Below are 104,074 nucleotides of genomic sequence, written 5' to 3'. Positions count from 1 at the left end.
GATCTATTAATTCACAACTAAAACTAGAATTCACAAAATCAGTTTGATGAATTTACAATTAAATTCACAACTATAAATAATGCTAGTCTTGAATTTAAGTTTTAAAGCTTGAATTCACGACTAATAATATTTCTAGTTGTGATGAATTCATTTAAAAATTGAATTCACGACTAATACTATTTATAGTTGTGAATTCACGCGAATTTACGACTAACAATATTTCTAGTTGTGAATTCACGCGAATTCACGACTAACACTATTTATAGTTGTAAATTCATGTTTTAAAACTTGAATTAATGACTAACACTATTTTTAGTTGTGAATTCAAATTTTAAAACTTGAATTCACAACCAATACTAGTTACTCAGTTGTGAATTCGAGTTTTAAAGCTTGAATTCACAATCAAAACTAATGATAGTTGTGAATTCGACTGGTTAAATTCGGGGGCAATTTTTAAATTTTTATATGCAAGGGTAAAATGGTAAGTGTCACTAATTTTTAAATTTTTTTATCTTAGTGGGTAACAAATTTACTATTCTAAAGTGGCTATTTTCAAAATCCACTCTATAATTTACGATACTAAATAATTTTAAAATAAAATGATCATCCATTCGCAAATATTAAAAACCAAAAGTTCTTCTTTATGGTTCTCTAAAAAAAACCCCACATAAATAGAAAGTAACTATATACTCAACTAATAATATATAAAGCATAAATTTACAAAATCCATGAAAAGAATCTCTTGGAAGAGAAAATCTAACTAAACACAAATACGTAAAATTATATGGATTTCATCTATATATGTTCCTCCTAACGTTAGATATCCTTTGATTAATTCCTAGCTAATTAACATGGTACTCCTTCCTTGCAACCAAGTGCACCTGCAAATTTAGTCAATTCTGCTACTTTTGTTGCCGGAGCAGCCATAATCTTGTCGTAGAATTGAGGATGCTTCTTCGTCCAATCTTTATCACCCGACTCAATAAAATATGCCCCTCTCAGAAATTGGTCTCCCTCCGATACCCATGTCCACTTTCTCCATTCTGATTCTGGAGTCCTCTCTCTGTGTGTAACCTATATATATATTTTCAGGATTAATTAACAACACATCTCGTATTTAATAAAATTATTTTACCTGCTTAGCAAAAGGGTGATCAGCAATGTATCTGTTGCCCTGGCTAATGATAGTCGGATGGCTGCTCCCACCAACGGCATACATTTTCCAGTGCGTGTAGTCGTTGTTCACAACATGGAAGTATCCAAATCTGCAGCGCGGCATCCTCTGCACCAATCTCTTCCCAAAGTGATTGAATGCAACCGTGATTTGCATTTTGTCGTCGTGAGTAGCACTCTCCGATGCACCAAACAACATCGTCTGCATGCGGGCGCCACAATTAACCACAAAATACAATCTTATCTATCTCATCCACCAAACAATCTAATCAATCTCACCTCGTTGTGATCGGTGAAGTGGTTGTTAGAGACGGTGACCCCGGTAGAGCCCTCGATGGCATCGATGAGGCCATCGGCGGCGTTGGTCATGGAGACGTGATCGATCCATACGTTTTGGGCCCCGAAGAGCGATATCCCGTCGCCGTCGCTCCCCGTGCGGAGGCCGTAGTGGTCGACGGAGTCCCTTATCATGCCGCCTTCCTTGGGGACAATGTCATGGACCCTCAAGCCATGGATGATCACATTGCTCACGAACTGGATGGTTATTCCGGCGCCGTAGGCAATGTCGACTCTGACGCCGCGCCCGTCGATGGTCTTGTCGCCTTGCATGATGAGTTCTTGCTGGAGAGTGATCACCATGTTGCGATCAAATATGATCCACAACGGCTCCTTTTGGATCACTGCGTGGCGTAGGGTTCCCGGCCTAGGGTTCAGAAGTTCGCGGTCCGATGGATCCGTCACCACGTATATCTTCCCGTTCTTGCCGCCGGTCGTCTTGTACCCGAACCCCAGCACGCAGTCCGCCAGCCTGAACCGGTTTTTCGCCCAATTCGGCTGGCATCTCCAGCACCGGTCGATCGGGTTGGTCGCCATGCATGGACCGGTGTAACCCTTCTGTAGATGCCTCCGAGTGCTATTTGACTTCACATTTTCATTTTTTATTTCGTCTAAGCTCCTTCATTCATAACAAGTTTGTGTCAAAAAATAATACTTCATCCGTCCCCCAAAAATATGCATAGGGTGTGCATAAATTTGGAAAACATACAAAAAAATGAAAGGTATGCATAAATATGGAGACAAAGTGAATATATAAAAAAGAATTAATTCAAAATCATGTGAAATATGACAATTTGTGTTTTAATCTTTCGAACGAAATGAGACACCCAAAAAGAAATACGGATCAAGGTGAATGAGATGTACTTTTTTGCGTTGACGTTCAAGTGGGCGACAACATGTTCAGGGATGGGCTCGTAGGTATCAAGAGTACGGTTCCTGGCCTCCTGCGCTCGTTTCAGCCATACCTCGTCCCATTCTCCTATATGAGCATCCACAACTCGCGAAATGCAGGCAAAAGCCAACAACAACATCAATGACTTCATCTTCATTCCTTGCATCGATGTATATATGCCTATATCTATCTATCTATCTATCAATATATATAACTTTTTTAACTTTTCTTTTTCGTTTTGTTTTTATTATTTGAACGGTCGAACCCTATAGCTCTTCAGGGTTTCGACCCGTTTCTAGTTAGAACCTCAAATGGAGAGATCGTAGGAAGAAAAAGTTAGGAGCGAATTTCTCCGTGATGTAAACTAAATTTGATATTTATATATGCATGGATTCTTAGATTAAGACAACATAAGCGGAGCGAAGACATTGGATTTTGAGTGGCTGTGAGTATATGTTTGTTAGTATTTCGTGGCACCCTTCACTGGCGTTTCAAACTTTTGTATAACAATAGTCAAGCTAGGTTGATCACCAAAATTGATGGTCATTAATTATCTCTCGTCCTTGCTTTTCTTTTTTCCTTTTCAATTCAACTTTTCTTAGTTACATATAATTATATAGGGAAGAGTTCAATGGAGACCACTAAATATTCAAAGAAAAGAGATCAAATCTCAGCCGTTGATCTTATCTAATCTAACTGTCACTATTTATTCACGCCATGTTCAACGAATTTTTTTGTTGAACATATACAGGGTCGAATCTCACAACCCCCAAAAAATCAGCATTATTCACGTCATATTCAACAAATTTGATGAACGTTCATCAAATCCGTTGAACATATCAGTAATTCCGTTGAACATTCATCAAATTCGTTGAACATGGCGTGAATAAATGCTGATTTTTTGGGGGTTGTGGGATTCGACCATGTATACATTCAACAAAAATATCTGTTGAACATGACGTGAATAAATGGTGACCGTTAGATTAGATAAGATCAATGGCTGAGATTTAGTTTATGTTCTTTGAATATTTAGTGGTCTCTATTGAACGCGACCATATATATATATATATATATATATATATATATATATATATATATATATATGGTCAAGTTAAACAGAGAATTATTATATATTTCATTTTGAACAAGTCTATACATGTTACGAACAGATCAACATAACAAACGAACAGACGTATTTAGTAAAAAAAATAGAAAAACTCGCCACCAGCAAGATTCGAACCTGGGGCAAATTGCTGTTCATGTGGTACATTGATTTGTTCGTAAAAATTGTAGATCTGTTCGTTTTTGTTTCACGAATTCTATATTCTCTAAATATTTAGCATTCTCTGTTTAACCTTTCTCTCTCCCCCCCCCCCTCTCTCTCTCTCTCTATATATATATATATATATATATATATATAGGGTGCGGTTATAGTGAGAACCACACTTATCGTGAGAATATAAGAACCATTAAAATCAATGCATCTACTCAGGGCCAGTCCTGTATCTCACAGGGCCCTAAGCAAAACATAAAAAATGGGTCTTTATAAATTTTTTTAATATCGACGAAACAACAATAATATATTAACATAAATTTTTTCAATCAATTATTCAAAAGAGTTTTCAATCAAAAGAAAAGAAAAGATAACTTACTAAGAATTCAACATTAACAGTATAAGTTTCTTACTTTATCTAAATACAACACGTCTTGCAGTTTTAGAAGCAAATGTATTTATCAAGTTTATGTAATCTAACTGATCAACCAATTTTCTTTCAATTGATAACATAGCAAACCCATTCAACCTGTCTTGCGACATAGTTGATCGTAGATAAACTTTTTGATTCACTTTTTTTAGAATGCTTTTTCAGTTACTGCATATATATTTGGAATACTATTTGTTAAACAAAGATACTTCTTATATATATACTATATATAAAAAAGTGAAAAAAATTGGGCCCCCAAAAATTTGGGGCCCTATGCGGCAGCATGTTGAGCATGCCCTCAGGTACGGGCCTGCATCTACTATATAAATTAATGCATTCGCTATTAAATTTAATGCATCCGAAAATAATAAATTTTTTGCTCCCTTCAGGATTCGAACCCAGGATCTGCATTCATCCACCAAGATGATGCATCCACCGTAGATCTTGATGATCGAATGGTTTAAAATGGTTCTCTGTTCTAATTTTATTTAGTAGTTCTTATTTGAACCTCTCCCTATATATATATATATATATAATTAGGGAAGAGTTCAATGGAGAGCACTCCCCTATATAGAGAATGAAGATCAAATCAGAGCCATTGATCTCACCAAAATCAATGAATCAGATTCATCCGAATTCTTCAAGTTTAAAATCCCGTAAATTCCTCATTTTCCAATTCTGGGCGAACCAACGAACATTATTATGAACTTACGAACATAAGTATGTTTATTTGTATGTTCATTTGTTTTTATACGAACATATCGACGAATATTAGTATGTTCATTTATTTTTTATACGAACACATCGACGAATATTAGTTCATTTGTATGTTCATTTGTTTTTATACGAACATATCGACGAATATTAGTATGTTCATTTATTTTTTATACGAACACATCGACGAATATTAGTATGTTCGTAAGTTCATAATAATGTTCGTTGGTTCCCAGAATTGAAAAATGAGGAATTTACGGGATTTCCTAAACTTGAAGAATTCGGATTAATCTGATTCATTGATTTTGGTGAGATCAATGACTCTGATTTGGTCTCTATTCTCTATATATAGTGGTCTCCATTGAAGCTGACCCTATACACACACACACACACACATATATATATATATATATATATATATATATATATATATATATATAGGGGAGGGCTAGAATAAAAACACTCTTAAGTGTATAAAATATAAATGATTTTCAGCTCTTAGATCATCAAGATCTACGGTTGATTCGTAACCCTGTTGGATGAATTCGTGGTCCAGGGTTCGAATCCCAAAGGTAGCAAAAAATTATTTTTCATAATTCGTAACCATGTTTGATGAATTCGTAACCTTGTTGGATAAAATTCGTACATTAAAAAATATTTATATTTATATTTTAAGAAGTGTTTTTACGGTAGCCCTCCCCTATATATATATATATATATATATATATATATATATATATATATAGGAATGGGATCATGTAGTATCCAATGCTTATAATAGATCCGTAGATCCAAATCTAGACCACACATTTATGACATGTGGCGTTGGGGTGGGGTGAAATCTTATGCATTTTTATATGAAAATTTATGCATTTTTATATGAAAGTTCATGCATTCTCGTATGAAACTTTATGCATCTAAAATATACCTATTTTGAGAAAATCTAATTTTTTTTTAATTTCGAAAATTACATTCCAATTTTACCCCTCTCCAGATTTTGCCTTGAAATGCCTTGCCACGTGTCACCATCTTGATGCGCCACATGTCATAAATGTGTGGTCTAGATTTGGATCTACGGATATATTATAAGTTATTATAAGCTTGGATACTACCGGAACCCAACCCTATATATATATATATATATATATATATATATATATATATATATATGGGTGTGGTTCTAGAGAGAACTACATTATTTGTGAGAACGTGAGAACCATCAAATCTAATGCATTCACTGTAAAAATTAATGCATTCGCTGTTAAAATTAATGTACTCAAAAAAATTAAAAAAATTGCTCCCTTCAGGATTCAAACCTAGGATCTGCATTCATCCAACAAGATGATATATCCACCGTTCATTTTTAATTAATGTAGCAATGGAAGATAAAATTATATAGAATTTTAATGTATACTTAATGAATTAATAATTGTAATAAATTTCATAATATAATTAATATAAAAAAAATTAAAAATTGTTCATTTTTAATTAATGTAGCAACAGAAGATAAAGTTATATATATTTTTAATGCATATTTAATGAATTGATAATTGTTAGAGTTGAATAATTGTAATAAATTTTATATTACGCAAATCCACAAATAATTAGATTATAATTTTTAAAATTTTTAGTTAAAAATAATTTATAATTATTAATTATATAGGTAATGACTTAATCACAAATCAACCAAAGATACTTACACTACTAAACACTAACTCCTAAAATCCTGTGCCGAAAAGAAACGCCTCATCTTCGGCGGGACGGGGGGAGTAATTAATATTAAAAAAATTGAAAAATTGTTAATTTTTAATTAAGGGACGGAATTTAAAGTACCCACTTTGGTTAGTTATCTTACAAAATTACTTACCCATATAAGATGTCTTATAAAACTACCCACTTTGCAATTGATGGTGATAGGTTTGCATCGTTTTCCGTAAAAGTTCTTACACTTTTCTTACACAAGTACACTTGTGTAAGAAAATGTGTAAGAGAGGTAGTTAAATATGACTCTAAATCTGAGGAAATGGCATTATTTGCTAACTTACGTCATTATTTGTAACCCTAAAATGCCTTAAGTTCGAAAAAATAAGGACATGTTTTCATGTTATTAAACATCTATAAGAAAGTTGAAAAAAAATTAAATGAAGAGTATTATGAAACAAGTGTTTTTTTGAAGCTAATACAACAATTACCCGCCTGTTAATCGTAGTCGTTAGAAGTAGCCGGCTGGAAATGGATCCCGGCGGCTACTGTGCCCGGCTAGTATTAACAGGCGGGTAAACACTTCATTAGCTTTAAAAAAAAATCTAGTTTCATAATACTCTTGATTTTAAATTTTTAAACAAACCTAATTTTTATTATTATTATAAACTTAAAGGGTGATTGGACAATTCACGGGTATAATGCAGCTTTATAGAGTGGGAATCTATTTGCAGTAAATTACGAAGCATGTCAGGACCCACTTTTACAAAAAACCAAGCATGTCGGCTTTGACTTTTTAGACTTTGGCTTGAGTGGGTACTTTTGTAAGACAACTTATGAAAGTGGGTACTTTCGCCTATTCACAGTTAAGGAAAGAATATATTAATTTATAATTAAAAAAATTATGCATGAATATATCAATGTACTTATTAGATTTCCATAAAAAAATTTATCTAATTTCATCTTCCATCACTACATAAAAAAATATATTTACAATTTTGCTTCACTTTTCAACTAAAAGAAAAAGAATTAGATCTAAAAAAATACTATGACAATATATTAATTCATTGATTCCACATTAAAAATCTATATAATTTTATCTTCCATTGGTACATTAATTAAACTGTGAATAGGCGAAATATAGAAGATGAAACCAGATAGATTTTATCTAATGAGTTAATATATATATATATATATATATATATATATATATATATATATATAGAGAGAGAGAGAGAGAGAGACGCGCTCCAGTGAGACCCCCTATTTTTCGTGTAACATGAGTACAATGAATAAGACATATAATACTAATGAACAAAACGTATATCTAATGAACAAAGATGTATATACTGATGAAAAATAAAATTTAAAAAATTCGTAATGAATAAGACATATATACTGATGAACAGGGCCGTATATACTGATGAACAATGCAGTATATACTGATGAATAACAATGTTTAAAATATTCTGCTCCCTCCAAAATTCGAACACTGCGAAAAAAAATCACCCTCCAGATACAATATCAGCCATATGATTGATAAAATAAACGCACCAGATCGTGTCCTAGATCTCACTAAAATTAGGGGGTCTCATTGGAGCGGCCCCCTATGTATATATATATATATACTATTCTTAATGTATTATTGAATAGAGATATTTATTTATAAGCATTATCAATGAGCTATAAATTTGTATTAAATAGATTTAGTGTAACATCTAATAAATTAATATATTCTTATAAATATATAACATTAAATTTACAAAATTACCTTAAAATAAAGGGTTAAATGCATAGAATATCACGAACTTCGCCTGAAATTCACTTTGCCTACGATCTTTAAAAAATTCATTTTTATCACAAACTTTGACATTTGTTCAATTTTCCCACCGTGATGAGGAATTAAAGTTTTTTCGATGCTAGATGTGAATTTGACTTTTGAACCTTGAATTCACGGCTTACAATATTTCTAGTTGTGAATTTAAGCTTTAAAACTTAAATTCACGACTAACACTATTTTTAGTTGTGAATTCAAACTCTAGCACTCGAATTCACAATCAACATTAGTTATTCAGTTGTGAATTCGAGTTTTAATTAAGCTTGAATTCACAACTAAAATTAGTACTAGTTGTGAATTCGACTTGGTTTTGAACTCCTGGATAATTTTTAAGTTTTTTATGTGAAGGATAAAATGGTAAGTATTGTCATTTTTTTTAATCTCAATAGTTAATTTTTATTTTTATTATTTCAAATCTATTTTCAAAATCTACTCTTTCAATTTTTTGAGAGTACTGCGAGAGACAATTCAGATTATGAGATATTTTTTCTTTAGGGAAAACAAATTTAATATGAGAGTTTTCCTTCAACGATTAGTCGGTCAATTTATTACTCCATGTGTCCCAATTCAATAGACCACTTCCTAGTTCCTAAAATAAAAAATCATATATAACAAACATATCTACACAACTCATTATTTACATCAAATGCCATTATGGCCCTCATAAAATTATCTATTCTTTCAATTAAAAATTAATATCTTTATTTCTCTCTCCTATTTTTTTTTTTCATAAAATTATCCTAAAAAAAGCTATATATTTTCTGTCTCCTGTTTTATTATAAACTATATATTTATTTTATAATATCCGTACCTAGCCTTGTAATTTATTGAATTGAGACAGATGAAATATTTTTAAAATAACATCGTACATATAATCATTGGCTACTTGGTCCAGTGTTATAGATTATTTGTACACAATAAAATCAAATAAACCAAACATAATTAATAATAGAATAAACTGAAATAATAAGCTATTACCGATAATACCGATCAAAATCTTGAAATCTAATAATAAGTCTAAACTACGAAAAAAAAAGAAAACGAAGGAACAAATCTCTCAAACGAATTGTTTTCTTCTTGCTGCCAAATCTCAAGTATCGCCGCCAAGTCCCTTTTTTGCTATGTATTGCCCAAGTCTAAAATCTCGCCTCCTCTTAACTAAGAAGGCCACACTTCTAAATAAAAACGACAAGTCTCTTAATGGGCCGAGACAAGGAATAATAAATCAAATCCTAACCCACTAATAATGATTTAATTAATAAACTTAATACTGCACCAAAAATCACTTATGTCTATTTAAATTCTATTAAAGCACAAAATAATTTAAAAATATGAACAACTAAAATACACACATCAAAGACAAGAATACATTAATAAGTCAATCACATAAATCTAATTAACTATTTACAATCCCTATAATCAGTTAAAGAACTAGCCATACATAAGGAAATAAATCAAAATCATAATAAAGAAGAAAGTAATAAAAGAATTAAAAATGATAAAACCCGGAATGAAAACTGAAGAGACAGCTTGAATCTTGCAGGAAAATAAATCTAATTTATGAAAGCTATAAATTCTAAATGTAAAACTGAAAAATAAGAAAAGAGAAGGAAAAAAGTGTTAATAGGCAAAAGTGCCCCATTCCTTATTCATATTTTGAAAAATGCCCACCCTTATCATACAAAGCTATCCATGCCCTAAATTACTAATTAACCCTTGAGTGGGTCAACATCTTAAGTAATCATTTCGGTCTTCTTACACAATCTTACACATTTTTAAGTTCCAATGCATTTTTGTACAATAATTTGTGATGTTGACCGAAATGATTACACACTGAGTGTGTAATATGATTTTTTTAAACTGTATATATATTATCGACCGGATAATTTAAAGTGTAAATATTATCGACCGGACACTAATTAACACTTAAACAATATATTAAATTAAATTCAGCAAAATAGTAAAAATTAATATAAAGATAGAAATAGATAGAAAAAACACTTTTATGTTGATATACCATCGATCCGGCCGGTGAAATGGCCAGATAAATGTATCCGACCGGGTACATTTCCGAAAAACAATGACCCGGCCGGATACATTTTTCCTTGAAAATTACCGGCCGGATAGATATTATTTAGGCATAAAATATTATTGTTTATTCAATTTCATAAAAAAAAAAAAATCAAGAAGCTAATAATATATATCCATGCGTATCTATCTTAAATTTTTTATTTTTTTTCCCTTTAATATCTTAATTTCAATACATATATTCTTTGAAATTATTTGTATATATTGTGTTATTCTTGAATGTTGATATATAGTATATAACACTATATATATCGTGTTAATTAATCCATATCTTTAAATTTAAAATATATATATATATATATATATATATATATATATATATATACACTCAAAATCCGTCCCAATTAAATGCATGCGTGTTACCCAAAAAAAACATGCATGTTACCAAGTGAATTTTGCAACAACCGATACATAAAGGTCAAAAATATCTTTCTAAAAAATTTGATTCTCTTTTGATAGACATAAAGCCGATACAATCGGCTTCAATCACATTTTTTTCGAAGCTTTTAACACCACTATATTTACCTTCCTTCACTAGGGTTTTTTACTCACCACACATATCGGCTTCTTCACTTTTTTTTACCCACCGAGAGAGTTCAAAATATTGAAGCACGTCGTACTCATCAATGGCATCTTCTTCACAGGTTTTTATTTTTAATTTTCATGAAATTGAATAGAATAGAATAATTTATGCTAAAAACCGATCGGTCCGGCCGGTGAAGTGGCCTGATAAATCGGTCCGGCCGAATTCATTATTTAAATGAAATATACGGCCGGATTGAGTTTTCCGGGAACTTCACCGGCCGGACCGATCGTTTTTTAGCATAAAATATTCCATTTTAATTATTTGTATGTTTATATTAATCAGTTAGTAATTTACTGAATTTAATTTAATTATATTTGGTTAAGTAATTATTATTGCGAGTTTTGCTGGGTATTACTGAATTTGTTTCAATCTGAAATATTTGTTTAAGTAATTATAATTGCATTGTGTATGTGGGCTTTGTGCGATTTAATAAATTAAAGTATTTTATGCCGATAGAACAACTACCCGGCCGGCACTATGCCCGGAATAATGAGTCCGGCCGGGACAGTTTCAATCTGAAATGTACCCGGCCGGATTCATTTTACCGGACACTTCGCCGGCCGGATAGTTGTTATATAGGTATGAAATACTTTTTTCCGTCTATATGTATGTTTACGTTAATTATTACTATTTTACTGAATTTAATTTAATTATAATTGTTGAATTATTAATTAATGAAACTGTTATTTCTTGGTATTAATTAAATTGCAGTTTTTTAATATTTTACTGAATTTAATTAAATTGCTTGGTATTAATTGCAGTTTAATATTTTACTGAATATTTTACTGAATTTAATATTAAATTGCTGAATTCCTCGAATTTTACTGAATTTAATATTAAATTGCTGAATTTTACTGAATTTAATTGCAGTTTAATATTACTGAATTTACTGAATTACTATTTTAATATTTTACTGAATTTGACTATTTTTCTCGAATTTTAGTATTTTACTGAATTATTGAATTTTAATATTTTGCGGAATTTAATTGCAGTTTAATATTACTGAATTTTACTGAATTTAGTATTAAATTGCAGTTTAATTAAATTGGTTGGTATTGATTAAATTGTAGTTATTTAATTATGCCTATTTGTATTATTTTTTAATTTTTTTACTGAATTTAATATGGTATTCATTTTGTAAATGAATAGGCGAATGTCCCATATCTTCGTCGCGACACTATAGACCAGACGGAGGTTGCTATCAGCACCTACTATAGGGATTCACATTTTCCGGACCTGGTTGAAACTTTAAATGTGGTCGGCGAACAGTGCAATTCAGATTTATTGGGAAGATTTAGAGCATCATGTTTTGGGCATTTCACTGATTGGAGGCCCGGCGCGAAGAGCAATAAAGCATTACACCAGATTGTATCGAGGCAGATTGTGTCAGAAGAAAATGAGATCTGCTTCTTTCTGTGCGGAGCACGAGTCAGATTTTCCCCTGCGGACTACGCATTAGTGACTGGGCTCAATTTCGGGGGATCGAGGTTCGATGCGACATTACAGCACGACTGCAGTCGCGTGGAGGCATACCAACGATTCTGCGGTACGCGAAGCATGACCATACAGTCGCTCATCAAACGCGTGTGCGATTTGGATCGTTGAGTGGATGATGAGGATGAGAGCCTGTACCTTCGTGCTGTCCTCGTGTGTGTGGCTCACACCCTTGTTCTTGGGTTGGATGCGCGGGTACAGCCGTGACTTTGGGTTTTGGTGGATGATCTGGCTGCGTTTGATAGATTCCCCTGGGGCGCGTATTCGTATAAGATGTTATGCCATTATACGAGAGAGACAGGAAAGGGCGAGAAGTATCACTTCTACGGTCCTTCGTGGGCTTTATATGTCTGGGCATTGGAGCGCGTCCCGGGCTTCGGACACATGGTCGCAGCATCTAGCGGTGATCCGACAGCGCACCCTCGGTGTTTGAGATGGACTTTCAGGGGTAAGCCGAAGCTTCACGGTCTGCGCGATCTATTCGAGGGACAGGTAATCAGTTATTTAAGATTATCCTCCACACCGTTACTGGTTTTACTTATGTTCTAATATATTATCTTTGTTGCTTTCTAGGGTGGTGTCATGCCCCTGGAGCCCGATGCTGACGATCTGTCGAGTCACTACTTCATATCAGCGCTGACACCGGGCGAACTCTCGGTGAGCTTCAGGCCCCCCGACAACCCATTAGCTCGGGGTGTCCAATTTCCACAGGGCACCGGAGCCCGTGTTGTGGAGGAGCGCGGGGACGAGGAGGATGTACCTAGACAGCTGTTGGATTTGTATACTGAAAGCAAGAACGTTTTATGCTTGTATACAATGTTTCCTAAGTTCACTATCTAATCTCCTATCTGATTGTGTTCATGATTGCATATGTATGTTCTTTATCTCTATATAAGTAGATTATATGGTGTGTTGTAGATCACAGAAGACCATATAATTGGAATAACCTTAAGAGATATAATATGATCACAGCCGAAATAACTCTAGGACAAGTTATTGGTTTAGGCTGCAGTATAGATGGAAGTAGTTTGTCTTGGCTACTTGTCTATACTGGTACGTCATTACGTATTGATAGGACCAACAGTTGAGATGTATTCTTCTATCTGACTTAAGTGAAGAATCAAGATCTCGGTGACTCATAAATCTTAATACTAATAAGTATTCAGATATATATGTTAATTCGTATATCACTTTGACTTACTATGGGCGAGAGTTAAATGCTAACTCGAGTACTCTGTATCTTGGGTGATAGCGGTTAATATATGATATTTGATTATCTGTATTAGTACCCGTATCCGGTATAGGATAATGACATCCCCTTAAGGAGCTCAATAAGGTTTATTACGCTAAACCCTGCAGGTTGATTAAGTTCAGGCGTAATAATAAAGTTTGAGTGGTACTGCTTAAGGATTTATAAAGAGATTAATTAATTTAAGCTGTCAGAGCTCTAATTAATTAATGGATGTCGGATATTTTAAATACGGAGATTTAATAAGTCTAAATACAAGCCCCCGACTCATCACCGGCAATAAAGGGGTAAGTCAGTATCGGTTCTCTAGTGGAATGAACTGATATTTATAAATTAATTATGGTCTGGGCTGACCATAGATAATTAATTTATTTGAGGCCCATCTTTATTCCTTGTATTTGGTCCCTGGACTGGCCCAATGTCTCCTAGCCCAAGAAGAGAGAATTCACGCCTCCTACACCTAATCTGTGCCTACACGTATTTATTTTATTATAAATACAGCTGTCAGCTCTCAGGAAAATACACTGATAAAATATTAGGGTTTTGAGAGCTGTGGGGCGCAGGGAAGAAAAACGTGTGGGACTTATTTCTCTCTTGGGACTTTCATAGATCGTTGTCCATCCAACGGTGAAAGCTGAGCGGGATACAGTCGAGAAGATCAGAGCTGGAGTCAGATTTTCGCAGGAAACCAAGTTCTGGCAGTCTCCGTAAAACGGCCATAACTTCCTCCACAGAACTCCGATTCAGACGAATCAGGCGGCCACGGAAAGCTCTCTCGAAGACGAAGAAGTCGTATTTCTGCACAAAATACGATTGGAGGACGTTTGAGGGGTCAAACGGAGCGTTGAAGTTGGCTGACCTGTTCAGCGACAGATTGACGAATTCTTAGGAATTCTTCAGGTATTTCTGAACTCCAACGTGCAGCTGTTAAATTCATAGGAGCATGTTAGGATTAATCGTTGTATGATAAATTAATAATATTCCAAGAAACGATCTTCGGGGCAAATCGAGTATTAATTCAGTTTAATATTCCTTCAACAGCCTCGTACGACTCGCAGTCACAGTGTCCGGGGCCCTGTGAGGGATGCTCGACAGCACGAGCCGGCTCGTCATTCAGTAGATCCGGGCTCACGCCCTGTGAGGGATGCTCGACCCCACGAGCCGGCTCGTCATTCAGTAGATCCGGGCAAGCGCCCAGCGCCGCATACTTCTTCATCGTCGAGCGGATCTCGGACTGTATCCAGTCCCAGCGAGGGTGAGGTGGATCGTAAGTGGGTGAAGAAGACGATCCGTCAGGAGATTAAGAAGGCCTTCGGCAAATTCGTGGAGAAACTGAAGAGCAAGGGTAAAAAGGATAGGTGCAAGAAGAGCAAACATTTCCGAGTGCCCGACTCCCCTGATGATGATGACCAGCGACGGTCCCCTGATCCTCCACAGCCACGGTCTCCTCCACAGCGACGGTCTCCTCCACCCAGTGCTTCAGGGCCCGACGCTTCAGAGATTAAGAAGGCCGGCTCGTCATTCACGTTCCTGCGACGACGACCCCCGCGGTGAGGAACCACGCCATCCAGAGACCCAGGATTACGACGAGCAGTGGCGGGCCATGAATCAGTCTGTTCAGGGCGACTACACACCGGAAACTGGCGAGGAGGAGGCGAGCGATGGGGGCAGCGCGCGCCTGGGGCAGCGCCTGCGCGCTGTGCGCGCGGCGTACCTGGCGGGCGACGCACTGCCGCTGCCGCTGCTGCTGTTCCGCCCACGCCGAGGTCTGCTGCTGCTGCGCCTGTGCTGGAGACGCCGAGGGTGCTGTGCAGGGCTCCTGCGTGGGCTGCTGGTGGTGTACAGGTCGGGCGAGAGCGAGGAAGCAGGCGGCAGGGGCTACGCGCGCTCGGGGCCGCGCCTGCGCGCTTTGCGCGCTGCGCGCCCAGCGGGCGGCGCACAGCCGCTGCTGCCGCTGCTGTTTCTCTACGCCGGGGGCCTGCTGCTACCTGGGCTGCGCGAAGGAGCATGCTGGAGGCGCCGAGGACCTGCTGCTGGAGGCTGCCGACCGGAGAAGATGGCAGGCAGCGGCGCCGCTCTTGGCAGCAGAAAGCCCTAGGCGGCGCGAAAAGGGCTCCCAAACCCTAAACCCAGACGCGGGTCGGTGGCGGGTCAGACGGGCAGGGCGCGGGTCGACGGGTCCTGAGGCGGGTCTGGGCTGCTCCTTGCGGTTCTGGGCTGCTCCTAACGGGCCTGGGCGGCTGGGCCGCGGCTTTTAAGCCCAATTTGCTGGACTGGAGAGTTTTGGGCTGTTTTTGGGCTGTTTTTGCCCATTTTTTTAATTTCTTTTCTATTGTTTTATTGTAATAGATCAGAAATGGGTTTCCACGAATGGGTCACGAAGATTTTAATTCTTTAATTATGTTCTTTGCATGTCGTGGTTGTTAATCCCTTATGCTCTTTACTTGCTTTTGCACGTCTTTGCTTGTTAATATTTGTTTATTAATTGCGCTTAGACGAGCATGATAGTAGGTTTGCCGTTTTCTTAAGCATGTTTTAGAATTCTGCGAGCATGTTTTACATGTTGCGTTCTAGATGAGCATGTTTAGGATTATGTGTTGAGCATGATCAAACCTTTTGAAAGAAAAAAGACTAAGCTTAATAATTTTATGGATGATTAAAATTATTTAGATTTCCACAAGCGGTCTCTAGACAAAGTGATTAGCAATATGAGTAACGGTCCACCCCACGTGGCTTACTTCATGTTTGTTCTTTCATAAGTTTGTCAGATGAGGTTTCTATAAAAATATTTAAATCCATTAAAGTAGTGGGAGTTATGCAGTAACGGTCCACCCCACGTGGCTTACTCGTATAATTTTTCACGAGTACTTTAGATGATGGATTTAAATAAGATAACTAAGAAATTAAATTGAATGCGGCATGGTCCGAGTGAGTATGTCAAAATTCGAGAATTTAATTTCAAAGTTAAATTGTGGTTATTTCTAGTTAGTTTTATTCTTAAAATTATGTAGACCTCCACATGCGGTCTCTAGACAAAGTGTTTAGCAATATGAGTAACGGTCCACCCCACGTGGCTTACTTCATATCTGTTTCTCATAAGTTTGTCAGAAGAGGTTTCTATAAAAAATATTTAAACCATTAAAGTAGTGGGAGTTATGCAGTAACGGTCCACCCCACGTGGCTTACTTGTGTAATTTTCATAAGTACTTTGGAGAATGGTATTAAATAAGATAACCAAGAAAATTAAATTGAAAGCGACATGGTCCGCGTGAGTATGTTAATTTCGAGAATTTAATTTTCAAGGTTAAAATGTGGTTATTGCTTAGATATCATATCAAGTACAATGTACAACTCCCCCACGGAGTCCCTTCTTGATGATGATATGGTCTAGTCAAGGTGCCAACTATTAATTTCTTTTGTCAAAAGGTTAAGTTGACATGGATAGAAATTAAATGACTAGGTAAATAGTCTGGTTGAGGAGTTCGTGTGTAACTGTCCACCCCACGTGGCTTACATATGGAATTCTTTGAGCCGTTGGAGGTTTCACTAATATTGTTTTATCAAAAGGTTACAATATTATTGTTACGAACTATATGCGTTCATGTTCTTACATGTTTAATTTTGTTTACTTTCAGATATGTCTATGTCTCCTGTTTCTTTATTCTTGCACAAAGTCTTTTAACCGGTCCACATATATAAAATGGAAACGCAGTTTTGGATTTTTTATCTTTATCACAAACTAACACAATTTTTGTGTTGCTTACTACTCCACGTTCTATTGGTCCGAATAATGAGTCAACTGATGAGAAAAATGAATTACATAAAAGGTGACATAAGGCGAATAATGTGGCTATATGCTATATTATGAGTATAATGTCACAAACCTTGTAGCTCCAACATCAGGGCATGGACGATGCTATTAGCATCATGCTGAATCTCAAGAAAGTGTTCGGAGAGTCGAACTGAGCTGCACATTTAAATTTGATGAGAGTAATCTTGTTATTTTTATGAGTGAGCACAGCTCAGTGCACGAGCATGTCATGCATTTTTTTGACGGACTTGACTTGCTCAGTGGGAGTATCGACGGTGAGGTAAAAGTCGATATTATCCTGAACTCTCTTCCCAAGTCTTTTAATTAAGAACTTCCGCCTCAATACTGTTATGAGCAAGAAAGATAATGCTCTTTTTGAGTTGTTGAATGCTCTAGTTACGGCTAAGGAAGTTGTGGGAAAGAGATGTGCAAGCACTTGTTATTGCCAAAGGAGAGCCATCTTCTTCGTCGAATGACGGGAAGAAGAAGGGTCTAAGGGGCAAGAAAGACAAGGGAAATAGTGGGAGTAGTGGTGTGATAAGATTGAGTATTGGAGATTACTTTTCAATACTCAAGGCAAAGGGTTAAGGTACTTCACTTGCTATAGTAACTGAGACATATCAGCTCATTTTCTACTCAGTTGTGAGTAGTGGATAACGAGAGAAACTGATAATGATTGTTACACCTTGCATGGCTTTTTAAGCTGACAAGGAAGCTGAGAAGTGATAAGATGATTGTCTTCATAGGCAACGTGACTAGAGTCGCAGTTGTTGCAATTGAAGCCTTGTCTTTAAGTTCTAAAGACATAGTTTAGTTTTTGAGAGTTCCTTATCATGTTCCAAAATTTTGAATAGATGGATCTTATGTCATTTTTGATAGTGGTGTTTCTATCATAAGAAATGACAAAGTTGTCTATTCTGGTATTTTTTGAACATCTCTCTTCATACTATAACTTGTCTACAAAATACCTTTATATTGCATTTACATCATCGAACAAAAGAAAGAGAAAAGTTAAGGCTAATCTCTCATGAGGATCTTACACATATATTGATACCCTAGAAATAGGTCACATCTATCTTTATAGGATCCAAAGGCTCGTGTCTAAATAAGTACATTGGATTCAATCCAGGTTGTACTATTTCGAACCTGCGAATCCTGTATAGAGGAAAAGATGGAGACCAGGTCATTCATGACAAAGGGGATAAAGGGCCAATAATGTGTTAGGAATGATCTTTTCTGATTCATTGTCAGTGTTTGGGATTCCAACCTAGTTTACTACACCATGTAATCCCTATATAAAATGGTGTGGTGGAGAGAAGAAATAGGTCACTCTTAAAAAAATATGTTCGATGATGAGTTATGTATCTTTGCAATTAGTCCTAAAGAATCAGAAGGTGGTTATTAGCAATGACACACGATTCTTAGAAGTGGACTATGAGAGTAATCACTAATCCAAGTCAGATAGTGTACTTCAAGAAATTGAAGACATTAGACAGGCGATTCCATCACCCAAGCCAAGTGTGCAAGAGTTTTGTACCACAAGACACTGCACGCACTGTTGACACACATGTGCCACCACAGATCCATTGTAGTGGGAGGGTTGTGGGACAACCCGATCGATTTATGTTCTTGGGAGAATATTTGGATTCAGTCCCTGGTAGTGAATATAAGAGAATCGACCCAGATATCTACTTGGAATTAGTGGAAGACGAGAATGTAGATTCTTGGCACACCTCAATGGAGCAATCCATTAAGAATATGGGTGTATACTAGAAAATCTTGCTACCAGGAGGCAGTCATGCCTTAGGTTGTAAGTAAGTATGCAAGATAATGACAGGCCCGAATGAGCAAGGTCGTAGCTTCCGAAGCTAGACTGGTAGCGAAAGGTTATGCCCAGTGTAAGGGTATAGGTTATGATGATATTTTCGCAAGTACCATGCTCAGAACATTCGGATCATTTTACCCATAGCAGCTCACTTAAACCATCGAGGTTACGTGAGGGAGGGAGAGAAACATCTCGTGTCAATCGCTCTCGTGTCATCGGTGATGTGGTTTATCTTGCATTTTATGTAAACAATATCCTCCTAATTGGCGACAATATGGAGCTATTGTTAAGACATAAAGTAATGGTTATCCGAACAGTCTCATATGAAAGACTAAGGAGGTACAGTATACATCCTTGTGATCAAAGTAATAAGGGATCACTAGAAAAAGATGTTGGGCTTATCTCGAGTGTCTTACATTGATACTGAGAATACTCGTTGTAGTATGAATACCGCCAAGAAAGGATTGCTACCTTTTAGATATGGCGTTCCTTTATCTAAAGACTATGTCTTAAGATACCTATTGAGGTTGAGGAAATGAAGGCAGTATTCTACGTTTCCGCAGTAGATAGCTTCATGTATGGTTTGCTATGTACGAGATCTTATATTTGCTATGCAGTTAACATGGTTGTAAGATATCAGTATAGTCCTAGTTAAGACACTGAACTGTGGTAAATTATATTCTCAAGTCCATGACTAGAGAATAAGGATAGTTTACCAGTTAGACAGTTTAGTTCCCTTTTTGGATTATACGGTTTCGGATTTCCAGGCTGACCGGAACAAAGAATAATTACCTCGAGCTATGTGTTTTTTCTTGGGAGGTAAAACCTTTTGGTTTGACCACTACCTCCAGGATCTAAGGGTAATTCCTAGTTTGCGTGGGAGCATCACCTTCGTGATACCTCAAGTGCAGTTGCGAACTCTAAGGAATCCAAGAACCACAAGGGGTTAAACACATGGAGAGTAAGTACCAAGTTATACGATTATTCGTAAATCGAGGTTTTTGTGCTCAAAGAATAAATTCTCACATATTGGAGAAACATACTGATCTTTCACAATAGGCTTATCGCAAATGGTCATTGAAAGATGGGAATGCGATTGATGCCAGATTGATGCCACCCACTTAGGAAACTTTAAGTATAAGTGGGAGAAGTGTTAGGTGATTGGTAAATAGACGCATTGTATACTAAAAGTTTGCTTTAGTATAAGTGGGAGATTGTTGGATTTGTATACTGAAAGCAAGAACGTTTTATGCTTGTATACAATGTTTCCTAAGTTCACTATCTAATCTCCTATCTGATTGTGTTCATGATTGCATATGTATGTTCTTTATCTCTATATAAGTAGATTATATGGTGTGTTGTAGATCACAGAAGACCATATAATTGGAATAACCTTAAGAGATATAATATGATCACAGCCGAAATAACTCTAGGACAAGTTATTGGTTTAGGCTGCAGTATAGATGGAAGTAGTTTGTCTTGGCTACTTGTCTATACTGGTACGTCATTACGTATTGATAGGACCAACAGTTGAGATGTATTCTTCTATCTGACTTAAGTGAAGAATCAAGATCTCGGTGACTCATAAATCTTAATACTAATAAGTATTCAGATATATATGTTAATTCGTATATCACTTTGACTTACTATGGGCGAGAGTTAAATGCTAACTCGAGTACTCTGTATCTTGGGTGATAGCGGTTAATATATGATATTTGATTATCTGTATTAGTACCCGTATCCGGTATAGGATAATGACATCCCCTTAAGGAGCTCAATAAGGTTTATTACGCTAAACCCTGCAGGTTGATTAAGTTCAGGCGTAATAATAAAGTTTGAGTGGTACTGCTTAAGGATTTATAAAGAGATTAATTAATTTAAGCTGTCAGAGCTCTAATTAATTAATGGATGTCGGATATTTTAAATACGGAGATTTAATAAGTCTAAATACAAGCCCCCGACTCATCACCGGCAATAAAGGGGTAAGTCAGTATCGGTTCTCTAGTGGAATGAACTGATATTTATAAATTAATTATGGTCTGGGCTGACCATAGATAATTAATTTATTTGAGGCCCATCTTTATTCCTTGTATTTGGTCCCTGGACTGGCCCAATGTCTCCTAGCCCAAGAAGAGAGAATTCACGCCTCCTACACCTAATCTGTGCCTACACGTATTTATTTTATTATAAATACAGCTGTCAGCTCTCAGGAAAATACACTGATAAAATATTAGGGTTTTGAGAGCTGTGGGGCGCAGGGAAGAAAAACGTGTGGGACTTATTTCTCTCTTGGGACTTTCATAGATCGTTGTCCATCCAACGGTGAAAGCTGAGCGGGATACAGTCGAGAAGATCAGAGCTGGAGTCAGATTTTCGCAGGAAACCAAGTTCTGGCAGTCTCCGTAAAACGGCCATAACTTCCTCCACAGAACTCCGATTCAGACGAATCAGGCGGCCACGGAAAGCTCTCTCGAAGACGAAGAAGTCGTATTTCTGCACAAAATACGATTGGAGGACGTTTGAGGGGTCAAACGGAGCGTTGAAGTTGGCTGACCTGTTCAGCGACAGATTGACGAATTCTTAGGAATTCTTCAGGTATTTCTGAACTCCAACGTGCAGCTGTTAAATTCATAGGAGCATGTTAGGATTAATCGTTGTATGATAAATTAATAATATTCCAAGAAACGATCTTCGGGGCAAATCGAGTATTAATTCAGTTTAATATTCCTTCAACAGCCTCGTACGACTCGCAGTCACAGTGTCCGGGGCCCTGTGAGGGATGCTCGACAGCACGAGCCGGCTCGTCATTCAGTAGATCCGGGCTCACGCCCTGTGAGGGATGCTCGACCCCACGAGCCGGCTCGTCATTCAGTAGATCCGGGCAAGCGCCCAGCGCCGCATACTTCTTCATCGTCGAGCGGATCTCGGACTGTATCCAGTCCCAGCGAGGGTGAGGTGGATCGTAAGTGGGTGAAGAAGACGATCCGTCAGGAGATTAAGAAGGCCTTCGGCAAATTCGTGGAGAAACTGAAGAGCAAGGGTAAAAAGGATAGGTGCAAGAAGAGCAAACATTTCCGAGTGCCCGACTCCCCTGATGATGATGACCAGCGACGGTCCCCTGATCCTCCACAGCCACGGTCTCCTCCACAGCGACGGTCTCCTCCACCCAGTGCTTCAGGGCCCGACGCTTCAGAGATTAAGAAGGCCGGCTCGTCATTCACGTTCCTGCGACGACGACCCCCGCGGTGAGGAACCACGCCATCCAGAGACCCAGGATTACGACGAGCAGTGGCGGGCCATGAATCAGTCTGTTCAGGGCGACTACACACCGGCGGAGCAAACTTTTGACTGGTCGACCCAGGTCTACCCTCATTGGTCTTCCCCATTCCTGAAGCCGCAGTATAGAACAGAGACCCCGATATTCTTTGCTGAACCGCTCACTTCTATTGCACCACATGAGTGGGGACAGTCCAGTTCGGCAGGACAGGCTCAGACGGAGGAGCCTGAGCCACAGGCAGAGCAGCCACAGGTACTGCTGCTGCAGCACCTAGAGCAGCCGCCGGCAGAGTAGCCGCCAGCAGAGCAGCCGCCGGCAGAGCAGCCGCCAGCAGAGCCCCCGCGTCGCAGTCAGAGGGTGAGGCGTCCGTCTAACTATCAGCGATCGCCTTGGGTTAATAGCCAAATGCCACGTCCAGTGACACAAGTCTGCAGTGACCATTATGAGAAGTGGATGGCTAGGTGTCGAGAGGGTAGGGGTCGTGAGATTTATGTCAAGGCAAGTGGTGGTTTGCGGGAGTACGACGACTTCGCGCGGGTGGATAATGTCAGCCAGGAATTCACAACTGGGGTAAATAATCTATTGATTTTAACATTGTTAAATTACTTTTTACTAACTTATTGATTTTAACTTTGTTGCAGGATATTGACTTGTATTTCTTAAGCTTGAGAAATAGACTTCGAGCTTCAGCAGATTTACTGGATGACGTAGATATGAATAACACAATCATATTAGACACGGATTGGTTTGTAAGTAAACTTTCATTATTTGTATGTTTTCATTGGTGCGAATATAAATTATTAATTACTTCTATTGATCTGTAGATATACCTCCAGGGCGAGTGGGACGCTCTATTGGAGAAGTGGGCAAGAAGTGAGTTTACTCCAGAGGAGTATCATATATTGACGCATGGAGCAGTAGCTGATGGTTGGCAGCCCCGGATAGACTGGCTCTGCCAAATACGTGGAAAAGCCGTTAAGGGCCATGAACTTCCTCCTGGTCATATAGGATGGATGGATGCCACACAGGTAATCAGTTAAACAATTATTTGTCATTAGTCATTTGTGCTTTATATGTTGTTTCTTATCAATTCATTGTGGTTTGTCATAGGTTCTCATGCCAGTCATAATTGGCCACCATTTTGTCCTATGTCGGATCCGGTTAGGAGAATTGGTTTGCGAGGTCTATGACCCAGTATTCCACAAGCTATCACCTCGACAGCAGGATGGTCGAGTTGGTGAACTACTGCCTTTACTGAGATTGTTGCCAATTGTCCTTCAGTTGGCGAGGTGGCTAGACGACACATCCATTGATTCGACAGTGGCAAAGGAGAAGTACCCACTTATGACGGCGGTGTTTGCTCCAGCGGAGGTTCAGTTTCACCAGCAGGACTCTGTCAGCTGCGGGCCTTTCGTCTGCATGTATGCAGAACGACTGATATCTGGCTCTCCATCCATTGAGTGGGGTAACCACAACGTGGCGGCATACAGGGCCAAGATTGCTAGATCTATATTTTCGTTGTGTGAAACTAGGACACATCGTATCACTAGACTTGGTTTTGCATAGTTTTGTATATTGTTACATTAATGTGTGCTTCTATTTGGTTATTCAACGAGCATTATTTCCTGTAAATCATTCCAGCTTATCAATAAGATAATTCAATCAATATCATTAACTGTTACAGCACACAAATACATCCCACTACTCCCTGGGCTCAGTCGCCCTGCCAGCGCACGTTCTCTTGCTGTGTCCTTCTTCATGGCAGATGCTGCACTTCTTTGGTTTACGACGCCTGATACTAGAAGACTCATCGGCTTGTGTGCTGGTGCCTTCACCACCACCTCGATGTCTACCTTCTTTTGGGCGCCCCGCTTGACCTTTTACAATCAGAGGTAATACAACCTGCTCAGCGATGTGCTCGGGAACCAACCACTGGCGTCTCGGCGGGAGATTATTAACTTCGCGAGAGTAAGTATCGATAAGAAAGTCATTCGTGTAGTACGAGTCTACATACTCCGCGATCGTATCACCGGCTTCACTATAAAAACAAACAAACTCCGATAGTAATCAATATAACGAACATTAGAACATATTTACATTTCAATGAACCCGACATTAATCATTTCATGATCGTACCTTATTGCAGCGATTGAATGAGAACAGGGCAGTTGGTCTAGCTGAAATACTCGACATTCGCATTTTTTCTTCTCTAGATCCACCTTGAAGCTTCTGTCAGCAGTTTGCACCTTATACTTCATGCCACTCAACCTTTGTGCAGTGTATCGACGACTTTTTTGGACTTCAATAGCTACCCTTTTACCAGCCTCAACAGTCAAGCCTTGCTCGATTTGTTGTGCAGCCCTTAGTCGCTCGCTGAACCATTTCTCAATAACAATTCTGATTGCCTCTAACATCGAGCATATAGGAAGTCTTCTTGCCCACAACAATCTGGAATTAAAAGCTTCAGCAGCATTTGATGTCATAAAACTGTAGCGTCGCACAGGCATAGGACACATCGAACGAGCCCACTTCTCCGGCCCAATCCCCATTAGTTTATCGTACGCGGCTCTCTTCATAACCTTCAGGGCGTTCATAGCCCTATTGAAGTCGGACTTCTCGTACGCAAATGCAGCTTGTCGATACACCTCGACCACTGCCTTACCGTAATGCTTCAGGTTATTTTGCAAATGGTAGTAGCATAGGCCGTGGGTTGCATTTGGTAACTCATTCCTGATAGCATTGGCAATGGAGATATGCTGATCAGAGACAATCAAAAGTGGATCGGCTTGGCCATAAACACGTCGAATGCGTGACATGAAATAACTCCACGATTCATCGTTTTCTTTCGGGCCAACACCATACGCGAGTGGGAACAAACTCTCGTTGCCGTCCTTCGTCACTGCAACAAACAAAATACCCCTATTCTTGCCTTTCAAGTGTGTGCCATCGACGACAATCACTGGCCGTAAACTAAACATGAAAGGGGTAGCCGAAGCTGCAAGAGCAACAAATAAGTGTTTGAATCGGCCATCATCGTCAACTTCCCACTCCACCCTCGAACCGGGATTGGATTGTCTCAACATGTATAAGTACTTGGGCAGCATCTCGAAGGACTGATCATGTCGACCATAAACCATCTCAGTGGCTCGATTACGGGCTCGCAATGCAACATCGTACTTGATCTGTACGCCAAACTCACGTCGCAGCTCCAGCTGGATGGCCTTCGGCTTCAAGATCTCGCAATCGTCGTGTATCTTCTGTGCTAAATATGCTGCGACGACTTTTGCGGGGGCCTTTATTCGCGCTACGCGCCCTAGCTCACCGTCGCATGAGTGCTCATTGGTGAACTTATACACTCCCCAAATGACTCCATCTTATGACGATGCATGGAGCTTGAAGGGGCACGTATCTGAATGCTTGCATTTGAAGTAGACTCGTCTGCTGTCTGATTTGCTGACAGAAAATTCCTTGCCCTGCTTCATGTTCCACAGACCGATTGCAACGATCAGATCATCTTTGCTATTGAAATACATATTCTTTGACAACTCCCGAGGCAATAGCTGATAATCTTCAATATCCACAAGTGCCGCTGCGGCGTCCAACGGGATAACCGGTACTAACCAATTAGTTAGTTCATCTGCTCCAAGAACCTGTTCGTCATCATCCTCGTCGATCTGCAAATTCTGCCAACCTGCATATTCAATCCCCGCCCTTCTCACGTTCTCTGTCTCCGACAAGTCTTCAGAGGCGCTTGTATCAGTCTCGGCTTCAGACGATGGAACATAATCTTCATCTACATTACCAGCATCCTCCACGAACTGAGGCTCGTACGTATATTGATCATCAGCTGGACCCCAACAACGATCAGTTATTAGGCGATCGTACTGGTACGGATTTGGCTCATCCCATGAAGGCCAACCCGTTGACTGATCATTACCCCAAGTGACCGACGGTTCAACACTTTGTTGCGCCGGTGAATCTCCGGCTGATAGGTCTAAATAAGCATATCTTTGGATTGCTTCCAATCCGTCCCCACCTTCGAATGTTGCACTGGATTCACCTCCATACCCGGAAGATTGAGGGAGATCGAACGAAGGAACATACACTCCTCCACTGTAATCGTCTTCAACAACATAAATCTCAGGAAAATGTGGCTGCGACGCCAGCAACTGAAGCAAATCATTGTCATCGGCAAGAATATTTTTACTGTATACCCTGCCATTTAATCTCTTCGTCAAATAATACAAGCTGTAATTAGTGCTCAATGAATTCTCCATCATCAGGTAATTTATCATGTACACCGTACTGGCCATTGTGTCTCCGAAAATATGCAAATTCTTAGAAGAGCCGCCGATGTACTCATAACCATTGAAGGCACCTCCATAATTAACCACAAAGTATCTCCCATATTCATTCATCTACAGAAAAAATAATAAATAAATAAATATATGATGTAAATGGAATACAATGTTAAAATACAACATATAACATGTTAATACACTCGAAAAACATCTATCCGCCCGGGGAAGTAGCCGAGGAAATGTGTCCGGCCGTGTATTACATGATATATAATTACACACGGCCGGACACATTTTCAAGGACACTTGTCCGGGCGGATACATAATTTTCGAGCATAATAACATGAGTTATGTAGCAATATATATGTATAGAACTAAAATGCAACTAATAATTACTAATTAATACTTTAAAACATGATAGAATTTGCTCTAATTCACATGTATTTCCTTCAAACGTGGCTTTAAATCATAGTATGCTATAATGTGCTAATAATTCACATAAGCATATAGGATCAAACAAAACATTGAAAATAAACAATAACCAACTTAAATTACATTTCAAACGTAAAATGACATACCTTTAAACGTTCGGATGAGAGAATTCACAAATAATAGCTTCACCACTTGGAAAATATTAGAATTTCTAATGAGTTTGAGTGTTTTTTCACTTTGAGTGTTCGGATGAGAGGATGAGAGAATGAGAGAATTCACTCATATATAAACAAAGATTCCTTCATTTCACGTGATTTTCAATGAAATTAGAGTGTTTGACATGAATACTTTACTGACAAAGCTATTTCACATCATATTTGTCGTTTATCATCAATTTAAAAAAAAAAAAAATTATGTCCCTTAATTGAAGGCTAATTAATCGATGGAATATAAATACAAAAAATTAACACAATCCATATTAGCACTCAAAACACACATAGGAACCAAAAAAACATCTATCCGACCGGAACATATATGTATCCGCCCGGTGAAACCTTATGTCCGGTCGGACACTTGTTTTTCCCGGTCGGACGCTTGTTTTTTTTTTCCAATGTGTGTTTTGAGTGCTAATATCGATTGTGTTAATTTTTAGTATTTATTTTCCATTGATTAATTAGCCTACGATTTACTTGTAAAACCTTCGATTTTAATTCAAAAATAAATAAATATTATTTTCTCTGTCAGTATTTCACATGTTCCAACACATATTTGACCGATTTCAATGTTTAAATTGATGAATTGATGTTTTTCTTACACTTTAACAACTTTTGTCATAGATGTGTAAGAACTTTTGCGGAAAACAATGCACATCCATCACATTCAAAGGGCATTTTCGGTTCTTCACTTATTTAGGGCATGTAGTGCTTTGCATGATAAGGGTGGGCATTTTTCAAATTATTCATAAGAGAAATGGCACTTTAAATTTTGCAAATATGTCTAATAGGTCAACAAAATGACCTATATATAGACACAAAGGAAAAATACAATACAAAACTCGAAAATACTAAAGAATCGCACAAAAATAAACACAGCCAGACGCGTGGCGGTCCAACCGATGGTCGTCGGCTGCTTCACAAAATTTCCTCACAGCGCGGCGGTCGCCGCAGTGGTCTCCGCTGACGCCGAATTTCCGGCTGGCCCAGCGGTGGTTGCCGCTATGATCGTCGGACACTTCACGTTTTTTCCTTGTGCCAACGACGATCGCTAGCGATTCTTTGGTCGCTCCGTTTCTCCGTTTTTCGAGCTCTTCGAGCTCGTTTTCTAGATTTTTGCACCCGGAACACTTGAAACTCGATTCTTGAATATTCATTATATCCATATTTAGCTTCCAAAACACTCAAACCTATATCAAAATAGTGAAAACTATACCCAAACGTAACATCACAAAAGAATATCAAACTCAAACCAAACGACATCAAAATGAAACATAATCCTAGCACTATAAGCACTAAAATATCAATAAAAACAATGTAAAATGAGTGTTTATCACTTCCCATCTATAACAACACACATAAGGCTAGTGTCTATTAGCATATTTTTATGCTAAAATACCACGAACAAACATAAGACCACAGACTTTGACAAAAGTCAATAACATATGTGTGATGTCATATCTAATTTTTCTTGTAGTGATGTCAACACAACCATCACAACTCAAGTTGCAAATGGTGATGAAATCAGAAAGATATATTCAAGTTTCAACATCAAGCAACCTGATATCAAGGACATTGTTGAGAAATTTTTCTTCACAAGAAGACTAGATCTTACAACCAGGGGGACATCATTAAAATCTAGATGTCAACACGATCGCCACAACATAAGTTGGAACAAGCAACCTGATATCAAAGACATTAGCGCACCAACAATAATGATTGTTGAGAAAATTTTCTTCACCAACAACTGATATCAACAATTGGTATCATGCAAACAAAGATCTTAAAGAGTGATGATGAAAAAAAACTCCAAGCTGCTGAATCAAGAATCTGCAGAAGCATACCAACTTAAACTACAAACAGTTGGTATCAATAAGGATGAGAATGAAGCTCATGATACTGCTGAAGTGATGAGAATCCCTCCGAACTTAATAGAAAATACTGCCTTAGAGCTAGGGTGAATATCATCAGCATCAAAACCAACTCAAGCCTCATCAGCTCAGGCTGACACTGCAGAAGCTCCATCAACGTCAATTCAGTTTGGCAAACTGACCTATCAAAATGATATAGTTAGGAGTCACACACTGAAGGAAACTCATGTTTAGGTCCCAACTACGATTGATCATTCAGCTGAGGAAAGACTAATCAAATGGACAAACATCAGAAGAACTGAAGTGACTCCATAAAAAGATCTTGATATTCATTTATTTTTTGTGTAAATTCTTTACTTATTTGACATTCAATTCACTTACGAGTAAATTAACCTTATATAAATGCAGAAATCGTATATATAAATATAACTGATTTTATTCCTCATATTTATAATAAGCAACTTCCACACCATTCACATTAATTAATTGAGAGTGTAGGATGAGATCAAGAAGAGGTAATCGATGTAAAGTTGTAAACTTCCCAAGTGATCAGAATTTAGAATTAAGGAATTGTGCAGCCCTTGTTGCAATTATCTGCACAATCTCTCTTTGAGCCTTCAGCAGAGTTCTCTGAGATGGCAATCATCCAATTGGTGGGATGGAAAATACAGCAATTCTTCTTGCCCCAAGCTTGTAGATTTCCTTTATTAATTTCAAGTCATATTCGACAATTTTAGTCATTAATACTAAGGAAGTATATATAGAATATACACATATATAAATGACCTGTAAAAAATCGGAGGCAGAGGCAGCAAGAAGATCATCGTACTGCATTAGCCAGGTCATCACTGCCAGCCACAACCAAGAACATTCCATCCTTCAATATCTTGCATTCTTGCTGCTGCGGATTATTGAAAGACAACGATTTTCTTAATGGACAGGGGTGGGCCGGGTCGGGAAAATGGGTCAGAAATTGGGCAGGGTCGACCCGGTCTCACATAAGACCGGTCCCATGCAAGCCCGAGCTACTACTCAATTCATGTGTACCTTTGTAATTTTGCATATCCCATTATAATGTTGTTAGTATTAATTATAATAATATTTGATGAATGATGAATCGTCAGATGATACTGAGAAGTACAAAATTTCAACATACCAAGAAGAGCGAGAATCAACAAAAACGAGAAGTAGTTCATTTCTCCAAAATCTATAAGTTGTCGTGGAATAAATAAAAAAGCAAGTATCACAACATTCTTCCCAATTCTAATAATTTCTTCAAATATGCATAAAAAAGACAATAAAAAAGAAAAAGGAAACAAAAAAAGAACAAGAAAAGCTAGAAATGGGCAATAAACGTGAGGGCAGGTACATGACCACAGCCGCTGTTTGAGCACGGCAATATTCGGCTCGACTTTACTCGATTACAACACTCTCTGTTTCTGTTCTGTTCTGTACATATATATCTAAATGGTAGAGTAGAAAAACTAAAAAAACAAAGTGGATAAGTGTGATGATATGAGGAATCAGTGTGTGGGATTGGGAGTAATCTTGATAACAAGACCGGGGAAAACGTCGTCGGGGTCATGAATGTGAGGATTGTGCTCGACGATGAAGGGGTCGCCGCACTTGTCGCTGATTGTGTGCAGAGTTTCGCCTTCTCCGACCACGTATATCTCGTCGCACGGCCGCTGCCGGAGGTTTTCTCTGATCGCGTCTGATTCTTGGTCGGAATAGTTTTCGCTGGCCGAATTGGCTAAGAGGATGAGGGTTAGAAAGATGAGGGCGCTGTAGCAGGACGACGCGTCTGCTGTTGGAAGACGCGACTTTACCTGTTTGTTTATGCTGCAAAGATGAGCCATGTTGTGAGAGAGATAGAGAGATGAGTTGATCATCATCAAGATATACTTTATATATTTATATAGAATTTGGAAGAGAAGATTTCGTGGCGTGCGAGCAGGAGAAGGGGAAAAAGAAGCCGCCGTGTTTTTGGCGCTACTTATCCTTATGTCTGTTTACCCATGCCACAATTCACACTTCATTTCAATAGTAATCTAAAATCTAAATACTTAATTATGTATAACTTTTCAATCTACAAACTGTTAGAGTATTTCTATACTCTAAGTTTTGTTGTCATTATGTAGACAATGTACCAGAAGTATCTCAGGATTTTCATATACGATTACAAGCAAAGTACCATTATGTGTCTGGTACTTTGGTTGATACTTTCTTGTGCAGGTTTCCAGCAGCAGCATTGCGATTTTCCAGCTTATTAGTGTTTGAGTAGAGAACGAGGACGTTTTTGGTGGCTGATTTCTTTGATATTCTTCTACATATTGGAGAGTAATTTCGTGGGTTTTAGATCATACAATTTCGTGAGTGTGTGTGATCATGTTCGATTGCTTTTTCGTGGGTTTATTGAGCAATCTGTTGGGGTAGTGCTTTCTTATTCGTTTGTTGCTTTCTCCAGCCTGTTGGTGGATGATAGTTTCATGGGTTTAGGTGGTGAATGTGTAGTATTCACGCTTAGAGAGTTGATTGTCGTTCTTCTCTCAATTATTCATCGTTGTGAGGGTTTGGGAAGATATTGAGGCTAGAAGGCTAGAGAGTCTGTCGCATAAGTCCTGTAAATATCTTATCTTCACTAGTGGATAATTTACCATGGGCGTGACCCCCTAGACGTAGGTTGTTTAACTGAACTGGGTGAACAACTCTTGTGTTTAGTGTTGTTACTTTCGTTGATACTTTGTGTTGGACGTTTGCTGCGTTTTGTGTGTGCGATATATGCAATTGGATAGGTAACTTTTCACAAACCATTTGACTATCTTCAGGTTGTTAAATGGAATATATTCAGGTTGTTTTACTAGTCTTTTGAATAATTAGAGAAAGAATTTCAGTGATTTTTGTTATGACATAATTTTAATAACTAATAAAACTGTGATGAATTTTATAATCACACGCAAACTCGGTTTTTCGTTTGACTTCCTTTTCTTTTCTTGTTGTGGCGTTCGGTTAGGGGGGTAAAAGGGCATGTGCTTGAAAGAAGAAGTTTTCTTTTCATGTTTCTTAATTTAAATACACATGCGCTGAAACTGAGTATAGCAGCCATCAATTAAAATTAAAGGTGCATCTTTCTATACAATCACGGACGAGGTCGGTAGGCTGGTTTGTAATATATGTCTTGAATGAAAAATCGTAAAAGAACATTTAACTTGATATATGATTACTAAAAATTGGATTTTAGAATGAATAAGAAAACTAGAAATTTATTGTAAATATGTTTCTTTGAAATTAGAAATACTCCAAACGTCCCACCTATCTTGATACATTTATTTATTTGGCAAAATTTTTATTCTTTATTCACCTTTTCAATTTTTTGTACATACACACAAAATATTACTTTCTTGATTCCCGTGCAAAAAAAATGTCTCAAAATAGCCGGGACGGAGAGAGTATTATTTTAAATGTTTTTAATTTTGTTTTTTCCCTTAGTTTTAAAAAATTGTTTTTAGAGTTTTTATATTTTTATTTATTTATATAAAAATTATTAATAGGGAATTATATAATCATTATAGAACAATAACGTATTATATATTATAATTTATTGCATATATATTTATTTTTTATTTTAACTATAAACCATATATTGCACGGAGGACTATCTTATTATATATTTTTGCCTATCATGTGGTCCTTTTCTATTATGGGTGAATATATATAAAGTTTTTGTTTTGGAACAAGTCCAGTACGTAATTTTTTTTATATATAAATTAGAGATAATGGCACACAAGTAGACATGGTATCTTTATTTGATGACATGATACTACCGCTTGCGTTGTCAATTATACATTATTTAAATTTGAAGACAATCAACAATGAATATAAAATAAACATTAGTCATTTGGTGGTACAGCCACGTCATCAAGAAGGGAAGCCAGTCATTATAAAACTAAAAGTGTTATGGTTCTCATTTATCAAGAGGCTCTCGTGGTTGATTTTTATTTTGGATGATCGAAGAAGAATACATCAGTGGAATTGTTGAATAATACTCCCCCTCCCATAGGAGAGTGAAAATGAGTTGCTTGTCAAATATTAACAATATGTTTGAAGATGATATATAAATTTTAGAAAAATATTATTCTCTTCGTCTCAGTGAACATAAGGCGTTTCTTTTAGGCACGTGATTTAAGAAGATAGTATTTAGTAAAAGAAATACAATGAAAAAGTGAAAGAAAAAATAAAATGAAAGAGAAAATGAATAAAAAAAATAGCTTAAATTTTTTTTAAAAAGGAAACAACTCAATTTTATTGGGATGATCCGAAAAGAAATACGATTCAACTTCGTTGAGACGGAGAAAGTAATAAAGAATGTATTAAGTAAAAATGAGTGATTGTGATTGAATTGATTGTGAAATTATGATATTTTCTTATAAGGAGAGGAGAGTATTAATATTTTCTTAGTATTAATTTGAAAGAAGAACGTAACTATCATCTCGGCGGAATTGGGGAAACCTAATTTCATCTTACTTTCGGTGATCCAATATTTTCAATTGAATATTAATAATTGGATACCAATTTTTTGAACACATGTTATTTAGTGGCAGGCAAGTGGGAGTTGGTTGGACGGTACGCATTAGCAGTAGTATTGCGGGCGGATACAGACACCAAGAACTTGATTTCGTGAACTTCATTTGTCACAAAGAATCCTTAATAATCAATACAAAATTTTGGATATAATCGGATGTACCGTATAATTGGATTAACTCGCATTTAAATTCTGATTTATATTTTGATTCGAACCTGAATTTTGATCCAGATCATGTAAATGATGCTATTCGATTGTACAAATAACACTATTTATAATTGACACTATTCGATTATATAAATGATATTTTAATATTTTAAAATATTAAAGTGTCATTTAAAATATTATAGCGTCATTTACAAGAAGTGTCATCGATATTTCTGAATAGTATCAGTTATATATAGTGTTATATACAATGTTATAGTTTCATTTATACGCAATGTCATTTATATAACAGAATAGTGTCAATTACAGACAGTGTCATTTGTATAACCGAAATAGTGTCATTTACACGATTTGGGTCAGAATGCAGGTCATGATCTGGGTGCGGATCAGTCCTATTGTACGATACACACAGTTATACCAAAGACCACCTCAATAGTTAATACTTGCAACTCCAAAAGTTGGTTGATGAAAAGATTTCCTTGAATAAATCTTGAATAACTCTTATATTATAGAAGAATAATTATATTATATGTGTCTTCAAATCTCATTATTTCAAAAAAATGTAATTTTCTTTCATTTATAATTATTTATATTATATAAAATTTTAAATTACACTTTATTTTTTATTTATATTAAATTTAATAATACATTCAAATCACCACTTTAATTCATGTGCTTACATTATATTATTTGAAAGAAATTTAGTGCCTAAATTTACTACAAAGCAATGTTTGTCATAAAACTACAAATTTCGTAAATACAAACTTATAAACATAAGTTATGAATTCATGTGTCATCACAAGCGTTACTAACATAGTAAACAACAAATAGTGGAAAATAAAAGATAGGTCACAAATGGTTTGTGCAGATTTATCAATGTTGATAATTGATAAATCTGCGGTTGTCGTAATGACGGTAAATAACTATGATAAAAATATTACAGTTTACAACATAGTCAATCTCTTATATTCTAACCTTATAGATCCTTGAATCTATCCTAGGCTAAATACACATTTACAATCATAACAAATTAAAAAGAACAACTTTATAGACGTAAATCTGCTTAAGATATTCTTATAACAAAAACATGATTACTCTAAGAATAATCAAAATAAAACTACCTACACTTGTGTTGTTCCAATCACACAGATTCCACAATCTGTCAGAACTCACAACACATATGTCAAAAGATGGAGTTGCTAACACAGGCAGGCATAATGATGAATTTGGAGGAGCTCTTGAATTTGCAGCAAGGGTTTTGAATCTTTAATTGCATAACCTCGTAAATGAGGTCTTCTCTAGTATATATAGGCGTTCCACTGATCGTGGACTTCATGGAGCATCAGTTGCATTGAGTTGAATTAACTTTCTTTGGTAGTCATCTCCATGATCTCCATAACCGCCGATGCCCACTACTTTGAAAACTGCTCCCCCCCCCCCCCCTTTATTGTATAATCTAAGGAAACTATAGAGAAAGATACAAAATATAATAGGAAGATAAAAATGATTAAATAGTCCTCATAGATAAAACATCCGTAAGGATAAAATGTGTGACACCCAAATCCAATTTAAATTTAAATGAATACGCATACGGAAAATCATGACTATAAATAAATATTTAATGTGAAAATGAAAAAATAAATATTTTATTTAAAACACTTTACTCAACATAACATCTTTAAGTATAGCTAAATTCAAAATATTTGACTCGCCATTCGACCTTCCACGTGCCTCCGACCTTTAAAACCTGAAAATGTTAAATATGAGATGAGCATACAGGGTACACTCAGTGTGGGAACATATGCAATCATTGTCCAAGTTAATAAAACGGTAACACATACGGTCATTTCATACATATCCTCAATATTCGCACTGTAGCAATCCAAGGACTTTAAAGTCCCGGACCCTATTTACGGGCCCCGACCCTATTTACGGGCCCCGACATCCTCAATATAATGGTTGCAACCCTGTAATATTTAATCGCATTGTGGCAATCCAAGGACCTTTCCGTCCTGGACCCTATTTACAAGCCCCTAACGATTAATGTAATTCATAACACATATGGTAAACATATAATATTAAAATGGACAAAAATTAACCACATCATGTACTGAAATAAATCCCACACCTGAAACTTGAGCTCTGAAAGGTAATTCTGAAAATTCAAATTAAAATCCATGTCCTTGTCAGATAAATTCAAATAATAAAATATAAGGGCCTAATTGAACTTTAAAATAATAATAATAATAATAGTTTAAATCTTAAGAATTTATTATCATAAAACCATTTAAAAAATCATTGATCTAATAAATTATAAAAGAGTTTTTCTTATAATAAGATTTGGGCTCAATACTTAATTAAAACTAAGTTCAAATCAATAATGCAAATCCAAATACAAAATTTAATAGGGTGATTTTAAACACAACCTCCAATTTTATCACTATAGCGTCTTATTTTTAGAAAATATTAAAAATAATTATTAATATACTATTTTACCCCTATAGCCCCATTTAAAATTTATAATAAATTTATGAAAAACTTAATAAGTTAATGCAAAAAAAAAGAGTAGAACATATGCTATAGACTGAATACAAATGCCAATACGTTGTTGCTAAACAGCTGAGGCTGTTGATGATACAAGCTCAAGTAATCAATCCATCTACTCACTCTTCAAAAATTTCGACTGACGTCCCTCTCTCTGAAATTTCTGGGCTAAACGCACCTGCTTCTCTCTCTCACTCTCACTATATTCGTTTGATGAATTTTGAATTTTGAAATGCACTGGCTTCATTTGATGATTATTTGGAGGATAATCCCAAGGTTTTTAAGGCCATATTTCCAGATAAGCGTAGAAGCCACCAAATAAATCAATGAGGTTTCCTTTCTCAATTTGTTTGTTACTTTGCCTTTTGGTGACTTCTTCGTTTAATTTTGTGTTCCTTCATCACAGCTTTATGCAGAAAGAACCTGGGGTTTTAATTAGGGAAATGAGATCAAATTTAACTTTGTTCTTACTTTCTTCTTCATGTGTGGAGTTTCTTTTGCAACAATCACGTTTTTTTTTAGTTGGAGGCTATGTTAATGGAGTTATTAAAGTTATTTATTAATATCATTAATATTAGATAAGGATGGGGTTATATGATTATTTGTGAAAATATTGTACATATTATTCTTTCAGATTAATTTATTATAAATTTTAAATGGAGGTTATAAGGGTATAATAGTATAATTATAATTATTTTTATTATTTTTTTAAATAAGTGGCTATAGTGATAAAATTGGAGGCTACGTTTGAAATTACTCAATTTAATAATATCCTTTGTAAAATATATATGCAAATGCAGCCCATAAAATAAATAGAATTAGGCCCAACTGTTTAAATAAATTGGAGCCCAAAATTATAGAAATCCTAGGGCCCAAGCCCATTCTAACTCTCCTTAATTAAAACCCCAACACACAACACATACGCAGTGATTGTTGCAAAAGAAACTCCACACATGAAGAAGTAGGCCTCGACAGCATTAATGATGCGAATAAGAGCGGCAGCAGAGGTTTGAATTTGGGCCGCAAGGGCCGCCACTTCGGTCTTTAAGGCAACAAACACTTGTTCACATCATCCAACACAATTGTGTCTTTATCAGCACCAGGGGAGTCACCTTCAGCATCATCATCCGCATGAGAGTCACCTGATCCTTCAATAGCCATAGGATCGTAAGGCAGATCTTGCACCTTGTTGTTGGTGAAGATGCGGGTAAATATGAGAAGCTCGGGATCAGGTGAGGGAACAACGGTACCATCATCGGTAGAGCCCTGTGATTTGAGAAGAGAGAAAATTAGTGAATTGAATAGGAGAATGTTTGTTTCTCCGATCTTACTGATAGCCTTACTAACAATTAAGAACACCATGTTACCAAAATTGAACGGAATACCTCGATCAATTTTCTGGTTTATAACATGATCTTATAATTTGACCAGAAAATACACAAATTTTTAATTTAATTGCAATTATAACATGACTTTGTAGCTTGACCAGAAAATAAACCAATTTTCAATTTAATTGTAATTATATCATGACTTTATAATTAATTTAGTATAATTTAGCATTAAATATTTTTAATTTTTTAATCTCACCATATGATCACTATTTTTACTAGAGACAAAACAACAACTAAACAGTGTAATTGTAGCACGAAAACAGTAAGCAGAATATCGTATCCACATGGACTATTATAACGAATCACCTTAAATAATCCTAAGAAAACTCTAGTAATATTTAGGTGAAGCAAACAGATTAAAAGGTTTTAATAAAAACTTAATTTAGGACCAGCAAACAAAATTCAGGTAGAAAAATCAAATAATAAAACGACTAATCATAGGGAAGTAAATTCATTAACCAAACGCACATAATCAATCTATTAATCCTATTTACCAGTTTAATCCAGTTATGATGATAGATCACTTATTTAATCAATTACTCTCGCTAGAGCAGCAACGATCGTAGATTAGTAAATTTTCTATCTCCGCTAGGTCTCAAGAAAATCTACTAACTCCCAAAAGCACATAAGAATAGCTCCCTATAATCCACCTATCTCCGCTAGGTCTCAAGATTAAGATCATATCATACATTCCTGAATCCGCTAAACAGTTATCTCCGCTAGGTCTCAAACTGAATAGCTAAACATGCAAACTATTGGCCAGATAATTCACAAGAATTCAAGCACCAGGAATTATGAATCATAAACTGCAAGGCAAATAGGTATTAACAAATTAATCACATGGATTTAATTAACTATTTACAAACCCTAGAATCAGATTAAAAACCTAGCCAGACATAATGAAATAAAACCGAAACATAATTAAAAAGAACGCAATTGTAAAAACTGAATTAAATAAAACTCGTGAACAATCTTGAATCTTCAATCCTTGCAGAAATCCGATCCAAGCTCTAAAACTGAAAAGCAATAATAATATAAAGCTATAAAACTGAAAAACTAAAGTTGGGATCCTAAATAGGTCAAAAGAAGACCTATATATAGTGTCAGGGTAAAATACAGAGTTTGAACTCGAAAATAACACAGAAAACGCCTAAAATATCAAATTTCCGAACCCGCGGCGGCCTCGGCGGCGACCGCTGCGTTCTAGGCCAAAAATAGGCACTTTCCGGCGACCTTCTCGGCGGTCGCCGGCTGGATCGCCGCCATCGCCGATTTTCCGGCGGTCTGGCCGGCGGTCGCCGGCGTTGGTGCAAAAATCCTTCTTCATCTGGCGCTCGCCACTGCTACGCGCGACTTTCTTGTTTCGGTCATATTCCCTCGTCCGAACTCCAATTTGCAATCCGTTTACGCTTACGAACTCCTCTCGAGACGAACTACAACTTCTATTTCAGACTGTTTTTCCAAAATCGAACTCAATAATCCTGTAAATTCCTTCAAAGTTCGAGCAAGAATCATGTTTCACAAGATAAAGCAATATAAGCACAAAACAATCATCCAACACACAATTTCCTATAAAATTAACATCATATGAACATTAATAACCATGAAAACATGAGTGTCATCACCATATACTATATATACATATATATATATATATATATATATATATATTTGATGAATATAATCTATATGCAAATAATTTCAACATAGGTCCTATTACATATATACCTAAATTATTTATTGGTCCTAATATTTTATAATTTCATAATTTAAATAGATAAATAATTATTATAGATGTAATATATTAATAGAATATTAAAATCAAATTTATATATATGCATTTTGTGTGTTGAAAATGTGGAAATATATATATATATATATATATATATATATATAGGGAGAGGTTCAAATAAGAACCACTAATAAAATAAGAACGGAGAACCATTTTAAGACATTCGATCATCAAGATCTACGGTGGATGCATCATCTTGGTGGATGGAAGCAGGTGCTGGATTCGAATCCTGAAGGGAGCAAAAAAATTATTTTTTTCGGATGCATTAAATTTAATAGCGGATGCATTAATTTGTATAGCAGATGCAGTAATTTTATTGGTTCTTATGTTCTCACGATAATTGTGGTTCTCACTATAACCGCACCCTATATATATATATGTGTGTGTGTGTGTGTGTGTGTGTGTGTGTGTGTGTTTATGTTTTTTAAACCATCAATATAATATCTTGATATATAAATATATATTATGAAACAATTAATATAAAATAATTAATCATCTAACTTAATTTTTATTAAAATAAATCAATCAATTAACAATATTTTAATATGAAGTTACAATAAATATTAATACATCTATGATGAACAATAATCTAGATAAGGTCATGTTATAATTGAGATTAAAAATTGAAACTTGGTGTATTTTCTGGTCAAACTATAAAGTCATGTTATAATTGCGATTAAATTGAAAATTAGTACTATATTTTTTGGTCAAATTATAAGGTTATGTTATAAACCAGAAAATTGACAAACTACATGTATTTTCCGGCAATAACCCCTTTTTTTAAGGATTAATTTTTTTTCATTTATCAAAATAGGCCACTCTTGGTGAGACGGAGGGAGTAATTTGTTTAATAAAAAGTGGCTTGAAAAAATCATTTAAAATTTCTTTTATTTTTCTATTTAGAGTATTTAGTTAATTGTTCCCACTAATAAATATGATCGTTCATTACTCCTCCATTCCAGATTCAGTTTCTTGTATGGCGGAGCTCCTCTTCAACAGCATCGCTCTCAGTGGCCGCGCTGGAACTGTATGTGCTTTTCCACATTCTCATATATTTCTTGAACCGATCTTCCAAACCTAATCCATCTCCGGATCAGATTTTTGTCATGCATTGCTTATTTGTTTTGATCGGAACCCCTTGAAATTAAAGATTAATCTTTGTGTGTTGTGGATTTGTTAGATTTCATCATGATTCCATCCGTTGAGTTTGGAAAGTTTGAAATTATAATTATGTGAGGTGATGAACAGAATTTGGTCCTGTTCTTCAGTTTGGTGGTTCAAAGAAATTTTCTATGCTTTCTATTGAATCAGATGCCACCTTTGTACCCCAAAAGCTATAGTTTTTTTTATAGTTTGTTGAACCGCAACTCTTATTTTCTTAATATTGCAAGTGCAGAGTCGTCGTGAATCCAATAAGAGGATGCTAATAAAAGTGTTTTGAGTTTTATTTTGGATCTGAATTTAGACGATTCAAGCTTTCCACTTATTTCAATTGTTCTCCAATTATATAAATTTTATGCCCGAATCCTTTGAAAGAAATGGGATCATATCTTATGGGTACTTGTCGAGAATTGGATTTTTATTGCAATTTTCTCATGATTTTAACCAGCTTGCATGCCATATCAAAGCTGATGTGACTTCAACGTGGCTACTTGGGAGTACACGTGTATAATATTATATGAATAAAGGGCTATGATGACATTCTTATCTTTAAAACTCAAATACCACGTGTTATATTGAATTAAGTTCTAATTCACTAATTGATACTCCATCCGTCTTCGACATATACGCGCCACTGTTGGTGGCACGTGTGTGAGTGAAAAAGAGTACTACTTCATTGTGAATGGAGTGATGTTGAAAAATGGAAAATGAAAGTTTTTTGGGAGACGTTTCAAATGAAAAAGTTGCATATACTCTTCGGATACGTAGAGAGTATATTTTAAAGGTAAGAGCAACACCTACACGTGTTGGATGGAAGGTTTGTGTATTTGAAGCAAGTAACCCTATAATAAATGTATGGGAGGTGGAAGACTAATAGACAAGATTTGGTGGGTTATTATTTATATACATTTGAGTGAAGAGTAGATATTTCCTTTGTTTTTTTTTTTTTATGTTTTGAAGAGTTATATGCTTTATTGCTTTCTGATAATAATAAAAAGTAGTATAATCTTGTGCCACAAATTAAAAATGCAGAATGCAGGGCAACTTAAGGTACATTCAGGTGGAATAGTATGGAAAAAGCAGGGCGGCGGGAAGACAGTGGAAGTTGATAAAAGTGATTTGATAGGGCTTACCTGGATGAAGATTCCTCGAACAAATCAACTTGGAGTTCGGACAAAAGATGGCCTTTATTATAAGTTCACTGGCTTCAGGGACCAAGTAGCTAGCTTCTCCTCATCTCTCTTTCTTGGATATTCAATTTGGTGGTTTAGTCTTATGATATCTGTTCAGTTGGATGGACTGATCCCCGTATACATTTAGTCTTGAGAGAGTGTCACATGGAATTAGTTATGACAAAATCAATCTTAAATAATCTTACACCAATTCAATCTCAGATAGTCTCAAATACCTTCAGTTTTTGGTCATGAGGTAATATGGAGTATATATTTGTGGATCACATTTTCTCAAACGAATTAAAAAAGGTAGAAGCCAGTGAAAGTTATAAACATCCCAACTTGAGTTCTGCGTCAACTTCATTGTCCTCCTCATGTGTCTATGTAACTTCTTAGGACATAATTAAGTTGTTTCAAGTGCATAAGGATAATATCATGTTTTCAGTTTCTTTAGATTGATTTTTAATTTTTGAAATCCTCAATCTTATATTTCTCATGGATGTCTGGCGTCAGGATGCTACCGGCCTGACTGCATTTTTCCAATCCAACTATGGGAAAACACCAGAGGAGAAGCAGTTTTCTGTCAGTGGAAAAAACTGGGGGGAAGTTGATTTAAATGGTAACTACCCTCCTTCTATACTGCATCTGAACAAGGTATTTGGCTGAGCTTATTTTAGATAGTTTATAAATTCCAATAGTTTATAAGATGTAATTTAACAAAAAACTTATAAATTATAAACGTGTTTGGATGATTAAACTTATAAATTAAAAAAAAAGAATTGTAAGTTTATGAGATAAAATGGAGGAGAGATGAAATTTTCATGATATGTGTTAAAAATAACAAATCATATTTGATTATTTTTATAAATTCATTGTTGCTTATAAGATCATAAAAAAAATAGAGTTGAGGAACTTACTATTGTTGAAGCTTATAAATTATTAGAGCTTAATTATTTCCACCACTTATAAGTTGTTTAGTATCTTATGTTTGTCAAACTCTTATAAAGAAATTGTGTGTAAACTTCTAAACAACTTAATTATAGGTTGTTTCAATAAACTTATAAACTCCCCAAATACCATTTTATAAAATAATGGAGGTTTCCATTCTATGCAATATGTTTGTTTTCTAGAACAAGTTGTCCAAGCCCATATATTTATGCATGTGCTTAGTGTGTCAAATTTGAGCCTATATATGTTGTTTGTTTCTCAGGAAATATGCTTACTTTCCTTGTGGGAGCTAAACAAGCATTTGAGGTTTCCCTAGCAGATGTTGCACAAACCCAACTTCAAGGAAAAAATGATGTCATGTTAGAGTTTCATGTAGATGACACTACTGGGGCCAATGAGGTAATAATCGCTCTGTATATAGATAAGTTATTTGGATTTGATTATATTTAAATATAAATACAAAATTATGATATTTGATTAAATAATATTTAAATACAAATAAATATATATAGATAGTGTGCCAAGTTTAAGTGGCAAAGAGTTGGAAATTTGTGAAGTTACTAATGAGTTTTTGCAGAAAGATTCTTTAATGGAAATAAGTTTTCACATCCCGAATTCGAACACTCAATTTGTTGGTGATGAAAGCTGCCCTCCAGCTCAGGTAATGGTTTCAAGTGGAACTTGATCACCTTGAAAGGACTAGTCAAGAATATATTCTTGTAGGTGTTCCGGGACAAGATTGTTTCAATGGCAGATGTTGGAGCGGGAGGTGAAGAAGCCGTTATTACTTTCGATGGAATTGCTATACTCACTCCTCGGTATGTATGTTTTCAAACAAATAATTATTAGAGTTACATCATTTCTGACATTGCTTCGTCTTCTAAATCAGTGGGCGATACAATATTGAACTTCATCTCTCCTTTTTGCGCCTACAAGGACAAGCCAATGACTTCAAAATTCAGTATAGCAGTGTTGTTCGTGTTTTCTGGTTGCCAAAGGTTCTGCACTTTCCTCTTTCTTAAAGTTTTCTTGTGGATGCTTTCTACATTTTTGTTTAGCAAGCTTTCTACATATTTGTTTGGTTGAAGAGTGAGTTCTAGTTGATGGAAAACATATTTTTCACCACAACAGGAAGAAAGTTTTTCTCGAGCAACCCCTTTTCCCTCCTTTTATCTTCAATTCATGTCACATGTAATATTTGATTTGATGATGATGGTTGATCGATTTGTGATATTAGTGCAGTCTAACCAGCCGCATACCTTTGTGGTTGTAACTCTAGACCCACCAATTCGGAAGGGGCAAACTTTGTATCCACATATTGTGATGCAGGTATTCACTTGTTTAGATTTCTTTATTACTATTAAATATAGTGTGGTACTTACATTTTGGTTTTCTAGTTTGAGACAGATGCTGTGATGGATGCAGCCCTGTCAATGAGTGAAGACCTTTATAATGCCAAATACAAGGACAAACTAGAGCTTGCACATAAGGTAATCAATCACACATTACAAGTTGGGTTAGTTGTAGTCTAGATAGATAAAAATAGTATGGACTAAGATGTTTAATTATATTGAAAAAATAGGGACTCGGACATGAGATCTTTGTGGCAATTCTGCGTGGTCTGTCGGGTGCCAAGGTGACAAGACCAGGGAAATTCCGTAGTAGCCAAGATGGTTATGCTGTGAAGTCGTCCCTTAAAGCTGAAGATGGAGTTCTTTATCCTCTTGAAAAAAGCTTCTTCTTCTTACCCAAGCCGCCTACGCTCATTCTCCACGAGGAGGCCAGTATACAAATAAATCCTAACTACTTGAATTCATCTTTATATATCATACTCATATATATATATAGGTGTTTTTCAGGTGGAATATGTGGAATTTGAGAGGCACACTGCTGGAGGTTCAAATATGCATTATTTTGATTTTCTGATTAGACTTAAGACCGAGCAGGAGCACCTTTTCCGAAACATTCAGAGAAATGAGTACCATAAGCTCTTTGAATTCGTCCAGTTAGTACTTGCATGCTCTTGGACTTGTTTAATTTGAGGAGTGATTAATTAAATCTGAAACATGAATTGGTTGGTATATATGTGTTGCAGAAATAAAGGGCTGAAGCTGATGAATTTGCCAACAACTCAGGCAACAGATGGCGTTGCAGATGTTCTTCATCATGCTGATGATGATGCTGTTGACCCACATCTTGAGAGGATAAAAAATGAAGCAATCAGTGATGAGGAGGTGATGTTACACATTAATTAATTGTTTTCGATTCTTCTTCATGATCTGCAACTAAACAGAAGCCATAATCAATTTGGTTGCAGGACGAGGACTTTGTTGCTGACAAATATGATGAAGGCTCCCCAACAGATGATTCTGGGGAAGGGGAATCCGATGCCAGTAAAAGTGGAGACGAAAAAGAGGTAAACTTTCTACTTTGGCTACTCCTTGCTACATGAATCGTATAATATCCCACATATGAATCGATGATGATGATTCAGGCACCAACCAAAAAGAAACCCAAAAAAGAACCTTCCCTTCCCAAGGCATCATCAAGTAAGAAAAAAGCTAAAGAGGGTGAAGACGAGGGATCCAAGAAGAAGAAACAAAAGAAGAAAAAGGATCCAAATGCACCAAAGAGGGCAATCAGTGCCTTCATGTTCTTCTGTCAAACTGAAAGAGAGGTTTCTATCACATTTCTTCAATAAACTTTATTCAAGATTTTGTATCAATTATAGTTATCCCAATTCAAATTTTCTTGCCAGAATCTCAAGAAAACTCATCCTGGAATCTCCTTTACAGAAGTGGGCAAAGTTCTAGGTGAAAGATGGAATAAAATGACAGGTGTGATGAATTAAACTACACCTCTATTTCTATATATTGACTTGTCATGATGTTATACTATAGTCTAATCCAATGAAACACAAGAATGAAAGGGCGTTTCCGCGTTTCAGTGTTTGCCCGAATTTATTTGAAAAAGTATTTGGTAAAATAAGCTTATAAAATATATAAGCTTAAAAATAAGTTTAATAGCTTATAATTAATTAAGCATCCTAAAGAATAACCTCAACTTATTTTATAAGCAACAATCAATTTATAAAAATAACATTACTATATATGTAGTTTTTATTTTCCAATATATACCCTTTCAATTTTATATATGTCGTTTCAATTCTTCAAACATTGGCAACTTATAAGTTGTTATAATCTATTAGCTTTCCAAGCTAAGTTGTCGGAGCTTATAATTATTCAAAACTATTAAATAAGTGTTGGTGATAAAATTGCAAGAATATATATTTAGGGTGATGATGGTGGTGGATATTTATTGTGCAGGTGAGGAGAAATGTCCGTATGAAGCTAAAGCTCGAGCAGACAAGATACGTTATAGCGATGAGATCGCTGACTATAGAAATCCGCAAACCACTAATGTAGATGCCCCTCGCACCTCTAATTACTTCAAACATTAGCTTTGCTAACTTATATAGCTTATACATGTATTTATTTTTCTGTTTTTACCAACATTGGATACATATGTCTTCGGAATTAATATAGAAATGCTATTTTGATAATATAAAGCTAGTTGATTAATATATGTCTTCGGAATTATGTGTTTTTGTTCCTCAAGCTCTTGATCACGCAACAAACCTTTTACGTTTGTGGAGTGGCGTATAGCCGTATCTTCTCCACCGCCCCCTGCTACCACAAAAAAATATGGGCTGCTGAATACTGAATAGTACCCACAAAATTCACTTTATATTTTTTGTATTGTTTTATTTGTTGAATTTATTTTGATTTAATATATGGAATTGGCCACTTTCCTATAATAAATTTAAAAATTAGCCTATCAAATAATTTTTTTTAAAATTGGCCAATTTTTGTGTAAAAATACAAATTTATCCCCATCATTAAAATTTAAAAATTACTCTTTTTTTCATTTTATCTCTCTCCTAGCATTCGATTCAATGGCTTCCACAGTCTAAAAAGCGCTCTCTCTATCTCTGCCAAAAAAAATTTCTTTATTGCCAAAATGGGCATTCAATTAGTTCACTTTATATATGTGGTGTATGTGTGTATTGAGGGTCCATCGCAATATTCATGTATTAGACTCATTCGAATTATAAAGCCAAATTGAGTTTCAATAATACTGCCGTCGTTTAGTTTTAAAATGTTACCTGGAAGTGGTGATTCGCCCATGCTTAAGCCATGACTGCAATCAGCAGGGCTGAAAGGAGATGTGCAAACGAGCTAAAGAATGCGGTTTCTTACATACTGTCATACAACACTGTCACTGTGTCTTTCAAATTCTTTATTCGTTGATGATCAGATTTTTCTTGGATAGTTTTTGGATGCTACTCTTTTGTGAGGTGTTGAGTGTGCATTTCTGGGGTCCTTCCCCTTCCCTCGCTCGCTTGAGTTGTATTCCCCTAAATACTTTCTTAGGGTGTGTTTGCTTTTTATCCCTCTAAATGGAGAGATAATATAATGAGGTATAAATTTATCACTTAAAGTGAAGACCACATTTGTTATATCTTATTTGGTTTGAAGGATAATATATTTATTCACTCCTTATAAGGTGGTATAAAATTAAACCACCCTCTCTTAGGTATAATTAAAATTATCCATTTTCCAAGGGATAATGGGCTGCCCGAAAAATTATACAGCCTGCCCAAATTATTTTTATACATCAAAGCAAAACGAAGTATAAGGTGGTAAATGTAGCTTATCTCTCCCTTATACCTCAAGGCAAACACACCCACTATTTGATCAATTTAAAGAGAAACAGATTTTGGATAATTGATTAATGTTCTTGAATTCACGATTAAATCTATGAATTCACAACTTAATGTTCTTAAATTCACAATCAAATCTATGAATTAACAACTTAATGTTCTTGAATTCAAAACTAAAACTAGAATTCACAATCAACTCGATAAATTCACAACTTAATCGTTAGTGTTGGTTGCGAATTCGAATTTAAAAGCTCGAATTTGCAACTAGTTGTTTTGGTTGTGAATTCGAGTTTTAAAACTAGAATTCACAACCAGTTTGATGAATTCACAATTGAATTGCTAGTGTTAGTTGTGAAATCGAGTTTTAAAGTTCGAATTCACAACTAGAAATAATGATAGTCGTGAATTTGAGTTTTAAATCTTGAATTCACGACTAACAATATTTCTAGTTGTGAATTCAAGTTTTATCTTTGTTAAAAGGTGACTTCATATTCATTCACGTAACAGGGGCTTAAGTGAAAATATCTAAAGCTGGAGGAGTTCTTTGCAAATAGATAAGGAAAGCTGGAAATCTGTTATAACAGATTTCGGTTCAAGCAGCTAATTCTTGCGAGCTGCGTGGAGTTCAAGCCAGTAGTTAGTTTCTTCGACTGAAAAAAAGAAGAAGAGAAAACTAGTAAAACAGTAGCTAGAAGTTAGCTTGAGAGCTGTGAGTTTTCTTCTTTTATTGTTGAAGTGTAATATGTATTCTTCTTTATTCTTAGTGAAATCATTTGTAGCTGTGCTTTCGTGGATGTAGATCCTCTGAAATAGAACCACGTAAAAATTCTTGTGTCTTGATTGTGTTATCATTTTAGCATTCAAATTTTTATTCTTCAATTTCGATAAGTGATCAGTGTTTGAGTGTGTTTGGTGAGTTGTTTGAATGAGTTTTGGATTCTTGCTTGAATCAAGATTCATAACAAGCTTGAATTCACGACTAACACTAATTCTAATTATGAATTCAAACTTTAAAACTCGAATTCACAACCAACTTGGTTGTAAATTCGTGGATTTTTTAAATTTTTTATGTGAAGAGTAAAATGGTAAGTGTGACAATTTTTTATATTTTTTATTTTAGTGGACAATTTTTATTTTTACTATTCCAAAGTGGCTATTTTCAAAATCCACTAATTTATTTTCCATCCTTAAATATTTTTCATGGTATTAATTTTTGTAAAATCCTTATTTATGTTTAGTTTCCTTTCTCAATATATATTAAAACTATATTTTATTGTCATTTATCCTTCATGATAACATAAGTATGCAAAATCATAAATATAAAAAAAAGAGTATAAAATAAAATTACATAAAATTGAAATGATATAAAAATTATAATAAATAGTTTTCCTATATATTTATCATGTAATTTATGTTCTGGAAGTATTATGTAATGCAAATTTTTATCTCCCTTGGCTGTCTCCTGCTCATGTTATCTCTCGTCTCTAGCATCACCAGAGATAGGTTGCCACTGTTTCCCATTTTTAACCAAAGGCATTTGACTTCTATCTTGAACATCCTCTTCCACAACCGTCTTCTTAACGGAGATTTTCCGACACTTTTCGATGGGATGTCCTGTAAGTTTACATTTTGAGCAATAGTAAGGTAAATTCTCATACGTGAATTCAACATAGAACGAAAAAGAATCGTTATCAATTAAGAGAGTAGTAGGAAAGGATTTGGACATATCTAACTCAATAAGAAGGCGCGCGAACTGCCCAAAATCACGACGGGCCGAGGCTCCGTCAATTTTAATAGGATGACCAATGTACCGCCCAATCCCGGCTAGAATCTCAGGATGCCAATACTCAATTGGCAAATAATGTATCCTCACCCATACATTCGCCATGGAAGAATTCTCTTTAAATGGATCAAAGTGTTTGGACCATTCTCGAAGACGTACATGACCACAAGATAATTCCCAGACCGGCTTGGCTTTAGCACGAGTTTTGTCTTCAGGAGTCCGGAAAACCAGCGTATAATACCCTTTCCCAAGAGGAATAAGTTGCCACTCAGATTCTAATTTCCAAATTTTGTGAAGTTCTGCCTTGAGGAGCAATGCAGGTTGAGGTTTGTCTCCTTTACGAAGGAAAAGACGACCAATAATAGCATGAGAGAATTCCTTACTGACTTCTTGCGCATATAGGTGCTGTGGAACTTTTAAGGAGAACTGCTCTCTGTTCGCAATTATTTTCACCACGCCGCAAGTATACGGTGTAGTTGCAATATAAGGGAAGCAAGGTCGTATCCCACAAGGATTGGTGAATTCAAACTTCTAAATACTATTAATAAGTTGTTTTCAATCTATTTAGACAACCAAAGTTGAAGAGATATTGAGAACTAAAACAAAGCTAAATAAAGCAAGTAAATAAAATAACAACAAGATAAACTTAGTTAATAAATTGGGGAATGACTCGAAGGAAAGTTATCCTAGGGACTAGATTTCGATGGATCGTAATGAACTTCAATCTAAAGCAATATTAATCTTGATATGGCCTACTTATCTAGGGCGATCTCCCCACTAGTTTTAGCCCCCTCCCGGACGACTAAAACAGTAGATTACGGGTCATAATTGCCGTCCCCGGTCAATTTCTAACCTATAACTCCCAAGAGCACAAAAGATCAACAAGCCCTCACCCACCTCTCAACCTCCCGGTTTATTGAGATGATATGTATCAAACTCCTAATCTATTGTAATTATCCTCTCCCGATTCAAATCACAAATTAGAAATGCACAAAAGGTGGCCAACCAATCATACAAGAGATAAATCTAGGACTTGAAAAGATAACAATAAGCACAATCAAGATATATATTGAACAAAGAAATCAATCCATTACAAATCCATCTAATCTAATCCCTAAGATAAGAGATTTTAGCCAAGCATATTCATAATAAAAGCAAATCTCAAGTCATAAGAAAACATAAATAAAGATATAGAGAGATAGAGATTCATAGACAAATCCTATAATCTTGATCTTCAATCATGTAGTCTTGATGAGCTCCTTTCCAAGTCTTCCCCTTCTTTATTTGATTTTGGTGTTGTTTTTGTGTGTGGAAGAGAGAAAAAATGGTAGAGAATGGAGGCTAGGGTTTGGAATTGGAGAGAATTGGGGAAGATGGAGTGGGTGTGTGATGTGAATGAATGGGGAAAAAAAAAGAAAAATGGAGTTTTGAGGCTAAAATCGCGTTTGGGGTCCATTTGGGGGAGCCCCGCCCTTTTCCCGCGGTCACGGCCCGCGTCCGCGGCCTTCAAACGTGGGGGATGCTCAGGGGACCCGCGGTCCCGCCCCGCGGCCGCGGGTGGTGACCGCGGGTGTCTCCTGAGTCGGGAACAGCTGACCCGCGGTCTTACCCCGCGGCCGCGGGTGGTGACCGCGGGGTACTGGGCGTTTTGCACAGTCCGCTCGTTTTGCTCCGTTCTCCCTCGTCCGGACTCAGATTTGGTCGCCGTTTGCGCTCACGGATTCCTCTCGAGACGTACTTCGATCTCATGTCTTCAAAATCCTCCAATTAATTCTTGATTTTCCCTGAAATCACTCCAAAACTACACCAAGGAATTAAAACTCAACAAAACTCAAAATTGGGATACAAACACATATTAGCAATCAATTCATGGGGGAAAATGACAACAATTCATGCGATATTGAGGTACGAAAACCATGTTTGTCAACCCCCCCAAACTTAAAGCGTTGTTTGTCCCCAAACAACAAAGAGAAGAGAAATAAAAGATAACAAACATGTGAGAATGAATTGGTGTCATTTCAAGGGCTTCAATTTTTTCAAAATATTTCACTAGTGTATCACAAGTAGATATGCATTTCAAGAAGTCACAAGTGATAGTAAGTTCAACATTATAGCCTCCAAGCTTGAATCCTCACAAGGTGAATGTTTCAATGATGCACTCGACTCTCAAGTGTTTAGAATGGACGTGTTTACACTCAATTCGAAACAATGCATGCAATCTACCATAGGCTTGCCATTTGTCCTAACTCTCTATGCTTCAATGTGTTATAAATAGAGATCAAAAAGGGCTTTCATTGGGTTGTAATGAGGGCTCTTTGGTAAGGTGAGTAGTTTTTTTAGGCAAAGTGACTCATCCCACAATCTATCAATCACAATGAACAAATCAACTTCACCATTTCTCTTATCAATCAAAAACCAAAATCCCTACATTTCATCTTTTCATCCTTAGTGATATCTATCATGGCTATGATTCAAAAGGCAAATCACTCCCCTTTATGCTCTTTTATTCACATTCATTTTCATTTCTTTTTCTTTTTGAGCTCATAGGGGATTAGTGATTTTCACACAATCAAAGCTTGATAAGCAATTTCAATCATTTCCCAAACTTTTTTCTTCATCAAAGCAACCACTAACACTCTAAGTTCTACCCCTTTATCATTGGTTCATTCAAAGAAAGGCTACAAGGCACAAAAGGAGTAAACTAGGATCATATGAGAATTTGGCACAATTGGGGTCAAGTGGCTAACAAAGATGGCCTTAAATCACTTCAATATTAACAACACATCTACTTTTATTTTCAAGAGAGGACTCATGGCAAGTTCTAGAGACCAACATACATGCTCAATCGATTTACACTCAAGAACAAAATGAGATTGTGATAATATGACAATCAATGGCTCAAATCTTACAAGCTCATTATCAAGTTCTTGGAGGCAAAACATTTAACTCACTTGTCACAAGTTCAAACTTTTCATGCATAATCCACAAGTGATACACACAATTTCTTTTCAAAAGCAACATTCATATCATAAGCCCAACACACATTTCATCCAACTCATGTTTTTCAACAATCAAGCTCAAAAACAAAAGACAAGGAAAAGCTCAAAAACAGAGACAAAATCTCATTATTCGAAAACTAAACTAACTAAATAAATAAACAACGGATAAACGAGATAAGTAACCCATCTTCACCCTCCCCCCAAACTTATTTCACACAAAGGAGAAATAAGTTTGGATGAAGGACAAAATGGTTACTTGTCTCGTACTCACAAACGAGGTGGAGGCTTAGGCGGTGGCCATTTCTCATCAAATTTGCATGCTCCATCCACCGCGACCCAAAAATATGGTGGCTTTGCAATTCTTGAGACATCCCGGGCGTCATGGTAATCTCGTTCACCATCTAGAGTACCACCACACTCAAACAATTCCTTATTAGACAAATCAAAGTGAAAATCAAAAGATGAAGATAAATAAAAGTGAAAGAAGCAAGCCTTCATAGAATCGCCTGTGGCGAGGTAAGGATCGACAAAATTTTTGACTTTGCTTTCTTTAAAGCTTGTGAAATCTTCATCTTTTTGAAATTGTAGAGGTTGTGTCGGAAAAGTTGGGCTCTCGACTTCAAGGGGTTTGGAGAATTGATCCTCATCTTCTTCATACTCTTCTTCAACTTCTTGAGGCTCTTCACTTAGCATTGGCATTGGTTCCTCATACAAGGTTCCATTTTGAAGGCTAATGGCCATGCACAAATCATCAATTCGCTTTTGATTTTCCATAGTGGTAGCCAAAGACCTTCTTTGCTCTTCTAGCATAACCTCCGATTTTGCTAGACTTTTTTCTATCCAAGCTTGTGTAGCTATGAAGCATTGAAGGAGATCGTCTTTTGAATTTGATTTCTCCTCTTGATAGTATCGATTTCCCCCTTGGAAGCCTTCTTGAGTGGAATAAGAAATTTCATAATTCCAACTATTGAAATGGTCCTCATACTCCAATGGTGATTGCCACTCCATGGCATTGCACCCCATGTCATAAAAGTCACCATAGGAAGGTGTTGGTAGGAAGGCTTTTTGGATCATTGGTTGCCTACAATTTCTTTTGGCTTCCAAAACACGCAACTTAAGTTGCATCAACGCCAATTGTAGTTGAAGTTGCTCAACCAACTCATTCCTTCCATCATCCATTTTTGGTGCCGCTTTTACGGTTGTGGAGCAATTTTCTCTAACAAAAACAAATAAACATATAAATAAACAAACATAAAAACAATATCTAAATTAGATAAAAACAACTTTTCACAATATCAAAAGTAAAAACTCAACCAATCCCCGGCAACGGCGCCAAAAACTTGTTCGCAATTATTTTCACCACGCCGCAAGTATACGGTGTAGTTGCAATATAAGGGAAGCAAGGTCGTATCCCACAAGGATTGGTGAATTCAAACTTCTAAATACTATTAATAAGTTGTTTTCAATCTATTTAGACAACCAAAGTTGAAGAGATATTGAGAACTAAAACAAAGCTAAATAAAGCAAGTAAATAAAATAACAACAAGATAAACTTAGTTAATAAATTGGGGAATGACTCGAAGGAAAGTTATCCTAGGGACTAGATTTCGATGGATCGTAATGAACTTCAATCTAAAGCAATATTAATCTTGATATGGCCTACTTATCTAGGGCGATCTCCCCACTAGTTTTAGCCCCCTCCCGGACAACTAAAACAGTAGATTACGGGTCATAATTGCCGTCCCCGGTCAATTTCTAACCTATAACTCCCAAGAGCACAAAAGATCAACAAGCCCTCACCCACCTCTCAACCTCCCGGTTTATTGAGATGATATGTATCAAACTCCTAATCTATTGTAATTATCCTCTCCCGATTCAAATCACAAATTAGAAATGCACAAAAGGTGGCCAACCAATCATACAAGAGATAAATCTAGGACTTGAAAAGATAACAATAAGCACAATCAAGATATATATTGAACAAAGAAATCAATCCATTACAAATCCATCTAATCTAATCCCTAAGATAAGAGATTTTAGCCAAGCATATTCATAATAAAAGCAAATCTCAAGTCATAAGAAAACATAAATAAAGATATAGAGAGATAGAGATTCATAGACAAATCCTATAATCTTGATCTTCAATCATGTAGTCTTGATGAGCTCCTTTCCAAGTCTTCCCCTTCTTTATTTGATTTTGGTGTTGTTTTTGTGTGTGGAAGAGAGAAAAAATGGTAGAGAATGGAGGCTAGGGTTTGGAATTGGAGAGAATTGGGGAAGATGGAGTGGGTGTGTGATGTGAATGAATGGGGAAAAAAAAAGAAAAATGGAGTTTTGAGGCTAAAATCGCGTTTGGGGTCCATTTGGGGGAGCCCCGCCCTTTTCCCGCGGTCACGGCCCGCGTCCGCGGCCTTCAAACGTGGGGGATGCTCAGGGGACCCGCGGTCCCGCCCCGCGGCCGCGGGTGGTGACCGCGGGTGTCTCCTGAGTCGGGAACAGCTGACCCGCGGTCTTACCCCGCGGCCGCGGGTGGTGACCGCGGGGTACTGGGCGTTTTGCACAGTCCGCTCGTTTTGCTCCGTTCTCCCTCGTCCGGACTCAGATTTGGTCGCCGTTTGCGCTCACGGATTCCTCTCGAGACGTACTTCGATCTCATGTCTTCAAAATCCTCCAATTAATTCTTGATTTTCCCTGAAATCACTCCAAAACTACACCAAGGAATTAAAACTCAACAAAACTCAAAATTGGGATACAAACACATATTAGCAATCAATTCATGGGGGAAAATGACAACAATTCATGCGATATTGAGGTACGAAAACCATGTTTGTCACTCTCCCTCTTTGGTGGGACGTAATGAGTGAAACCGATGAGCAGGTAGGTCGGGACGTCTCGGTGGCCTGTTCATCGTGATATCAGCATACGATTTGGATTTGGGCATGTTATCAGCCCCCACATCCGAATCATTAGGGTTTGAGATAGCTGTGGCGTTGGGTATAGCAACTTCTCGTTCCTCCACAAAAGCAGAATCTGCTCCGTTACCGCCAGCCAAGCCCGCACCAGTCTTTGTGTAGTCATTCATCGGGGAATTATTGCAGGCAAAGTTGTTCGAAACTATTGGGAGATTCAGACCTCCCGGAGAAGTCATGTGGTACCAAAAAACTCCTGCAGCAAGAGCCAGAAAAGCAAACAGACAGCAGCTAAACAAGGGAGCAACGCATAGCAACTTTGGTGCAGGGGACGCCGGTCGCCGGGCTTGTGGCTAGCCGGTGCCGCGCAGACACAGAGGGACTGCAGCGAGCAGGTGTCGTAGTCAACGCCGGGTTCGCCGCGCTGGTGCTGCAGGAGCACCGGTCGCCGCGCTGCTGCTCTGCACCGGTCGCCGCTCTGCAAGTCGCCGATGCTGCTGGATCTGCCGGTCGCCGCGCTGCAAGTCGCCGCTGTGGCTGGACTGCTGGTCGCCGCTCTGCAGGTCGCTGCTGCTGCTGGATCGCCGGTCGCCGCTGCTGCTGGACTGCAAGTCGCCGCGCTACCGGTCGCCGCTGCTGCTTGTTCTGCCGGATCTGCCGGATCTGCAAGTCGCGCCGGATCTCAAAGAAGCATCGCGAATTTAGAGAATATATCGCTGTGTAGTTGCCCACCGGAATTTAGAGAATATATCGCTGGAGGAGAAGAGTCCGCGCCGCACCGGAAAGGAGGAGGCCAACCTCGTGACTCTGGCAGACACGCCGGAGAAGACGTCGCCGACGCCGAAAGGATGACCAAAATCTCCAATTCGGCGACTCTGTTCACAAACGCGTTCAAGAGAGAGAGAATTTCTTCAAAGGCAAAAAGATGTTCTCTTTAGCATACACATACTTTTGTTGTGGCCGGTTGAGGTGGGTTCGAGAAGCGACATACAGGTTTCCCCAGCTCGTTCGGACCCGGGATGTTACTCACTTCAGAAAAATGATCACCATAAACAGTTAAGCTTGCCGGTTTCGGCGTCGAACAACAGTTTTGCCCTGTTGGCTAACGAAGGCACTGAATTGCTTGAAGAACCGGAGCAGCAGCGGCGGGTACCTCTTTCTAGGGGTAAATCTTTGGATGATTCCAATTCTGCTGAACACTACGGCCCTGATAGGTTGGCCGAGTGTCTAAAACCTTGTAAAAACTCGGTGTTTGATCAGCCAGTCAACATTTCTGCGATCAATGATGGACATATCTCGGAAGAGGTTTCGGATGAGGATGAAGAAGTGAACTATGACAGCAGTGGGAAGTACGTTTCCACAACGGATGATATTGCTGTTAATAATGCCTTGAAAGCTCAAAGACTTGAGCAGATTTTGGCGATAGCTAAAGCGCCCATGCCAGAAACAGTTGCTCCTGCTAAGCGACGAGGAAGACCATCCAAACAGGACCAAGCTGCAAGGGCAGCGGAGAACACAGCAAACAGGCCAGCGGACACAAGCATTAAAAGTAGACTTCGTAACACGGGGGATACGTCGCGTACTTTTGTGATTGATACAAGTAATAGAGACAGCGCTCTAGCCATGGAGAGCGTCGCCAAAGAGAGCTGGGCGGAAGAGGTTGAAAGAAGCGGAGCTGCCTCCGCTAACATAAATTAATTCTGATGAATATTATTGCATGGAATGTCCGTGGTTTAACGGATGAATCCAAACGTCTGCTGAAGGAGCATTGTAATTCTTTTAGCCCGGTGGTGTTGGGCATTCTTGAACCGAAACGGGCGTTTCGGAAAGTTAGACAGAGTTACTGGCATTCGTTGAATCTTGTCCCGGTGCATCAAAACTGCCGGTCTCCTCGCTGTTCGAATATTTGGGTTTTTGTTCACTCTTCTGTTGTTACTAATGTTTTGTTCTCTTCTGATCAGGTGGTTGTGGTGGACTGCCTGTGGCATAGTTATGATTTTCGTATTGCTTTTGTTCATGGTTCGAATGACCAAAATGACCGCCGTGATCTCTGGCATGATCTTCTTCGTTTCGTTTCTGGAAAAATGGTTTTCATGGGCGATTTTAATGCGGTGAAAGGTGCTCATGAGCGTCTGAGTTTAGCTTCGCCACATAGAGGTTCTTGTGAGGAGTTTTGTGATTTTATTGATGACTCTGGCTTTATTGAATCCCCTACGGAGGGGCTTCGATTCACTTGGTCGGGACGTAGATTTTTACCACACCATGTGGAATCTGTTTTAGATCGTGCTTTGTTTTCGCAGGGTTTTGCTGATCTCTGGTCGTCGTTGGTTACTGCTGTCCTGCCTCGCCTAACTTCGGATCACTCTCCGTTGGTGTTGCAATGCAAATTGACAAACCCTACTGGTCGGAGGCCTTTCCGTTTTCTTAATATGTGGACCTTGCATCCGACCTTTCAGGAGCTGGTGGCGACATCTTGGAGGGAGACTGTCAGCACACGCTGCCCGATTTTATGTGTTATGTTGAAATTGAAAAGGCTTCGTAAGGAGATTGGGGTTTGGAATAAAGAGGTTTTTGGCAATGTGGATTCCTCCATTTCTTCTCTCATGAAACAGCTTGAGACTACTCAGGGGAAGATTTCTGCTTCTGGATATACGAACGATCTCTTTGATGAGGAGGTTAGTCTTCAGGCAAAGCTAAATGTATCATTGACACATAAGAACTGTTTGCTTCAGCAAAAAAGCCGTGCGAACTGGCTTCGGGATGGAGACAGGAATACTGAGTTTTTTCACCGTTTGACCAAGTTCAAGAAACGGAATGCGCCTTTCACTCGCCTCAAGATTGATGGTAGAGAGACTTATGATACCACTATTATTGAGAATCATATTATTGACCACTTTACGTCTCTTTTCGCTGATGATGGTCGACCTTCTGGAGATCAGTTAGAGATTGATGCGCTTTTTCAGTCGGGGGTGTCTGATGATCAGAATGCGCGGTTGGTGAGTATACCCGATGAGAGTGAAATTGCGGCGACGGTTTTTAATATGGATGCTTCAAGTGCTCCTGGCCCTGATGGTTTCTCTGGTAACTTCTTTCAAAGTTGCTGGGATGTGATTAAAGCGGATGTCATTGCGGCTGTTCAGAATTTCTTTCGCCATTCTTATTTACCTTCTGGGTGTAATTCCAGTACGATGATTTTGATTCCCAAGAAGGATTCAGTCGACACTGTTGCTGATCTTCGCCCGATTGTCCTTTCGAATTTCTTATTCAAGATTATCTCGAAGATTCTTGCCTCTCGTCTTGGCGTGGTGGCTGCGTCTCATGTTTCTGACAATCAATTCGGCTTTATTAGCGGGCGTAATATTCATGATTGCATCATGCTCAGCTCGGAAGGTTTCAACTGTATGAAACGCACGGACAGGGGACGTAATATGGCTTGTAAAGTTGACATCCGGAAAGCCTTTGATACTATTCGATGGGATTTTCCCCCTTGAAAGAAGGCGGCCTCGGCATTAGATCTTTTACGTTAATGAACAAATCTTATTTGATGAAGCTGGCTTGGAAGTTAATTCAGGGAACTGTTTGGGCGCATTCCATTCTGAGATCGAGATATCTAAACAATTTTGGGGTTGCAAAGGATTCGGTGTCGAACTCTTCTGTTTGGATTGGGATGAAAGAAGAAGTCAATCAGTTGGTGGATGATTCTTATGTTTGTATTGACCGTGGTGAGCATACTTACTTTTGGCGGGATGATTGGCTTGGGTACAAGCTTGTGGATAAACTTAAAATTCCGATATATATGCATGATTTTCTGAGCTTCTCGGTTAGTGATTATTTTTATGATGGTGTTTGGCATTTCACGACATCCTTTGTTTCTCGTTTTCCTGATATTGTGGATGATATTCTGCGTATTCCGATGGGCGGCCAGAGGGATACGAGATATTGGAAACAGTCGGTTAAGGGTGAGGTTTCGGCCTCTTTGGCTTTTTCTAATATTTGCCATCGTTTTCCTGCTGTTAGCTGGGGCAAATGGATCTGGGAGGACTTTATTCCGATGAGGCGATCTATTCTCTGTTGGCGTGTCCTCCATGGGCGCTTGCCTACTATTGATGTTCTGATCCGACAAGGGTTAATTGCGCCCAATGCTTGTTCTTTGTGTCTCCAAGATAGTGAGACGATTTCGCATGTGCTTTGGGAGTGCTCGTGTGTTCGCCCTATTTGGACTGATTTTTTAGGTTGGTTTGGTAAAGAGAATCTCTTGGGGTGCATGGATATTCATTCCTTCTTAGTTCTGGCTTGGAATCTCTCTTGGAGTTCCCAAATTGGTTCCTTTTGGAAGGCGGGAATTATCACTCTGATGTGGCGTATCTGGTCGGGACGCAATGCGCTTATTTTTGAGGATTTGTGCTTTGATAGACGTGCGGTTTTGGCCTTTGTCAAGGCTTACTTTATGGAGATTGATGGGGTTTTCCGGAAGTTGGGTAATATTTCTAATTCTTGGGCTGACTATTCGATCACTCGTGCGATTGGGGTGAGGAGCCGTGCTGCTCCTCCCCCCTGTATGGTGGAGGTTCACTGGTGGCCTCCCGTTGGTCAATGGATTAAAGTTAATACAGATGGCTCGGCGGCGGGAGCTCCTGGAGTTATTGCTGCGGGTGGGGTTTTTCGAGACAAGTGGTCTCATGTCCGAGGTTGTTTTCATTTTAAAGGCGGCAACGGCTTTGCTTTCGAGGCGGAATTGTTGGCTGTGATCTATGCTATTCACATTGCTCATACCCGAGGCTGGCGGCATCTGTGGGTTGAGGCTGACTCTATGTATGTGGTTCACCTTTTGTATTCTCGCTCGAGTGATGTTCCTTGGAGATTTAGGGCGTTTTGGCAGCATACTCTTCGCCTGCTTCGGGATTTTTCTTTGATGGTCTCGCATATTTACCGTGAGGGTAATCAACCGGCAGATATTATGGCCAATGATGATCGGCAGGAAGGCTGGTGGCCTTTTGCGATTGAGGAGATTAGGATTGCGGTTGCAAGGGATATGTCGACGCATAGTCATATCCGTATGGTTATATAAGCAGTTTCGTTGGTTCCCTTAGGCTTTGGTTGGGTTGTTTTCTTTGTTGTTGGTCTCCTGTTTTCTTTCTTGGTTCTTCTTCTTCCGGTTTTCTTGAGCCGAGCTTCTTAGGGGTGATGGTTAGGCCGGAACTCCTGAAGTTGTCTCTTCCCGCTCCTGAACCGAATGTGAGTCTTTCACGAGTACTCTTTTTCCTTCTAAGGTCTCTTCTTCTTAGAAGGTTTTAATGAGGCTCGGTCTTTTGTTTGCTCTCTTTTGCGCTTTCTTGGATGTTTTGTACTCTTTTTCTTTTCCATTAATACAAGCCTTATTCTCATCATGTAATGCAAATTTTTATATTGTTGGGATAAATTGATCATTTTAATTTGCGATTGATGAGGAGTAATATGTGCAGAATAGAGAAAGGATATAAATCAGAGGAATCATCCTCGCCAGAGGAATCATACTGGTCAGAAGAATCATTCTTACCAGAGGGATTTCATCCATCAAAGACAACTCATCTACCAGAAGAATGGCTCTTGCCAGAGAAGTCACCCTCGTCAGAGAAGTCATCCACACCAGAGAAGTCCTCCACGCCAGAGAGGTCCTCCACGACAGAGAAGTCCTCCACGACAGAGAAGTCCTCCATGCCAGAGAAGTCATCCACGTCAGAGAAGTCTTCCACGCCAGAGAAATCCTCCACGCCAGAGAAGTTATCCCCACCAGAGAGATCACCTCCATCAGAGGTATCGCCAGAAACGCGGAAGACTTCCCGCGTGAAGATGAAATTCCGGATATACCCTTCGACCACGCCGAATACATGCGCTTACACCAATTTTACCATTTTACCCTTCCCTGTACTCTATAAATAGACCTCATACTCGTGCATTGTATTTATGCTATCATTCGCTTTTGAATACAACAGTTATATTTTGCTCTCGTGCTCAATTCTCCGATTGTTACTTTGCTCTTTCCGATCAACTTTACTAGGTATAGTTTATGCTTTTCACCTCGTAGTTTAGGTGTTGGTTTCGTGAAATACCAACTGGCGCCGTCTGTGGGAAGGCTACTGAGCTAGGATGTGAGATCACGGTCGCCGGCGTACGCAGATCTGAAATTCCAATCGGATTTGCGGGCGTTGGCACCAATCGAGCCGATAATTCGGACACCCAGCTGTTTTTGATCGGTTAATTGCGTCTTCCGGGTTAATATGCTGTTAATCTGCTATGATTTGCGTTGATTTATGTTTTTGGTGCATGGGGAAAGGTGGCGACGGGCATAAGTCATGAATCGGGGAATTCTACGTTTATTTACCGTTTGTTTGGGTTAGTTGTTTACGGACGAAGGGTTTTCTTGTAGAATTGATGTTTTCTTCACTGATCTAATGTTTTATAGGGGAAAATGGTGGTGTGAGGCTCTGTTTTGATTATGTTGGGTGCTTTTTTCTTACGGATCTAGTGTTTCGCATCGATGAATGGTGGATTGACCTTTTGTCTCTGATATCTTGAGTTTATGCTGTTAGTATACGGGTGTTTTACGTATAAACGTGATAGTTGTGGATGATCTTCATGTTTTCTCCGATAATCTTAGAATTATGCTTGTGGGCTGTTGAGTATTACTCTGTTTTTGGGAGGATGTGGGGTTTTGTTGTTAATTAGGGGCTTCGCACTGATGAAAGATTGTTTAGCACTTTGTCTCTTCTTTCATGGACCTTTTTGCTGTTAATTCATGGGTTTTGCACCGATTAATACGTCGGTTAATGCTTTGTTGTTATTGTAGTGGGGTTTGTGCCGCTGATGGGTGGATAATTTGTGTTTAAAAGGAATAATTACGGATGTCCTTCATGCTTGCTTAGACTAACTTTCGCCCTATGCATTGAATACTGCCTTATGCTGTTAATTTGGTTGATTGCCGCGATAATCCTGTTGTTTATAGGCTTTGTGATGATTATAGGACATGATCGTGTTAATCTTGGGTTATGATGTTTGTTTCCTTACATAGCTCTTGTTTATCTATCATTTCTAACGAATTGCGCTGACAAGCCTTTTGATGGTTGTTTTGGTTTTCTTGGTGCTCTATTTTTTTCCGTCGGTTCTTAATGCGGTTTCACCGGGGGAAAAACTCCGCTACGCGGGTTCTGTTCTTTAGATTTATGCCTTGGTTATTTCCCAGTGCATAAGCGTTACCTTGAGGGGAATTTCTTAACGGTCTCTGTACCGGTATCGGGGATTTCTTATTGGATTTCTTATATCGGGACTTCAATCCGTAAATGGGGGATTTATGCTTTCGTCGCTGGGATTTTTCTCTCACTCTGTTTATATGCAGGTACCATGGGATCCTCTGATGCTCACCGGAACTTGGAGAAGGAGTTTGACTCCGCTGCTGTCACTACTGAGGTGCCTACCTCGTTGTTCACTGGCCTTCAGGGCAATCCTACTTTCACAGTGCCACCGGGATTTCAGGCTATCTCAGCCACGCCGACAACAGGGCTGAATGTCAGTGCACAGAGGTTTGCTTTGGTCGCCCCGGGTTCTGATCTGTCTAATCTGTCTCCCGCGTCTGGAGGAGGTTCGATCAACTTCGGGCTGGCAGAGCAAATGATGGCCTTGCTCAGCTATGCTAACATGCGGCAGGCATTGGGAACTCCCATGATGTCCGTCATCCCTACTGCGGCTACCCCGGTGGGAGCAACCAACCTGCAGGGCACTGAGGCCTCGCCTCCCGCTGCTCAGGAGGCAAATATACTGGCAATCAACAAACAGGTCGTGATACCTGGAGAAGGGCAAGGGGACGCTGTTGACAGAGAGTTAGCTATACCAGAGGGGAGCCGTGTTAGGCTTAATAGTGTTGTCAGGAGAGAGCGGGTTGACGAGTCTGACAGTCAATCCGTCTCCCTGGTGTTTGAAGATGAGAGACCGAAGGAAAAAGCAAGGTTGAAAAAGCAAGTATCACAATTGAAACATCAGCTTGAAAATCTGGAAGATTCACTGAGGGAGAAATCCCGGAGGGAAGACAAGGAACAGAGATCTGAACGGTCCTACAGAGTAGAGAAGTCTCATCGCCTGGAAAAATCACGGTACACCGAAAGAGGAGAAGAAAGGGAGCTGGAGTTTTCCTCTGGCAGGCCAGAGCATCGGGCTCACAAACGTCATGATCGAGACATGCCAAGGGACAGAAGGGAGCAGGGAAGATATAAGGAAGACAAGAGGGCTAAGACTTCAAGGTTTCATCCTATCAACAACCGCAATCCTTTCTCTGACGATATCTTGGCAGACACCTTACCTAGAAGCTACAAGCCCATCTCACTGGATTATGATGGCACCACCGATCCGGAGGTGCACCTCAATCGGTTTGAAGGGTTGGTTACGCTGCACATGTACACGGAGGGCATCAAGTGCCGAATTTTCTCAACAACTTTGACCGGACCAGCTCAGTTATGGTTTGGAACGCTTCCGCCGAATTCTATTTACTCTTTTGAAGATTTACAGACTCGCTTCCTACGACAGTTTGCGAGTTCGCGAAGGGTAGAAAAGTCAGCCCTTTCGCTAATGGATATCAAGCAAGATCAAGGTGAGACGTTGCGGGAGTATACAGCAAGATTTAACCTCGCTGCTCTGGAAGTGCCGGAGGCAGAATCACAAATAAAAAATTGCGCCTATGTCAGAGGACTCAGACCTGGGATCTTCTTTGACGAATTGCAAATCCGACCAACAAGGGATTTCGATGACATTATGGCAAGGTTGCCAGGTTACTTGCAGTTGGAAGATGCCAAGATGGCGAGAAAGGTGGAAAATGATAAGCATAGGGTCAAGAAAGCTGAGGAAGCACCTGAGAGACAGAGACACCAAGATAGGGCCCCATTCAGAGGGTTGCCTCCGAGGGTATTGCCACCCCAGGGAGGAATGCCATCTCAACAACGCACTGTAAATGAGGTTACGCGGTTTACTGAGTACACGCCCTTGAATAAGCCGCAAGATGAAATTTTCCATTTGATAAAAGACCAACCGTTCTTTCGGGCACCGGGAACCTACCGGAATGGGCCGCCACAGGAAGGGTCCAATAACAAGTTATGTGAGTACCACAATGCCTTCGGTCACCTTACAAAATATTGCGGACATCTCAAGCACCAACTGGAGTTGTTGGTGCGCCAGGGATATCTCGACCAGTTCATTGACAGAGGAAATGAGGGCCAGAGGCGGACTGATCAGAGGGATCAGCGAGATCAGAGGGATCAGAGGGATCACAGAAATAACCGAGATCAGCGACAAGAGCAGGGGAACAACAGAGATCGCAAGCCTGATGACAACCGGGATAATCGCAGAGAAGGGGCAGAGAGGCAAGCTCCTCCTCCACCGTATAGAAGAGAAGTGCACATGATTTGTGGAGAGAACGGGACGCCCACATCAAATCGAGCTAAAAAGCAAGTCATCAGAGCAGTAAAAACAGGGTATTATCCTAAAAGAGTCATGGAAATTACGGATGCGGCAGAAGAGCCGGCGATTACATTTGGAGCAGAGGATATACGTACATTAATGTACCCGCATGATGATGCGCTGGTCATCACGGCGGACATAGCGGGCTGCATGGTACACCGTGTCTTCGTCGATTCAGGGAGCGCCGTGAATATTTTATACAAGGAATGCCTCCAAAACATGGGAATAGAAATGCACATTGAGCCCACAAACGCTCCTTTGTTTGGGTTTGGGGGAGAGATGGTCATGCCGTTAGGTTATGTGGAGCTGCCGTTGATCCTCGGCAGTACAGCCAATAGTAGCAGAGCAAGGATGATACGATTTTTAGTTGTGGACATACCCAAACCTGCGTACAATGTCATACTCGGACGACCTGCCTTGACGGCATTCAGGGCCGTGATCTCTATGTTCCATTTGAAAATGAAATTCCCAGTCGAGGGGGGAAGAGTAGGAGAAGTTTGTGGGGACCAAACAGCGTCGAAAGCATGTCACGTCCAAATGCTTGCACACTCATCGGGCCAGAAGAGGGAAAGAGGGACAGAGGGATCCGATACACGGAAGAGGGGAAAGGTGGGCGAGGTGCATGCCTTAGCAGAGGAACGCCAAGAGTTGGCGGATTTATTAAAAGACAGAGATAGCACAGAAAAAACCGCGCTGGTGTCCACCAGTGATGTCTGCAACATGATAGAATTGTTTCCAGGAAGAGAGGGTTTCCAGACAAAGATTGGGTCTGCCATGAGTGATCAGGTCAGAGAGGAACTCATTGGTTGTCTTCGAAGAAATGCAGACGTATTTGCATTCAGTACCACCGACTTAAAGGGGATTGACAGAAAGTTGGCAGAGCATTGTCTCAACGTGGACCCTAAGGTGAAGCCGGTAAAGCAGAGAACAAGAAATTTTGGGGCAGAGAAGGACGCGGCAATAAGGGAACAGGTCTACGGATTGTTGGAAGCAGGGCATATTGTGGAAGCGCAATATCCGGAGTGGATTTCAAACGCGGTGATGGTACCCAAGAAAACAAACACCTGGAGGATGTGTGTGGATTTCAGAGATCTAAATGCTGCTTGCCCAAAGGACCATTATCCTCTACCGAGGATCGATCAGCTGGTGGATACCACTTCAGGGTGTGCTTTATTGTCTATGATGGATGCATACCAGGGATATCATCAGGTCAGGATGAATAAGGGAGACATTGCCAAAACAGCATTTGCCGTCTGTTGCGGAGTGTATGGATGGAGAAGTATGCCTTTTGGCTTAAAAAATGCGGGAGCTACATATCAGCGGATGATGGAGAAAATTTTCAAAGAGAAATTGGCAAAGAACATTTCGGTATACGTGGATGATATGCTTGTGCGGAGTGTCAGGGCAGAGGATCATGTTTCTGATCTGGAAGAAATCTTCACGGTGGTCAGAGATCATCGGCTTATGCTGAACCCAGCGAAATGCACCTTTGGGGTCACAACAGGGAAGTTTTTGGGATATAAGGTCACGCCTGCAGGAATTGAGGTTAATGCAGAAAAGGTCAAAGCCATTATGGACATGACGCCGCCCAGAGGAATCAAAGAAGTGCAGACTCTGAATGGGCGCATCACTGCTCTGAGCAGATTTATATCACGTTCGGCAGAGCGCAGCATGCCATTTTTCAAAGTATTGAGGAAGGGAACTAAGTTTCTGTGGACAGAGGAATGCAGAGCAGCGTTTGAGGATCTTAAAGTCTATCTAGCCAAGTTACCGACTCTGACCAAGCCGGTGCCGGGTGAGACATTGTATCTCTATATAGCAGTGGGAGAAGATGCGATTAGCTCTGTGCTTATCAGAGAAGAGGGAAGTCACCAGAAGCCTATTTATTTCGTTAGCAGAATCATACAAGGGCCTGAGCAAAATTACACAGAGATTGAGAAGGCCGCTCTGGCAGTCATGGTCACGGCCAGAAAGTTGAGGCCCTATTTCCTTTCACACCGAGTGATAGTACGTACGTCTCTTCCCTTCAAACAAGTTTTGGGGCGCCCGGATTTGTCGGGAAGAATGGTTAAATGGGCTGTGGAATTAGGGGAGTATGATGTAGAATATGAGCCGAGAACAGCGATCAAAGCGCAAGCATTGGCAGACTTCATACAAGAAACAACTCGTCGTCCTGTACCAGAGTTTTGGGTGGCCTTTGTGGACGGATCCGTGACGAAAGAGGGATGTGGGATCGGGGTTTATATCACTTCACCGGGTTATGGGACATACCAGTTCGCCATCAAATTCACTTGTCGGTTGTCCAACAATGAAGCGGAATATGAGGCCGTGGTTAGAGGGGCTCACATCTTGTCAGAGCTCAAAGCCGAGTGTGTCATCATAAAGACAGATTCCCAGTTGGTTGCCCAACAGTTTTCAGGGACTTATAGTATCAAGGATCAGCGGATGAGGGCATACCATTCCAAAATCAGTGAAATGAAAGAAAAGTTCATGGAATTCAGGATCGAGCAAATTGCCAGAGAGGAAAATACGAAAGCGGACTTATTGGCGCGCATGGCTAGTGCAGTGGAGCAAACTTGGAATGATGAAATTATTTTACTCTGTGATACCAGAGAAATGGAGACTTCGCAGGTTTTCTCGGTAGAGATCAGGGACGATTGGCGGGCTCCGATTATACACTTTCTGAAGACAGAGGAGCGACTAAGCAGAGAATCCAATCAGAGGGCTCGCTATGAGAATTACTGCTTAATCAACGATCAACTCTTCAAACGATCTTTTACTCAGCCTTTACTAAAATGCTTATCTCCAGAAGAGGCTAATTTTGCTCTGAAGGAAATTCATGCAGGTTGCTGTGGTGGACATACGGGATTTCGGGATCTTGTACGCAAAATTATCCGGGCCGGGTTCTATTGGCCTCACATCAACAAGGAAGCCAGAGAGTTCGTCCGCAAGTGCGAAGCTTGCCAGAGACATGCCGGGCGAATCAACGTACCAGGGGAGCCTATGGGTGTCATGTACGCGGCATGTCCGTTTGACAAATGGGGCATTGATATAGTCGGAAAGTTGCCTACAGCACCGGGAGGAAAATGCTTTCTTATCGTGGCAGTAGATTATTTTTCTAAATGGGTTGAGGCTGAGGTTGTGGGCAAGATAGATGAAGTGACAGTGGAACGTTTCATTTGGAGGAACATCTGTTGCAGATTCGGTGTACCGAGAATCATTGTGTCTGACAATGGGACTCAGTTTACAGGGCAGAGGATAGCAGATTTCTGTGATCGAATGGACATCACTCAACGCTTCGTCTCAGTGGCTCATCCACAAGCAAATGGCCAAGTAGAGTTAGCCAACAGAACAATCTGTGAAGGGATTAAAAAGAGGCTGAACCAGAGTCGAGGGAAATGGGTGGAGGAGTTGGACACCGTTCTCTGGGCCTACCGAACTAGCCCAAAGACGGCCACAGGCGAAGCACCTTTCACGCTGGTCTATGGATCCAATGCAGTGATACCAGCGGAGGCCAGACTGGAATCATACCGCATCATCACTTATGATACAGAGCATAACGCCGACCTTCGAAGAACTGAGCTCGACCTTGTGGACGCACAGCGGGAAGAAGCGCAAATCAGAGCAGCAAAATATAAAAGTGTCATCAAAGCAGGGTACGATAAAAGTGTCAGCAAAATATATTCCATCCTTAAATATTTTTCATGGTATTAATTTTTGTAAAATCCTTATTTATGTTTAGTTTCCTTTCTCAATATATATTAAAACTATATTTTATTGTCATTTATCCTTCATGATAACATAAGTATGCAAAATCATAAATATAAAAAAAAGAGTATAAAATAAAATTACATAAAATTGAAATGATATAAAAATTATAATAAATAGTTTTCCTATATATTTATCATGTAATTTATGTTCTGGAAGTATTATGTAATGCAAATTTTTATATTGTTGGGATAAATTGATCATTTTAATTTGCGATGATTTACATACAGTTCCTTATAAAACAAATATTTATTTTAAAATTATATTATATTAGATTATTTTAAATTAGCATAAATACAAATATATCTAAAGATATTATATATATATATATATATAGGGGCGCGCTCCAGTGAGACCCTATATTTTTCGTGTAACATGAGTACAATGAATAAGACATATAATACTAATGAACAAAACGTATATCTAATGAACAAGATGTATATACTGATGAAAAATAAAATTTAAAAAATTCGTAATGAATAAGACATATATACTGATGAACAGTGTTGTATATACTGATGAACAATGCAGTATTTATTGATGAATAACAAAATTTAAAATATTCTGCTCCCTCCAGGATTCGAACCCTGCGAAAATAAATCACCCTCCAGATACAATATCAGTCATAGGATTGATAAAATAAACGCATCAGATCGTGTCCTAGATCTCACTAAAATTAGGGGGTCTCATTGGAGCGGCCCCCTATATATATATATATATATATGGAATGGATCAATGAAGAATGCTAAATGTAGAAGGAAACAACGAAGGCTAAATAACTCAATACATTTACTGAATAAATCACGCGAGCGCATGAACGAAAAATGTACGTGTTTATTCAGTAAAATAATTATTCGTGCGGTCACGTGATTTATTCGGTAAATTTATTGACTTATTCAGAACGAAATATAGTTACTTCTTCATAGATCCCAACCCTATATATATATATATATATATATATATATATATATAATTAGATGAAAATATTAATTTAATAACAAAAGTTATAAAAATAGAATATTTTAATGTATAGTGAAATTTAGAATTGACCATTGAGGATGAATATGAAATTAAGCTACACGAAAAAAAGAAAATGCATGGAACGATGTGTATTGTTTTGTAATTACTCTTAGGATGAGATATTTTCGAGAAAATGCCTAAACGGTAGGCCAAAAATTGATATTTACTCTAAATTCCATGATCAAAACTATCTTCACCTTCAACTTTTTATTTATGAACCGCCAATTGATAAGCATGTTAAGAGAAATTAAGATATGATTTGACCGTAGAACATGACAAAATAATTTATATCTTGTAATTTATTTTTAATTATTCAAATATTTTACGTGAATTTACATTTCAATGAAAATTTCCCATTGTTGTTTATTGAATCGTATACAATTTAGCAAATTAAAAATATGATACCCATGTATTAGGGATCAACCCGATCAATCAATATTTTCTATTGATTGCGATCTTGCAATTTCTTAGGGAGTGAATGTAGAATAATCACTCCCCTATTCATCGTGAGCATGAATTATTAACATGTCCATCACTAATGTGGTAGTATCATGTGAATAGGAATTTTAACTATAAAAAATTGTTTCAGCATGATGCTAAATGCCAAAGTTATGGGCGAATGACATAAATTTTTGTCAAAAATAATTTGATTTACGGCGGAGATAATAAGAAAAAAAAATAGGCAAATGAAATTTGAAATGAATATATTTAAAAAAAACATTTTGCGAAACATGGAAATTTTATAGTTTAAAGTTTTCTTAGATTAATCGAAATTTGAAAGAAAAAATATCTAGATATTTTAGTGAAAATTTTAACGAAAGAATAATGTTCATTAGATAAAAAAATGTGTTGTTAAAGGTGTTGTTCATTGATTTGATATGTCTAAACTTATAAAATGAATCTAACCTTCATTTGAACGATGCGATATTGATTAAAGCTATTTTACTCATTATTTCTATCTTCTGATTATTATATTATCACTAAATTATATTCTCAATTATATCATAGGAGAATTTCTCTAAATTAGGAAAATGTAATTTTTTAATATTTTAATTAATTAAGTAACACCGTCTATCATATTACATTGGTCAACCTTTAAGGGTCAACCTTTAAGTTTTGTGGCGTTATGCCATGTAGTAGACACATTTGTTCTCCTTTACCAGAAGTTCAAATCCCTTACTAGAGCTAAGAGAAATCTTATAGAGCTATGTTTAACAGTGGAGAATATATATTTCATTAAAAGGCCACTCATTCTTAACAGTGAGTTTAGCTAAGTTTAACAAGTGGAGAATATATATTTCATTAAAATGCCACTCATTCTTAACAGTGAGTTTTTGGCAGAAAGAGCACTTAGCAATCCTTGTTGTGTAAGGAGTGTTGTCATCTTTATCCTCCAGAGGGAAAAGTCATTCTTTACAGTGAATTTTTATGTATCAAATTTTGCAGCAGCCGTGATAGATCTAGCTAGATCCAGATCTGCAGATGCACTCTAGCTTTCAAATCTTCAAGAACAAGTTTCTTGTTGAGTTAACTTCTTCTTCGCTTCTTCTCCTTCCCACATACGACGCCAATTGTTATGATTTGGTAGCCAAGATAATCACCACAATTGGAAAAACTATGAACTCCAAATCAATAAGCTAAAACAGAACATTCAAGCTAAACCAAGAACTAATTAGAGATTTGAGTAGAGAAAACATAAAATATATGAAGAGTTAACACACGATTTACGTGGTTCGGTCAATAGACCTACATCCACGGGAAGAACAATATGAAATCTCCACTAACCACTTGTAGAAGTAAATACAATACAACTCTGTAAACAAACAATTAAGAAAATATGTAGTTATCAAGCTAGAACAATTAACTCAATTTCTCTCTTTTTCTTATTGTATCCTTTAACTCTCAAGGTACAATGAGATGTGTGTGTTGTGTTAATGAACTGACTCATTAATATATCCGCAACTAAGAAGTAACAAACTTCAACAATAATATCTGGTCTATGCACTCAGGTGTAGTAGCAGATTAAAGCTTTGTAAGTTAGTTAAAACCAACTTATTGATCGAGGTACTCAATTGTGTTGATCCTCCAATCCACCCTCTGATATAAATTTAAAGTATTACACATGAGTTCTTGAGCTGGTATTCAAGATTATGCAATTACCATTCATCACATAATGTTACACACATGATGGTGTATTTATCGAGTGCACACCAAACAATTGCTTGTCTTTTGTGAATTAAAAAAAACTCTAATTATTTTTCCTTTATTGTATGATAGTTGTGACATTTAAATACTCTATAGTTATCAATAGTTCTAGATGGTTTCATTAAAAATGATCATATATTTTTTTGACCATATATATTATTTAAAAATACAATAAAACTTTATATATAGTTAGTAATGAATAGAATTGCATTAATTCTTCTTCAATGGGAGTCATTGTCATTCCATTAAAACAGACTCTCTCCGTCCCATAAGTGTGTCCATGCATAATTGTTGATGGCACATGTTTTAGTAAATATTAGGTGTGTTTGGTATTAGTGCCCATTTTTATTAGTGGAAGAAGGGGTCCAACAAAAAAAGTGCACACTCTTATGGGACGTATTAAAATAACAAAAAAATGCACACTCTTATAGGATGGAAGGAGTATTAAACTGATTTTGCAACTGTCTACCTGTTCAATGGTCTCCAACCGGCCTAATAAAGATTTAATTACTAGTACAATATCTAATTTTTTAGTTATAACACCAAAATTTAATCATTTAATTGAAAGAGAAACATATACACATCCAACAATATATATATATATATATATAGATAGATAATCATAAATGTATATAAAATGAATGATATATAATTGAAGAAATGTGTGCATGCAGGAGGCATTTCCATTTGAAGCATATTTCCTAACAGGGTTTTCTTGGCTTGCAGCCTAGTCTCCCTGCAAATTTAGTCATTTGAGCTACATAAGTACCAGGCGCAGACACAATCTTGTCATACACCTCAGGATGCTTCTTGCTCCAATCCTGATCACCCGATGACACAAAATATGCGTCTCTCATGAACACATCTCCCTCCGACACCCATGTCCATGTCTTCCATTCCGACTCCGCCGCCTCCCTTTTCGTCACCTGCTTCGCGAACGGATGATAAGCGATGTATCTGTTGCCTTGGCTAATCACCGTCGGATGGCTGCTCCCACCAATCGCGTACATCAACCAGTGCGTGTAGTCGTTGTTCACAACATGGATGTAACCGAATCTGCACCGCGGCATTCTCTGCACTAGTCTTTTCCCGAAGTGGTTGAAAGCAACCGTGATTTGCATTTTCTCGTCCTCGCTGTGCCTGTCGTCGCCACCGAAAAGCAGTGTCTGCACCACCCCCATCTCATCAATAACTTTTCATGGTATATATGATAGCATAGATTTTAATCAATTAGTTAACCTTATCGTGATCGGTGAAGTGGCAGTTGGAGATGGTGATCGCGGTGGAGCCTTGGATTGCATCAATCATCCCATCGGTGCACAAGGTCATAGAGACATGATCGATCCAAACATCTTGTGATCCGAAGATGGAGATCCCATCGCCGTCGCTCTGGGTGCGAAGCCCGAAATGATCGACCGAGTCCCTAATCAGCCCGCCTTCCTTGCTCACGATGTCGTGAATCTTTATCCCGTGGATGATCACATTCCTCACAAACTGTATGGTTATTCCGGCGCCGTAGCCGATCTCCACTCTGACGCCGCGCCCGTCGATGGTCTTGTCGCTCTGCATGATCAGCTCCTGCTGGAGCCTGATCACCATGCTGCGGTGGAACACGATCCACAGCGGCTCCTTCTGGATCACCGCGTGACGTAGGGTTCCTGGCCTAGGGTTCTGTACGTCGTCGTCGGAGGGGTCCGTCACCACGTAGATCCGCCCGCCCTTGCCTCCGATGGTCCGGCCCCCGAACCCTAAGACGCAGTCGGCCAGCCTGAACCGGTTTTCGGCCCAATCGGGCTGACATCTCCAGCAACGGTCGATCGGGTTGGTCGCCATGCACGGACCTTTGTAGCCCTTCATTAGATGCCTCCGAGTGCTATTTGACTTGAGATTCATTCCTTCACCCTCTTCTATTTCTTTTAGCGCTCTGCACCATTACTTAGTGTGAATGCATCAAAGTAGAAATAAAAATTCGAATTAATTGTCTGTAAATACCAAAATTATAGCCAAATTCAGGTTTTAACCAAACAAACAATCTTTGTCAAATAATACAAGGACTTGTTTAGGTTTTTGAACTAATTTGGCTTGACTCCAAATTTCTTTGGCCAATAACTTAATTTTTCATACTTCAGTTGGAAATCTGAAGGTACCGTTGGAAAGCTTTCCAACTATTGATAGTTGCTTTCTAATGGTACACCTTATATTGTTAGGTTTTGGTCCTAAAAATAGTCATGAAATAGCCTAAAAAATATCTTCTTCTTTTTTTTTGTCAGAATTTGGATTCATGTACCATGTACATTAGAAAGCTATATATAGTTGAGAGCTTTCTAACGGTACATTCAGATTGCCTATTTATATAGGTACATAAATGTTTGTATGAGTGAAAGGCGATAAAGAATGTATATATATATATATATATATATATATATATATATAGGGGCGCGCTCCAGTGAGACCCCCTATTTTTCGTGAAACATGAGTACAATGAATAAGACAGATAATACTAATGAACAAAACGTATATCTAATGAACAAGATGTATATACTGATGTAAAATAAAATTTAAAAAATTCGTAATGAACAAGACATATATACTGATGAACAGGGCCGTATATACTGATGAACAATGCAGTATATACTGATGAATAACAAAATTTAAAATATTTTGCTTCCTCCAGGATTCGAACCCTGCGAAAAAAAATCACCCTCCAGATACAATATCAGTCATAGGATTGATAAAATAAACGCACCAGATCGTGCCCTAGATCTCACTAAAATTAGGGGGTCTCATTGGGGCGGCCCCCTATATATATATATATATATATATATATATATATATATATAGTAGAAATTGAAAGTAGGAGCAAGATGCAAGCACGGTATGAAGAAAAGTATTACCTGTTGACGTGCACATTTAAGTGATCGACTATGTTTTCGGGATTGGGATGATAGGCCTCAAGTGTACGGTTCCATGCCTCATCGGCCCGCCTCCGCCATACCTCATCCCATTCTCCAATATTTGCATTAAGGACTGGCAAAATCGAACCAACAACAACAAATAAAATCAACCTTGAACTCATTTTATTTCCTTCCATTTAACTGCACATATATATATGTGTATATGTATATGTATATGTATATTTTTTGGGGAGTAATGCTCCCTTTATTTCTGAATTGCCCGCTACGGGTCTCGTATTGAAACCCGTAGCTATTTGCAAACTCAGATTATAACACTCAAATGTTATGGATCATGTCCTTGGATAGTAAGAAGAAAAAGGAGGAAAAAAAAAAGGAGAGGGAGAATGAACTAGTTCTTCGTACGTTGCATGTAAGCGTAATAAATAGGAGAATTCTTAAGGAATGAGAGATAAAGAATCGAGGACAAATCTCTCATGTTTGATTCCAATGGTTCTTAATTAATTGGTTTACGAATATTTCTATGGCATTTGTATTTCTAGTATAACAATTGTGAGATGAGGTCGAGGTTGATTCAAAGAGTTGATGGTTCTATACTCTTCGTAGATTTAGATTGGTTGGTGACTCGTGCTATTGGAAATCCTTGACATCATCTAATGATACGCAACGGAAAAACAGTCAAGGAAAAGATCTAGATTTACAATTGATTCATGTGTAGAGGTTACAAACACACAACAACATTTAGAATAACTTACTTGTTGTGTATCAAACAATCATGTAGTAGTTCTTCTAGTAATCCTGCAGTTGAATCCACTACTATGGTATCCACGCATATTGCAGATTCGATGCAGGAACAATTCCCGATGCACAATTCAATCATCGAAAGCTAGGAAATCTCCGATTGAATTCTATAGTGCTCTAAGTGTTTTCTCTCTTGTGATTTTACGTATCTCACGTGTGTTCATCTCTTAGACAAAAGAAATATAATCCTATTCTTATAGGAATAAGACACGCCTGTAAACCCTAGGTTAAACAGGCCGAGCTTTTCTTTTGTCTCAAATTAATTAATCCAATAGTCAAACTATTTACTAATTAATTAAAGCTTATTAGAATATATCAAATATATCATAATCTAGTCCATATATCTTTCAATTAATCTCCCGCTTGGACTAGCATTAGATTAAACACCAAGCACTATCTTTGCACCCTTGAGCGAATCAACAATGCACATAAAGTGTGACCCAATAGGCCTCCATTATCGTCGATAATCAAATTAAAGTCTACACAAAACTCCTAGACTGCGTTGTATAGCGAACTCGATATATGAATAACGTTTACGTGGATTCTGTATCAGTGCGAGACACCTGAGGAGTCGGATAATAATATGCATATTTGTGTGTAGTGTTATGCATATATGTGTTTATGCATATGCATATTTGTATTCAACTATATGCATAATTATGGCAATGGCTGTGCGAAAAAAAAAATCGACCAAAAAAATTTAACAAAAAAATCCAGAAAATACGTTTAATTTTTAAAAAAATTATTCTGATTTTACCTCTACTTGTATTTGCCTTTGAAGGCCTTGGAAAACATTTGCCACGTATTGCGTGCTTACCAAGTAGATAAAATGCGTGGTTTAGATTTGGACCTATATATTATAAGGGGAGTGAGATCTATAGAATCACATCCATATATATATTCAAATTTTTTTGGCAAAAGTGTCGTTTGAAATTGAATTTATAAATCTTTTTTTTAATTAAGGCGCGTGCATAGCACACGCCATACATCCTCGCCTTCAATCTGAGAGCGAATGGATGGGCCGGGCTTCGAGCCTCTAGGTGCGGCAGTGGTGCAGGGTGCGACATGAGGCAACTCGAGTCGAGTATTCGCACTTCATTGCGGATGCTCTTATCAATCATGCAAAGTAAACACAGCTTAATATTTTTCAGTGTTGTTTTTGAATTTGTTTAGTTAACTTTTCTAGCTTTCCATATGTAAACACACCCTAATATTTTTCAGTGTTGTTTTTGAATTTGTTGTAGGAAAGTAGACTTTTCTAGCTTTCCATATGTATATGGAGTCCAAAGTTTTTTTAGGACCGTAATTTTGGTTGTTTTGCAAATATAAGACAAATTTTTTCGGGCTTGCAATTGTAGGACAAATTTTCAAAATCTAGCATAGGACAAATTGAGCCCGAAAAAATAATTTGTCCTGCAATTGCAAGCCGCCCGAAAATTTTGTCCTACATTTGCAAAATGACCAAAGTTACGGGCCTAAAAAACTTTGGTCTCCTAAAATCATATTTTATTTTCTTCCCCAATATATTATGTTCACGTTTTAAAGTTCTTTATCTCCCTTAAATATTTTTCCTACTATTTTATATAAATATGATTGAAAAATTATTCAAAGTAATTTATCTAAAATTTAAATTTTAAAAAGAAAAAGAAAAAAAGGAACTGTACTTTTTGATATATGGTGATAGCATCCGAACTAGCAATTTGTCTAAAATGTACATTAGTCTTATTATTAAGAGTCAATTACATATGTGTATGTAATTACACAATGCAAAATTAACAAATTTTTAAATAACCCTTAAATCTCAAATGTTAACCGAGTTAAATAGATAAAATAATTTGTTCAAGTTCTTGGCTCCACACGCAAGAAAAAAAAATATAGGGGAAGAAAAAAAGTTAATATATAAGAATAAAGGTTATATATATGTGTGTGTGGGAGCGTTCCAATGAGATCCCTTATATGTGGTGAGATCTTAGATTGATTTGTGGGTGTTGATTTCATGTATCTTATGGCTGATATTTACCTAGATTGCGAAATTTTTTCCCAGAGTTCGAATTCTGTAGGGAGCGAAAATTTTATCAATTTTTTAAATATCGTTATTCATCAGTATATACTGCCTTATTCAACACTGTATACAGTCTTATTCATTTGTACTCATGATCTCACGAAAAATAGCAATCTCAGTAGAGTGCACCCATATATATATACAATTTGAATTAATTTTCAAATTGCAATATTGTCTTTTTAAATCTAAGTGGTGTTTTGAACCCCAATTAGATCAAAATCTATACTATATTAAAAAGACAAGACTTCAATTTGAAATTAATTCAAATTGATTTCAAAATTGAGTAACAATTTTGGAGTTATAATAAAATTAAAGATTTATTTATAAACTACTATATTTTATCTTTTTATTTCCTTTTTTAGAGCTTTAATTTGATACTTATATAAATATTTGATTTGAAATGTAAAAGTTATTACTTCATCCGTCCCACTCCAATAGGCTCATTTTCCTTTTTGGGATGTCCCACTCCAATAGGCTCATTTTCTTTTTTGGATAAAAAAGTTATACTTAATTGGTGTGGACCACACCACTTTACTACCACTTTCATACTAAAAAGTATGTTTTCTTAATATCCGTGCCTAAAAGAAGTGAGCCTATTGGAGTGGGATGAAGGGAGTATTATTTAAAGATTGAAATTTACAAAAAAAATCTCTCTTCTTTTTCATTTTTTTAGGCCCGTATGTAACTTTGACCGTTTTGTAAATGTAAAATAAATTTTTTCGAGTTTGCAATTGTAGGACAAATTGTTATTTTGGGTTCAATTTATCCTACTTATACTGAATTTTTAAAAATTTATTCTACAATTATAAGCCGAAAAAAATTTGTCCTGTATTTACACAACGTCCAATGTTTATGTATATGGTACAACTTCTAATTTAGTTCCAAGCGCAGTTTATTAACTGAATTAAGTTGACTTTTCAACTGAAATTTTCTGTGTTAGAGAAGGAAACGTACACTCTAGAAAATTATAGCATATTGAAGCTTAAAAATTTATTGTATTTTCCTTCTAAAAAGGCTTGGAGATGTGTATTTTTCTTAATTTAAAGCAAAATGAAAGTAGATCATACACATAAAAAGAAACTGAAATAAACTTTTTATTTCTCGATTCCTTCAAAAAGTTTGGTGCTGATCATTATATGTACAATGTTTCATATCATACACAGAATTCCACAAAGTATATAACCGAAGTTTACAAAATTAATTAAGCACGTACGACATACATGTGATCTCTATCCAAATTAACTAAACGAAGCATAAAGATGAAATTACTTGAAATTAAATTCATACATTTGTACAATGAATGATCTACTCCTAATTATGGTTTAGTTTAGCATGGTTCTCCCACCGTACAACCAAGAACGCCTGCAAATTTGGTCATTTCTGCTGTATGTTTTGCTGGAGCTGCCATAATCTTGTCATACAGCTCCGGATGTTTCTTCGTCCAATCCTTATCGCCCGATTCCACAAAATATGCACCTCTCAAAAATAGGTCTCCCTCTGATACCCATGTCCATTTCATCCACTCTGATTCTGGAGACTTCTCCCTCTTCGTCACCTACACTCATTTCAACCATCATTATATATAACTTCTACTTTTTGATGCACAGGGTGTTTAGGTAATATTAATGTACCTGCTTCGCAAAAGGGTGATCCGCCACAAATCTGTTGCCCTGGCTAATGATGGTGGGATGACTGCTTCCCCCAATCGCATACATTTTCCAATGAGTGTAGTCATTGTTCACCACGTGAAAATATCCAAATCTGCACCGTGGCAGTCTCTGCACCAGTCTCTTCCCAAAATGGTTGAAAGCTACCGTCACTTGCATTTTGTCATCGTAAGTCGCTAAATCATTGGCACCAAAGAGCAGCGCCTGCCAATGCCAATGCCAAAATAGAATACACAATCAAGCAATGAATTGATGATCATGTATATAATGATAGCTCACCTCATCGTGATCGGTGAAGTGGCTGTTGGTGATGCTGATGCCCGTGGAGCCCTCGATGGCGTCAATCAGCCCGTCGCTGCAATTCTTCATGGAGACATGGTCGATCCAGATATTCTGCGAGCCGAAGATGGAGATGCCGTCGCCGTCGCTGACGGTGCGGAAGCCGTAGTGGTCGACGGAGTCCCTGATCATGCCGCCGCTCTTGCTGACGATGTCGTGGATCCGGATGTTGTGGATGATGACGTTGCTGACGAACTGGATGGTGATGCCGGCGCCGTAGGCGATGTCGACGCGGACGCCGCGGCCGTCGATGGTCTTGTCGCCCTGCATGATGAGCTCCTGCTGGAGGACGATGAGCATACTGCGCTCGAAGATGATCCACAGCGCCTCCTTCTGGATCACGGCGTGCCGTAGGGTTCCCGGCCTAGGGCTTATCAAGTCCGAGTCCGAAGGGTCCGTCACCACGTAGAAGGCGCCGTTCTTGCCGCCGGTCGTTTTGTATCCGAACCCTAAGACGCAGTCGGCCAACCTGAACCGCCTCTGCGCCCAATTCGGCTGGCATCTCCAGCAACGGTCGATCGGGTTTGTCACCATGCACGGACCCGTGTACCCCCTTAGTAGCTCCCTTCTTGTGCTATTTGCATCTGAACTTACTTTTTCTATTTCCTTTACTGCCCTGCACAATATCCCTTACATCACTTATAATAACTCACGAATAGCCGTATCCAGTTAATATGATGAAAATCTCGTCTCTTCAGGATTCGAACCCAGACGAGAATGTCTGTCCATGCATTACAATATTGATTTATTCGTATAAACTATTGACTTATTCGCGCACTCATTTTCAATTCTCAATACATTTAGAGTTAGCTCGTTAGGTACAGGTGATTAGGGTATATAATATACCTATGACACCCTAATATCTTGTTTGATAAGAAGTAATACGAAACACACGACTCTTTATAAATTAAAAGCCTGAAAATATTATTCTGATTTTTGACGGATAACATAAAGAAATGAGATATAGTATAACATTAAAATTGTAAGAGATCGATATAAACAAATTAATACTTACTTTTTGGCATGCACATTCAAATGACTAACTATGTGTTCTGGGATGGGCTCATAGGTCTCAAGAGTTCTATTCCAAGACTCCTCGGAGCGCTTCTTCCACACCTCATCCCATTCTCCAATATTACCATTAACGACTTGTGACATCCAACCAAAACCAAAACCAAAACACACCATTAACAACCATGAATTCATCTTAATTTCTTTCATTTTCTTTCCTAGCTGCTCAGCTCTTACTATTCAAATGGCTTAAATTCGGCCTAGCTCGCTCGAACTACACTGTAGCTTTTCGGGTTCCGACTCTCCGTTAAGCTAGAACATATATATTTCGAGCTAGGCTCATATTTTGGAGGTAAGAAACAGAAGTTGTATTGAAAACTACGAATAACCTATTTCCTTTTTTGTGTTTGCATGTATAATGGATTTTAGATATTGCCAGAGTTTCTAAGGTTGTATATGTGAGTTATTTGATGGTTCTGTTTCAAATCTGGTAATGCAGTTTTTCAACCGTCAGTCAAGGCTTATTCTTCCCAATATAGAGATGGTGGGAAAGTTTTCTGTTATACACAAATTCCTAGATCATTGCGTTGGTTCTCAATTGTTTTGACTATTTCAAATTTATACTAATTTGATTGTTCAAATAATCTATTATAAGTTTGAAATTATAACCCAAATAGCTAATTAAAAAAATAAAAACACACACAACAACAATAAACAACAATTTTCCGTATTCACCCTTAAGGGTGCGTTTACTTGGATAGATAAATTTATTATTGGAAAATGATGGATAAAAAAATTTATGCCTTTAAATGTCTCCTTTCTTTTCTAACATTTGACACAATTAAAAGAGAAGTTCATCATTTTTCCTTTATTATTTTCACTTCAAGAATGGATAATATTATCCTGCCAGACGAGAAAATTCACTACAAAAAAAGTTTTCACTAGTGACATGAGGTTTGGTAGCTATTATGTGCGTCACAAAATTAGTGGCTTTTGATGGTGTAGCTAATCACTAATAGTTACACCATCAAAAGCCACTAATTTTTGTGACATACATAATAGCTATCAAGCCTCATATCACTAGTGGATTTTTTTTTTTTTGTAGTGAGAGGTTGAGGTAGTTGAGAGATGCACTTGAGATTCAGGGTATCGTATCTCACTTTCGATTTTTTAAATTTTATTTCATATTTTTTTAATTTTATTTTATATGGTTTGATTTAATTTTGTTATTAATAATAATTAGGATTTATTTTGTCAAATTATAGAATATAATTATTTTTGTTATTATTAGGGTTGATAAATTCGAAGTTATGGTATATAATTATTTAAAAAAAAAATAGCCATTGAAAGTAAAAATTCAGTATATATAATTCATAATGCACTAATAAAATTTATTTTTATAACAAATGTAAAAGTGGGACAAGTTGACACACACAAAATTATGAGACGTTGAATTTTATCCGCGGAAGATGCACGTCTGGACTCCAAACCGACCGTTATAATCTTATTGCCTCGCCGGAATTAATGTGGATATGTTTGCGTCTTGTTCTTCATGAGCTCCAAAATTATCAGCTTTTAATTTCTCCATCTCCTTTTCATATTGTTTCCTTCAGCGTTAACCCTTCTACTTCTGCAAATAACAGAAAGAAGATGAGTGGAGTAGGGCTTTATGTCAACATTGAAAGTGGAAAACAGATCCTTAATGTAATTTTCAATATACATTACTTTATAATAATGAAAGTAGGGCTTTCTAATAATGTTAAACTAACTATACATTGTATTGGTTGCACAGCCCGGAGGATCACATTCAATGGTGATAGATGAAGGTACACCAAGGGAGGCAGACCCAAACACAAGATACCCCATACCTAATGAAGCAAAGCTAAGGAGGGATAAGAGGAAGAGAGGAGAAAGCACCTCAACAATGAAGGAGGATAAACATCAAAAGAAACCATTCAAAGCACCAAGAAGAAAGAAAGAATCTGTGGATCAAGAACCGGTTCTTAGAAGAAGTCCTAGAGGCAAAAATATCATTTCAACTCTTGGATCCACAACCACCAGTTGAAGAAAAGGCATTTTGCTTTGGATTTTGCTAGTTTTTGGATCAGAACATGTTTATATTAATGTTAGCTAAAGTATTTTGTGTTTTACAACTGTTATGCTGATGAAACAATGTGTGGATCTTCAAACTCAGTTTTTGCTTATAATTTCTGCATTCAAAACTCAATGCTTACGCTGTCAAGTTTTTTCAGATTATCTTCATTTCAGAAATTATTTTTGAAAGTTTCACATTACTTATTTTTGGCTTATGTAACTCATTCAACAAACACAAGATACATTTCACATAATTTAGATCAAATTGGAAGATTGAACACAAGATAACCTTCATTCATTCATTTGAAACAAAAACAAGATACATCAACTAAGGAATAACTACTTTCAAGTTATAAGAAGCTTCATCATCACAAACCAAGATATAATCAAAATAATTACAAGAAATCGGCTTTTCCTTCTAACAACCCTTGACTCTTCTTTACAAGCTTCAATTTCAATCCAAAGATGAGTAATTTCTGCTTCAAAATCAGTGGGTGGAGTCGAATTTCCATGCATCTTCACAAGCTTCATGTTTTCCCTCTTGAAATAGTTAATAACTTCCCTAGCTCTCTCTGACATTGGTTCATCATACCAATAAAAAAAACTACAATTTTGGGTCTGCAAAAGGTATGCATCAATGTTTTTTCCATCAATATACCACAACCAAACGAGTTATCGAAAAAATTAATGTACCTTCCAATTTCTACACCCATAGAACCTTCTCCCCGAATTGTCGTTCGTCCATGAAGTCATTCTCATAGGTTTCAACTTCTTGCTTCCAAATTTGCAATAACAATACCTCACCTCATTTTTGTTCTCCATCTGTCGGAGACCGTGCGACGAACAAGACCCGAAACCTGAGTTCGAACTCATGATAAAGTTCGAATATTAATATCATGAAGAAACTCTAACCTAATTCCCCCTGAATTCATTCATCTCTCTCAATTTCTAGAAGACACATTCTTAAATTAGGGTTCTTGCTATTTGAACTCTCAATTCTAATTTCATTCCCGTTGCAAATTGTTGGATGTGGGGCCCGCACTTTTAATTAAAAAAAAGAAAAAAGAGAAGAAACGACGTTTCACGCCGTTTAAGTGTGTGGATTAAGTTGCACCCTTATCTCTGGAGTTCAGGGAGGTCAACGCGTCTTGACCGAGAATGGGGGGGTAAACGCTCTAGGGGGTCGAGTTCAGGGACTAATCTGCACCTTAACCCTTTATTGAAAGTTGACTTAAATTAGATATCTTATTATTGACCTACAAAATATTAAGAGATAAACTGTTAATCTACTACATTTATTTGAATTTTATCTAAATTAGATGTATGTGGTTGCAATCAGTTGCTGAAAAACATTAAAACAAAATGAATTAAATAATACATCAATTATGACTTCAACTTTCAAAGTTTGAATACATTCTTAAATTTATAATTACCTTTTAATTTATCGAAAATTTTATCATACACACGTTAATTGTTGTGTCATGCGTATGACCATTCTCATTTGATACTAAAATCTTTAGACCTATTTTTCTAGTTACTCTTGAGATTTCCACGTACATTTGTTCATGACTGAAAATAGATTTCAGTATGTATAACCATACGCTCGAAAGAGATTGTCTCTATGTTAGGTCCCGAAAAGTCTAGAATAGGTGTATGGGGGGGATACACCTATAGGCTATTTTTCAAAACTCACAGAAAAACCTTTGGAAGTTAACTGAAAAAGTATCAACTGATACTGACAGTTAACGAAAACTCAGTTAAACAAAGGTTGAAGACTGATACTGAAATTACTTCAGTAAAGATATCAGTTAGGCTCAAGGCTTTAACTGATATTCACGTAGAGCTTCAGTCTTGATTTTAAAACAGATGAGTATTATGAATCTTACTGATTATCCGAAGATTTATCAGTTAGACTAATATTAACACTGGCAGCGGAAAACTTATCTTTTGAAAAAGCCTTTGATTATCACGTTGTCAGATAATAGTTTCACTTTGCTATTAATCAGTTTCAGTTAAAGACACGTTTCTGCACAAATAAGAAAGTAAAACTGAAAGCGTAAACGACAAAGGATTTTTACGTGGTTTGGAACAAGTTCCTACGTCCACAGTTAGTTGATCACACTGACAAACACTCTGGGCTAGTGCTTACGGGTGCACATCAAACCTTACAACTGAAAATTAGATTTTCAGTACCAACACACTGGGTTGGATTTCTCGCTCACTCTTAGCACGCTAAGACACAATAATGTCTTTTCAGCGGATGGCTAAGATCTCTTGGAGTCAGAACACTGGTCTGAACTCCGCTTTACTCAAACACATTTTTCGCTCAGTTGAAATAAGGTTTGAAGTACCAACTAGATCACAGAGAACAGGCTCTCTGTAATCGAAACTTAGGCTTTGGATATACGATGTATTTGTCTAAGGATCTAAGAGAATGTATGCTTTGGGTATTCTCTTCTTCGATTCAAATCTTTGAAGGCTTTGAATGGCCGAGTTGTAATTTTGACAACATTTCAGCTTGTGCTTTTGAATCGGTTAAGATTGAAGTGATCCTCGAGCTCTATTTATAGGAGAGGTCTTGAATAGATCTGTTGGCGGAGATGGTCTTCAAGAATTCATCCGTTGTGAGAGTAATTCGAATTTGGCTGAGGCTTCAATCTTCGAGGTTCCTTGTTTGGTGAGAAACGGTGTCTCAAGTACAGGAGATAAGGCGCATCTGAAAAGTAATCACCAAAAAGGAATGCTCTGCAGAGAAAGGACGATCCTCAATATCTCTGCATTTAATGCGGCTGTACTTGAAAGTGTGTGGCTTCCTTTTAACTCTGCAGATTCAGTCCGAGGAAGAATGTCAACTGATACTTGACTTTAGTATCAGTCCGCTAAGTCCACGTAGCCAGCATTGATAAATCAGTCATAACTGATTCTTCAGTGAGAAACTCGTTCAGTCAAAACATCAGTATTTGACCTGGCCTTTTATTGCTAACTCAATTGTGTTCTTCAGTCCTCATGTAACGCCCCACTTTTCCCTAGCTAATTTAGAGTAAATTTTGAACTTAGAAGTATGAGACGATTCACGCTGGCGAATAAAAACGAGTTTATTTTAAATTCCAACAAAAAAAAACTATTTATAAAACTTTGTAAATGTTTAATTATTTAAATTTTTGTACATAATATGTTTATTTAAATTTGAGTATTATTAAAATTTTACACGAGCATTTTAAATTAGTGATACCCGAATATTACATTACAGATCCAATTTTTATTTGAATAGTTTTAATTAGTCATATCATATCATCTCCTACAGCCACCAACTACATCCTCCTACTACCTATTCACCATGCTCTTTCATCCAACACTTAACATCAACCTTAACTTTAGCCATACCTCTACAAAGTCATTTCACTTCAATAAAGGACCTATCTCTTCCCCACTTAGGCATTTTCGATCAATCTCATTTCTCCCTCAAGTTACTCTTTAGTTCCAACAAACCCAAAGAAATCCAAGTGCAGAGTTCAGCCATATTGCGAATGGATCAAGCTGCCACAAAACTCAGATTTCAGCTACTCAAACCAGAGGTTTCATCTTTGAATCTCTCTATCTATTTTATACTTGCTCATTCAGTTATGACACTGCAATTGTAGCACATCAAACCTTCACAGACTTCAAATCCATGATGACCCATTTCATCCATATACATGTGTTTACAGAGAAACAAGAAAACTGAATAAATATATGAACCTTACCTTGTTATATATTCAAGCATGATTTTTATGGACTGATTTTACATTTAGAACATAAGCTATGAGATAGATATTGATAAACAAGCATGCTTCGAACTTGAATCTTGAGCTATGTTGTGTGGGTTGTGCTGCTGTAAGTGTCGAGTTTGGTGAGAAGTGGTAGAGAGGGCAGCAGTCGGCGGCTATTGTTGTTCGGCCGGAAACCGAGGGAGTTCAGGCGGCGGCGGCCTCGTCGTCGCTGCCCTGATCGCCGGAGTTGAGGAAGGGGAAACCTAGGGCTTGCAGGGCGGCGGCGTTGCTGCTCGAAATACGAGCGGCGGCGGCCGGAACTAGAGGAGAAGAGAGATGAGGGGCGGAGACATCGCCGGTGGTTGTCGTCGTCGGATTTCAGAGGGAGGATAACGGATTGGGAGCCTAGGGCTCGGTGGCTCTGCCGTCGTTCCGAGCGGGCTAGGCGAGAGACGAGCGAGGGAGAAGGAGCTGTGCGGCGGCGGCCGTCGCCTCGCCGGCGGCTGCTGCTGCAGTTGAGTATGTGTGTGGAGAGAGAGCGAGAGAGTCGAGAGGGGGATCTGGGGGTTTATGGGAAGAGAGAGACGGCGTCGCCGCTCACAGGTGGGCGGCGGTGACCGAGGTAAAGGAGAGAGGAAGATGATGTGGTGAGTCGGATAGGAGATGACGGGCGGCGGCTGGTTCGCTGCTTCGCCGGAGAAGAGAGAGAGCCGGGCGGATCTGTGTGAGCCGAGAGAGAGTTGAGCGGGTTTCATTTTGAGAGAGAAAAAGTGAGTGGACGTTTTGAGGGAGAGAAGAAGAAAGGGGTTGGGGCTTTTGGGCTTGAGCTAATGGGCCTTGCTTTTCTTGCAATTGGGCCGAAAGTTTATAAAAAAATGAGTGGGTTGTTTTATTTGGGATGGACTACTAATTCTTTTAATTATGGGCTGCGAAATTCTTTAGATAAAAGAGTTTGGGCCACTGAATTTATTTATTTAAGATGTGGGCTGTGCATGTATTAAGTGTAATCACTTACTACATGATTAAAGTATGAAATGAACTATGCATTTGCATCATGATTTAAAATTGGCTTTCATTAAATCCATTAATAAAAAAATCGAGTAAGGATATTGTTGGTGTCCTTGACTTAAGAATTTTAGTTTTCAAATATTTATTAAATTTTGAAAACCCGGCGTGATGAATCATAGAATGTTTAGCACACTCACTAAGGAGTAAGATTAGCTTCACGAGACCTATTAAGAGTAGAATTTCTTGTAGACTTTGTGAACCAAGGGGATTAGCGCTGCTTCTCCGAGATGAATTTATGTGATTATCATCGTCAGGCTTTGCCTAACCAGGTGGGCTTACTTTCCAAATGTATAAAGTATGATTGAGTTATTAAGCTTTAAATGTTTCAATGAAATGCAAATTGTTTATTCAATAAAATGCAAACTGTTTATCCAATAAAATATTTTGTGCACTCTGCTCCGTTTAAGGCTCGCAACAATGAATCGATCGAGGTTCTCTCTTGACCTAACACGTTATTTGAGAATTGTGTACACCTATTAGCTGACCTGGTGGGTTGATCTCCATCGGGCACTAATCATGTATGAGGCGTTATAAGGGTGCTCGACGGGATGTGTTTCGGAGCATGTATCATGTAAGGCCTGCCTGGGTAGCGTCCCGAGGTCAATTCAACTTGTCTGAGTTACGTCCTCAGGGCAAGTGCAATGGGAGAAATGGATCCGTCGGTGACTAAAAGGTCCGGGATCACAGCGAGTAACGGAAAGGGAGTGTGACATGTGCGCACAAATGAAAAATGTTTTAACATGCTTAGAAGTTCTTTCAATTTAAAACCTTCTAAGTTATGTCAATTATAATTGGATAAACTATCTTTACGAAAATATGAAATGTTTTAGAAAATGCATGCCCACTGAGTACATTAGTACTTAGCCCAAAAATACTTTCAAATGTTTTCAGGTTGGCTGGCTAGTGCTGACGGGACGGAGCTGAGGCTAGGGTTCAACTTCCTATTAAGACTTCCGCTGTAGCACTAAATAATATATTGTCTCTTGTTTTCCCTAACTTAAGGCTTTCATATTAAATTTCAAATAATATCCTTAATCGAGTTTAGACTCTTAACTCCTAGATTTATGCTAATGAATGTCGGTTGTCAGAAGCATGAAACAAAACTTGTGATCCAAAGGGGACTAGCCTGACTTGTTATCTTATTATTCGGGTTCAATAAGGATTTTTCCTTATGTTATTCCTATAAAATAGTTGCACATTGATTGTATTTATTCCTTCAAGAATTGGGGTGTGACACTTCAGTCTTCAGAACACTAGACAAACTAGAAAGTGAACTCCAACAGTTGAGTTCGGAAAGTTCTAGTCTATTACAAATAAACCTAATGATTTTGGTATCATCAAAACTAGGGCTAGGATATTTCATTAAGTTCCCAACACTCTAACTCTTGCTTATTATCATAATAAAACAAAAATTAACAGGGAATTGCCTTATCTGGAACCTAGCTGACAGAAATTTTTGTGAAATCAGATGGACTTATCATCATTCTAGCTAGTTATAAGAAACTTGTTGCGCAATTTTTTTTCTAAAATTTGTTTGCCTTTAATTACGTGTTCCCCAAGTTAAGTTACTATCAGTCTAGTGCTATTGCATAGAAAAAAAAATACACGTGATCGCTTCTTTATACATAAATAATATTCATTTGATTGGAATAAAGATCATTTGAATAAATTATGCATGCTAATATAATTTATTAGATTATATATTGCGATTAAGAGTATCTTACACGTAATCTCATCTTCTTAGTTAACTTGAGAACTTAACACGTATTCCTTAGTTTAAGATGAAATTATGATGGCATGCATGATATCAAACTGACTTCCCTTAGGGATCACGGAGAATATATGTCGAAAGTTGCCTCCTAAAACAACCACCAAACCTTCAAAAGGTCTTTTAGCCCTATCGGAAGATCTCATAATATATCCTTTAAGCTTCTTTCAAGTGATTCAAAGCAGTCTCTGTGAGTTATCGGTGCCTCATCCCAAATAATAAATTTTATTTTCTTGTGACACGTGTGTCTCTCATCCTATAGATTGGAAATGCATTATTATAAAGTTTTGTATGACTAACATGATTTTTTGGGTATCTTTTTAAACACTTTGAATTCACCATGCAAGGTTTTTTTTTTTGTTAGTAATATTTTTCTTGCTTTTCAAATTATTTAGTTTTTCGTATTTTTATGATCTAAGGGTCGGTTGGATGTACAGATTAATTGTAAGCTTTGCATTTTCATCATGGTGTATCAGTCCACTATAAATTATCGAAGCAATCGTCTAGCAATAAGTAATTTTTTCTTCATGATATATTTAAAAACTAAATATATAAAAAATCATTATATAAATATTCTAATAAAATAAATTATATCCTATGTGGCGTCGTATAATCACTCCATTCTAATTTTCATCAATTCTCATTCATTGTTATTTTTTTTATTTTTTAATCAATTTTCATATCCAAAAACTATTAAATTTCTAAAAATCGTTATATTAATATTTCACTGATCAATTAAATTTATTTATATCCATACACGAAAAATAGAAAATACACAAGTATTTGTAATTTTGAGGTTGTAATGATTTGTAATATTATACTTCATGATATCCAACTTTGCAACTTCAATTTAAAAACGTACTTGATTTACTTTAATAATATATGACTTTGATGTTTTTAATTCTATTTATATGTTTTAGATTTGAATTTTACAAATTAAGTTTATGTTTAACAAACATAAAGATTTGAACATGTTAATTGTAAGTTATCTATAGATTTGATGCATATTGATGGCCATCCTTGATATTTAGTTAAATATGATTTTCCTCCTATAAAGTCGAGTCATCAAAGAGTCAAACACGCCCCTTTTCTATTCTCGCTCCTAAATCACCTCCCATAGTCACGGTTTTCCCGAATTTGCTATCCTTAGTAAAATGCAGTCGTGACAGATTGAGTTGGAGTTCTAGCATATATATTACTACTATTTATTAGATATCGAAATTTGTTGATTAAAAATTTAGAAAAAATAAGAATGAATGAGAATTGAAGAAAATTGGAATGGAGTGATTATACGACGCCACGTAGTATAGAATTTATTTTGCTTTAATATATAGATATATATAGATAGATTCCTTATAATTTTTTAAAAATTAGATATAATTTATTTACTCATCCCAAATATTTTCAAACAATATTATACGAATATATATATATATATATATATATATATAGGGGGCCGCTCCTATAAAGATCGATGGAGCGTCGGCACGACGTGACTTCGGACAATTCGCTAGAATCCTTGTGGAAATCGATATGTCGCAAAATCTACCTTCTACTCTTTTAATTGATGGTGAGGATACATCATTCCATGTTGAATTTGTCTTTGAAAATTTGCCTCTTTACTGTCGTCGTTGCAAAATAACTGGGCATTCTCAAGAAACATGTCGAAAAAAGCGACGTGTGGAGCCGGTAGCTATTCAGGAAAATCTGACGGCTGCTCCTAACAATCAGTCTGGTGTGGTGACTTATAAACAATGGCACATTGTGGAGCAGGGCAAGAAGGTTGTTGTCCCAACCACGGGGGAACAACAGAACACTTCTATTTTTGGCCATTTGGCGACGGGGGTGCAGCAGCATGATTTCCAGAATAAAGGCCATGAGATGGCTGGCAGTAATACAGTTCTGGATTCCAAGAGGGTTGACGATCATGACTCTGAGGAGAAAGCGTTAGACGAGCCGGAGGCAGCGGTGTTGGTTTCGGTTGATCAGGAGCTTCATAAGACGACTGGTAGTGAGGACGAGGTGGACGAGGAAATTGAGATGGAGACGCCGGCTGGGGATCCGACTGAGATTGTTACGGCTGCTACTGATTTGGATGAAGCTCGCAATTCTGAGCAAGCTGGAGAGTTGGTTGGTCAGCAGGCTAAAAAACTGGATGGTGATTTGGATGGGCAAAGCAAAGACTCGCACACTACTGCTCCAGAAGATATTGATAGTCGTATCAGTCGGTTAGAGGCGCAGGTTAGCCAAGGAATGCAAATGCTTGTTGAGCAAGCACCGCCTAAGCGACGGGGACGTCCTCCAAAAGGTATGGAACGTCCGCGCGTTCCACAGAATCAGGAAGATAGCATAAAAAGCCGCCTCAGAAATGCGGAGGAAATGGGTCAGAAGCCGAGGGACTTCGTCATTGATCATAGCGGAAGTGCTAGTTTGCGTGTTATGAATAATATCGCCACGGGCCGTTGGTCGGACGAAATGGAGGTGGACGATTTTTTTTAATGGTTTTTAAATAGCTTATTGCTTTGTTTCCTGTTTGACGAGCTCCTTTCCGAGTCTCGTGCCTCTAGTCTGCATTACTGTGCTTTCAAAGGCTTTTTTCTTTTTCTTTTTATAAAAAACCTCAATTTAATATAGGGGGCCGCTCCAATGAGACCCCCTAATTTTAGTGAGATTTAGGACACGATCTGGTGCGTTTATTTTATCAATCCTATGACTGATATTGTATCTGGAGGGTGATTTTTTTTCGCAGGGTTCGAATCCTGGAGGGAGCAGAATATTTTAAATTTTGTTATTCATCAGTATATACTGCATTGTTCATCAGTATATACGGCCTTGTTCATTAGTATATATGTTTTATTCATTACGAATTTTTTAAATTTTATTTTTCATCAGTATATACATCTTGTTCATTAGATATACGTTTTGTTCATTAGTATTATATATATTATTCATTGTACTCATGTTACACGAAAAATAGGGGGTCTCATTGGAGCGCGCCCCTATATATATATATATATATATATTGGCTTGAGATTTAATGTTTTTTAAATAACAAAGCCACGTTAAATAAATGGCTAAATACTTTTTATTTTATTAGTAGGAGGGAACTGATGCTAAACTAATAAAGAAAACGAACTATAATTTTTTTTTTTTTGGGGAAACGGACTATAAATTTTGGACAAACAAAAAGAAGGATATGCCGCAATTATTAATCATTTGATAGTTTCGAATTTTTCAAAAAGAAGAATGGTTGAGTTGGAGTTCTAGCATATATAATATTATTTATTAGATATCGAAATTTGTTGATTAAAAATTTAAAAAAATAAGAATGAATGAGAATTGAGGAAAATTGAAATGAAATGATTATACGACGCCACACAGGATAAAATTTATTTTATTTTAATATATAGGGGTTTTTGCAAATAAAATCACGAACAATTTTGAATTTGCAATTTTAACGCGACTTTTGAAGTGTGGCGAATTAAATCATAACCTTTTCAATTTTTGCAATTTCGTCCCCTCAATTTTTTCCGGCCACCGGAGTGATGAGTTGGAGTTTATATGGATTATTTTTTTCCACGTAATTAATTTCTGACTAAGATTAAATTGCTGACTAAAATTAAAATAAAATCAAAACCTAATTCTTTTATTTTTCTTCTTTTTCGTCGAACTTATTTCAGTATCCCCCATTTTCCTTAAACTAGTATGCCCTCCCGTGCGATGCCCGACCACGATATATTTATTTATTTTTAAAATTTGAAATTATGTAAAAATATTATTATTTATGAATCAAATTAATTAATAACAAAAAATATATTATTTAAATATTAGTATTTGATTTAAAATAGTGTATAGTAATAATTTTATCAACTTAATGAGTAGGAGTATAATATTAATTTCAATGAGTATTGTATAATAATAATTAAATTTACCGAAAGTTTTTTGTTATTGATTATTATTTTCTATTAAAATTAAAAATAATAAATTCTTTTATAATATTATCTCGATATTTGTTGATAATTGTGCATTATATTTTTTAATTAATATTTTTAATTTAAATATTTTTATGTATGCTTTGATAAAATAATTCAACAAATAAATATTATATTTTTTTAATCAAAAGATAAGAGAAGATATATAAATTTTGTAGGAGAAAGAGATACAAATAGAAATAATATAATAGCAAAATAAGGAGAAAGAGAAAAAAAAATAAAGAATATTGTAAAAGAGATAGGAGAGTGTCACAGCCCGCCCTAACTAAGGATAGTTAAGCCGAGTGATCTACGACTAGGGATGGGGTTAAAGAAGAAGGGGAAGAAAAGGGGCGTCATTTATAGCCGTAAAACTTACTCATCTTAATAAAACTCGTCATTTTTATTCATGAATACTCAATTGAAAATAGTCTATGAAAGACAGCATAAAACTTAATTAATATCATTAATCAAGTTATACATCATATGAAACCATTCTCTTAAGACTCAAAGTATGACATAACATACTATAACATCAACAACATCTTGCAGCGGAAAGTAGCTAGACATATGTATGAAGACATATTCTAGACAGGTTAACTATTTATTAACAACCTTGGAGACTCCGCTCATTGCAAGCACCATCATCACATCAGCTCAACCTGCACATTTAGAAAACATATGCAGGGCTGAGTACAAAAGCACTCAGTGGGCACGTATGCCTAGGTATAAAAATACATGCTTCAAAACTGTAAATTGTCATGCCATCATAAACAGTACAGCAAGGGAGTTTTTCGCTAAAAAGGCCCAAGCTTACTAAGTTCATTTGTGATTCTTAAAGTTCGTCTGCAGACTAAGTTCTCTTGTAATCTATCATATCTAGAACTGTGTGCCGGAGAGGTGGCCACCTCTCACGGTCACTTGACCGGCCAACCCGCTAGATGACTCACGGTCACTGGTGTACACTAGTCCTGGCAGGATAGCTATCAACTGCTCAGGACCCGAATTCGATTGCATCATTGGCAAAGCCAAAGCAGATAGATATCATACTAAAATTTAAACATTTATGGCAAGACAACAATTGAAATAATTTTCAGTTCAATGATTTTGTAATGAAATATCTTGTTTAAATGTAACATTAAATTCGTTTGATAGATATATAAAACTGAAATTAACAGTTAAATCATCTCATGCATTCATTCGTATAAGAGGCCTACGACACGCAGGGGATCTCTATATACGTATAGTAAAAGTAATGCCCACCTGATTGCAGTGTTTTGCTACTTAAGACAACGATTCTCTTTCCTTAGCGCGATAGGTTACTCAGACGCTTTTGTTTATTTGAACCTTTGATAACACGAAAACATGTGTTCGAGTGAATAATAGAAAAGATAACAACAAATGCAGTGAATCACTTATTCACTCATTTCTCTAACTACCCATATTTCCTTAAACGACTATATCTAACTCATATACAATCGTTCTTCCTTTATCAAAATACTTCATGTACCTTTGAGGATGTAGGAAATTCCATTTTATTCATTTATTTATCTATTATAAATAAAGAATAATTCTATAAACATAAAACGTTTTCCTTTTCCCCATTTAATAATTCCAATCTCCAATATATATACATACACATCAATAGCTCATTTATAAACTAAAAGTGATATTTTATCAACAATAAAACTTTAAAATCCTTAATAGGAATTATTTTGAATCATTTCCATCTCAACAAAACTGTATAGATTCAACTTCAACTAATAAACTGCTTTTACTCCGAACTCGTATGGAGTCGAATTTTATTTCAATAGAAACCTCTTTGAGTCTAGTTTAATTGAAAAAAAAGTGTGTTGAAAAACTCCAAGTAGTTTAAGAGATATAGCGATTTTCCCATCGCCTACCAGATTCGGCAGTTTCTGCCAACTGAAAGTCCAGATCTTTGAAAAATAGCAAACGTTTCCGGAATGACCCCAAATTTTATATGCAGATAGATAACGCATATAAATTTATACCATAAAAATTTGAGAGCTAAATATCAACATATGGTTACTGAAATAGTTAACTTAATCATCTGCCTCACGACAGTTTCAACAGATACGGGCAGTAGACTTCTCAAATTTTAAAAGGGTAGTAAACGAAGTTCAAATAACATGAAACTTTGTACAAATATTCACCACACTCCCATCTATACCCCAGAAATTTCACATAATATAATAGAAACGGGAATACCTTGAATAGGTGTATGGTATTAGTCTCTGCAGATTTTATATATGGCATAGATTAGAAGCCAATTGTGAAAAAGAATTGAATGAGATGAATAATCTTCACTCTATTACTTTATAAAACTTGCTGCAGAGGTGGGAATGGGTGAGTTGAGATAGTGGAATAGGTTTTAAAGAAGCAAAATTCTATTTGGAGATTGACTTTAGAGGTGAAGAAAATTGTGAAGTAGTAGGTGAAGAAAATTGTGAACGTATTGGTGAAGAAAATTGTGAAGTAGTAGGTGAAGAAAATTGTGAACGTATTGGTGAAGAAAATTGTGAAGTAGTAGGTGAAGAAAATTGTGAACGTATTGGTGATTGGTTTAATAGAAGAATGAGAGGGATGTGGATGAATGAGAACCATATGTGCTTAATCTCATATAAACACATTAAGATATATAAGCCTAATTCTCATTGAAGCATAAAATTCACTTGAGCTTGCCTCTAACATAAATTAAATTACTCATGGGCTTAAGTAAACAATCGATAAAAGATTCATATTTAACACTTCAGTGTTAAATTCTCCACAATAAATTAATGGACTCAAAATATATTTTGAGTGCATCATCTATTGAAAATAAAAAAAAATAAATCATCACATATATAAATTATCAAATTCATATAAGTTCGTATTTTATTAATGGATGCTGATCCCTAATTACCATAATCAATCCTTAAATCAGTAATTTAAAAGTATATAATCCTTAATAAAAAGTCGGGTCATTACATACTATCCCCCTTAAAAGAAATTTCGTCCCGAAATTTGTACCGCAGAAAACAACTCTGAGTACTTCACTTTCTTGTTAGACCGTAGTCTATTCTTGACCATGATATATTCATAGGTCCCTTACTATCGGTATCGACTTAGTCCTTAGTACCTGAACTTCCCGATCTAAGATAGATTTGGATCTTCCTTCGTGACTCAAATATTGACTAATAACAATGTTGTTCTTATGGATCATATGTTTTGAATCGTAAACATTTTTCTCTAATTGCGACACATGGGATACATTACGCACATTCTCAAAGCTTAGCGCTAACGCCAAACAGTAAGTTATTGGGCCTATCCTTTCTACAATCTCTTATGAGCCTATAAAACGGGGTTTAGGTTTACCCTTCATATTGAGTCCAATGATTTCTCTTGATGGAGAAACTTTTATGGGAATTATCTCTCCACTTTCACATCATAGGTCAATTTGTCATTTGTCAACATATGACTCTGTCAATCATGGCCCCTATTTTATTCACTATCAAATTTTGACGGATGATTTCAATCATCTAGTCATTTCATCCCAACAAAGTGGTGATCTATATTTTCTCACGTGTAACGCCTCATTTGCCAACCTATCGATAGTCGATTGATAACTGGTATTATATGTCTCACAAAGAGTGGCAAAAACATGTTCTCAGCTTTCACCCCGGTTTAGCTCGGTCGTCTTCAACATACCTTATTAGTAATTTCTATGTCGTTTAAGCGGAACTATAATGACTAATATCTCTAAAGCATTCTTAAGGCAACTTAAACAGTTTGTAAGGAGACCAACCATTTCGAGCATGTAGGCAGTCAGCCTAAAACGCCGTTATAAACTTTTATTCATTCATCGAAGGAATCTCGAGTCATGTGGGCATTGACTGCCCCCTTTCGTGACAACCTTTGCTTAAGTCTGATGGATTCGAAAAATCCATCTCGACAACGAAATTCATTGGTTCGTTAAGGGCTCGGTTTGTCCCAAACATGACATTAAGCTTGACTTTATGAGCTCGAAGACTCAAAGTAACGATATGATATGTTGTAAAACCTTCACTTGCTAGCACGCAAGACATATTTCAACAAATGAGGTTACATCTCGTTTCATTTCTCCTAACTAGAATTTTTCTAGATCTTAATATATCTTAGTACTTCCTGGTGACAGTATATGGGTGCCATGGCTTTATCTTATTCTTAAGTTCATTGTCATGGAGATGCATATCTTCCCTTCAAAGAAGATAGCATTATTTGATTCCTCGTGGTAATTCTTGAAATTTCTTATCCTTATTCTTACTCGTAACTTCTCATCCTTCCTTCGTGCTCCTACCACAATTTTCCTCAAGCTGGGTGGTTTAATCACTTCTATCATCATCTTATCATATCTTAGACGAGGCCTTCCGGCTCACTGTATCATCTACTACATTGGTCTTGTCCATGTGATGGTTAATACCAAAATCATAATCCTTTACGGGTTCAACCCATCCTCTTTGTCTCATCAGCTACTACAAATTCCTTATCAGGTTTTAGAATCTCTAGCACTACAATTCAAAATCATCAAAACTCTTTATCAGTAAACTATCATTTATACTCGACACCAATTGTTCGAGTGTCAGAGACCAACATTTATGTGCGTTATTCATAACTCTCACACTCACTCCATTTAGACACATAATCGATATCAAACTCAAATAATAAATTATATCTTAACAATTTATCATGCTCATAGTTCTCGATTAAATCTCGGACTTTGTAATTAAATACTAAATTCCAACTATAATTAATTAACATGCTTCTCTAATTTATTTATCTCATTTAAACTAATAAATCTAATCCATGCTAATTTCTCATACTTAGCCATTTTATATGCATTTCTCATGCAATTCAAAAAGCTCAATAACTTACTAATCATGCTCATCTCATAAATACTCAAATAATTCATATAGTCTTACTAACATAGCATTAACTCATATGCACTGCTAGTTCACTTACATGACTTCACATACTCCACATATCTCAACTTAATAAATCATCGAATAGTTAGAAAATTTGTATTTAATGGAAATAAATTCCAAAAATTTAAATACAAATATTTTTAACTAAACACATTGGCATGCTCAAAATAACTCAATTAAAATTGAGCATCGCTCGTCTCTGGCCTTATGACTCACGGCCTTCATCAAATCTGAACCTTGGTGTTTAAATTAATCTAAGTAAATTATACGTGCAATATTTAATAAATATAAACACATATATAAACTCAAATCATTCAATATGTTCCAGAAAATGCCACTTTCTTGAGCAAAACTCACACCTACTGATTTGGCATAAATTCGTTCACCCAATAGTACTTTTGTACATGGTCCCTAAATGTTCCTTATGTTCATCTTCATTCTTGGAGTCACTAAGACGAACTTATCCAGGTGAAGGTAGAATACTCTATCAATGATGCCCATGAATATATCTGGGCATTTGTTAGCCTGAATGGCACAACTACAAACTTGTAGTGGTCATAACCCGTTCTAAAAGTTGTCTTGGGTGATGACATCCGATCCTCAATCGATCTTGGAAACACATTTGCACCTTTGAGTTGGTCAAACAATTCATCTACCCTCACTAAAGGATATTCATTCTTGAGTATTAATTTGTTCCACGCTCTATTGTCTGTGCGCCTTTTTAAAGTACCATACTTCTTCATAACATACAAAATATGCGCTCCTGATGGGAATGCACTAGACATGATTAAACTTAGGTCTAGTCGTTTTCTGCAATTGGATCTCTAGGTTCTCCAATTCCTTTGGAGTCATCTTGTTCGATGCTTTTGATACATGTGTCGATCCTGGTGCTAGGTCGATGGTAAATTCTACTTGTCTATTGGGTGGCAGTCTTGGTAAGTTCTCCGGATAATCATGATGAAATTCACGTATAACTTCTACGTCCTCAACTGTCCTTTCTGTGCTAGCTCATCTATTTAGGTATACAAGGAAAGCTTGGTAATGTTTCTTATTTATCACCTTCATGGCTTGTATGTATGAAATAACTGATATTCGCTCCTTATACTTATCTCGTGAAAACTTAATGTGTCTATTCTTGGAGGTTTGAAGGAGATTTCCCATTCATTGCATAAATCATAGCATATTGTTCTCAGCTAACCAGTCCATTCTTAAGGTTACATCTACGTTCCATATTGGTATAACATCAAGTTATTCGCTACCACCTTAAGTGATCCTACATTCAATTAAAGGTTCATATAACTACGTGTTACTATCATCGTTCCTTCTATGGGTGAAAAGTTTCTTATGTCTTGATCACCTTGTTCAGTTTAAATTTGTGTCGGGTGATCCTCGAGCATAACTACCTTGGCGTCTAGAGTTTTGTTGAGCAATTCAAAGTACGTAAACTCACCGTGGTTGGCGAATGCCATTCTTATCTCATACTTTAGGCCAGGTCGAAACTTCTTCGGCATCTATTCATCGATGTCCACCTATTGTGGGGCATAACGGATATGTCGCAGCAATTCTGGTCGTACTTGGTCATAGACATCTTGTTTTGCTTGAGGTTGAACATTTTCGTTTCTTTCCACTTATCGCAGATATATAAAAAAAAAAAATATATGTAATATGTGTCCGTCTTATAGTCTTACTAAGACAAGTTTGCTAACATTCTTGAGTCATTGCTTTTCTTTTGGCCTCCCACCAAAATCTGTAGATCTAGTCAACTGGAACGCAACACATGAAGTCTTTCTTGTGCGGTACAAAGAAAATCAAAGATTCTCTTCATCGTCTTAATCTAGAGTTTACCCTCAACTGGATTCTTAGTTTCATTGATAAAACAATCTTTACTCGAGAAAAAGTTCATCCATCTTTTGTGATGGTTCATTTCTGTCCCCACCTCGTTTCTAGCTTCTCATCTACCAGACATTCTATTTTTTAAAAAAACGATCATCAATACATTCCTTTTCTCATATCACATGTGTAACATTTTTTTTTTCATGATTCCATCGTGAAATCAGCATAGACAAAATAACTCAAGTCCTTATTCTCAACCTTACGGTTTGTACTATAAATTGTTAACAAAAGGAGTGGTCGATAATAATCAGGGGAGAAATACTAATCTCAACTAATTTAGACACAACTGAAAGTCAATTAACCATGCTATAGTTTGGGTGACTTACTAAGTCAATATACTAACACTTCTTAGTCGTATACCTCAAAAGAATCTACTAGAACAACTCAAAAGTTGCAAAGGCTCAAATCTCGAATGATATAAAGTGCTGCAGAAAATTTGTTCAAGAGACTCAAATAAATAACCAGAGGGTAGAAAGGAGTAACTACCAAGTCGAACAAAATGACCTAGAGTGAGAACCCATCTGATTTTTTTTTTTTTTTTTTTTAAACTGAAGTTGAAATACAGGGGTTTATAAACCCAAAAGACGTCTACTGAGATTTGGATCATGTGGACTGGCCAGGTCCAACATAATCACTTCCCAGTTACACGGGAAACATCATCCCGAACTTGGTAATTCTGGGTCTTCTAAATTCTCATCATACTATACATAACAAAACTTAAGTTCACACCAGCAAGCTAAAAGCTTAAACTCAGGGTCCTATGTTCTAGACTCTTGTTTCGAAAGTTCAATATTTTTCGACTCTCCTCTCATGTTGCGGTGGTGGTGGCGGAGAATTATCCCGCCTATCCTTCACATCACACTCTTGATGACATCTTTGAGGCATTTTTGAAATCACAAAAGGAAAACTCAACTCGACCAACGCTCTAAGCATCCTCAAAACTCAAGTTCAATTTACTAACTCAACTTTAAGGAAACCCTCACGGTCACCTTAACATTCATCTGTAAGGCAATAAGCACTCACGAAATGCTAACAACCTAATATATCCATCAGTAGAATGCCTCTTTTTAGAGGACTTACATAAAGGAGTTATATAAACCCTACAAAACCATAGTATCTATCGTAATGTCCCTTCTAAACCGACACCATTAATAGTACTATGTCTCGGTCTGGACCTCTTACAGTAATTGCTACCAGTTAACTCATCTAGTTGCTACTTTAGCACACTAGGAACATCCATCTATTTAACATCAGTAGGGTACTATATTCGCATGCTTATCTATCAGCATGTCAAAAGCTCAAGTATCAGTATCTCCTAAGTAAGTTATATACATCGCAATGTAATTGAAACTAATCAAAAACAAAGGTGTACTGCACATACTCTCAAGATCATCCTTAGTTCTAGCCTACATCGGATTCTCTTCTCATCCTCATCAACTCTAGCCCTCCTCGGCTACTTCTCATCCTCATTATCGTTTATCATTTTATCATCTTTGGTAACTGATACTCAAGGATCGACTCGATATCTACTACACTCTTCTAGAGTCCCTGGTAGAAAACAAGCATCCGGTCAGTAGATCCGCATAGAAAATCTGGGTATCTGTAACAAATCCCATCTCCTGTGGGTCCAATGCTCAAGACGACATGTCCCATCATATTGAGTGGCTTTCTTCCTTGCTCAATCCTACCACTCGATTGGTAGCACGGGGACTAGGTGCACGATGCCATCCAGTCTAGTAACAACCATAAGGCTTTCATCCTTTCATAGTCTATGAACATGTGTTTGAAAATCTGCTAGGGTATCTCTGTACCACATACTGTACGCCTCGTCCTCGTATCCGATCTTTCCTGAGTTCGATCTCACAACAGTCCACTTTCGTGCAGTGCCAACAGTCCTGGCCAACCTATAAGGAGAACTTAAAGGTGACTCTAGGAACTAACTCTACTTGGCTCCAGCAACAAAATAAACAAAACATAACTTAGCAAAACTCCTATTAAGTAGTACTGTTATCTTAAAACTCAAGCTCAAAACATCTAAATTCTCATCTCGTCCCATCTTTACTTAGTAGGGAATCTCTCTAAACAATGATATTAGATCCCTTAATCTAAATCATCGTGACTCAGTAAGACAACTCAACAATTCTCTCTCAAAGCCATCTCCAAAGACTATGGCTCATGATACCTCCTCAAGTACCATTAAGGTTGCGTGAGCAAAACTCGCGTCACCAAACAACTCAACATATCGTACAATATCTCATTGCAGCATGCTAATAACTCATCATTAATCATGCTATTATACTCAAACTCATAACTCAAACTCATAACTCAAACCAACAAGTACTTAAAGCAATTGCTAATTCTCTCAAGCTTTAGCTCTAAGTTCTCATTTCATCCTTCTACTTAGTAGAAAATCTCTCTTAACAATGACATTAGATTCCTTCATCTAAATCATCGTGACTTATCACAACTGCTCAAACAATTCTCATCACAAAACATCTCAAATACATCACATCATAACTCATAATTATGCATCCTCAATCATATAACATCATATGATATAAACGCTCTCATGATTCATCATGTAACATCAACATATGCTCTTACAACATAATAACTCATTATTAATCATGTTGTCATCCTCAAACTCAAACTATGCACCTTTAAAGTGTAACATCATAACTCATCATATAACCTCAACATCATGCTCTTCAAAATTTAACGTCAAATAAACTTTGAAATTTTACATACCTCGTTGAGCCTGGTGTGATGGTGCGCTGAGCTCACGGTTGTTAATAACTATTAGTCTAGCGACTCATTCTAGACTAAACTCAAGACTTCTAATTCAGAGTTTTCCTTCGCTCTGATACCACTTTGTCACAGCCCGCCCTAACTAAGGATAGTTAAGCCGAGTGATCTACGACTAGGGATGGGGTTAAAGAAGAAGGGGAAGAAAAGGGGCGTCATTTATAGCCGTAAAACTTACTCATCTTAATAAAACTCGTCATTTTTATTCATGAATACTCAATTGAAAATAGTCTATGAAAGACAGCATAAAACTTAATTAATATCATTAATCAAGTTATACATCATATGAAACCATTCTCTTAAGACTCAAAGTATGACATAACATACTATAACATCAACAACATCTTGCAGCGGAAAGTAGCTAGACATATGTATGAAGACATATTCTAGACAGGTTAACTATTTATTAACAACCTTGGAGACTCCGCTCATTGCAGCACCATCATCACATCAGCTCAACCTGCACATTTAGAAAACATATGCAGGGCTGAGTACAAAAGCACTCAGTGGGCACGTATGCCTAGGTATAAAAATACATGCTTCAAAACTGTAAATTGTCATGCCATCATAAACAGTACAGCAAGGGAGTTTTTCGCTAAAAAGGCCCAAGCTTACTAAGTTCATTTGTGATTCTTAAAGTTCGTCTGCAGACTAAGTTCTCTTGTAATCTATCATATCTAGAACTGTGTGCCGGAGAGGTGGCCACCTCTCACGGTCACTTGACCGGCCAACCCGCTAGATGACTCACGGTCACTGGTGTACACTAGTCCTGGCAGGATAGCTATCAACTGCTCAGGACCCGAATTCGATTGCATCATTGGCAAAGCCA

At 37.4% G+C, this 104,074-nt stretch overlaps 7 protein-coding genes and 1 long non-coding RNA gene across 12 annotated transcripts in view; 2 read left to right on the top strand and 6 right to left on the bottom strand.

Annotated features, from left to right (window-relative positions):
• Positions 1 to 687: 687 nt before the first annotated feature.
• LOC130988776 (probable pectate lyase P59) lies at positions 688 to 2,757 on the bottom strand. Its single transcript, XM_057912734.1, has 4 exons — positions 2,374 to 2,757; positions 1,453 to 2,128; positions 1,136 to 1,375; positions 688 to 1,074 (listed from the first exon to the last, which is right to left on the bottom strand). Exons 1-4 carry the CDS (start codon positions 2,565 to 2,567, stop codon positions 847 to 849), a joined length of 1,338 nt encoding a protein of 445 aa, XP_057768717.1. The 5' UTR covers positions 2,568 to 2,757; the 3' UTR covers positions 688 to 846.
• A 19,986-nt stretch (positions 2,758 to 22,743) lies between these two features.
• Positions 22,744 to 24,318, top strand: LOC130988792 (uncharacterized). 2 transcript variants are annotated; one of them, XM_057912754.1, is made up of 4 exons: positions 22,744 to 23,256; positions 23,328 to 23,435; positions 23,523 to 23,714; positions 23,797 to 24,318. In XM_057912754.1, exons 1-4 carry the CDS (start codon positions 23,092 to 23,094, stop codon positions 24,250 to 24,252), a joined length of 921 nt encoding a protein of 306 aa, XP_057768737.1. In that variant the 5' UTR covers positions 22,744 to 23,091; the 3' UTR covers positions 24,253 to 24,318. The 2 variants fall into 2 exon arrangements, with proteins under 2 accessions (XP_057768737.1, XP_057768736.1); XM_057912753.1 differs by having other exon boundaries at positions 22,746 to 23,256; positions 23,511 to 23,714.
• Positions 24,319 to 24,334: 16 nt separating this feature from the next.
• On the bottom strand, positions 24,335 to 25,823 carry LOC130988777 (uncharacterized). Its single transcript, XM_057912735.1, has 2 exons — positions 24,823 to 25,823; positions 24,335 to 24,724 (listed from the first exon to the last, which is right to left on the bottom strand). The coding sequence occupies exons 1-2, from the start codon at positions 25,821 to 25,823 to the stop codon at positions 24,388 to 24,390; spliced, it is 1,338 nt and encodes a 445-aa protein (XP_057768718.1). The 3' UTR covers positions 24,335 to 24,387.
• Positions 25,824 to 40,907: 15,084 nt separating this feature from the next.
• LOC130988757 (FACT complex subunit SSRP1) lies at positions 40,908 to 46,853 on the top strand. Of its 4 annotated transcripts, XM_057912707.1 has the most exons (16): positions 40,908 to 41,000; positions 42,167 to 42,352; positions 42,820 to 42,925; positions 43,517 to 43,653; positions 43,832 to 43,915; positions 43,978 to 44,072; positions 44,144 to 44,252; positions 44,497 to 44,583; positions 44,652 to 44,744; positions 44,837 to 45,034; positions 45,114 to 45,259; positions 45,350 to 45,488; positions 45,572 to 45,670; positions 45,749 to 45,931; positions 46,013 to 46,091; positions 46,581 to 46,853. In XM_057912707.1, exons 1-16 carry the CDS (start codon positions 40,908 to 40,910, stop codon positions 46,712 to 46,714), a joined length of 1,968 nt encoding a protein of 655 aa, XP_057768690.1. In that variant the 3' UTR covers positions 46,715 to 46,853. The 4 variants fall into 4 exon arrangements, with proteins under 4 accessions (XP_057768690.1, XP_057768692.1, XP_057768694.1 ...); XM_057912709.1 differs by lacking the exon at positions 40,908 to 41,000 and having other exon boundaries at positions 42,309 to 42,352; positions 42,820 to 42,960; XM_057912711.1 differs by lacking the exons at positions 40,908 to 41,000; positions 42,167 to 42,352 and adding an exon at positions 42,362 to 42,562.
• Positions 46,854 to 49,448: 2,595 nt separating this feature from the next.
• LOC130990516 (uncharacterized) lies at positions 49,449 to 55,907 on the bottom strand. Its single transcript, XM_057914745.1, has 2 exons — positions 55,684 to 55,907; positions 49,449 to 50,193 (listed from the first exon to the last, which is right to left on the bottom strand). The coding sequence occupies exons 1-2, from the start codon at positions 55,905 to 55,907 to the stop codon at positions 49,449 to 49,451; spliced, it is 969 nt and encodes a 322-aa protein (XP_057770728.1).
• Positions 55,908 to 72,768: 16,861 nt separating this feature from the next.
• Positions 72,769 to 75,458, bottom strand: LOC130988775 (probable pectate lyase P59). The gene is made up of 3 exons (XM_057912733.1): positions 75,036 to 75,458; positions 73,381 to 74,065; positions 72,769 to 73,307 (listed from the first exon to the last, which is right to left on the bottom strand). The coding sequence occupies exons 1-3, from the start codon at positions 75,230 to 75,232 to the stop codon at positions 72,843 to 72,845; spliced, it is 1,347 nt and encodes a 448-aa protein (XP_057768716.1). The 5' UTR covers positions 75,233 to 75,458; the 3' UTR covers positions 72,769 to 72,842.
• Positions 75,459 to 79,159: 3,701 nt separating this feature from the next.
• Positions 79,160 to 81,381, bottom strand: LOC130988774 (probable pectate lyase P59). The gene is made up of 4 exons (XM_057912731.1): positions 80,938 to 81,381; positions 79,863 to 80,538; positions 79,548 to 79,787; positions 79,160 to 79,471 (listed from the first exon to the last, which is right to left on the bottom strand). Exons 1-4 carry the CDS (start codon positions 81,141 to 81,143, stop codon positions 79,244 to 79,246), a joined length of 1,350 nt encoding a protein of 449 aa, XP_057768714.1. The 5' UTR covers positions 81,144 to 81,381; the 3' UTR covers positions 79,160 to 79,243.
• A 22,103-nt stretch (positions 81,382 to 103,484) lies between these two features.
• LOC130988834 (uncharacterized) overlaps positions 103,485 to 104,074 on the bottom strand; it is a 2,427-nt gene continuing 1,837 nt past the window's right edge. Inside the window, exon 2 of the long non-coding RNA XR_009090216.1 lies at positions 103,485 to 103,705. This is a non-coding gene — a long non-coding RNA (uncharacterized LOC130988834). The remainder of the gene's footprint in view (positions 103,706 to 104,074) is intronic.

Source organism: Salvia miltiorrhiza, chromosome 6, assembly GCF_028751815.1.
Source record: "Salvia miltiorrhiza cultivar Shanhuang (shh) chromosome 6, IMPLAD_Smil_shh, whole genome shotgun sequence".
NCBI lineage: Eukaryota > Viridiplantae > Streptophyta > Magnoliopsida > Lamiales > Lamiaceae > Salvia > Salvia miltiorrhiza.
Note: the sequence above shows the minus strand (reverse complement) of the source record. Positions and strands in the feature narration are given on the sequence as shown.

Bases quoted from the DNA above. Each gene is read 5' to 3' on its own strand.
- LOC130988776 (XM_057912734.1), bottom strand. From the start codon at position 2,567: ATGCAAGGAATGAAGATGAAGTCATTGATGTTGTTGTTGGCTTTTGCC. The intron at 2,129-2,373 runs GTACATCTCATT...TTATGAATGAAG, and splicing joins TTGAACGTCAACGCAAAAAA to GAGCTTAGACGAAATAAAAA. The intron at 1,376-1,452 runs GTGAGATTGATT...GCCCGCATGCAG, and splicing joins ACTTCACCGATCACAACGAG to ACGATGTTGTTTGGTGCATC.
- LOC130988792 (XM_057912753.1), top strand. From the start codon at position 23,092: ATGCCACGTCCAGTGACACAAGTCTGCAGTGACCATTATGAGAAGTGG. The intron at 23,257-23,327 runs GTAAATAATCTA...ACTTTGTTGCAG, and splicing joins GCCAGGAATTCACAACTGGG to GATATTGACTTGTATTTCTT. The intron at 23,715-23,796 runs GTAATCAGTTAA...GGTTTGTCATAG, and splicing joins GATGGATGGATGCCACACAG to GTTCTCATGCCAGTCATAAT.
- LOC130988777 (XM_057912735.1), bottom strand. From the start codon at position 25,823: ATGGTTTATGGTCGACATGATCAGTCCTTCGAGATGCTGCCCAAGTAC. The intron at 24,725-24,822 runs GTACGATCATGA...TTGTTTTTATAG, and splicing joins CATTCAATCGCTGCAATAAG to TGAAGCCGGTGATACGATCG.
- LOC130988757 (XM_057912707.1), top strand. From the start codon at position 40,908: ATGATCGTTCATTACTCCTCCATTCCAGATTCAGTTTCTTGTATGGCG. The intron at 42,926-43,516 runs GTAACTACCCTC...TTTGTTTCTCAG, and splicing joins GGGGGAAGTTGATTTAAATG to GAAATATGCTTACTTTCCTT. The intron at 44,745-44,836 runs GTAATCAATCAC...TTGAAAAAATAG, and splicing joins AACTAGAGCTTGCACATAAG to GGACTCGGACATGAGATCTT.
- LOC130990516 (XM_057914745.1), bottom strand. From the start codon at position 55,907: ATGACTTCTCCGGGAGGTCTGAATCTCCCAATAGTTTCGAACAACTTT. The intron at 50,194-55,683 runs GTATGCTGATAT...AATTGCGAACAG, and splicing joins AACATGCCCAAATCCAAATC to AGAGCAGTTCTCCTTAAAAG.
- LOC130988775 (XM_057912733.1), bottom strand. From the start codon at position 75,232: ATGGAAGGAAATAAAATGAGTTCAAGGTTGATTTTATTTGTTGTTGTT. The intron at 74,066-75,035 runs GTAATACTTTTC...GTAATGGTGCAG, and splicing joins TTAAATGTGCACGTCAACAG to AGCGCTAAAAGAAATAGAAG. The intron at 73,308-73,380 runs GTTAACTAATTG...GGGGTGGTGCAG, and splicing joins ACTTCACCGATCACGATAAG to ACACTGCTTTTCGGTGGCGA.
- LOC130988774 (XM_057912731.1), bottom strand. From the start codon at position 81,143: ATGAAAGAAATTAAGATGAATTCATGGTTGTTAATGGTGTGTTTTGGT. The intron at 80,539-80,937 runs GTAAGTATTAAT...GATATTGTGCAG, and splicing joins TTGAATGTGCATGCCAAAAA to GGCAGTAAAGGAAATAGAAA. The intron at 79,788-79,862 runs GTGAGCTATCAT...TGGCATTGGCAG, and splicing joins ACTTCACCGATCACGATGAG to GCGCTGCTCTTTGGTGCCAA.